The 144,179-nt window shown below is 39.2% G+C and overlaps 1 protein-coding gene across 2 annotated transcripts; it reads left to right on the top strand.

Annotated features, from left to right (window-relative positions):
- The first annotated feature begins 22,842 nt into the window (after nt 1-22,842).
- PARP8 (poly(ADP-ribose) polymerase family member 8) lies at nt 22,843-143,153 on the top strand. Of its 2 annotated transcripts, XM_058828073.1 has the most exons (27): nt 22,843-23,202; nt 23,933-23,987; nt 80,464-80,501; nt 85,499-85,588; nt 86,925-86,995; nt 89,380-89,457; nt 94,012-94,106; nt 96,605-96,665; nt 97,710-97,800; nt 100,656-100,722; nt 102,084-102,209; nt 102,742-102,846; nt 104,412-104,976; nt 107,298-107,351; nt 107,452-107,547; nt 123,201-123,293; nt 128,480-128,605; nt 130,214-130,279; nt 131,590-131,657; nt 131,966-132,014; nt 132,724-132,836; nt 133,003-133,075; nt 134,039-134,108; nt 136,084-136,160; nt 137,124-137,193; nt 141,056-141,140; nt 141,773-143,153. In XM_058828073.1, the coding sequence occupies exons 1-27, from the start codon at nt 23,112-23,114 to the stop codon at nt 141,873-141,875; spliced, it is 2,676 nt and encodes an 891-aa protein (XP_058684056.1). In that variant the 5' UTR covers nt 22,843-23,111; the 3' UTR covers nt 141,876-143,153. The 2 variants fall into 2 exon arrangements, with proteins under 2 accessions (XP_058684056.1, XP_058684058.1); XM_058828075.1 differs by lacking the exon at nt 102,742-102,846.
- The last annotated feature ends 1,026 nt before the right edge of the window (nt 143,154-144,179 follow it).

Here is a 144,179-nt window from a genome sequence, read left to right as displayed (position 1 = left end):
ATGACAAATCATTAGTTTTCTTTCACAGATACCACTAAGTGCCCTGGGGCATAGCTCTGCAGGAAAGAAAACCTCCTTTTTTCAGGCTCTCATTATCTCTAGATAACTTCACTGATATACTGACATGCAAGCATGCAGGATTCAGTGACAAGAGAGAGTAGATGGGCGGTGGCAGCTATTTTATTTTGGGAAGTAAGGTGATCTCAACTCACCTGGAACATAAATTGACCTTTATGACAGTCTTCCAATAAACGTATTTTTAAATCAGTCTCTGTTTTTCAATTCAGCAAGCTCTGTTAAGCTAACAAATTTACATATTTGCAGTGAATCACTGGTGGGTTAAATTTGTGTATAACAGAAATCACTGATGCATACTAAGAAAAAGCCTTCTCTTTCAAAGACATCCAAAAGTAACATATATCTTAAAATCATACCAAATCTGCCCTTCTCTGAGTTCTCACCAAATCCTGTTACAGATGTATTTTATTAGAAAATAATAAATTGGAAAATAAAATTAGAATTGTTTTGACTTTTTTCCACTTTGTGCTGTGCTTGATGTAGGGCGCAGTTATGCTTTCTGGCTAAGCAGATTAATTTCTGAACCTCAGTTTTGTCTAATGACCTAGCAGAATATCCTAGTCATAGAATAACAGAAGCCTGTCGGTTGGAAAAGATCTCTGAGATCATTGAGTCCAATCCTTGACTGATCACTGCATTGTCAACTGGGCTATGGCACTAGGTGACACTTCCAATCATTTGTTGAACACCTCCAGGGATGATCACTCCTCCACTTCCCTGAGCAGTCCATTCCAATGTTTAATATCCCTCTCTGTAAAGAAATTTCTTCTGCCTCAATTCCTTTTGATGTCCAAAACTGGCACACCATCTTGTTTCCTGTATTTATGACACAAATCCACATTGGAAAAAGGGTCATCCTGCTTGGAATAAATTCATCTCCCCCTGATACTCACAAATTGTGTCTCTTCTGAATTTACGCTCCAAACAATGTTACATGCCTGATTGTAAACATCCCTACAGCCAGGCTGAGTTTGGACACCACTTACTACCAACAGGTTAGGATCCAAGGCACTCGTAGCTAGTTGGTCCATGTGTAGTAGACACTGGGAACACATTTTAAAACTGTAGTTCCCTTGTTTGTATTTGTCTTTGAAACTGAAGAGAAATTCCTGGGACTACAGTGTATGGTACTATTTTAAACAAGTGAGAATTTAATGGCATTATAATAAGTAATGTGCTTTTTGTGTGTAGTTTCCAACTAGGTTTAGAATCCTAGTGTGTTTTGTTACTACACTGGACACTCACCTGTTTACTCACTGCATCCTTTCATTCTAAAAGCTATCTTCCTCCAGAAACAGATTTTAAAGACATCCTTCTTCAAAAACAGATCAGCAGCCCATGCTAGTTTTATTTTTCTGAGCTATTCCTTCTTTTAGGTGGGATATGACTGAAAGTATTCCCGTTGTTTTTAAAAGTGCTTACATTATTCCTATACATTACAATGTGCTTACACTCTATATACTGCAATAAAGTTTTGGCCAAAAAGCTCAGAATGCAACAAGAATTTATAGTGCACTGTATAAAGTATGGAATACTTTAATGAAAGAAACAGCATTCACTCATTGCTTAGATAAGCTCATTTTGACTGCTGACATGTAAGATGAAGGGAGAGGTCCTCATTCTCCGGTGACACTGAAAAACTGTGTAGTTTCAAATTTAAAAACGTGTTCTTGATCCTTGCTGGAAGCTACTATATGTTTGGGGTTTTTTTAAGATTTGTTGTTTTGGGCTTTTTTGTGTGGAAGTTTTACCACCGGTTGAGGTAAATCATACATTTAGTGAAAGGCCATAGTCATAACATCAGTATTCTTAGTAACTGAATTTTACTGACAATCATAGAATGGTTTGGGTTGGAAGGGACTTTACAGATCATGTAGTTCCAAACCTGCCATGGGCAGGGACAACTTGCTCTAGACCAAAGCCCTATCCAGTCTGGTCTTGAGCACTTCCAGAAATAGGGAGTCCATAGCTTTTCTGTCCAATCTGTTCCAGTGCCTTCTCACTCTGACAAAAATTTTTTCCTAATATCTGATCTGAACCTGCGCTGTTTCAGTTTGAAGTCATTCACCCTTGTTCTGTCACTGCACACCCTTGTCAAAAGTCCCTCACCAGCTCTCTTGGATGTCCTCATCAGGAACTGAAAGACCACAGTAAGGTTTCCCCAGAACTTTCCATTCTCCAGGCTGAACAGCCCCAGCTCTTGGCCTGTCTTCATAGCAGAGGGCTCCAGCACACAGATAGCTTTGGTGGCTCTGCTCTGCTCTCACTCCAGCAGGTCTACATCATTTGTGTGCTGTGGACCTCGGAGTGGATGCAGTGCTCTGGGTGAGCACTTGAAAGGGCAGAGTAGAGAGGCAGAATCACCTCTCAGCCTACTGGCCACCTTGCTTTTGATGCAGCCTAGGTTGGTTTTTTGGCCTTTGAATGCACATTTCCTCTTGACAGAAAGATGCAAGATGATGAACAACAGTCATACGACTGTAGATCAAGAAGTATGAATGTTTTAACGTGGTCTGTGCAATTTTTTGCTGTTATCTCTGATTATGGCAACTCAGCTGTTGAAACTTATTCATCTTTCATGGCTGTTATAGTAGGTTAGATGGTGACAGTGTTAGGTGAATTTAAAACACTTAGAAATACGAAAGAATGCTGAATACAGAATGTGGCAAGGAGTTCTTTTTGTTGCAGTCAATACAAAATGAGATGGCCTTAGAAACAATGCCTTGATTCTTCCTTGTAAAGATTAAAGTGCATTATCTCAAACAATTGAATGCTACAGTTAATCCTAGCATTCTTACTTAAATGCTTCTGAGGACATTCCTGTAATCTGGTAATTAGTAAAGCAAAGCCTTAGTTATCTAATTGTAGTTGATAATTCCAGAGTTTTAGTGATAAATACATTTTGAAGAATTGAGGTGCAGGAGCTTTTGAGAGCTGTCATTTATATTAAGGAGGAAAAAAAATACAGAAGTCTGGGTCAGATGTTCAAAGTTTGCTTGGCATAGCATATTGAAGTTCTGGATGCCTCATGTTGAATATGGCACCCATCAAAGAGGATATAGTGGGAAAGGTAGGGAAACTCTTTTTGGGAAAAAATTAGTTGTGTATCTCAATATTTCTTGGTGTGCCTATTTATTTATTTATTTCTCTTTTTTTTTTCTATTTTTTTTCTTCCCTTCTTGCTGTGTCTGCCCAAGCCACCCTGAATTAAATGTTTTCCTCTTAGTAAGAAAAGTTGAGACTTGAGAGAATTGTTCCTTAGGGTGAGACTCATGTCTTTTTCTCCTGTTTTTGCTTCAACTATGTTCACTCTTTGTTTACAATCCAGTTGTTGTTTGAGATTTTGCCTCAATTGTTTATTTTGTAGAAGCAAGGAATTTGTATCCTCTTGCACATAAACACCTGCTCATCTATCATTATGCAAAATTCAGTACTACGGTCAGCAGTTTGCATAAGTTTTTAGACTTGTAGCCTCTCATAATTTTTATCTTCTCAGGTCTTACATTCCCTCTCTCAGTAAGGGATTATCTCTATTCTTTCCTATTTCTCAGGTTTGTCATGAGACTCTTCAGAGCTTTGTTCTTTTAATAGAGTTCCTTCTGTCCTAGGTTCAATAATACTTTTATTTTTGTTCCTATCTGGTTTTGTGAATTTTTTTCATTGTTTTGATAGCTATGCTTGTACAGACACTTTAGTATATATATTTTTTTAAGGAAAAAAGCTAAAACAAATCTGCCTTTGTCTCTCCAGTATGCTACTTAAAATACATAACAGATATTGCGTGCTCAAGGTAAGAGTTACTGATTCCAACATCACAACTAAATTGCACTTTCTAAGTTTAAAATTAGAGCAGATACAGAGATGTGTCTTAGGGATTGACCCTGACCTGAGTTCGTTGATGAGTGAGAAACAGTGAAATGACATCTTTTCAATGTTCAAAGTGGGATGAAATCCCAAACTTGGATGGCACTTGCACCACCTCAGGCTCCATCCCATCCCAGAGCGGGTCTCTCCACCCCCTCTGAATTAGCTTTCACATTTGTTACAGAAGAATTAAAGATTAATTATATGACAAAGGCAGAATGAAAAGAGGCATGAATCTGTGGCGATGTGGTCACTGGGGAGTGACTGAAAATACTCTAAATCCCATTTATGTACTTGGTTCAATAACAGTTATTGAAACAGCGTCTGGTATAAATTTTTTTATTTAATTTCAAATTTAGAGTTAAAGTGTTATCAGTAGCTCTCAACTCATGTGTTTCCTGTGGTAGAAACATTTTTCAGCCATATGATGGGAAGCAGAAGAATCCCCTTTAGCAGGGGAAGATGCTGAGCCCATGCCCCAAGGTGTTCAAGGCACTCTGGGTAAGTCCAGCACCTCTGAGTACTCCAGCCATTACATAAGCATTTCATCTAGTGACAGTTTAATTAATTACAGACCTTGAAATGCAGACCAAAAGAAGAGCCTTGTGACATTAAATCCCTTTCATGCTCCTGCCAGCCCCTGAATCTCAGCTGTTGAACAGGGGCCTTGGCAGCTGGAGGACGAGAACCTGTAGCAGTATCTGTGCCACACCGGAGTGTCCTACCTGCTGATCCCTCACTGGCTCCTGGAACTCCCTGCAAGGCTGTCCCCCAGCTGTCTTGCTTGGAGCTAGTGTTAGCAGACTGGCTGCCCTTGGGAAGGGACCTGGTTCTTAGCAGTGCTGAAATCCGACCCTGGAACACAGAGGAACATCAGGAGGATTATGGTGCAGTCTGACTGGGGATGCTGAGCACCTCAGTGCCATCAAAATGAACGTGTCATGCCCTTTTGAGTGATGCCTATCAAATGCACAGCCCGTGGCACTTGGTGGCATTTCACTGCAAGGTAAGCTGCCTGCTAAATGGTGTTTTCAGGCTGAGTAGAAAATTCCTCTTTGAGCGCCTACACCAAGGACTTCTCTCTTCCCTGGATCTGGCCCAGGTTTGTACTAGCTGTTGTTTGATTGCTACGTACCTCCTAAGGGTTACACTTTCTCTAAAGGACTCACACACTAATTTAATCAGAAAATGTATCTTCCGTTGCCTCAATACAGGCAAACTCTTTTATTATTGTCACTGTGAACCTCAAAACTGAAGCGCTTTTAAGTAGTTCAGTCTTTAAATATCCTCTTTTATTCTCATTCAAGAAGGTCTGGTTTTGATAACAGTCAAGGATTTTAGTTTTTTATTTCAGCTAAAAAAAAAAAAAAAGGTCCAAGGAGAAATATGGTAGTTTTTATTCTTTTAATTATGGGGGTATTTTCTAACACAGAACAGTGAAATCTGGCTAACAACATATAATTAAAGTAAAATAATTTTATCTTTGATTTTACTATTTTAGTGATTCTTGAAGTAAAAATACACCTCTGTATATGATTTTGCTCACCCACTACTTTTAAGCCTCAGTAAGAACTGCTCCTGTTGTACAATAATCAGCATTTTGCCTATATTTTTATGCATGCAATTTGTCATCAGTTTACGCCTCTTTAAGGCTTGGCTGCGATTTCTTAAAAAGTCTGTTTTAGTTGTAGTGCTCAAAAATTACTTTTTCTTCCTAAGGCTCCTTGATAAAAGACAGAAAAAAGCATAGTGGCAGAAGTATTACAGACTGAAGCAAGATGGCATTTTGGTTTTGTAGAATATAATGAAGCTTGCACATAAAGTTAATTGTCCTATAACCAAGAACATTTCTTGAACTATGATGAAAATCAACCAGACATTTCCAGGAGGAAGAATTTTCACATAATTTAAAAAAGTGTCAGTAAGTAACATGCAAATAAATACAATAATTTCAGACTGGGAAGACTTGGAGAGGTCGACAAATAAGCTAATGCAAGGAGTTTGGCTGACTGATGCTTTTGAAAATTATGATGATGGCCATCTTTCAAATTCTTATTTAGTCAGAAACTGTAATTCCAAGTACTGAAACATCAAGATTAAGAGAAGCATTGAATAGACTCATCCCCAATCACTTCTTTTGGGAGCTGTCAGTAGCAGAATTAAATCAGAATTGACAAATATATCAAATGGTCATTTGAGAAGAGATTTGTTCATTGAAGTTGAAATAAGCTTTATCAATACAAAAATGTAAATGTCTTTTCAGATCAAAAGGTAGTTTGAGTAGGGTGTTTTTAATGATCTCTAGCATAGTGTCAAGACTATTCTATTTGAATGGAGAAAAATGCTTATGGTTCACTTTGGAGACGAAATAAAATATGTGCTACTGTGACAGACTAAACAGTGGTGGTAAACTTATTACTTACCGTAATTTGCTGTAATTTTGGGATGAAAAAAATGGTGTTAGATCTGAGCACTTCTGAACAGGCATCAGAGAATATTAATATAAACTACAGAGACAAAATTAGTGTCTTTGATGTAAAACAAAAAGCATGCAAGATCTCCCTTGCTCCCTTTTTTTGTGTTTTTACTAGTCTCTGGACTGTCTTATCTCTTTCAGTCTTTCACATTTTTTTTCTGTCAACATATTCTTGGATTATAACTCTTTGCCATGGTATATATTTAAAATGTATAAATTTTTTTATTCATTCATTGAGTGTGTGTTACTAAATTGTATGCAACATATACCATGAACTTTATGTAATATACAGAAAGAATTGCCAGCCATAAGTCTTGCATGTGCAAGGGGACAAAGTGTTCATATCTGATTATGCTGCCTTTCATTAGTATCAGTGGAACTCTTATTATAACCCAGTAGTCTGTAGTCTGCATATGCAGATGGCACTTGATTCACTACAAAATAATTGTTTACAACAAACCCTTCTACTTTGTTTTGCTTAAACTACAAGTGGCCATGTTTATGTGTTTTCAAATACTCAGGAGTGGTTTTTCATTTCCTCAATACAGAAAATAGCACTGAGTAGTAATGATCTAATTCAGAAAGAGGAAATCTCTAGTGCATATGAGATGTAAAGTAGTATTTGGAAGATATATACATGATCTGGAACCTATACAGGGGGAAGAGGGGAGTTATCACAGGTATGATTACAGATACATAATCATATCTGTTTTTTGAAAGATAATATACTTTTACCAAGGAAATGCTGTTGAACTAGGATATCAAAGTTAAACTATGACACCAACAGAAGGGAGTCAGACTCCATCTGGTCCTCCAGTGTCTGTGGGAGGCTTTGCTTCCTTAATGTCAAAGCACAGATTTTGGCTGTAGCCATATAGGATATTTGTTGGTTCTTTCTCCAACAATTCATCCAGTGTATTTTCTGCCAGCTTGGACATTGTGTAATCACATTGTCTAGGCCCTTGTTTTACTGTAACTTCAGCTGAATGAACTTCATGCCTTTCAAAGGAAATCTGTCATGGCTTTTTGTTTCACTTCGCCCATTCCTACTCCCACTGTTGAAGGAAATCTCTGCATGATGGAGATTGAATCTTCTGTATGATTGAAGCAGAGCTCACAGCTTGGCAGACAGCAGCAACAGAAGAATGCATGGAGCTGAAGGTGTGGTATGGAGAAACAAACAGGTAGTCAGGGGACATCTCCAGCCCACAGCAGTGAAGGAAGCTCATGACATTTGCAATGAGTCAGAAAGGGGGAACGGGTTTCAGAACAAAGGCATGCACTTTAGTAGGACAGGCAGCTTGCCTCCAGCTATAGAGAGAACAGCTAGGAGAGTCTACAGGAGCCTTATCTCTAGTTACTTACCCCCAACTCTGAGTGTTGCAACAATTTTTATCATGTGCAAATGACAAACGATTTTTGTCATTGCAAACAAATTTTGTCATTACTTATAGCAGTGTTCAGCATACTGTTGAGAGAGATGAGGGGATGCTTGTCAGAAATTATCTAGAACTCAAGCTTCTGCTAGAAAAGCACAGTTGCTTAGGGAAAAAAAAAAAGGGAGGCAATTTTTAAATTTAAACTAAATCATCAGTTTCTGCTGTCCACTTGGCTTATGTACCTGCCACATTTCTTTTCTTGTTCACCTGTTGCGTTGAACCCCACACACTTCCCAAACTCCTCAAGTACCCCCATATCTTAAAAGACTCCAAGAACAAAAAATTGTACCAATCAACCTGATGTACAGTCCTAGAACTGAAAGAATATGTACAGCCCAAAAGCAATTTTTAGCTTTCAAAAATAATGAATATAGAAGGCCTCAGATATCTAACTGAATATTTCTAATTATATACAATTAAAAGACTTTTACTCAGATATCTATTACTTGCTATGATCTCGAGACAGATATCACAGTGAGATTTAGCAAATCTTTTTACATTTAACTAATGAATGGATGAAGTTATGAAGCACAAACTTTTCTACCAGTTACAACTGGATGTAAATGAGAAAGTAACCACCGAGAATAATTAGAGAAAGCTGAAAACAGCCACATAAAAAAATTTATTCTTTGTGCTCACAATGTGAAACTTGATGCCAATACACTATCTTTACTGTTAAAAATAATTCAGGATAATGTGGATAACTTGACTAAATCTATAGCTGAATATCACAGAGGTAAAAGAATGAATACAAGTGTACAGGTCTCCACACACAGTTATTTCTGAAGAATTAGGAATGCTACATTACTTTCTTAAAATGTAATAAGGCCATAGGACAATACGTAATTTTAAAATGTGAAGAATTTAATGGGGCATAGGCTACTAAAGAAATTTAGTTTCTGAACTTGTGATCAAATGCTTGTACAACAAGTAACTACACCTCTTTTCTCCTGCAATATTTCTTCTGAAATTTTCTCTTCATAAATGGTGTTTAGAACAATTTATTGGATAGTGTCACCACTCCTCTGTAGGCAGCAAGACAAGTGAGGGATGGTCTTAACAATGTTTGCTTCTATTGATCATAGAAGTGGGAAGCTCACTGCTGGTGCCTGTTTAGGTCAGACAGTGACATTTGTTATTTCAGGCTGCAAGGAGGCTTGTCTTGAGGCTCTGTGCCCTCAAACTGGAGCACACAGATTTATTCCTAGACTATCTGAAAAATAGAGACTGATGTTTACCTTGTGAGGACCATCCCTTCCAGGGTAGTTTGTGTCTTTTCCCACTTGGCAGCCTACTTGTCTCCAGGTTCCAGCTGTTCTGATTAGCTGTGTGTTAAGGAAGTAACTGAGACAATTGCATCATGTTATGTGGACACCTGTTTTCTAAAACCTCACTTGGTGACGAGTTACTTTGTCATCACATCACATGTTTCAGCAGTACAGCTCAGCTAGTGTTTTTTAGGACTTCTGATGTGAAGTGACATATTCTGTACTTCAGTAGAAGGTTTATATTGTAGACCGTAGTGTTTATCTTCTTGTGCAAGGGGTACGTAGACTGCTTGGCTCTAATCAGTGTATGCACTATGACATTTGGACTTGGAAAATGTCATAATTTGACACTGGCCCAACACCAGGCACCCACGAGAGTTGCTCTCTCACCCTCCCCTGCCACAGCTGGGCAGAGGGGGGAGAAGGAAAAAAAAAAAATTAATGAAGGGTTCATGAGTGAGACAAAGACTGGGAAAAATATTTCAAAGGCAAAACAGGCTCAACTTTAGTTGCAAAGTGAAATTTATTACTAACAGAATCAGAGGAGGATAATGAGAAGTAAAAGAAGCTCTTAAAACACCAGCCAACCCCTCTGTTTTTCCCAACATTGCAGAGAAAACACATGGGAGTTTTGGTCAGTTCATCACAAAGATTTTCTTTGGCTGCTCTGGGAGAGGAGTCCTTCCCGTGAGGCTGTGGGGTCCCTCCCACAGGAGACAGTTCTCTGTGAACTTCCCTGGCGTGGGTCTACTCTCACGAGAACAGCCAAACCTCACCTGCTGCAAACGTGAGTCCCTCCCATGGGCAGACAGTCCTCCCAAAACTGCTGTGATGTGGCTCTCTTCCCATGGGGTGCAGTCTTCCACAGACAGGCTGGGTCTTCCCACTGGGTGTTCACTGGATCACAGCCTCCTCCAGGCATCCACCTGCTCCAGTGTGGGCACCTTCCCCAGGGCTGCAGGTGAATCTCTGCATCCCCTGTGGTTCCCCATGGGCTGTGGGTGGATCTCTGCATCCCCCATGGTTTGCCATGGGCTGCAGGTGGATCTCTGCATTCCCTCCCCTTGGATCCCCAGGGACTGCAGGGGCACAGCTGCTTCACCATGGTCTCACCACGGCTGCAGAGGAATCTCGGCTCCAGTGCCTGGAGCACCTCCTGCCCTTCCTTCTTCTTTGACCTTGGCATCTCCATGTTGTTTTCCTCACATGTTCTCATCTCCTCCTCCTCTCTGACTAGAAGCTGAAACCTTGTGACTTTGTTTTGATTTTCTTAAATGTCATCACAGAGGTGTTACCAGCCTCTCTCATTGGCCCAGCTTTGCCCAGAAGCATGTCCTTCTTCAGAACCATCAGGGTTTGACTCTGCTGGACATGGTGGAAGCTTCCAGCAGCTTCTCACCGGAAGCATCTTTGTGGTCTCCCTGCTACCAAAAACCAGGCCATACAAAAACAATACAGGAAACTTCTCAGGGTAGCTACAACTGACTGGTGCAGTTTGCTCTGGTCCTGTCCTCTCTCTTCAGTCAGCATGTTACTTGGTGTACAGTGTTGCAAAAAGCCATTTCAAGAGCTGATCTTGCTGAAAATAGCTTTTGATGTAAACCGGATTTTCAGTTTCATTCCCTGCATCAGCTAACTGTTTGCAAAAGCTCAAATGGTACACATCGGCAAAGGTAGAAGGTAAGCGGACTGTGGAAGCTTGTGCTGAACCTGTGAAATTTCATCATCGTATCAGAGGAGGAAATAGGGCGGAGTAGGAAGAAACTGCTTTCTATAGGTATGTTGTAGTGGCTGTTGTTGACATTCACATAAAAATTCACATTCAAAGTTTAGTGTGGATTGTTTTTTTTTTAATCTCTTTATTCTTTTTTTGCATTTGTTCTTCTGCTTGAGTGTATGCTTTTTGCATTTTACAGCAATTTTGATTGATCATATTTTGACCTGCTTGATGTTCCAGTTCAAGGAACATGGCCTTGAGAATACTAATGACTATGTCAATCAACAAATTTCTTCAAATTAAGGATTTTCAAACTCCAAAGGTGCTCTAATTATGCCTCATTTTCCTGGACATTGTTCTTATTTCTTCTTAGTAGAGTATCAGAGTATATGAACAATTGCTCTTTTTATCAAGTAACAGAAATGCCTTCTAAGGGAGATTTTGAATTTTTTATTCTGGTTAAATGCATGAATAGTTTATTTTTTCCCAGCAGAACATAATCTTCTCCTTCATTAAATAATGTGGCATGTGCATTCACTCCAGATATGGAAAAGTTGAACTGAGTTCCTTGCTCTTCAGGAGACACATTTTATGGTCCTGAACTGAGTGCCATAAATATACAGCTCTCAGATGGGTGCATTTTCTCTGTGCTTGTAAAGTTGACTCTCTTTGTCTAAACCAAAACATTGAGCAAGGGCCTGGGGTCCTCCTGAGGGATTTCAAACAGTGGAGCTGAAGGTTCATTGCTTCTCTGTTCCAATCAAGGCAGAAAGACAACCACACCTGGCTTCTACCAAGTATTCTTGCTAGGAGCTGATGGAGTTTTCTAGAGTGGGGATCCTTTTTTGAAGCTATTTCGCCTTCTGTAAAATATTTACATACATACCAAGAGGCATTCCATAAACATGAGGCATTGACGTGAGGTCTCCCCAGGCTTTGTAATCCTGAATAAAAAGATGTTTCTTCATAGTGCAGCTCTATGAGCTTTAGTTTTTCTCAAATGAGTGTCCCAAAACAAAACTTCCTGTTTTAGGCCAAAAGGATCATTTTTTTTTGTTAAATGGACCAGAACTTCTCTATATCCTATTTCATTCTCAAGAAGAGTTGACAAAAGTTAGTTTAGCTTGATAAAAACCAAGTATTATTTTCCTTTTTTATTGATTCAAGAGCAAAAGTCTCAGATCAAGTGACCTCAGAATCCCAAAAACCATTGACTTGATATTTTGATGAACATATGTATCATTTCTTCATTTAAACACCTTTCTGTGGACATCTGTTGAGTACTATATTGCTTGAAAATAGTTCACTCTAATATTTTTAATCATTTACTCATGGTATGTTTTGTGGTTATGTTACATAATACTATGTCTTTCTAGACCATATAAACAGAAAATAATAATTTTCTGGCTCAATGTAAATGCTAATACTGGTACTGGGATTATCATGTCTTCCTATTGATATCCAAAACAACAATCCTGCTGAATATTTTCTAAGATAAGCAAGTGTAAGGGGTAGGATTATAGTCAGGGGAGGAATTTTTAAATGTCTCCATGAAGATTTTTTCCTACTGTTTACTCAGCTCTGCTCTTGTGACCATGCTTAATGAAATGTATAAATCAGACCTGAGTATTTTAGAAGTCTATCCATCTCTGTTTCTCTTTTAGCATTCTCTTTTCAGTATGAAATACTGCACCAAGAGCTACATCTCTCTTGTTTACAGAATTCAGATAATTATGTAGGAAGATGAAAAACTAATTTAATAAGGAAAAAAAATAAAAGAGCTGATAATATAGAAATGTCCATAGTTGAATAAAAAAAAAAAAAATCATGAAGACAAGAAAACTAAGGTAAATCTCCTTATTCATTTTATCTCCTGATTCATTTTATCACTGTTCTGCACACCAGACCTCATGCAGCATATATAAAAAACTAAAAGAAAGACAGTGATGAACATATTAGTAATTAATTCAGGTGGATGCAAATGCATAAAGAAAATTTGTTGGCACATTGTCAACTGATTATTTTGACCCTTGTAATATTTTGCAAATGTATATGTTTTCAGGATTTGAAAGAAAAAGAAAACATCAAACATAAAATGTTATATAAAAATATAAAACAACTGAAGTTTACACTCAGAAATAATTAATAATGACCTAATATCAATTGTGGCTGTTTTTCTATACTACTCCTACATAACAAGAACAGTATAATTGAGTTAGTCTGTTTAGACAAGTATATACTTTATGTTGTGAATATTACAAGAAATTGGTCTTATTCTACACAAGCTATAGCAGAAACATATTGTAAGCTCTGTAAAAACCCCTCATCAGTCACAAGACAGCTCATCTATATTTTATAATATATTTAATTAGTGCTTATGGGTTTTAGATGGGACAAAGTAAAGACAAAGTTCAACTAAAACAGATGGAGCTACAAAAGGATTTGTAAACTGGGTTGCTTCACTGCTGGCAGCCTAGATCTCATTTCAGAGAAAGAATCAAAGCAGAACTGAGAAAGAAAAGGAAAGCTGAAAAGGTCACAGAAAATCTGAAAAACACACTTACTCCAGAAACCTTTTTTGCATGTTTTTCGTCGATACTTTTGTGGTTTTGAATTGATATGATACCCCTCTCTCTGAGCTAAGGTAGAGAAACTGCCTACAAGAGTGTATCTTTACTTTTAGGACATAACCTTGGTCTTACTGCATGTTTTGTGTATCAGGAAAGTAATGGAGCAGGTAGATACTGTGACTACTACACCCATACACTGCTGTAGGCATTGCTTCATTAGTGGTCATACCATTGAATCATAGAATGGTTTGGGTTGGAAGACACCTTAAAGTTCATCTAGTTCCAACCTGCCTGCCATGGGACACCTTCCACTAGACCAGGTAGCTCAGAGTCCCATCCAGCCTGGCCTTAAACACTTTCAAGGATGAGGCATCCACAGCTTCTCTTGGCAGCTTGTGCCAGTGCCTCAACCACCCTCACAGTGAACAGTTTCTTCCTAAAATCTAACATAAGCCTGCTCACTTTTTCCTGTCACTACATACTCTTATAAGTAGTCTCTCTCTATCTTTCTTATAAGCTCCCTTCAGGTACTGGAAGGACACAATTAAGTCACCTTCTCATCTTCAGGCTGAATATTCCCAATTCCCTCAGCTCTTCCTCATAGGAAAGAAGCTCCATCTCTTCAACCATCTTTGTGTTACTCTGGACTGGCTCTAGCAGCTCCATGTCCCTCCTGTGCTGGGACCCCAGCTCTGGATGCAGTGCTCCAGGTGGGTCTCAGCAGAGCAGAGCAGAGGGGCAGAATCCCCTCCCTCCCCTGCTGCCCACGGGGCTCTGGATGCAGCCCAGGACACGTTTGGCTCTCTGGGCTGTGAGTGCCATGGCCGGGGCATGTCCAGCCTCTCATCCACAGCACCTCCAAATCCTTCATATCCTGTTGCTCTATTAAGGAACGGCTGGAAAGAACGACACAGACTCTCAGGAAGTCAGAACAGGAGAATTTCTCTAGTTTATTACTTCAGGCTTGTTTTATAGACTGGTATGTGCAAAGTACAGAAAGGAAACTCTTATTGGTTAGCAAACCGCTACATCACCATCATTGGTCAGTGGTGCACACCACCCTCTGACTTTCTCTTGCAAAGAAAACAAGAGACAGACAACAACACCTGCAAGGGCTGTTTTCTGTCTTTGAGGATTGTCTTTAAATCCTCCCATGAATTTCTCAGGCTAGCTCTCAGGCAGGACTGAGAGCTATGCGGCCTGTAATAACTACAGACACCCTGGTTCAGATTTAGCATCCATAATATCCCAGCTTCCTTTCCAAAGATATTGATGAATCTTTACAATAAATACAGTGAATTGTTTTGGAACCCTTTTCAAGAATATGCTGTATTTATGAAGGCTTGCTTTTAATATTAATTTAAAATAGATAGATAGATAGATAGATAGATAGATAGATAGATAGATAGATAGATAGATAGATAGATAGATCTATCTATATAAAATATTACTGGAATAGGCAAAGCATCACTAGATTTATGGAAATGCCTCTTTTTTTTATACATTAAAAAAAAAACCCAAAGCAAAGTATGGATATGGGACAACTAAAACTTGTGTTAAAAACCTAATTAATAATTTAATTTTAGTTCATAACTTGTCTTGCTTACATCAGTAGGACTACTCATACTGAAAGCTTAGATATGCATTGCAAAAGCAAAGTCTTCATTAATAGTTAATACCTGTAGACATTATTTTATTTAATGAGAAGCAAAAATATTGACATTATGTCCTTTAAAAACCCAAAGTACCTAAATATTTCATCTCTTCCAAGTAAAAGCCATCTCACTCATTTTCTTCAAGATATTTCTTAAATTGTTATTAGTTTTTGTTTTTACCTCCCCTTCTTCTCTTTCCCCTGCCACCTTGTACATTTCCTTGAGACAAATCTTTTTGTTTTAAGTATTGCACACTTTCTTTTATATTTGATATACTTGTGGCAATCATGAGCATGGCTTGCAAACAAATTGCATAACTACCAAAAGACATGGTCAATGTGATGAATACTTTACGTGTTTGGCTGTGTTTCCTGACAGCTACAGAAATAACCAAAACCCCACACAACGCACTCTCTTCCATGATTTTAATGTTAAATACAATGTCTGACCTATTATTTATAAAGGAGAAAAAGCTACTCCAGTTCCTGCCACATGATACAACTGTTCTACCAGATGAGAAACAACCATAAAAGGTGACCTGTAAACAGTTAAAAAGATAAAACCCTTAGCTGTTGATGCACTGGATGGGAGACTGTGGGAAAGTGACCAAGGAAGACACCCTTAGGGAGTCTGAAAGTTTGGCTGTTGTATACAAGCTTGGGATGCTTTTGGTAAGAGTTAGATGAGACAGTTGCATACGCTCATTAATTATTGTAAATGTCACTTTCTTTTATGTTTAGTTCCTTAAGATTAAAGAGAGCCTTGGTTTTAGAAGACTGACTGAACATTGCATTAACTCCCGGTTCCAATCTTCTGAAGGGAACAAATGCAGGCACCCAAATCTAATTATGTCTGTGAAGTTAAGCACGCTTGTGCAGGAGTGGTTGAGCAAACACTATATGACTTTGCATGGGTACAGGAAAGAGTATAGCTGCAGCAGCACAGAGGCTAATCTTCTCTCTTCTTCAGCATCTCTTTTAGAGTTAGGTCAGAGATCAGTACCCCACAGCCTGTAGTGTACATGAGACATGGTCTACTGATGGAATTAGTCCTTAGTTTCTAAGGGTTAATCTTGCAAGGTTCCAAATGCTTCCCACTCCATCAATTCCACCTAAACCGGAAATACTTGGCAATCACTTTTAATTTGGGGTTACAGATTGTTAGTTCTAAGATCAGGCACATGTTGGTTGCAGTGGAGATCGTTACAGCAGGACTTGGTGAATGATATTTATTCTAGCAAAAAATGGACTAAACTGATTATTTTTAGCAAGGTAAGTATTTTATAGTTTGAGTACTTTCTGGCATGACTATTTGCTATTAAGAAATTGCAGTCTGGATAAGAGAACAGAGTAGTTTTGTTTTAAGGCTTTTTAACCATGTGTGCTCAGAAATTGAGAAATTTACCATTTAGTAAGTTCAGCTGTGCTTAATGATGCCAGAAATAGTAAAAATTTCAGGAATTCTGTACCCTTGAGCCATTTGCTAAAGTTCTGGGACCAAGTGTGAACTGGGAGTAACGTTTACATGTCTCAGGGTAATAAATTCAGCTATTCTGTGTGTTTAGCAAAGCCATCCAGGTTCCCTGTGAAGTGACTGGGAGCAGCAAAGCTCTTGGGAAGGTTATTTAGAAGAGTTGTAAAGAGGCACAGCCTATGGCCAAGTACAGAAGGGTGCTGAAATTCTGCTTGTCCCCTAGGCTTAGGTGCTTATCTGCATCCCTGGAGACAGGTGCCTCAGACTCATGGGAAGGCTTTGTTATGCTCAGGCTGTAGGGTGGACCTTCAGCACTGATCACTGTGCTTGGCTTTAGGCTGTAACTGATAAGAGGCACAATAAGCTCAACTTAATGTCAGTCTATTATACTCTCGAGACTCTCAAATTCTAGAGAAATATCCTACCCACCCTGCTGCAGAGTAATCGACAATTGAGGCCCCATTGCTTCCATTAGAGAGCATTGCCATTGTGCAGACAGGAATGTGCACGATCTGTGGAAATAGCAAGGTTACTGGAAAGAGGAACTCAGTTTAGGAACTGGCAGGTACTTTAGGGCTTCCCTCTGGACTTGTTTGTGACTGATATCACAAAGTTGTGTGTATAAGATTTAAAAGTATTCCTGCTTGCCTTTCTTTTGTAAGTCAGTTCCTGTAAAGAAAGTTCTATTTCAGCCCTCCTAACTTATGAAGTGAGACATCAAGACTGAGCTGCAAGCAGGGTACTGAATGGATTGGATACACAGATATTCACTATCTAAAAGAAGTAATAATGAGATGCAATAGGAAAAAAAATGTCAGAATTGTGTAAGAGTTAGTGAGGAAAGGAAAAATAAATGGGAAGTGAGGCAAACAAACAAAGACTGAAAGCTGAGCTGATACTAGTGAAGGAGGAAAAACAAGTTAAAACCATCATTATAAAGTATACTACTAAGAGTTACAATGAACTGTGGTGTCATTTGGGACTCTAATTGCATGCTTTACTGAACATTACTAGGAGCATTTATCATGGCTGCCAGCAGCCATAGGTTTAGCTACTGTGGGCCTCAGTGCCATCTGGATGGATGAGCACTCACTGTCTTTAATGGAAAGTTAGAGTTCATTGTCATAGCAATACATAGCAATCCATACTGCATCTGTGTGTAGCACCTATACATGTTTATGTTTTGTTTGAGGTGACTATTGCTGCTATTTAATATATGCACTTTTTTAATTGAAAAAAAACCACAGTTGCTTTGGATATTTTAACACTGAATTGAAAAAATAAGGCTTGGTCCTCTATCACTGTTTTTCCCCGCTCTATTACTATTTAAGTTTAAAAAACCCAAACCAATATGAGAGTTTTTATGCTCCCTAGGCTATCAGACAGCCTAAAGTGGTTCATAAAAACTTAATGAGGATTAGACAGCTGATATTTTAAGCTATTGTTTCATATTGTAATTGAAGACATTACTTTTTAAAATCAAAAATATTTGAAGTTTTTGTTAAGAATTAAAGAGTATTGTAGGTCATGTTATTAATTCCATTTTAACTTTTTTTTGAAAGCAAAGTACTTTTATTAATGGACCTGTGCTAGCTCACTCCAAAAATCAGTAAAGATTCTTTACTTAATGTGAAATTCAGTCTGAATCATGTTATGTTCACTGTTTTAGTGTGTTTTAAGCCAAGTAATCACAGCCGTAGAGTGATTACTCAAAGAAGTCAATATATTTATAGCTTCACCAGGAAAACATCACTAAGGATTGTATATACATAGAGTGCCATTGACTACTTGGATGGACAGTGGCAATGATGTGGAGCACAGCTGACTTTGTATCTCTATTAAAACTCATACAGGCTTAAAGGAAAAACATAAACTCTGAGTATTTTGACTTGACTATTACATCAGAATATTAGAATGTAGTTGCTGATAATGGATGCCTAATGGAAATTATACCAAAGATGTTTTTATGTGATGTGTCACTTCTCTGTTAGTATGAACAGTGCTATGTTTACCAGCTAATCACAGAATCAGAGAATGGGTCAGGTTGGAAGGGCCCACAGCAGGTCATCTGGTCCTTCTTGCCCAAGCAGGGCCATCTAGGCCACATGGTACTGGAGTGCATCCAGATGGTTTTTTAATATCTCCAGTGAGGGAGACTCCGCAACCTTCCTGGGCAATGAGAAAGAATTTCTTCCTCATATTCAGGTAGAATTGCCTGTGTATCAGTTTCTGCCCCTTGCCTCTTGTCCTATTGCTCAGCACCACCGAGCAGAGCCTGGTCCCTCCTCTGGCCCCTCCCTGCAGGCACTGACAGACACTGCTGAGGTCCCCTCTCAGCTGCCTCCTCCCTCAGCCTGTCCTTTAAAGTTGTCCCTTGGAAACTTTGTAGCCCTGAGGTGGATGTGCTTCGAGGGCTCCATGTGTCATCCTGAGGAGCCCAGAACGGGACACAGCTCTTCAGATGTACCTCACCAGAGCTGAGCAGAGGGGACAGGATCGCCTCCCTGGACCTGCTAGCATTGTTCTTTAACGCAGCCCAGGATACCACTGGCCTTCTTGGCCACGAGGGCACACTGCTGGTTCATGGACAGCTTTGCTTTAGAAGTTACTGTGTCATTTTAAAGAAGCTTCCTGGAACGGCAGCATTGTGTTTTATGCCTTACAAGTGGAATGGTATTGATCCTTTAAATGTTCTACCCCCGGAGGTCACTGTCTACAGACACCTCTGAATTTCATTCTACTGGTGACTTACAGATAGTCCTGGTCCTTGGAGAAAAAATAGAGGTTTGGTTTGGTTCATACTAGAGCTTTATTTGGGGCATATAAAAGTGGAGAAAGATTTTTTTGTTGCTCTCTTAGAGTGCTGATGGCTGTTTTGTGGTTTTGGATTATTTTTCTAACCTCTGCCCTTTTGAACACTCTCCTGCACTAGAGATATTAGACACATGCTAAATACCATTGCCCTAAGTTCTATATATTCCCTACAATGGCAAGATTTCAAGTTTGGTGGGGTTTTTTTGTTTTTTTGTTTTTTTTTTTGTTTTTTTTTTGTTTTGTTTTTTTTTTGTTTTTTTTGGTTTTTTTTTAAGACTTCTAGTGTGTGTTTATGCATCACGGGAATATGTTTAGAAAAACATATAAAGAAGAGAGTTTCAGTAAGCATCAGGGTATCCTGATGCTTACTGAAATATTTCTATTAACTTTACTGATAAGTGGAAAGGGGGATTATTTCTGGCATAAAATGAAAGAAATCCACTTAGTCTAAAAAATGCAGAACCCATTTATGAGCAGAAATTGTCTGACCTATGCATTTCCTCTCAGACACTGTTCACACATTACTGAAACACATTCACTGTGTTGTTTCTCTTTTATTTTCCCCTGTTACATTTTGGTCCAGTCTCCTCTCATACATTTTCTAATCATGTACCTCCATTAATTTATTTTCTTTTCACCTCATTTACAGCTCTGTAAATATTTTCAGGTTTCCAGGAGCACAAACATAAAAGTTATTTGTGTTTCTTTTTTACTTAATCAGTTCAGTACAATGTAACTGAGCTGAGCTGGACTTGGGAGAAAATTAGAAATTACATGAACCTCTTTTCAAAACTAAAAAGCAACTGGAAAGACATAACCTGAATTCACTTGAGTGGTCTCTGCCTCAGCCAAAACCAGAGAGGTACATCCCCTGTAAAGGGATTAGAGCATGCAAACAGATACCTTTGCAGTTAACACTTAGGGTATCTGGATGCTGAGATCTTGTCAATCTTTACAAATTTAGGGATCAATTCTATGGATTCACTTTGACTTTCCAACAACTTATTTTCAGTATTTTAATAAATACAATGACCTCAAGCTATGATCAAGCTTTTCCTCACTGAAACCTGCAATTCCTGCCATAAATGTACTGAAATCATCAGGTAAATCAACAGCCAAATTGACTTAAGAAAATAGGAATTTAAGAGCCACTTACAATAAATAAAAATTAATTTGCAGACTTGTTCAATTCAGTTGATGCTGTGAAGCCAAACATATTAACTTTCTTGAACATGGTGTTTTTTCTTTGTGGATGACTTCAATTTTCTGTTACCAAGCCTATGAAAACAGTCTGAGGCTTAAAAAGGCAGTCAAGAATTGTGCTAATTGACATGACACTGAGAAGAACCCTGTGGTTAGAATAAACTCTAAGCAAAATTGTCAGCATAAATGTCCTGCAACTGGCTAATAACCTCCCCCTTTCCTGATTCACCTGGAAGGGATAACAAAGACCTTTCACTACAAGATTCAGGACCAAAACCCCACCAGAATAAATCAAGTTCTGATTAAATCTTTAAACTGTGATGAAAGGTAAGGCAGCAAACATGGCTACTGATAATCTAGTTGGAAGAGCTAGAAAAACACCTCAAGACCAATGTTGAATCACTTGACATAATGACAGTGTCTTACCACATTATACTGTATTTTGGACTACAGTGACAATTTCTGTATGCCTTGGAAAAGTCTTGCTGAGTAAACTCACAGAACCAGAATGGTTTGGTTTAGAAGGGACCTTGAAGATCATCTAGTTCCCAACCTCTTGCCACAGTTTCCAGTACAACGTCCTCATATAAATCTGCTGAAAAGCATTAGCCTGGTACTCCCTGTTACCAATGCAGAAGGAAAAAAGTATAAGCTTTTATGGTAAAAAAATCTGTTCCTAACCGTATGTAGTTTTAACCAAGGACAGACTTGCATGAAAAGCAATCTTGGACAGTTTCCACTCTGAAAATTCATCTGGAATGATAATTATAACAGAGATAAATTATTTTCTTAAGAGGCAGAAAGTCATATCACGTGATGGATTTAAAGTTCCCTTCTATTCCCTCCTACAGATAGGAAAAATGATGGAGTTAATGTGTCATAAATTTTTAATAATAAATTATTTAATAAAAATATTGTGTTTTTCGTAACACATGATTAATACAAACTTCCTAAATGAAAAAGAAAACCCCACCTACTAGAATGACTGAGCTCAAGAAAGAATAATCCATAGGAGCTGTTTAGAGCAGGATGAATACATAAAACCTGAATTTTGTGAATATTCTTTCAGTTTTATAATTAAATCTGTTTCTAACTGCTTTCAGACCTAGTTTTATTAATTATAAGAATTGCACTTTGGTGAAAGAACACCTGTTTTTGCAGCCTTGATGATTCCTTCCAAGTTATATTATATTCATTACTTTTTCTGGACTAGACCCCCAAGCCTGTAACTTGGATGAGCGTCCACTGCTAGGCACTGGACCGCCCGGGCCCCCTCTCGAAGCCCTTAGGTCTGCGAGACACTTTTGCTGGAGAATGAGGGGAGAGGAGCGCAATTAATACCACGGCGGTCACAGTGAGGCTCTAAATCCTCCTTCTTCTGTTTCCATGGGCACGCACACCCCTCGACAGGTCGGAGGCGGAGGCTGGCAGGGGACGGCACTTGGCCAAGGGTGGGCTGCCGGGCTGTCCTGCCCGGGAGCGGCCGGGCACAGCGCTGCCCGCGGTGCCGGCCCGGAGCGCAGCCGCCGCGGAAGAGGCGCGGGGGCCGGCGGTGGGAGATCCGCAGCCCCGGCAGCGCAGCCCCGCAGCTCCCGGGAAGGGCGGCACGGGTCCCGCCGGGGGCACGGAGCGGAGCGGGCCCCGCGCCCGCCGCCGTCGGCCTTCGCAACACGGCGCTGCCCGCTTCCTCGCCGGTGCGGCCGGGGAGCCGCCCCGCCGCCCGCAGAACTCGCTCTTGGCATTTCTCCGTTGCTCGGGAGGCGGCGGCAGCCTGGGCCCGGAGCCCGGGCGGGCGGAGGCGAGCGCCGGCGGCGGGGCCGGGACCATCGCGCCCGCCGCCGCCTCCCGGGCGGCCCGCACGGCTCTGTGCATCCGCCTCTTCCTCCCCCCGCGCCGCCTCCGCCGGGGGAGCCGGCGGGGGCCGTACGTGCCGGGCCGGGAGCGAGGGGAGGGTCTGCGGCTCGGCGTCGCTGCAGCAAGCGCCGGCCCCGCCGCGCCGCCAGGGACCGGGTGCGGGTGCAGCCGCCGGCTCTCCGCGCTGTGCTGCTGCTGCGCGGCGATCGCCGCTGCTGGCGGGAGGGGCAGGGATGTGAGCGGCAGCGGCCGGGTCGGCTTGGCCCCCCCGCCCTTTTTTTTTTTTTTTTTCCCCCCTTTTTTTTTTTTTTTTTTAAATTTTTTTCTCGCCTCCAAAAAAAGACCAAACCAGCCAACCAACCCCAAAAAACCCAGAGGGCGTGGGGGGGGGGGGTGGGGGGTGGGGGGATCCCAAGTCGCCGCCGCCACCCTCCGCTGGATCCATTGTGAGGAAATTGCCATTCGCCGGCAGCGGCGGCACATCTGGGCGGGCGCATCTGGCAAACAACATCGGCTCCCGCCGCCTGCCTCCAACGTCCTCCAACCGGCCGAACGGATCTCACCGGGCCGCCGGGGAGGCTCCTGCTCGTCAGCCCCGGGCTCATTCTTTCGGGCTGAATCTTAAAAAAACCCTGGCAGCGCGGGGGGTGGGGTGGGGTGGAAATAAAGGCTGCTATTTTTTTCCCCTGGGCTTTATTTCATGGGGATGTGTTCAAGACAAGAGAGGATTCAGAAGGATATTGACGTTGTGATCCAAAAGTGCAAGGCGGAGAAGGACTGCCTGTTTGCAGGTGAGTTTGTCCCCGGGCGCCAGGTTGGCGGCGCGGAGGCTCCCGTCGCCGTCGCCGCCGCCGCGCCCGCCCCGGACCGCGCTCCCGCCGTGCCCGTGCCCTTCACCGCCGTTCCCGGCCGCGGGGCCGCTCTCAGACCCCGTCTTCCTCCTTTCCTTCCGAGGGCATATGAGGGCAGAGGAGACCAGGCGCCGGCCGGGAAAGGGGCGGAATCCCGAGGCGGGGAGCGTAGCGATGGCCACACGCAGCACCGGGAGCGCTGGGTGCGAGCCCGAGCCCGGCGCAGCCCGCGGCCGAGCGCAGCTCGGGGGTTTTTCTCTACGCGGCTCTTCCCTGGCGTCCGCGCCCTGCCGCCCTCGGCGCCTGCCCTGATCCCCGGCCCCAGGCCGGTGGCACATCCAGCCGCAAACGGGGCCCGGGCCGTGCCAAGAGCCCCTGCCGCCCTCCCCTGGCGATTCCCGGCGCCCCGGCGGTGCCGGTCGCGGTGAGCCGCCGCAGGAGCCCGGCTGTCGGCTGCCTGTTGCCGTGTGTGACAATGGAATTCCCTGCCGTTGCCATAGCACCGGGCACTTGTTGCGAGGGGCTGGGGGGAGATGCTGCATTTCCTCTGGCTCACCCCGACTCCCCCTCCACCGCCCCCGTGTCGGGAGCTGAACGCTGCTCCGTAAAACCTCGGCTACTTCAGCCAAAATTAAGACAAGTTGTAATAAAGCAGCTCTTTGTCTTTCAGATTTCAGGTACTCAGACTCCACCTTTACCTTCACCTATATTGGAGGCTCCAAAAGGTACTTTTTATACAGTAATGACTTCATTTCCTGGTGGCAGTGAAATGCAGTGGTTCAATAACGTGGCAGGTTTTTTGTTTACTAATCTTTTGCAAGAAGGGTGATTAAATCATCGGCCTTCGTGCAAATGTAAACTGAGGAAGAGGTGTGGAGACCGGTGATGAGAAAGGTGATCCTAGCTGTCAGAGGCTCGTTCTTCAAAGTGCCAAGGTTCCTCTGAAGCTTTTTTTCTCTGTTTCTTTTCTCAATTTATGTAGAAATGTAGGATTCCTGCCGTATGTAAACCTAACAGTAACGTTGCAAATGCATCAATGAATGGTGTGAAATTAATTCATGTTAAAAAACTGGGAAAAGTTAAGATTGTAATAACAAATAGGCCAAATTTCACATCAGCAGCTTACTTCGATGCATGAGAGCCATATTTGGTCTCATGGCAGATGCAAGGCTGTCTGCAGTTGACCAAATTAAATTCCTGGGACTTTAAATTAAATGTCAGTATAACTTAGAAGGCTCAGAAAATGTTGTATTGCATGTTTAAATATTATTTTTAAGTGGATCCAAGCTTGTGGTTATAAATTGGATTGTACCTATACACATTCCCAAAATATATTTCAGCATTTGTTGTGCTTGTCAGTTTTCAAAACAAAATATATGTAGAAACTTGAACACATTCTTCTGTTTTCTCTGATTGTTAGTTATCATTTACTTAATAAGGTGCTAAAAGTAAATGGTGAGTTGGTCTCTTTTAGCTAGATTTTTAAAATTTGATTTAGCAAGAAGTTTTGCATTTATTTTTTGGGTTTTTTTTAGTAATTCAGTTTCTCAGGTATCTTTGTCATTTTTCTTTCTGGGATACATCATGTTAAAGTACTGCATTCTTCTGTATTCTTTGGAAGTGAACCTTCAGTGGAGGCAGCACTCCCACAGCCATCAGTGCTCCCTCTGTGCATACTTTGGGATCTGGCTGTAGGACCAGACTCCCAGATGGTCCCCAGGCTCCAGGATTGTTCAGAAAAAATGTTTTCCCACCTCACTACCCTACCACTTCCTATTAAAGGAAAGGATAACTTCTGTCATATTCAGAGAAGTAGAATATTTCACCCAGATATGAAAAAATCAGTAATTTTTTCAGGTGTCTCATAGTGTACTTTTGCCTTCAGTATTTTAATATAACTTCTGTTTTGTTGTGGTTTTAAGACAGTTTTGAAAGGATTGGTACTGAAACACAGGCCTCACTGTCATAAGCACCTTAGCATAGGTATGAATTCACGAAACCTTAAAGGTGTGAGTGCTGCGTAATCACTGTAACTGTGTAACTGCAATCACTTTTGCAAGCAGGGCCTAGCCCTGGTGGGCTAAGGTGATAAGAAGGGAGAGGCATTTCACTGTTGTGAAAGGCTAGAAAAATGCAAAGTCATAACTTCTGTTTTAATAGACAGAAAGCGGAAGAATGTAATCAATAAAACACAGTTATAGCAAAGCATGGTACCAGTTAGATAAATGTGATGAATATGATAGAACTATCTACCATGTTTGCAACCCTAAGATAATGAAACCACAAGTTACGTAAGATCCCAGCCCTTAAAACTGTACCTTTTAGATAAGCAAACAAACAAGGGTGGATGCTAGAATTGTGAAGATATAAAAGCCTGTGTAAAATGAACCACAGTCAGACATGCATATGGAGGTGCTAACCCCTGCATGTTCTCTTGGTGTCAATAAAGGTGTACTTTTCTTTACAGTACCTGCAATGGAGTAGACTCCTTTGAATCAATACAGTAAAAACTATTTAACAGAGACACTATTTATCATTTTAACTAAAATGATTGAATATGAAAGTTACTTTGAGCTGTTCTCTAAACCAAATATCATAGCAAGAAAACAGGAAGTTAAACTTGTCTATTGTTTCCATTTTCTGAGCTGAATAAAATAAAAACCCTAATGGCAAACAAACTGGTTTATCTATGTTGAAACAAAGTGTTGGCACTTGCTCAGTGAGAAATGGAAGACGTTCCCCAGCTTTGAATTTTAAGAGGGGTCAGCATTTGTTCAAGAAATTGATGACTGAAAATCAGTCTCAGGGCCTTAATGATTCAAACAGAATTGAGAAACAGTCTTAATGTTTACAGGAATTGGTGGAAGTGGGTTGTTACTTAGAACACACTCAAATTCCACTTTCCTTTTCACATTTTAAGAACATTTAAAAAGTGTCCTTTTACAGAAGGGTTTTCTGTTCTCTGTGTTCCCTCCTTGTTTGTATTGTGATTTAGGAAGTTGTTCAGCACTCTTAGTGTACTAAGTACTCTTAGCGTGCAGTGTTGTACTGAGCGGCAGGCTTATGGCAGTAAGCTCTCATACATATAAAGTGTGTAAAATGAAAGCTATTCAACAAGACTTCAGCTTCTTACATCAGAGGTGTGTGAGTGGTTTCTTCTTAGAGGAGGTTCTCCTGGAGCAGCAGCTATATGCAGCACCTGCAGCAGTCAGGCAAGTCTCCAGTACTGGGTCAACAGCAGTGATTTATACATGGTAACAGTGTAGGAGAGCACAAGGTCATCCTAAGAGCTTCTTTTGGCCTTTGGGTATGAGTTTTTTCCTGCTGACTCTGCTACAGCTGTGCACTTCCACAGTGCTCAGAGTTCCAGAGTGGTAAGACCATTTTTTGATTGTTGCACTCAGGAGTTGTCCTGAAATGATACAGACTGTTTTATCTCATGGCCATGGACTCATCAGCCAGCAGGCCTTGTTCAGTTGCTTCAGATACTCAGCCCAATGACTTTTGTTTTTTCAGTCCACAGGAGCACAAACATTAGAGTAATGGGCAAAGGAGTGGATGTTCACTGAACGGGTGTTCAAACCAAACCAAGAAACGGTTTGAATGAGTAGGAGTAGAAGTGGTATTTAAGGAAGATTACAGGACTTTAGTACTCATTATTAGCCATGCTTGGAACTAAGAATTTTTCATGCTTTGTTTCCTTTAAATATTTTTTTTAGGTCAGTGTGTAATACGGCCTTGGTTTAGCCATAGTGATTACATGGAAAAGCAGAAGCCCTTGAAAAAAAACAGTCTGTTTTAGAAGCAACATTCTTTGGCAAATGACAGTACTAGCAAGTTTATGTCTGTTTATCAGTGATCTTAATTTATAAACCCAGAGCTCGATTCACAGTACATCGGGGTAAGCCCATGGAAGACAGTGTACTGTACTATTAGAGTGTACACTGCATTATTTCAGTTATTATGAGGACCTGAGGTTTGTGGTTTTTTCTTCAAACTGCTAAGTTTATCTGTGTGATATTTTTTACCTTGGGACCAGCTTCTCGGACTTTATCTGATTTTTCTCTTGTTGCTTGGATTGATTGCACAGCCTCTTTCTGCACTTTTGAAATATTAAGGTAGTGAGCACGCTGCAGATCCATCCAAATAGATAAGCCTGATACAGAGGACATTTATTATTGTTTATGTGGAGTTAACTTGCAATCCCATAGTAAATTAGTAGTAGTTCAGACAATCCTTTTAGATTGTACTTCTTAATGCATTGTGTTCACGCTTCCAGATTATTAGATCTATTTGTCACTGCAGAGATGTGACCTGTTTTGGGAAGGTTGTAATAAGCAATTTATCAGTAAAAGCACATCTTTGTGCATAATGTGTGCACTAAATAGAGGGCAGATTATATATCAATTTTATAGATTTTTATTTCATTGTGAGAAAGTAATAATTAGGTTGATTTCTTATAAAAAGAGGTGTTCAGTCAGGTGCTGTGACTGTGCAAGATTTACTCTCCTTTTACTATATATAGAAGAAAATTTAAAAATTGCCTTATTTTTTATTTTATATCTGCGGGATCTAAAACATATCAAATTGTGAACATGTGGAGTTCTCCATTTTAAAAGAATCTCTAGTTTCCTTTTTCTGTCCCTGTATGAAACACTGTTCCTCCAGAAACCATGCAGACTGAACAGATCTGCTGATCTGTCATCTTTCAGATAAAAATGCGTGCTGCCCTGAAGTTGTTTTCACTTTATATGTCATTTGACATGCTTTACATAGAAGCAGTGCTTGGTTGAAAAAATGTATTTTCTCTTTAGTATTTTTCTCACCCTGCTTTTTTTTTTTTCCCTGAGGCTAAACAAGGACATCATATCAGTCCTGGAATACTTCATTCAAATATGTTCTTGACTCTCACTGGCAGAGAAGGACAATAAGGCAAGCACAACAATGACAATTAATATCGTCATATTTATGACGATAAGGTTGTGCATGAGAACTAATAATGAGATCTAATACTGTAGCGTATTGCAAATAAACTAGATAACACCTGAACATACAGATTAATTTTGCCAGCAAAGTTCTTATCTCCTGTTCATGCAGTGGACTTATATTCTGCCTTCTGTACTTCACCACAATGATTGTAGCAGTGGCAGTTCTGAAAAAGCAAGGAAATTTTGGCCTGAAGTATTTGGTTTTTTTTGCTTATAATAATGACAGTTTGTTATCTTACATGGTTTTCATTTGAATATTTGTCTTTTTGTGTTTTATTCAGGAGGTTATTTTAGTATCAGGAGCTCTCATCTAAAATGATGAGTTAATTTCCACTTCCCTGTAGTAGTGAAGCATTTCACAGATAAGGAACTGTGCCACAGAAAGAGTGACTAAATTGCTTGTAACTTTATAGTTAGAGATGAAATTACTATCTGAAGTTCTAGCACATTATGTCCACCAGGTGTTTAAACCACTTGACAATAAATAGGTACAGATAACCTGTTTCTCCCTTTTTATGGTATGCTCTGTTGCTGCTTTGGTGGATTTATAAAACTGCTTACATGAGAGATTCCATTTGGTGGAGAATTTTGAAATTCTGGTGTAACTCTGATAACACTGAAGTCTTTGGTATACAGGTTATAAAGAAAAATGTATTTGGGATAAATGGTACGTGTTCTAATATTGATGTTCAATTTATGTAAAATATAGGAAGAAAGAGAAAACTGAAAAACAGTTTTTAAGCTAAAACATATAACTGTATTAATCAGAAAATATCAAACTGAAACACATGTTTGGTTGGTTTTCTTTATTTCCAAAATAAGGTCGTTTAAGACTAGCATCTTTTGGATTGGGCTCAGCTCCTCTGTCAGATTCATTTCATGGCAGTGTGTTCACTGGCTGTGCTAGGATTGGAAGGGGAAGGTTGGACTGTTCCTTTGGGAAACAATGGTAGCTTGCATAAGATGAAAGTGTTCATGAAAGTATGATTTACGAAAGCGAGAACTTGATTTTAATGGAATCCATTGCCCTGAATGGATTTAGTTTAGATGTAATCGGTTTTATGCAGAGCCTAGGAAGGACTGGTGCAAGCACAGTTCATCTCCTGCTGCTGATGGCTGCGTGTTACTTTGTGTTCAGGTTACTAAGTAGGTAATTAAGTTCCTAAAATCTACTCTTACAGTAGAGGAGGGGTAGAAACTAGGTACAACTGTCTATTGCTGTTTCAAAATACCTGGAAATTTCTTCATCTTTCAATTTCCTATCAAATATGGCTTAACGCTTTTGCTGTTACTATGCCATTTCCTACACTGTTTGCATTGCACTGTTTTGAGACAGAAGTCTGTGGTATGAAATGGGAATTTAGTTTAGCTATAACATGGCAAGAATTGTGATTTTCATTTTTTCATTAAAGAATCTGTAGATTAGGTGATGTTGAATACAGCCTTGGGTACTTAAAAAAAAAAGTTTTGGGTCAGATGTTACTAAAAATTCAGTTTTAAAATCTCTGTAAGACAAGCCGTTTCCATTGTCTGAGCTTCTGTTAATGTACCTTCATTCTAACTTTATACTATGTCTAGTATTGTCTGTGCATAGTATATACAGGAAACCTATCCATACCTTCCTATAGATAGTTTTTTGGTAAATACTGCAAGAAATTCAGTAAGTGTGACTTAACAAATTACTAATCCTAAAAAGAAATCTGGTCGAACACAATAGTGAAAGTGAGTCATTAAGTGCAATGTTAAAGGGTTATGAAAAGCAAAATCACCACCACCATTCTGCTCACGGTGTTAACTAAGCTTGCCTTATTTTGCTGGGTTTGTCCGACAGCTCCTTCTTGCCTTGCTGTTAAAAAGTCTGTCTGAAATTAACTCTGTCCCCATCATTGCATCACGTGAAACAACATATACTTCAGGGAGAGCATGGTTTTATGGAGGTCCTGTACAGGTCTGGTGAAGCAAGTTGCTGTCCTCTTTTAGCTGTCTGCAGTACCAATACTAAGAACAATTACTTTAAATTGTGAACTTCTTCCTTGCAGTGAGAAAGATGTGGTTTTAGGCATTTAAATTAATGATCTAGTTTTCAGAAGTGTCAAGCTGGCACACCACATAGCAGTCTTGGTATTAACATGGGTTGTTTAGCATTTTTAAAAGCATCACAATTTTTATTGCAGGTGTTTTTCCCATACAGGTGTATGTACTGTTTTTTGAATGGTTTCCCAGCACAGAGTTGGGGAGAGTGTTTGAATGTTTTTACAGAAAACAATTTCAGTAACTTCTTTTTCTACTTTTATCACGTATTTTAACATGTTAGTACCTAAAAATAAACCTGTAGTCTGTCACTGTTTAAAGTGTTAATGTAGTAAGACATTTGAAATTTGAAAGCAGAGTTCACTCTGCCAAATTTAATTTAGATAATTTTTCTCTATATTGGGACTAATGCTATTTCTGCCTTTTCATGTTAATCTCTACTAATTTCCCATATATTTCATAGCTCAGAAATAAAGAGCTGAAGATACCTATTGGCATGTTTTTTTCCATGGATTTCTTACTGTGTAGAATGTGAATTCTCATTTGAGTCAGAGTTTAACCATTCCTGAGTCAAAATAGTTTCAGCACCTAGAATGAAAGTAAATTTAAACTTGCTGGGAGAGTTCACTTAAAATTAAATATAAGAAAGGAATGAAATGTGAGTAAATCTAAAATAACGTCCAACATATAATTCTGCCTCAGCATTAACTAAATCCTGTGGAAGAGGACAATTTATGTCCTCCTTGCTGCAGAAGGGTGAAGATTATTCCATTTTACATGGAATATGCCTCGTCTGAGGAAAAGGAGCTCCTTTTTAACAACATAAAATTGACTCATAAGGATAAACCTACTGTCCCATGTAGCAGTAGACAGAAAATCTTACTGAAAGAAGACAGCCCAAACAAGGTAGAGAAGAAACATCTCCTTTCCCTGAGAGCCTTCTGCATGCTCACACAAGACAGCATCCATCCCACTTCTATGGGAGGAAGAGCAAGAAAGAGCCTTGAGTAATGAATGGGGGCAATTGCTTCTTTTACAAGTCAGAGTTCTCCTGGGAGTTCCACATCAGAAATGGTATTCCCCTACTGCTATGGTATCCAGGTAAGCCATGATACTGCACTTGCTCATGCAAGGCAGCAGGCAGAAAACAGCCTTGGTCCAGTGGTGGTGGGTGAGTACCTTTCTGTAGCCTGCTTAAAGGCAGCAGATCTGTGTGAAACTTCCTTGTCTTCTCCTGACTGTGACAGAAGATAGTGGCATATCCTGACAATTAGGATGGAACTGAGTTGTTCCAAGGGAGAGCTCTGTAATGCTCAGTGGGAGCCTGTCTGGAGCCAGAAATTAAGGACAAAGAGGAAGAAACTGGCTAACCCTTCAGATGTTTCCTTCCAGCCTCAAGGCATTGATCAGAAATAAAAAGGGCAACTGGATAATGACATGTACTGTTTGCCAAAACAGAGTGCAAAAAATGGTCACATACCATTTGTAGAAAGTAGGGTGTAATTAAAGGATAAATTCCTTTCAGATTGTGTAGCATTCTGCATTTCATCTTGTGCAGGTTGCTATCTTCAAATCTTGTTGCTTTATGTAAGTGTTCCATTTTAAGTTTATAGAGAAAATTTTTCGCATTAAGAGCCAAGCTAGAAGACAGGATTACTTTGCACCATTGAGCTGTCATGTTTCTACCCAAAAAGGTGTAAGGTGTTTGTGACAGACACTGGTTGTTTTCAGCTAGAAAAAATAGGCTATGGATTAGACACAGTATTTCAGGCCATTAGCTTTTCGGCAGATTACATGTTTTATGTGTGTGTGCGTGTGTGTGTCTGTGTGTGTGTGTCTGTAATCACTCATTCTTGCTTGCTCTTCTTCCTTAATGCTGAAAAAGTCATCTTGGATAGGGAGTTCTCACCCCAGAATACTCACACATACAGTAAAATAAAATAATTAGGATGTTCTGTCAGTCTGGAGTTGATAAATGTGTTGAAACCAGGAAGCATCTCATTGTAATAAAAGTACCTGTTGATAGTCAACTTCTTTATCTGATTTACAGCTCTGAGTCTAGGGTAGTTTTGCTGATGTGATGAGGCTCACTTGTGTGCACAGTGATACTGCTGATTATTAGATTTCGTGCTGACTACTCATAGTGAATGATAGTGAGTGATTTGAGTGATTTTTTCACCTGAGTGGGGGAAATTCTGAAGACCAGAGTTCTGTTTTCTGTCATCTTTGCAGATGTTTTCTCATTTTTGAGTACTTTTGTGGATGGTTGGAGAGCTGCAATCTGTCTATGGAAAAAACCTGTTTCGTGCATGCTTAGCAGGGTGCTGATGTTGCTGAGGGCACAGACAGATGGCCAGTTGTCAAACTCATGGTCCTCCTCTGTCTTTCTAGACTCAACATCTGAAAAACTGGTTGTCACAGAGTCATCTTTTAAGAATGTAATCTGCTGGGCCACATGAAAAGCCTCTTTACTTGTCATTCAGTCAGAATCAGTATCAATTCTTAAGCTGAGTCTGAAAATGTTTCAAGATGATTTTGTAGCTATAACCAATTACTTGAAAGAGAAATGATGATTTCTGCTCAAGGACTATTTAGTGAAAAAAGCTAAAAGGATCATACTGATTTTGTCTATATTTAAACTGTGTGAAATCTGACATTTCAACATATATTTTTGCAAAACAGTGGAAACATAGGAAAAAAAGTTTTACAGTATGTCAGACCAAAAAAATGTGACCTTCAGGTATTAAAAACTTATGGAAAATAAACTTGGTTTATACCTTAGTGCAGCAGTTACAGGCACTATCAATAGCCTTCCTTTACAGACAGGGACTTACATAGTTTGCTGTTTTAATGCAGTTCTATGAATATTAAATGAACTCTTTCATACATGGTTGTAGCTGTAGTAGAGTTACAACTGAAAACTGGACATAATCATTTTCTTATTTTCAGAAAGTATAATGTTAAAGAGTTATTTTGATGTGAAGATTTTTAAGCATGCTGTAGAACAAGGCTTGTTAGACTTGGCATAAAATTTCAATACTAGAATTTTGTAGGCTTGTGCTGAAGGACTACTGTTTATCAGTGGGTGTCAAGAACAGTGAAATCGGATATGTTTAAGTGGTATCAGGAGGAACATAACCTTTGCCTTTGGTATACAGTCCTGCTTTCTACGTGTTCTCTGTGCCAGATTTAGCTGTTGATGAAATTTTTACAGAAAACTTCAGTGTTGATTAAAGCATTAAGTAAAATTACAAGGGGTTAGCACGTATAGGTTCAGTTTTTGTTAAACTCTTTTGCTGTGTAATCTAAGGACATTTACAATTCTGTGTTTTAGCTGTTGCATTTTATTTGTTCATTTTGGTATTCTAGTTTTAAGTGATGAGTTGTGAGTGATTCTAATGCTTCTTTGGTTTTACCTAGATATGGTGAATTAGAAGAATTGCATTCTGCCTGTGAATCACAGATGGGGAGGAAACAAGTACAGGGAGACTCCAAGCTCCTTTTGTACCTGAATTTATATCTTAATCATAAGCACTTACTTGTTATGGATTGTCCCTCTTGTGATGAATAATTGCTTATTATGCTGTTCCTATGTTTAAATATCAATGATTAGATATTAAAAAATAGTACTTAATTTACTTATTAAAAAAATTGCTTTTATATTACATATTAAAAAACATGCCTTATTTAAGGCATGAAGAAACACATTCATCCGGCAGTTCAGCAGAAAACTGACCTTTGCCAAGGGCAGCAAAAACGAAGAGATGTGTCGGGTAAAAACCTTCTGTATCTAGCACTGTCTGGCTTCAAGGCAAACATGGATGTGTGGAAGATGCTGGCCTCCCAGTGGGCTCCTAAGGATTAGGCATTTGCTCTCCACGAAGAGAACAGCAGTTGTAGTTAAATGAGTTAGGATAAAAATTACAAAAGCTATTGGTTTTATGGAGGACATAAATCAATCACCATTTGGGGTCAAGAAAAGCTGGCTACAGTCTTTACTTATTTCACCTATTAAAAAGGCATAATCAGCCAGCATGACAGTGAGTCAAGTCTTTGACTGGAAGACCACTGTGAAGGGTGGCCTGTCTTGTGTGGCATGGCAATTTCCAAAGCACATTTCCAGCATATCTCAATGTATGTAAGTTGGAGAACTTTTGACATAAGTACTGAGCAGATCATCATAAATTGCTGGTATTAATGAGCATTTTTGTCCTTCTTGTGGCTGCTTACAGCATATTCCTATCTTTATTTTGTCCCAAGTTAACTTCTCTGTTGTACTTTTTGTGATGTAACATTATTACCATATTGTCAGCTAATTTAAATTGACAAATTGCCATGGAATTTGGTAAAGTCATGCCAGCTTACAGCATTGCGGACCTGTCTATAATTATATTCATCTTGTTAAGGAAGTTTAAATAGAGCAAAGCTAAATATAAATGTTATCTACTTTGACTTCTAATGGAAAAGTTTAGTATATGCACGATGAGCTACATACCAAAATGAAATTACACATTATTTTTGTTTGCATTTGAGGTGACAAATAAGGACATGTTTCATCGAGGCTAATAAAGTGAGATACAAAGTATGGTTTTTAGGAATAGTTTGTACTGAAGTGGGGAGGACCAAAATGGTGCAGAGGTGCCTGAAATAATAGGGATTTGAGATGTTCTCTTACAGAGAAACAGGTTTTCTCAGCAGTGTAGCATTTGAGTCTCAGGTTTGCATGGGGTCAACTCATAGGCAAAGGCCAAGACACTGCAGTGCTCTCTTTTTTTGTTTCCAGTGCTAAGCTGAACTTGGCAAAGCACTGACCAGTTTGTAATGGTGGTGGTCTCACAGGATACCACAGGGTAAGGAAGACCTTATCCTGCAGAAAATACACCTCTGTGCTCCTCCTTGGTCAATAGTGATGACTTCAGTCTGCAGAAGGTAGAGAAAATTTGACACCAAGTCTGGTTAATTTTATTTTGTCTGTGCCACTGGGGAACATAGTCTCCTTACAATTGTCTTCCTATTTCTTCCCAACTTGTCATTTTCCACCTCCTTTCTTACAGCCTTTTGTTTTCCAGAGGTGCTGTGCATACTGATTTATTCTGACAAAAACTGCTGGTTGTTGCGTTCATATTGTTGAAGCAGACAGACATGAAACAGTTGGCATTATGCAAGTGTGCCATGAAGGTTAACAGCATGAAGCAGCTGCAGACCAAGCATCTCCCAGTTTTTTCAGCTTAGATACAGATTCTGAAACACTTGTTTGAGTTATTTTGTAGTTTTACCGGAATAATGGATGCATGTGTTCATTGGTGTGTGGCTAGGGAAAAAAAACCCAAAAATCACTGCTGAAGAAATTGCAGCTGCTGCCTGAGTTGTTTGCTGGTTTAGGTTTAAAAGTCCTTTTAAGCTGGGGTGTTTTTGTGATTTCTGGTGTACCTAAGTAAGTCTAAACAGAGATGTTCAGAAGTGGTGTGTGATCTTTAACTGTAGATGCTGCACAGGTTTAAGAGTGAATTTTAGTTTGAACCAGTAGAACTTGTATGCTTTTAGCATTATAGAAAATGCAAAATAGAGTGGCAAAGCAAGTAAACACAATGTTGCCTACGCAGTTTCCCGTTCTTCATATTAGAGTCTTCTTACTCTTTTACAACCAAACTCCGTAGACCTTTGTGAGTCTCTCTCCAGTAACTATTTTTAAATTCCGTTCCCCTAAATAAAGGAAATCTCATATTTCTATCAGTAATAATGCATGGTTCATTAGGTACATGCTGCTCTTAATTGTCACTTTGAACACTGGGGGTGTTCAGTGCGCACTTTTGCAATCATGACAATGTTCATGTATTTGGTCAGTAATAGGACTGCTTGATAGTGACTTTGTAGTGTTTGAGCTTTTTCTTGGATAGATTCTGCTGTGATTTATAATAGTCACATATGAATATAATAGTATAAGTCACAGATAAATTACTTGTCCTGTTAGTGGAGTCCTGATGGTGGAGTTTCACTGGTGCAAACTGGACACCTGGACATCTTGGGTATATCTGTGATTTTTTTAAGGGTCAGGCTTGAAAACCGGGTTTGCCTGTTGTGCAGATCACGATCCTCAAAGACAGAGGATGGGTGAGGTGTGCACGCAGGACCTGTAGTGTCAGGAAATGTGCTGCGGGGGGTGTACCAGTAAGTACAGCTGGAGGGGTGAGCTGTGGACTGTGCCCTGCAGAGCCATTTGGATGGTGGGAGTGTGAAACTCTGGTGTGTACACCCTCCCCGAAGGCTGCTCTGTCACACCTGGGATAGTGCACTGGAATCCACCTGCAGTGATTGTCTTTTTCAGAGCTTTCAGAGCAGGACAGAGAGCCACCCCAGGTGAGCTCTGCCTTCTGTGGGACAGAGCCTGACAGTCTGCCACGGGAACCTGTGCTTCCAAAAGGCTGCTCTCCTCCACTCTCAGGGTGAGTGGGACTTATAGACTAGACAGCAAAACCCTGCAGGGCAGTTTGGCGGGAGTCAGATCAAGTAAAATCAACAATTAACTTCTAAGAAATAGTATTGAGACTGGGGGAAACCTTTTGTTGCCAGCAAAAAGCTTGCCAGGCAAATAGAAGGAATTCTGTAAATTCAGTATCAGTGAAATCTGGGAAGAGAGGAGTTGAAGAAGGATCACAGACATTTTTTGTTACCCCTGCTTCCCAGAGGTCTTGGAGTCCTTCAAGTTAAGCATAAAATACTTGCTACTGAAGAGGAACTACACAGAAAGTATCTCTTTGGCGTTGCTAATTTTATGCAATAATTTAGCATGAAGCAACCTGCAGCATATCCAGCCACTTCAGATCATACCCAGTGTGCGCACACACGTTGATTTTTGACACGTGGTGTCAGCCTTCTCGTTGGCATTGTGTCCTTTCTCAGACGATTATAGATCTGAATGCATCTGAGCTCTTCATAATAATTTGGTTTTCCCTGTTCTTTTTTTTCCTGGTTCATATCTGTGTGTGTTTTTAAAATACACATGCAAATAAGTTACAGTTACGCCCTTCATTTCCCTGTTAAGTTTGTCACTGTGGCTCTGAGGCTGGCAGAGGTTCTGCAGCACTCTTTGGGGTTTTGCTAATGTGTGACTGAGGGTGGGAGATCTCTGTCACAGCAAGAGGTTCACTGTTTCCTTTTTGTTGCTGTTGCACGAAGGACTACAGAACCTAAATCAAGAGGAAGTAGGGCAAAAAAAGACCACAAGGTCGATAATCAGCTCTGTTACATCAGTTTAAGGTGCAAATCTGCCTGTGTGGGGGAAGGCATCTTTATTAAAGAGATTGTGTTACACAGAAAAGACAGAGTAAGATGTACATTCCTCTAAAATTAATATCTGTTAAAAGGTAATAGGGACACTGAAAGTATCTGTTTTCTCATTATCTGTTTATGTTTTATTTTCTTTGAGTTGTTTGTAATTTATTTTTAATGGCAATAATGAATTCTGGCAAGAGTTTGAAGTGGGATGTGCTATGTGCTACAGTAGCATTACTTCCTTAAGAGATACAATTCCAGGTTTTGTCTTATTTTAATTTGAAGGGTTGAGTATGACTAATAGCACACTTTATTCAAAATTTCTAACTAAAATTCAAAAAGTAATAAATAATCCATCTGACTGATGTGTATTCAAGGCTCAGATACATAAAACAGTCGGGCTGTTCTACCCTTAATAGCCTCAAGTTCCTTGTTGGGTGCAGCCCATAGCTCTGCAGTGGCACATTGTGCCAGTGACTGGGACATTAACTGCTACTGACTGAGTGAGAATCCTTTACAGCTTCCAAACTTCAGTGATTTCAATGTCTAATGATTGCAATATGCTCATGATTAACTGCGTAATATGCTTTACTGGAAAAAATGCTTGGTTGGTGAGGTGAAGGCTGAGTGGGCTGGGGTGATGTTGGGACTTTCCTGCCTAGATTGTTTCAATTTTGAAGTCAGTTGGTCAGAACTGCTGAGGTTTTTATTATTGTATTTGATAAGTTTCAGGAGATTATCACAGAAACATTTTCATTTTGCTGCTGATCTGTCTGTTGACTGAAACAGAATATATAAAAGGTTTTTTCATTTAGCCTGATCCTCTCCACGTCTGGATTATGCAAACAGATGAGATGACATAAGCCTAACTAAAGAGAAAGGACAGTTTAGTTTCTTTTCTATGGTCATTTTTTACCTTTACTATTCCATTTTTTTCAGTTGAAGTTTATTGGAATAATTGAGGCAAATATTTAACTTTTGGTCAAATTCAATTTTTAAATAATCCCATTTATATTTCAAATTGCTTTGATTATTTCTGTAGCTGCAATCATCTGGATAAAGTTGAATAAATGATACTGGCTTTATTTACACTCTTAATCCAGTGTATCTGCTTGGCTGTCTAGCTAACTAGCACCCCACCCCAGCCCGCTCCTTATGTTTAAGTGTTATATATATATTTATTTACAGAGGCTCAAGGTATTCTCTGATTCCTTAATATAATTTTCATTAAGACTGACCAGGTCACAGGGTCAAGGTCATCAATAGCATTTTGAGAAATTCAGTTTGCATTATTTCATAAACAGCTGCTTCACAGTTACGTTTAGTAAAGTAGCAAATGAGCCTGCAGAGGTGTCTTACAAAACAGCATGGTAGAAACATTCATATTTTAAAATTAAATTTAGAGCTTTATTTTCCACTAACAGTGAAGATGGATGAACATGCCAAGCAAGTGCCAGTGTACTAGTAGTTAGGCAGTGGGACATTTCAGCCAGAGAAGCAAACATTTGTTGGTCTTTTGAATGATTTGAAAAATAACTCTGGAACTTACTCAGTTCTTACAACACCTATCTCATAAGATGTTTTGGCCTTCCTCTGGTTTCCTGTACACTGGAGCTGACATGGGGACCCACCTGTGGGTGGGGCTGTCAGGGTGCTGAGGAGAGGCTTTACAAAGTGTCTTGAGGTGTCCAGTAGGAAAAGCTGCCAGGCTTATGTCAGGACTTGCATTCCCAGGGAACTGAGGTACTTGGCTCCTGTCTGGAGTCGTACAGCATTAGGTATCTATACCCTTTTTGTCTGAAAGTATGTCTAAATGTTTTGTTCCAGTGCGTCCCCTCCATCCAGTGGTGTATGATCCTGTTCTGTTCCCAGGGTGGAGGTGTCAGGGTGCCCAACTCTGAGACAGCACAATCCAGCCCCACAATTATGCTACACCAACATGAAAATAGAACTTAAAAATTTCTTAAAACCTCTGCATGATCAGGTCCTTTCTCATTTTTTACTTTTTACCTTTTCTACACTTTGGTTTCAGGATCCCTAAATCCATTGTAAAGAAATTTTGGGTGTGACTAATAGTGTAGGATTGTTTGAATGAATGCTTTGGAGCACCAATATACGTGCTTGGTGGAGACAGCTCATTAGGAATGGAGATGTCAAAGACTTTTTAATGAGCATTCAGTCTTTTGTCTCTTGGATCAGCTAAAAAGTTCTTTTGGCGAAGTGAAACTCAACTGAGTCAGTCGACATAAGTTCCTGTATTTTTCAATGTTATTTTGCTCTAAATCCATCTTTTAATACAGAGCAGTTGTGAGATTTGTGCTTTACTGTGGTGTTTTGAGTGAAATGACAGTGCATGTCCACCATACTCTCTGTGTGAGAGTCAGGTGCCACTGAATTGTGGCATCAGGCCTTTACATCTAAGATACATTTCACACATCACAGAATTTCCTGTGTTGAAAGGGACTATCCACAAGGATCATCAAGTCCAGCTCATAAGTGAATGGCCCATATGGAGACTGAACCCACAACCTTGGTGTATTTAATTTAAAGAAAAATAATAGTTGATTTTTTCCCCTCATGCTAGTGAAGTCTATGCATTGTGATCTCCAAATCTATATATCTCATTCTACACCTTCACCTCAGACTGCCTTGGTACAGTGTGGTTTATAACCTGTTTCTGCTCTTGTGTGTTCTCCTCCACTGATGGTATGTTTTAAAAAGATTAGAGATAATGGAGGAGAAGGTCTGGATGAGATTTCACAGCTGGGTATTGCACTGATGACATAATGTAGCTTATGAACTCAATCATCTATACTGTATGAATGCATATAATTGCAGTCATGTTTAAAGTGGTGTCTGATGGAATGGGGAAAAGTGATGTACCGATGCATCAGCATGAACATCTGTGGATCTCATCTGTGGAAGTGCAGTTCTAACAATTTTAAAACAATATGATTATGCAAGTCTTGTCCTAATGTAGCTTTGGTGAATGTGTCATGACTCAGTGAATGCTGTTGTCTCATTCCATTATGAAATCTACAGATGAGAAGGTCTGGTGACATCAGAGGGTGTCCCTGGCTTTACTGTAGTGCTTTGGGATGTTTCATTTGGGATCTTTCATTGCCTCATGTCCAGACTCAGACTAGACACCTGACTTGGGAATATAGCTCAGACTAGACACACAGAACCAGTGCTCAGGTGGGCGCGCTGGAGCTACCTTACCGGCTGGGAGCCAGGGATGGGTGCATAGAAGGGGATAGTCAGAAGACAGCACTGGAGAAACTGAGGGAAATGAAGATGGCTGGGTATTAGTAGAAAGGGCAGAGGCAGCGACAAGGAGACAAATGTGATTTGGAAGGGGAAGTGGAAAGCTACGTGTCAGAGCTTGAGTCAGAGAGAAGATGAGCATGTGAGGAAAGATGGTGTCTCAGGGAAAAAGAAAAGTAACACTTGAGAAAAAAGGAAAGGAATGTGTTATATAATAAGGAAATGTAGCATTCCATATTGAAATAATTAAAATAGGCTAGGAATACAGGGAAGAATAAACTTTGATGCTTTAGGGAGAAAATGGATTACACAACAATAAAATAAGAATAAAAATCAGAATCTGTAAGTGCATATGTATTCAGTGCTGCTGTGTAGGATAAGAGAGGTTTTATCAGTATGTATTATGGGCAGAACTCTGTATGGACAGATAACTGGAACATCATCTTTTCTTGCCACTGAATTCTTGATGGTCTTGAGGTCTCCAGTTCTGGCATGTAAGTATATATATTTTTTTTTTCATGTGGATAAAAGGATAGTCTTCATTAGTCTCATTCTTAGAAATAATTGGTCCATTTTTAGATTTTAGTTTTTCAAAAAAGAAAACTAAAGATAATCTGTTGGAGGAAGTGCCCCCCAAACATTACAGTCTGATAAAATCGTAGGATATTTTTAATGGTGGCCATGATCAGATTCAAAATTGCATGTAAATTAATTTGTGTCTATCTAGCTTGTAAGTGTGATTGCAAACTGTAATATAATCGCTAGATATAACTCCTGGCTGAACTAACATTTTCATTTCAGGCAAACAAATTAAAATTGCGTTAATTATGCTAAACCATTTGGGTGTATATAGTGTACGTTTCTTATTAAAATACTTTCTTGTTTGCAGTCTGAAAACAAAATACTTGCATATTTGCACGCATAAAGTTGAAGCATTTTTAATGTTTGTAACATCTGTCAGTGGGATTTTAAATAAGGTTTGTAATCCAGATTCACATAAATTTACTCATATAACCAGTTACTGCAGGTAACGATCAGTTAAGGGCTCACAATGAGGCCTGCAGGGATGACAGAATTTTATATTTGTAATCCTCCAATTCTTTAGTATATAACTCTAAAACCTATACAGTGTTAGCTACAGCTTTCCCATTTTGGTCAGACAAAACAATTCCTCTCTAGGCCTGGGAATCAAGGACACCTTACTGTCTTAGACCCCAAGAAATGTAAACAAAAGTGAGTTAGGGGGGAGCAAACTTGGAGTAAATTACTTCACTATCTGAAGCTGTAATTGGAAAATTAACCCCCAACATGCAAATGGCCCAAACTTATAAAAGTGTGAAAATTTGTGACCCATCATCCATTTTTGGGTTGTAGCCCTGGGGTGGGTTTTGAATGCCTGAAATGTACCTGAAGGCCCTTCAATAAATATAACTGCTTTTTATTATCTTAATTTTGTCTGGCCTTTGTTTTTAGGTAGTCCCAAAAAGGCATCAGCAGTAGTACATGGGGACTGTGGTGAGCCACAGTGGGGTGTGGGTCTGTTGCTGCTCCTATTACATGTATTTTAAAAGCAACTGTTCACAGTATTCCAAAAGTAACACCTGAAACAAGAGTGGTTATCATTGCAAAATATGTTATTCTTAATGGTTTTCGAAGTTCCTTCAAAGCTGGAGATGCATGGTTCTTTTGGGACCTGCATGAGTTAAAATAGAGAAGGGAGATAAGAAAAGCACATCTGGATGTATTTGAAGTTTTACATAAACACTTGAAGTGCCGCTATATGAAGTGCCACTACGTGAAATCCAACTTCACAGCATGTACTGCTAGGAGCATCCTCCTTTTGCTGTCCCTGTGAATCCCACGGGGCAGCTCAGCCCCATGTGGCACTGCCAGTCACTTGCTGACCCCAGACAGAGTCACTTGGGGTTGACTGCTGGCTGTCCCCTCTCCTAGACTCCTGCCCATCCCCACTTTCTTCATGCTGTATAAGCTCTGGGCAGCAATACCTGGAAGAGCCCTGTGTTGCCAACACTGGTTGTCATAGAATCATGGAATGGTTTGGGTTGGAATGGACCTTGAACAGCATCTTGTTCCAAGATGGGCTGGGACACTTCCCTCTGCACCAGATTGCTCAAAACCACACCCAATCTGGTGCTGAACACTAGCAGGGATGGGGCATCCACCACCGGTCTAGGCAACCTGTGTCAGTGCCTCACCACCCTCACAGTGAAGAACTTCTTCCCAATACCTAATCTAAACCTACTATCTTTTAGTTTGAAGCCATTCTCCCATGTCATGTTCCTATCTGCCCATATAAAAAATCCCTGTCTTTTTTATAGGCCCCCTTCAGGTACTGGAAGGCTACAGTGGGGTCTCCCCAGAGCCTTCTCTTCTCCAGGCAGGCCTTTCAGCTCCCTCAGCCTGTACTCAGGAGAGAGGCTCCCAGCCCTGTGATGATTTTTGTGGCCTTCTCTGGACCCACTCCAACAGGTCCACGTCTTTCTTACGCAAACGGTTCTTCAACATCTTTCCCAGGAATATGAATTCCTTTTTGATACTTTTCTGTCTCCTTGTTGCAGTCTCTTTCAACCCTGCGTGAAAGAGTTGGACCGGTCTCTTGTGGTCACATAGCCAAAACACAGCATTGTAAAAACTATTGTGAAGAAAATGAACCCAGCCAAAATCTGTACAGTACTCTCTCATGTACAATTCAAGAAATAGGTGGCACATAAACTAATAGGATATGTATCAGTCTGCTCTGACATTGGCATTTCTGGGAGTTTTTCTCCCTCCAGGAAGAAGGAAGTAAGTTGGTAATTATTCACAGCTCAGCAAGTCCCTTTCTGCTCTCACTAACAACATGTGAATTGTGAACAATTTCCTTTGAAATCAATAAAGTTTGAAGGAATTATAAGAAAGCAAAAAGAAGAAACTTCTTTCATCTTCCATGCTTTCTTTCCCACATCTTAGGCTGCAAATCAGTGATCCACAACTGGAACTGTTGGCACCTATATATTTTTTACATAAAATCCTAAAAAAGTTTTAATGTGCTGTTGAAGCATGTTAAACAACTACTTGTACCTGTTCTTAAGATTGCTTTAATTTCTATCCCTCATGTTTCATACTGGCATAGTCACTAAATCTGCATGAAGTTGAAGTGGTGAAATGAGACACTAGGTGCATTTCTGGGTTCAGTGAACTTGAGTCAGGTCAGGACAGCATTGTGCATTTTATTCTTCAGAGGATTTATTCATGTGACCAAGAGCTATTTTCCTTTACTGATTCACTTTAAATTAAATGTTAGATCACTTCTGTTCAATAGACATAGGAAAGAATATGTCTGAGGGAGAATATAATTTAATTCAGATTTTCTTTCTTACTTCAAAAGACTTCTGGTAGCAATGGCAACCCAGAGATACATAGTACACCCACAAGAAGAATGATTGACATTTTTATGTCATGTATTTAATCCATCAGTGTTGAGACACTTCAGAATAAAAATATATGGTCCCGTTATCTGTTTATGTTTCCTAAAGAAAAGAAGAATGCCTGATATGCATCTGTAGAGCATCGACAGGCTGTAGGTTAGAGACAGCATCTGTGTGCTCTCTGAAGGTAGTGTTGGGAGTATCAACCCCCTGGCTCCCGTTCTTTGAGGAGTTTCCTGTTTTTTACATGGGGAGTAAGATGTATGTAAAAGGCTACTGCCAGTGCTTTTTTTTTAACAACATCCCTTCCAAATTGTTAAAAATCTACTGCTGAAACTGTGTGGTCATTGAGGTCTGTAGGTAGTCACATTTGTGGGCAAGAGCAGCAGCTCTGCGTTCCAGCTGTGCAAGATGCTGTATCTGAAGGGGAGGGAGGGTGTAATGGTCATGCTCTTTGTCTGCTCTTTGCTTACATAGGAGTCCCAGATTAATATTTTCTGTGCCAAATCACAGACACCTAACCTTGCTCCCATTTAACCGTAAGTGCTCAAATTCTGCTGGGAATGTGGCCTCTGTCTGTAGAGAGATACATGTTGCCAAGTCTTTGGGTTTATAAAATATCTGTAGATATTTGGCAACTCTTCCTGCAGAAGCTGAGGCTCTTCTTTACAAAGGAGTTCTCAGTATTGAATACTTCTCCTTTCATGAAAACTGTTTCTACTGCCACGTTTTCTGCATAGAAGGCATTTTGTGTTGTAAATGTTGTTTTGGATGGTAATAGAAAATCGTGTTAGAAAGACTTTGACAGGAACAGATTACTGTATATCCTAGAGATGCTCAAAATATGAATTCAGATGATCTTCCTTAAAGAAGTGAAATGTTGCCAAGTTATTACTTTGTCCTTGTCTTTCATAAAGAAGTCTACCTGGTCACCCATGGTGGTTTTGACATGCACCATTGCCTCACCTTTGACCCAGCAGTGTCTGACAGGTCTCCCTAGCTAGATCAGGATCTTTTAGAGAAACAATTGCTTGGCCATGTGTTGCCGTGCTTAAGTTTTTAGGTAGCCCAGGCTAGCCCCCAGCATGGCAGCAGATGAATGGGCCGTGTCCCGAAAGCCACACAGTCAGGGATATGGCTGATTGTGTTGCGTGGGTCAGGCTGGCACACTCTATGGCTTTTGATAGTAGGAAAAGCACCGAGGACAGGGGTAAAGGACAGAGAGGAGCCTTCGGTGTGAATCCCAGAGAGCTTTATTCCCCAAGGGGATCAGGGACCAAAAAGAGCCCCCTACACCAGTTGCGGGGGGGGGAGGGGAGGTGTCAGGGTTTTGTACAACTCAAAATTGATGGGAGGGTACAAACAATCAACCAATGAGGAGCCTAAAAGGGAGGAACAAGGGGAGGAGAGTACAATATAGGGACCAACAGGGATGAGAGGGCGGAGAGGACCAGTCACCTAGGCCAATGGGGCCTCGAAGGTTGGGAGATGGACAGGGAAGGGTCTGGAATAGAGGGCAGGGTTTACATTGATGGGCAAGGAAAGGTCTGGAATAAAGGGCAGGGGTTACATTGATGGGCAACCGGGAACCTGGGGTGATTGGACAAGAGGGGGATTGACAGGGACCATTCTGGAAGATAGGGAAGGCTCTCAGGGTGAGTGACACAGGGGTAAAGGTGGGGAAACTCAGGAAGGCACCATTTCCTTTTTAGGGGGAAAGGGATTTGGGAGCAACCAACTGGTATAAACACTTAAAGCAACCACCTGGTACAAACACCTGGTAAATAAAAACACACCACCACAGCCATGCACTTTAATTCAGAGGAAGCATTTTAGAAACAGGTCAGATATAGTACTAGCTTCAGCTCTGACTGCTGTGAGTCCTCTTCCAAAAGCAAAGTGGTGGAGGGTGGCAGTGAGAAAATGGTAAGCCAGGACAGTGAGTTGGATTCCAGGACACAAGGAAAGCCACAGGGCTGTTGTTACCTCTGCTCGGTACTGCACAGGCAGTCGGAGATGGTGTTTGGGTCATGTAATAGTAGCTTCTGCTTTTCTTTGAGTTTTGTAGAGGCTGCCACTCTTTTCTTTATTTCCTGTGTTTCCTGGGAATGGCCACTCTGTTGTTACCCTTCCACATTTAGAACCAGCTAGTTTGCAGGTCATGGAGCACTTGCGGATGCCTCAGACTCTGCACTGCTGATTAACATTTGTTTCCAGACCTTCATTACTAGGGAATTTTTATGCTTTAAAAAGTAGCTGTCAAGTGAGAAGTAAAGAAAGCAAGTAGAACGTAAGTTCAACATGGGTTTCTTGTCTCAGTTTTGCTTAATTTACCCCATATTATACACAGGGGCTGACTGGCTTGTTCTCTGCTGGTTTGAACATCCTGTGGCCTTGAATCAGGGTCAGGCTCTTTGCTGATGTATAAACCACCTTCCAAGAGTCCAGGCTAATCTCAAAACTTGGGGCTTGCTGACCTGCTGGAAAAGCCTTATTTCAGCCTGTCTTTGGCTTGGCAATTCTGTGCATGTATCCTTCCCCTCAGTCTCCCAGAGATCACAGAATACAACATTGAAGCTTGGACTCTTTGTGGTGTTTGCAAATTATTTATTTCCAGAGTTAAAACCTTTTCCAGAGAAATCAAAAAAGCCATTTTGTGTTCAAGTAACCAGGCTCATTACTTACTAGCTCTTAATTACTGTATTGGCTACTTTTTTCTTCCTGCCAAATTAGTAGTTGTTATTTATCTACTTTTAGTGGAAGGAGCACGGTTCAGTATGTTATGAGAGTGAAAAGCAGCTATTAGACATAAAAATAGAGGCAGTTCATAAAAGCAGAACAGAATTCTTATGTTTTATGCACATGGATTAATTCACAACACTGCAGACAGCATTTTCAGCTGTCACTTGTGCCATCTCCCTCTTTCTTTACAATTTTTCCCATGCTTTCAGTTTTTCGTCCATATTTTTTTATTTATAAAACTACAGGTTTAAGATGCCCAATGCAGATACTCTTTTTTCCCCACGCCATCTCTCTTGCATGTTGCTTCTTCTGTCTTGTCCTTCTTTGGATTTCATGTGCCTGCGTGGAGACTGTAAATTTGGAGAGGGGGTACTCCTAATAGTGTGCAGTGCTCATTTCCTCTAGCTGCAATAACTGCCTTCCCACACAGCAAACCCCACACAGAATCACAAAGGTCCCGTGTCTGTGGGCTGAAAGGAAGGCTGAAACACTTGTTGGGGAAGATGATACCTCTGCTTAGCAGTTTTGAGGAAGGAAACTATCAGTTTCAAAGGCAAGACCTCATAGTATGTTGCCAGAATATTAGTGTGATGAGCACAGAATGTGTGTAGTTGTTTAGATGGTGACTTCACAACTGAGATTTGGCAGAAAGATTAGTATGTTCTAAGCAGTAGAGTTCCTGTTTTGTAGTATATGGTACTCAACTATATTGGTAAAATATTATTTCTCATTTTTTGGTGCCTCTCAGTTGTCATATTCTTAATTTTTGTGTGACCACAGAACAAATGGTCAGTCTGGTGAGTTCAGTTTGTTGCAGAAAACATTTGTTCTCACAAAAGCAAGACTAGAGTATTTCTGAGTAGTTCTGATGGCCAGAAAATAGTGTTTTAACTATCAATTAGTACCTCAATTTCACCAGTATTGCCCAGGAATAATTTGATTTTACTTCATATTAGTATTCTAAGATTAATTAATTTATTTGGTTTGTTAATACAAAACCATGACTGTAAAACCTTGTCACTGTTATGGTATCCGAGATTGAGGAAGCAAGAGCAGTTGCAATTTCAGCACCAGATGATCTCTGCTTCTCCAGCTGAACTCTACTCTCCTGCTGTGGCTATTCTGAGAATTTTAAGGATGTCCATTTATCTGTCTAGCAAACACTATTGTATTTTTTTTTTTTATTTTTTTTTCCCTTTTTTTTTCCTTTTGTTTTTGTCTTTCCTTGAGCAACATTTACATTTCTTTTTTTCTTTGGGAATATCTACGAACTGCATATGCAGTTGGTACTTTAAATCTCTGTGGATATATATCTTATGGCCTGACATTTCAGGGCTTAGCTTTTTGACGACTTAAAAGAAGAAAATTTCGCAGTTCATGCTTGTGGCCATGCAGGTTGTTCTCTTAGGAGTTCTGACATTCCTTGGTACATCTGAAAGCTTTTTGTTGCAGTTTTGATACCAGATTGGGCAAAAATCTTTATAACCAAGGTGGCCTCTCATGTATACATCTCTCCAGACTGGAAAATTTAAGGCAAATAATGCAAATGCAAGGTTGAAATGAATTGGGTATTTACAGAAATGAGGGTGCAGAGGCTGTGCAGTTCCAGGGTGTGGTTTCTCATTGTGTGTAATCAAGCCTGGCCCCAGACTGCTGCCCAAAGGCAGCTTTTTCATTACCTCCTGCTAAAGAGTGGTATATGGCTATATTAATGCAGTTTCATTTCCACCAGTGCCTTGATTTGCTAGAGAACTGGTGAATGTGGCTACCCAGTTGTTAGATGCAGTACAAGCAAGAGATTGAATAGGTTGCTGGTTCTTGGGAACAGTGAAAGTGATGAGGGGAGAGAAGGGGGAGTGTCTTGCTGGTAGCAGTCCAGTGTTTAGGTCAAATTAACCACAGTTTAGAACTTTTCTCTTGGGTGTCTAATATTTAGTCATCTGTGAGATCTTTTAGTAGCACTGTAACTCACTGCCCTTGCTTGCCCATCTCACCTGTCAATCTGAACATTTCATTCTCCCTTGGTTTTAGCTTGCTTTGCCTCACCTGTTATATTTATATATTTGCCATTGCAGACATAGCTGTATGCCATACACGTTCTGATAGAGAAAGCCATGAGTATCTTGGCTTGCTCCCTTGTGGTCTGGTTTGGATTTCATTAGGCACACACCTTCTGGTTCCTCTGGTGCCCGAGATGTGATGCCTGCTGTAACATCTGCTCCTTCAGACCCGTGTCTTTGTGCAGAGAGCATGTTCAGCCAGTCTCTCACTGTCATGCTGCAGCGGCAGGACCAGGCACGTCCTTGCTGCACACACACCAGTTAAGGATTCAGGAGCAATTCTCCCACCAGGCTCTGGTTGTAGCTGTTAGGGTGAGAATTAGCTATCTGAAAATTTTCATAGCCTTAATATTAATCACTGCAGGGCAGCAGTGCTGGCATTATGATTTCTAGCTATTTGTGTTTGTAAAGCAGGTAATTGTGATAACTAGGCGAGCCTGTGAAGAGAGAACTGGGAAAGGAGAAGTTAAAGCTCGAGTTATTGACGAGCTTTGGATTTGCCTACCTGTAATACTGCTGAGAATGTGATGGACCTCCTGAAGATAATTTGTACTGTGAGAGATCTGGCTGGAGGTTTGAATGTAAGATTGAATAGATTCTGTAACACTGAATCCTGTCTATTTCTGAGCAACTCTTTTGTGGTAATCCACTTGCTAAATGTATGAATCTCCTGAGAGAAACTGATGACATTAGGAGATAGTTTAGACACCTTCCTTTTAATTATTAGGTACTTTTCCAATTTCTGACCACACTATAAGTAGTGAACCAGCATCTCTCCACTTGTTCTTACAGAAACGCATTCCTTTACATTAAATAGCTGCTCTTCCTTTTGCAATTTGGCCAGACACAAGCTACACTTATGACTGCTTTGTTTTTGCTTGGCCTCCCTGGTTAGATCCCTCTGTCTCATTGTTCAATTTGGAAATGACTGTGAGGAGCCTGGTACTTGACATCTTATTTCAGGCTGAAAAATAAACTCTGATCTTTGTAATTTGTATTAGTGTGTTTTTTGCTTTGGATTATTGTGTTAGGGCCTGTTAAATTGGTAGTAAATGTTTGTTAACTGCACCTTTGACGAGTGTATATGATTAAAAGAAAGAGACTTTTATAGGAGAGGATTGTAACTGAAAGACAGCTTTTTGTTCATGGCTGCATTTAATTTATTCTGCTCAGTTTGAAAGAATTCAAAGGTCTAAAAAGTGGCAGCCATTAATGTGGCGTCTTAGTGTTTGCATTTTCTGTTGAGCCATTCATTCTTAGTATAAGCAAATAGTGTAAATGCAGGAACTCTGTGTTCCCTAACATTGTGTAACAGTCTTGTTTGTTGGACCTGGTTGTTCCATTGTAAGGGCTAATTTATAATACAGTTATATATTGTCAAATCACATATGGTAGAGGTGGAAGCAAGAGCCTGTGGAGAGAAATTCCTTAGTACTTTACAGAAAAAATGTCTTGCACAGGGTTCTGCTAATAATAATTAGATGAAAAATGTATTGTAGTGATTAAGGGCATGGCTGTCCTTTTGTATAAAAAATAGAAATGTTAGGATAAAATTAAAACAAGTGTAAGTATGTAAGAATACTTGATAATCTACATAGTTCGTTTTCTGACATTGGTAGAGAGTCTCAATACATGGAGTGTAGACATAGCTCCAAAATGGCTATAGAAGTGCTTCCTTTTCTCACAAGGCTTAAAAAAAAATATTTAAAAATGCTGCACTGACATCTTTTTTCATTCCTTGGTGTGTATTTTGTACTTGCCTTTGATGCACTATGCCTGATAGACCTATACTTGAATTTATATTTACAGATTACCACCTTCTACACTGCATATTAAAGAGTGCAGTGTACCCAGCTGCAGACTGGGCCCTCAGCCAGGACTCATTTCACGTGTGTTTGTGTCTTTCTGCAAGGGTGCGCCTTCATTTCTCAATGCATGTCTTCATATTAGGTTTTCTATGTGACACAGATGTATTCTTTCTAACTTCAGCTACTTGACTATAGCAGATACTCCAAGGAGTGGAATTGATTGAAAGGTGTATTATTTAATATAACTCTCTAGATTGCTTGAATTAATATAGCATTTTATTATTTCCTGTATTTTCTGTCTCATATTTGCTGCTGTGATGTTTATGTGAACAGTGAATGTTCAAAATAAGCTGTTTTTCTCCATGCCTTCTCTTCTCAACTGTTATGTTTTCCTCATGGAAAAATAACCTGGTTTCCCATCTCTCTGGATTTTAGAGAAAGCAAAGAGTTATAAGTCTCCTTTTGTGTCTTTAAGATTCCTGTATTAAATCAATAGGTGTTTTTGCCTTTGAAATCCATGATTTCTAGACTATTTATTGAAGTGGGACCATTTAGACTGTCATGCTGTATCATATGATGCAATGCTGTAGGTTTTCATTGCTGTAATGAAAGCATTGTTGACACAGTATATACTTCTGTTTGAGTTTTATCAATAATATATTTCCATATATAGAAAGATTCTTTAAGGAAAGGAATTTTAATAATGCAGGGAGAGGGTAGGGATTCTGTGAATGAATGGACTCCAAAGTAACAAAACTAACTATTTAGCTAGGATCCACTTTAATGTATCTCTAGGTAGGCAAAATGTTGAAGTTGTTTGGAACTCTGAGATGATCATATTAAATAACTTTAATAGCTTAGCACTAATATAATTCAGTTATTATGGAGGTAGTGGGACTTGAGTTTTGTGCTTAATTTCCTTACTTGATCAATATAGCCTATGTGGAAAGTCTTAGGAGATATACCTATGGATGCTAACTATGAGCAGAAAGCAGGGAGCACAGTGTCTGTGGAACAGCAGGCCACATAACTTTCTCAGTCTCACCTGAGAAACTGGCCTGGGAAATCACAAGGAGGAATTAAAACAATCCTCAGAGATAGAAGACAGCCCTGCAGGTGCTGTTTGTCAGTTTCTTGTTTTCTTGCAAGAGAAGGTCGAGGGGTGGTGTGCCCCACTGACCAGTGATGGTGATGTGTTAGTTTACTAACCAATAAGAGTTTTACCTTTCTGTACTTTGTGTATCGGTCTATAAAAGAAGATTTTAGGTAATAAATCTTGTTCTCCTGTTCAATGTACAAGTGAGTCTATGTCGTGCTTCTCACCGTTCCCAATAGAGTGACAATATACCTTCTCTATCCTCAGGTTGTGGTAAGTTTCCTCTGCTTGCATTAGGAATTTTTTATTATTATTATTGTTATTATTGTTATTATTATTATTATTATTAATAATAATAATAACAATAATAATAATAATAATAATCAATGACAGTTAAATGGGAATCTGTGTCCTAATATGAATTAAGAAAAGAGGGAGAATATTAATTTGATATAGAAGTCTGTGTGTTCTCTGATGAGTCTCATGCATCTCATCCCTGTTAGTGCTTGCATTTAAACACTCTGGAGTACTTGGAAGTATAGCCCAGGGTGGATTTTAACCGTCAAATGCAGTTTTCAGCCAAGTTTTGTTTTTCTCTCCCATGAAGAGGCAAAAAAGTTCCCTCTTATAGTGGTGCTGAGGTAATCTTAGAAGGACTCACTAAACTGAGGGGATGGAGCACTACTAAGCCTGCCTTACAACTTAGGTCAATCCTGCTTTGCCAAGTACCTTGTTTTATTTTTCAGTTATTGGCAAGTCACAAGACAAAACTTGTGGAGGACTGGTCTTACTTACCTGGCAGTTTTTATTGTACAGAAATAGTCATGCAAAGCCATTACACTTCTTTTCACTGTTTAGTCTCCAATGGTATTAGCTACTGTAGTGAGGTTTTATCAGCAATTATCTGCAGGAATTTGAAAAGATCATCTTAGTGCCTTCTACCAGGGCATAGAATATGACTGCTGAATTTTTTGGCTGTCACCTCTAGGTCATTCAGGATGGAAAATAATTGAAAGGTTGAGATCAGTTACCTGATCTAACTATTTACCAGTTATCAGTTATTTGTCCAGTGTATGTAGGTGAACCTACATCAAAGTCAAAAAAGTCACATCATTATATACCTTGTGTATTTGCCAAGTCCTGGTATGGCCATTCCCTTCCTGTTACCTTCAGTAACTCACATCTAAATCCAAAAATTTTAATTCAATTTTGCTGTGTATTTGTGTGTTCATGTAGTAAGAGATCTTGATTGAAAGAGATTATAGCTTTGCTTGGATAGATAGTCTTGAAATATATATCCATGCAAGACACTGGGAGCCCCATTTTTGTCTGAGTTAATGTTACTGCAGAAGTGTTCAATTTAGATTCATCATAATAAAATTCACTTAAAGTGACTTTTAATGATAAATTATCTAATTATAAAAATTTGTAGACATTTCAGTTCAGATACTGGCCTATGTCTGGATTATGTCTTGTCTTTCTTACTTTGTTGTTTGCAAGGAAATGAAAAAGCAAACAAATGCCATTGTTCTGGTGCCCCCTGGATTTTTACTGCTGCACCCTTTGCACTTGGTCTACCTGGCAGCTGAAGGCAGCAAAGTTTGAATTTCTTATTTCAGCCCAAGTCATTTTGCACTGTGTCTCCCATGAGGCTTCTGTGCCTTTTGTCCCTCTAGAGTTCCTTTTATAATCTCTTTGCAATTAAATGTGGGGTTAGTTGGTTGGTTGGTTGAACAAAGGACATGAGGTTTCTTAGCTCCAATTTCCAGGATTCATTAAGGCCATATAAATGTATTTCAGCTGTAAGATGTTTACCATTTTGATTAAAAACTAATCTGTTTTAAAAGGGTATGTTTCTCATGGAATTTTTTGCTCTTCTGGAGACCTGATTTTCCGTGGTTAAATAAATGATGTGGAGTTTTAAAATTCATTCAATTTTGCATAATAAACTACAGTCTTTTTGCAGCTCTGTGCAGATCATGAGAAAAGAAATGGATGTAAAGAGAAGGTGAGAAAATAAAATGCAGAAGAAAATTGGAAAGAAGGAAAGAGTCTGATACGCAAATCAGGAAGAAAGACCTCATAGGGGAATGAGGGAAAGGAGAATTTGACAGTCTCACTATAGTAGAATAAAATTTAGTTTGTCTGTATATTAGTAAGTGATTAAAATAACAAAGAGAAAAAAAATTACTGAAGTAATATTAAAGCAATGCAATTTTAAGTGCAGGAATCCTTAGGAAAAGTAATTTTAATAATTTAATAAGTAAATGTGTACTTTAGAATCACAAATATGTGCTATTAAAATAAAGCTTTGGAAATCTTATCTTTCTACAAAACTTGTAGTCTTCTATTTGCATGGCCAGCAGTGTTTTCGTAATGTTGTTTTGTATTTGAAATTCAGACTTTAGAAGCTGTCAAATTAATGCCACCAGATTTAAGTTTTATGCTGAAAATATTGTAACTTACGCATTTTTAAGTTAAAAGTAGTTCTGAATTTATTGACACTTTATGAGGTTTTTTTACAAGATAGAGAAGCAAATTGGCATGGAATATTAATAGTATTTTTTCAGGCTGCTCAGTCCTGAGAATTAAATTGGTAATTTTTTGTGAAAAATTGGTAATTTTTTTGTGAAAAATTTTGTGAAAAATTGTGAAAAACAAGCATTCTTCTGTTTTCTGGCTGAGGGTAACAGGGGCTCCAGGTCACCTAGGCAGAGATCAACTGGAATTCTTCTCATCAAACCAAGTGTTGCACTTCATCTAAACATCTTGTTTTAACTGGGGCAGAAGGAAAAGGATTTTTTCTTTTAACCTTAAAAATATTCTCCAACACCTTGGCAGGATTGTGTGCTGTGTTTGCCATTGGGCTCTTCTGGTTTTCTTTCCAATGACTTCCCCCCCTACCCTTCACACTTTTTCCTCCTGTTAATCGTTGTGAAATACACATCATCAAAGATGTTTCTGCCAGACTTCTGACCTCACCATATCTGAATGGGGTGTCAAGGGTGAAAAGTTTATCTCTCGGTAAAGGAGGTAGCAAGCTATCACTGAAAGTACAGGATTGTCATCCTGATCATTTTGAAACTGAGGAGATGAGAAATAAGCATTTCTCCATTCTTGTTTGAGTTAGGGCATAGGGCATGAATGGATTAAAAAAACCCTCTGAGAAACGGACGTGAAGATCTTTCATATTCAGCAAGAGGGTTCTGTTCTGACCTGCTCTTAAAAGAAATAAAGTATTATACGATACCTTGAAAGAATGATAAATCTTTAAACCCTGTGCAGACAAATAGTGTTCTTCAGTGATATATTGTTTTGGAAGTTCTCAGCTAAGGAGAGATTTGTTATGCCTGCAAGTATTTCAGATGAGTTATGACTACTCATGACTAATACGAAATCTGAATCCTGAATGAAGACATAGTTGGACAGTGGTCCAGCGGCACCAGGTTCTACTGATCTTCAGAAAATAGTTGTCTCTTGTTCAGCAGAGGATATTATTTTTGTACTACAAACTCAAACGGATATGGACAGTGTATGATCTGTGTTTTATAACTACAGGTTTACATGGTGGATGTGTTCCATTTATTCTGGCTTTATTCCTAATCCTGGGAGATACACAAAGGATAATTTCTTCTCTAAGGTCAATATAGAATAGTAACTCATACTAGATTTTCACGGCTTAGCACCTGTGTTTGTCATTGTCCTGGGGTGACTTTATGATACTGGTATCCCCAATCGTCTGGTTTATGTTATATATTAAGTTCTGTACCTTTAAGACTGGCTCTGAGAGCAAGAGAGGGGGAAAAAGAAGCCGCAGTTTGTGTTAAAGAAAATATAACTCCCACACATCTCGCTCCTGGACTGTGTTGTCTGCAGCACGGACAGACAGCGGGACAGAGCTTCTCCCTGGCTTTTAGTTAGTTTTAGCTAGCTGAGGCAGAGGAATTCCCCGGACCTTTGTTTTTTTTCCTTTTTCTTGGATCTGTGCAAGCCTGCTCTGGACTGAACACCCAGCCAAACCCCGGGAGCTCACGCCTGTGGCCCACCGGGGCCTGGGCCTCGGCACTTTCCAGCGCCGGAGGGACTGATAAGAACCTGAGCGAGCCGAGCTACACCACATAAAAAGGACTTTTCTTCCTAGATTTGCCATCCCATCGAACAGCAAGAGGTTTTATTATTTAATATTATTCAATTTTCTGTTAAATAAACAGCTTTTTCCACTTCTCTCCAAAGAAATTTTTTTCCCTTTCCCGGACTGGTTGGTGGGGAGGGGCATTTCCCTGGGGAAATCCCCATTCAGAGTTTTCCTCCCTGATTTGCCCTAAACTAAGACAGTCATGATTTCAGAAATGAAAGGGTTCATCAGGAGCAATAGGCCTCCATATATAATAGCTGTCAGTGCTTTGACAGTGTGAGGAGTTTCAAAAACATCATGTATGTGTTGAAAATGCAGTGAACAGAAAACCTTAGTACTTCTGGTGCACTGTTTTGCAGTTTGGAAACTCTCATGTGCCTCTGGTTTTGTTGTTTGTTGGTTTAGGTGGTTTTAGGGAGGGGGTTGGGGTTTTTTTGGTTTGTTTTTTAAAAATTTATTTATTTAGTTTTGCTTAGGTCCTTCATCGTATCACGCACAGACATTAGTCAGTCTATTTGGTGCTATTTGCTTTTAGAACTGCATGTAGTAAAAAGTCTGGTAAGTAATTTATGGATGCGTATTTGGTAGTGACCTGAGAGATGAAGAGTATGAAAGGGCATCTTCAGATCTGTGCTCAGATCAGCAGTCACTGGGCTGAGGAGTTTATGCACACAGGAGACTGATTATTCTGTCTACATCTTTAGGGCTGGTGTACCTGTGGTTGCTTCTGAACATTTCTGTCTCTGCTTGAAAGCACCTGTCTTCTCTCTTTGTATGATCAGACTTTGATCTTTACCCCTTTAAGTGTAAAATCACAGGCTGAAAGACTACTATCTCAGATAGAGATCTATGAACCATGTCAAATATTTGTTATTGAACAGGTTTAGCTGGATGCTTGTGTTTTCATTGGTTCTAACAGAGAATGGACTTGGTGCTGTGTAATGTTTAAACTTGAATAAATAAATAAATTTATCTAGTAAGTAAAGAGAGAACATGGGAAGGAATTCCTGAGTTGTCACAGACAGCCTTATAAAGTAGTGACTTTGCAACACAGCAAAGCACTAGAGAAAATTGTCTCCAAGTAACAGGAGACACTTCAGTTAAATTAATGTATATTCATGTTTCATTGAAAATGAGCATATATGGCTTCCCTCTTAAACTAAGAAAAAGGCAGATCTTATTTATGTTTACTTAGAAAGTGTAGGACCTCTTGGGGGATTCTGAATTTGGATACCTGGTTGTATAGAGAGAGTAACTTTGCCTCTTACCACTCCCAGAAGTATTTCTTTTTGATGCTTTCTTCTTCCATGGTGGCAAAGAACAAAGTGCAGTGGCCTGCCCCTCACCTAGCCTCGTCCTCTCCTGTGTGTGGCAGCAGGGAGGCGCCCAGGGGTGATGGCAGAATGGATGCTCAGAGCGCGGGATGCAGCGTGGCTCTCCGGGTTGTGCTGCAGGGATACTGCGTACCAGAGGTGTATAACAACAGGGGTACTGGAGAGCAAGCAGTGCCCAGTCCCTCACCACTTGAGAGTTTTCTGATCCTCCTTGAAACAAGCTTCTTCTAGACCCCAACCTTTCAATAAAGTCTGTTTTTATGTCACCCCTTACAACTCACTAGAATTTCATTACAGTCACTGCAGGGTGAATGCTTTGCCATTGCTGGGAAAGACTCTTTGCCTGTGCTGCTGAGAAACCATGAGTCAGCTTGCTCAAGGGAAGGAGGAGGAGGCGAGGAAATCTCCTTTTATGATGAATCTTCCCACACTTCCTGCTGTTTCTGTTTTGGGCACACTGGTTCAGAAGCTGTGGGCTGTTTTCTGCCTGGCTCTCAGTGTGTGAAAATTGTTCCTTCCCTAAGAGGGATCACCTACTTGTCCTGATGTGAGGTGACAGTATCCCACGCCTTTCCCCATCTAGAACAAAAGGGATAATCTTCTCCACTCAAAGCAAAGCACAGTGTCATGGGAGGGACTAGGACAGGAGAAAGCCCTTGCTGAGCTCTGTAAAGTTTCAGAGTCCAGCAACGTTAGAGAGGTTTTCTGAGTTACTCTTTACTCTGAGAGGCTGCTGTTTAGTCTAATCCTGTGGGATAAATATATTCTCATTAAATTCCCAGGGACTCACATCCTAACTTAACTAAGGCATGACTGGACTCACAACACCAACAGCAAAGGTTTTTTTGCAAGTAACATTTGTGTAGATTATGCAGTGAAAACCCCCACTTCTGCCTCTTTGCTTGGAAGGTCATATTCTGAGGCTGAGTACAACACTGCTGAAATGGTTTTAATATAATATGATTCTGGATAAAAATGATGACAAAGAGGTAACGAAACAGTGCAGTTCACTTGCTGGAAACATCTTGCAAGTGCTTCAATTATATTTCACGCTTGAATTGAGAGCTGCTACAATAGTGACAGGAGGAGGAAAATAGAATTGCTTCATTTCTTTTCTCCCACCCACGGACGTTTCTCAGTGTGGAAAATGAGTCATCAAGAAGAGGTATTTTTACTTTGCAACAGACATGAGAGAAATGTTGATCTTCAAGCAGACGGTATGTCAATTGATCTACTAGGCAAGAGGTCTGATCCTGCTTGCAGAGATTTCCTTTGGAGCCACTGCGAAGTCACAGCAGGAAGCAACCAACACATCACCTCAGAATTCACAATCAGCTCAGGTGTGGCTCCCACTGTGGCAGCTGTATGACATGGCTGACCTGAGGACTGTGCCAGGGTGCTGGGGTATGAGTCTGCATTGACAAAACTGGGGTAGATCCTCAGCAGAGACTGATGGTCCCAGTTCCCTCTCTGCAAGCACTGCCCCAGCTTATTGGCAGTGGCATGATGGGTCTGCCAGGACTGGGCCTGCTTGCCAGCTCAGCCTCAGCTCTGTCAGATATGGCCAGGGACATCTCTTATTTTTGGAGATGTAGACTGATATATTGCAACTTTAAAGAAGTTTTTTAGAAATCTCTTGTCACAAGTGAAAAGTTAGCATCAACTAAATCATGAGGTGGTGTCGCCCTGAGAATCAGGCCTTTGATACTGTTTTTCTACAAGTTCTAGGCACTTTCCCAGGAAAGTAACTACAAACAGAGGTGTTTATACATTCCATTAAAGATATGCCTTTTGATGGACATCTCTCATGGCCAGTGTGGATGGGAAGGTGTTAGCCTGACCATCCAATCCCTGGTCGTGGTCGGAAACCTGTAACTACTGAAAGAACAAATAAACAACTCTCTTTCTTTCACCACACCTCGAGCTGCATCTGTGTGACTCACTTCATGTCCAACAGTGACAAGGTGGCCTCTTGGTTTGAGAATATAATCAACTGGGATGTCTGGGAACGCTGCTGTTTGCCATCAGAGAATGTGAACACTAAGCTAATTTTAATTTGTATCTTATTTTGTAGTGTAAGGCTTCAATATAATGTGTAACAAACAGGGATTTTATACATCATTGTCAAAGCATTTTGCAGAAGGGGAAGATGAAACATGAGGCTCAAAACCATGTAAAGGAGTTAATCAAATCGATCTGCAAAGCACAGACCCTCACCCTCATTGTTTCTCACTAGACTACACTTTCATTCCTCTAAGCTCTTCAAAGGTCCTGGTGGCTCAAAGGAATGGAAAGCAACAAACCTGCAACTACAGACTACTATTTCTCACCCCCAAACTAGTATTTATCACCCAAAACTTGTTTTACTAGCAAACCAGTGTGACTGTTTTTTCCCTTTTACTACCTTGTACTTTTGTTAGTATTTAGTCTCAGATAACAAGCTTGCACACATCTGGAGAGCTTTGTGTTTTGTTCTGTATAGGGTTTGCACAGCCAGGTTTTGGTAGCAGGCGGATTGATGGGGGTGACTTCTGTGAGAAGCTGGCAGCAGCTTCATCCATGTCCAGCAGAGCAACTGTCAAGTGGCTCCAAGATGAATGTACGGCTGGTCAAAGATGGGCCTAACAGAAAAAGTGTTAACACATTTGTGATTTTTAAGAAGGGGAAAAAAAGTTATTGCACAGATGTAATTGCAGCCAGAGAAGAGAGGAATAAGAAGATGTGAGACGAGCAACTCTGTAGACACCAAGGTCAGTGGAGAAGGAGGGGCAGGAGGTGATCCAGATGACAGAGCTGAGATTCCCCTGCAACCCCTGCTGCAGACCATGGTGAGGCAGCTGTGCCCCTGCAGCCCGTGGAGGTCCACAGGGATTCAGAGATAAACCTGCAGCCTGTGAAAAAGACCTGCAGTGAAGTGAGTGGGTGCCTGGGAGGAGGCTGTGACCCCATAGGAAAGCTCTACAGGAGCAGGATCCTTGCAGGGACCTGCAGACCCATGGAGAGAGGAGCCCATGCTGGAGCTGGTAGAACTTGTGCCCCTGTGGGGAGCCCACACTGGTGCAGCTTTTCATGGAAAGCACACTGGTGCAGCAGTCCATGGAAAGGAACTGCTGCCCATGGGACGGATTCATGTTAAAGAAGGTCATGGACAATTATCTCCCATGGGAGGGAACCATGCTGGACCAGGGGAAGGACTCCTCTCCCTGAGCAGCAGCAGGAGCAATGTGTGATGAACTGACTGTAACCCCCATTCCCTGTGTCCCTGCACTGCTGTGGGGGAGGAGGTAGAGCTGGAAAGGAGGGAGAGATGGAAGGAAGGTGTTACTCATTTTATTTTAATTATCCTGCTCTGATTTTGTTTAGTAATAGAATTCGCTTAATTTCCTCAATGTGAGTCTGTTTTGCCTGTGACGGTATTTGGTGCGTGATCTCTCTCCCTGTACTTTTCTCATTAACCTTTTGCTACATTTTCTCTCCCCTCTGCACTTGTGGAAGAGAGGGATGGAGAGGTGTTGGTGGGCACCTGGCATCCAGCCGGGGCGAACTCACCATGATAATTGATCTTTGGAAGTTTGTGAGAATTATAATTAGGATATCCTTAACTATGCCTTGACAGCTATATAGTTCTTTGTTTTTGGATAACACAGAAGGCGTGACACTTGTTTATGTAAATCCAGCACAAAGACTGTGTTTGCCGGTAGTTGTCAGTTGTGGTAGCCTGCCAAAGGTGAGGCTGACACAGCTCGATGTCACTAAGTCCAGCTGGTAGTGAGGTTGGGCATATGTTGCCAATAGGCATGATATGCATCTACATCTCTGTATGACTCTCCCTGCATCCTGCTCACCAGACAGACCAGCTTGCTGCTTATGAGGGACTTGCTGCTCATGCTTACCCAGTGCAGGGCAAGAAAACAACAGCTCTGGTGACACAAGAGCAGCCTCTTTTATTCCCTTGTCCCTCTCTTTTCCCATGTTCATTGCTATTGCCCTGTCCCTCTGTTTTGTTACCTTTCAGACCACCTTTGCCCACCTTTGGTCCTTACCATTGCAAGAAATCAGGAGTTCCCAAGTGCCTTTCCCAGGAGCTTTGTAAAGTGTCCCCTGCCCTGGCAGTAACCTTGCAGTTTGGAAGTTAGTGCAGGAAGCATCTCCCATTGAACTCCGTGTTGGGTGTCATCCCCCAGCCATGGAGCCAGTAACTCCCTGGCTCAGCTGTGGCTCCCCTGGGGCTCCCCTGGGGCTCCCCTGGGGCTCCCTTGGTCAGACCAGGCTGTTGGCCTGCCTTCACTGACTGGTGTTACTGTGAAGGGAGATGCTCACCCGACTTGCCAGCAGCCTGAGTGTAGTGCCAAGAGTCCCCATTTCCAATACATGGATTCACAGCTTCCCCACCCCCAGGGAGCTGCGTGTCACCACCAGTGGCTTCAGCTCTAGATCTTGTCATAGATGTCCATGGTGTGTGAAAGCTGTGGAGATCTCCCTCAGCTGCCGAGTTGTACGGACTCATCAGGCTGTTTCCATATGTTTTTATCTGTCTGTTAATAACTTTTACTTTCATATTTTCTAGGCGGAACTGAACTGCTTGAATCCTTGTTTCAGTTTATTTAAATTAAATGTGATTTGAGTGCAAAGTGGTTTCAGAAAATTATATTTTTTTCCTCTTTTTTTTCTTCTTCTTTGGCTCTCTTCTTGCCTTCTTCTTTAGATCTCTTAATGGATCATAGAGCAGATAGCTCACTTGCGTTTCTCATGCTGGATTTTCACTTACTGAAACTTCCCCTTGCCTGATCCTCTGTGGAGCTTTGTAACCACATGGAAGTAGTTTTTTCCTGTGGAAATGGATGTCAGGGCTCCCATTTGGTTTAGGAAGAGCTCTGTGTAGAAATGTAATTGCTAGGCATTTCCAGTTCATCTTTTCAGTCCCACATGTTCTTTGGGTTAAAGCATACCCTCTTCCTTGCCCCACTGTTACAGAAGAGGGGCTGGCATGTTCTCAGTTCTTTTTTTGAGAGAGGAGGTCTATTTGTGTCTGTGGATTTGAAAGAAGAGGTGCAAATAGAGAGTCAAAACAACTTTTTCCTTAGAATTCAGCTTTTCTGAGGGACTAAGATCCACTGAGGTCACTGAAGGGATTGCATGATCCTGAAGAGAAGAATAGAGTCCTGTTAAATACTTTATATGCCTAGACCTCCTGAATCAGCTGTACCCTTTTTTTCATACTCAGATTTAGGTTTAGACTGTAGTTTCTGCTTGCACAAATACTTTGATAAGAACAAATGAAACTCAGTGGAAATACATTATAAGAGTAGTTGTTGCCTATGTTTGGCTACTTTATTAAGCACATTTACAATATGCTGCGTTTTTGTTTCTCTTCTGATCTAATATAGTAAAAATAGTACATCAAATTAAGTTAGCTTCGTTTTATACTTATTCCTCAGTAGTGGATGTAGTGTCTTGCAAGATCTGCTTTTTATTTTTAAAACAAATCAAACAAATGAAACGTAGTTATTTCCCAGTAATTTAATTTCTTTCTAATTATAATTTTCAGAGGCAAGTGGTTTTGATATTAGAAAGATGTAGTATGCATTATGCTAATGTTCATTAGGTTAGAATGACATGGTGAATTCACAGAAAGGGACGGACAACAAATTGTTTGAGAGACTGAATTTGAATTACTGTAATTTCTCATTAAAGCCTGGATTCATTAGTGAAGTATATCAAACGAGGAATTTTCTTTCTCACATTTCAGTGTGATATGTGTTGCAAAAAATGTTTTCAAAAGATATGGAAGAAATTCTATAAAGCAAAGGATTTTTTTAGCCTGTAGATTAAAGTCTCATAGCTAGCTCCGTATGATCTTTTTCTTTCAATTTTGCTTACTGGTTTTCTACAGCATTGCTACATCTGTGAGCTCTGGATTGGCTTTGCTGCTGCTGTAGAGCTTTTGGGAATGCTGGGATGGTGGCTGCAGAAGTGTGCTCATGTTCAGTGAAGTCTTGTATGATTGTGTTGTCCCAATTTAAGAGGTATAGCTATAACTCTTCTCCCAGTGGAATTGCCTCTTGTTCCCATTGTCCCTTATGCTATTTACAGACATAACATTAGTAAAATTTCAAGCTTTTAGAAAGTCAAACTGGTTACTACACATCTGGTTCTCTTTGCAGACAGTTCAGCAAACGTGAGGACAGTAAAATCCCCTTGCTCTGAGAAGCAGCAGCAGTTGCATGATCAGCTGCTGTGACCTGATGTTTATTGGAAATTTGGTAAAAATGTAGAGTGTTCCAAAGGTAAATCTCAAAGTCTTTGTTTTATTGAAAATGCAGTCGCTTTCATGTGAGCTTTTTTACTCTTTTGAAAAATGGAAGTAGCAGGGTTTTGCAGTGTGTGGAGAAGCAGAGCTCTGTTGTCTGTATTATGTGGATTTTCATCACATAACATACTCACGGTTGGATATACCTAGCTAAAGTAGGCAGATAGTAGATGTAACATTCTGGTTGTGTATCTGATGACTTGAAAAACTGTAGCAAAAAGTGTTTGTCAACCTACCTATTGGGGCATAGGTAGTAAATCACCTACTGGGGTTGAAAGTATCTGTGTTTGGCGGGAGATGGTCAATGTGAAAGACTGATACCCTGTGGATAACAATAGTTTTGCTGCCATTGAAGAATGTCCTGTGGGGAAGGATGGTTTCTGTCTTGTGTCTGTGATAGAAGAGATCTTTTGTTATCTGTCACAGACTATTTGTGGAGCGTACACAATTTGGTGTCATTGCTGAGTATTTGTTTCCCACTTACGAAACAGAACCATCCAGGAAAATACCTCCAATATCAATCCCAACCAACAGCACAGCATTGTGACGCTTACAGCCTTACAGACTGCATTCCCATGTGCCACATCTGTGTGTACCCTACACTGGCCCAGAGATGGCAGCCCCACCATCCCACAGGGCAGCCAGCCGTGGGCATGGTCAGGTGCAGAGCCCAGAGAGAATGCAGCTGAGAACAAGAGCAGGAGATGTGTCCTGTGGTGGTCCACCAGCTACAAAGGCTGGGAGGAGGGAAGGAAAGGTTTATTTCCATTCCCTTTAACAGAGTTTTGAATCTGAGTAACTCGGGGTGAAAGAATTATTTGTGTGGTGGTGATTGTAGTTTGGGTTTCGGGGTTTTTTTGTAAAGCTTGACTTTTTTCTGCTTTTACTACTAACTCAACTCCATTGTTATTAAACGTTGTTAATGAAAGCTTTTTGATCTGACTGAGTGATTTAGACTAAATTTTGTTTGAGTTTTCCTTTGAGCACTGAGGATCTTACCCTGCAAAGTGCTAAATAACCTTATGCTCCCACAGCCTTCTCAGTAGGAGCTGAGAACACTGCACTGCCCTAGGGGGTGGCTGGGTCTTCATGAGGCCAGGTCACACACAGTCTAGCGTATTTTAAAAATATGATGAAGGTTTGCAGATGTGTTTTAGTTAATACATCATGGCCTCTCCTACAGTAATAGTTCCCGTGGCTTAATATATCACTGTAAGTATTTTGTTACACAGTAAAATCTCTATTTTTTCAGGCTGCTAGTTTTCCTTTTAATTTTGCTGATGCAAATAAGTGCTTCTGCTTTACTGTTCCATTTCACCACAGGCAGTAATTTCAAATGGTTATACCACTTACTTTGGGCTTAATGGCACTATCAGATGATGGAAAGTGAGTGACCTTTCTAAACAGAGCAAACTGTTATCACTGCAACCGAGTTCCGAGTTTTCTGTTGTGGAGGGAACAGCCTCCACAGTAACCTTCTAGCACCTGAGAGGCTGTGAGAGAGATGGAGGAATTTATTGGTCAGGTGCTCGCATGACTCACATCACCAGTGCCTCTAATAAATAGTCCTGTGAGCAGTTTGACCCATGCATGTCTACTTGTAGGTTTTTCAGGGAAATTCTTTTGAGATGAGAATATGGTGTACCCACCCACTTGTGCCAGTATTACCTGAAGGTTTTTCTTTGTGCATTCTCTTCCCTCAAGACCCCATGCCTCAAATTTGAAAAGCAATCTTCACATGTGCTAACAGTTATATTATTTGGGCTCTTCCTACTTGTAATATTTGCAGTTTGGCATTTGTATGTTTTGTGTGTTCTGACATGCCCGAGATGACAGTCCGTATCTTAGTAAAATTGACCCAGATTTTAAGATGTAGATGTCTGAATCAGGTTTTTTAAATCTCTATATTTAGGTTCCTGCGTACAATGGCCTCAGTAAACAGGATGACAAGCACTTGCAGGTTCATTACAGTTTCCACTGATGCTTTCTTTGGAGTCTGGGCCACTGCTTGCTGAGCAGTCCTTCAAGTCAGTGCAAGTGTACGTGGTGTCAATGAGACATCCAGAAGGAGTTGTTCTTCAGTGCTTGATCCTTTCTTCTTTCATTCAGTAGGTTAATTGGTTTTGTTCTCTTCAAGCCATCTAATTTTTCTCTACATTAAGTCTTCATAGTCTGTCTTTATTAAAGGCTCTGAGGAGATCTTCAGATTAAGAGGTCTGTGTTAGTGAAAGGCTTACTGGTCTTAATCTTGCATTAGTGGAAGACTGAAGTTTTCTGGCTGTGTTTGCTTTCATTCTCTAAACTTACTAGAAATGCTTAATAATAGACTGCCTGATTGCAAAACTTATGCTTTACAAGTTGTTTCTCATTTTCTGGATACTTTTCAAATTTTGGTGATAATTGTGGTGGGTGAATGTGCTAAATAGTGCAAAGAGTAAGGAAGAGATGAAGTGAGTACATCATGTTTGATGATTTTTAATTGCAGATTTTGCTCATGAGGAAGCTGACAGAAGGATAAAACTTCACTTTTTTCCCTGGTGTTTTTGCCTATGAAGTTTCATGGGATCAGGATTTCGTTGTATGTTTTGAAAAGCATTTTCCAATTTTGAGTACTTGAGCATGTGTCCTGTTTTGCCATTCTCTCAACGGTATTTAAATGCTGGCCTCATAAAAGGTGCTTAAGTAGTCAGATCTCTTTTTAGATACCTAAATTTCTACCAAAATCTGCAACAGAATGGAAGTTTTTATACCTTAGTGAGTACATTGCATTAACTAAAATGGTGGATATGTACTGATAGTATTTTCAAGGGAATATAATTAGTTTAGTTTTCTAACTGCCATTTCTGCACAGTTTTTGTTGACTAATTATTTTTAAAATCTGGACTCTAAGCCCTTTTTTTTCAAAACTGCTGATTGTTCCTGCTGATTTATCTTGGAGATGTAGAGGTTCAGCACATATGTAAGGTAAATCAGTGACTATAAAGCTTTGTAGTTACGGATCACTTTTTGAGAAAGTGTGCATTTTTTCTTGCTGGGAGGCATATAGCAAGACACAGCTGGGAATAGAACTGTCTCTGCCTTTGCCAGAATACAGGGGCTTCCTAAACCAGTGCTTCATCTGACATGTAATTAGTTTTTTGAGAAGACAGGGATCTAATTAAGACTAGTAGAGCTTTTTTTTTTTAATTTTATCATTACAAATTAAAATGGTATTTAAAATCTTAACTACATATTGGGGTAGGGTACTAATATTATCTGCTGTTTTTTGTTCTGTAGTTTGCTTAGCATTTTCTGTAGGAATGTCTGCCAGGCAATATTCAAATACAGTATATTTCGTAAATACATGGTAATATGTAAATCATGGTAAGTATGGTAAATTTGGGGATAGTATAAAGTTAATATTCTGTGAACAGTCCTGCATCTTGAAGCAATCTTTGGCTCAAGAACCGCCCATATATTTAAAATTGTTCTTTATTAGATGAGCTGCTACTAAATAAACCTAAATGCAAAAAAAAAAACAAAAACCAACAAACCAGTATGCTTCCTATTGCTTTCTGTCATGAAGAAAAAACAGATTGTGTTATATTCAGGATTAGCTAGAATTCGTGAGAAGGTGGAAGAACTGTTTCAGATCCTCGCCAATGCTGCCACTTCAAATGTATAAAAAGCTCTTGAACTCAAATTCCCTGCTGCTGTTATTCTGCACCCTATTGAAATATAGTACTGGGTTATGCTTTGAGTTTTTTCCCTGAGTCACATTGAGAGTTGTCAATGTTGTATCCAACCTACAACTTTGCTCTCTGAGCTACTAGTGAGAAAGGGAGGTTACATTTTGCTCATTAACATTTTACTCATGGACTTAACAATAGGAAACAGTTATTAGTAACCTTGCCATTGAAAATTTTTTCCATTAATTTTACTTAAACTCCTCCATCCTGGCTTTAAATGATTATGTGATTAGCCCTCTACCCATTCTCCGGAAGACCAACTCAGGGTTTAATGGGGTTCTCCATTTCTGATAGTCAGTCAAGTTTTACCTTCTCCTCTAATTTCACATGGATATGGCTTGCCATTCTCCCCTGGGCCATTGTGTAAAATTTACACCCATCTTCATGCTGATATTCTGCAAAACATGTTGGCAGCAGTCATCACATTTCCTACCTTGCTTGCTCATTGATTTGCCATACTCTGAATACCTGGTTGCCTGGACCCACATAAATATTTTTGACCACTGGCCGTTCTTCCAGATTTGTAATTGTTTCTTGATGATTGCTGTATTCCCCTCAATTTACTGACATCTTTCTAATATTAAGGACAGCAGGACTGAATATTGTGTTAGAAGGGTACCTGTGCCCTCTGACTGAAACTCATACCTGGAAAGAAAGGAATAAAAAAATATTTTGTCCTCTCATACTGAGTTTTCCATTTTATTTGCTGTTTGTGAGTGTGTGCTCTTCCATGATGATTGTGTAGTGGCAGAGATAGGTATCCCTGTAATTCTTGGGTCTTTTGGGCAGAGGAGACGAACCCCACTGGCATTGCCCCAGCCATGTGGCATGTCCTTTTGTGTCTCTAACCAAAGAAATCATAACGTTTTTGACCATGTTAGTGCAATGGGACAGGAGGATGAGCCAACCCTGTAGGTTTGCAAGCAGTCCTTGCATCTGTGTGCAGAAATAGCAGCTGGATTTAAATGTGTGCAGGCTATGGGTCAGTGCTGTACCACAGTAAAGTAATTTTCAGAGGTGCTGGACTTCACCTTAATGGTTTGAAGATGGGACTCTGTGTACCTGTAATCAATGGATAAATAATAGGCTGTAGGTATGCCAGTGGTCCTGAATTATGTGAATGGATTATATTGGCATAAATAAACTGCTATGGGCAATTTCACAGGTAACACGTATTAAATTTTTTTGCTCTGTGTGATTTTTGTCATGTTGAATGTGTGTACTTTTTGTTTAGAACAATTTTAAAAGCAATAGTTTGACATTCAGATAATATATTTGGAAGTTCTATATTAAATTTGTACTAATGCTAATGGAAGCTGTGAGTATGGAAAACAGGGAAAAGAATAATTTTAGTTCATAAATACGGTGTTTCAGCTGTACCAAGAAGTATTCAGGGCTGACTTTAGGGGGAAGGGAAAAATTTGACTTCTGTGAGATATATCAAAGAATGGGTGAGAAAGAGTATTTGAATTTTTTACTTCTTCCCTGCACAGCAGTGTCTATTGCACACCTAATTAGATAAACAAGAAAAATGCCAACTAGTTAATGAATGTGTAGAGTGGTCAAAGAATAATGCCTAAGACTTTCCTCTTTTTCTGAGCACTGCCTGCAAAGGAAAAGAGGCCTTTTGCTTGGCAGGGATATAATGAACTTAAACAGTGACTTATACGGGCTTAATTTTTGGTTTTCATAACTGCTAAAATGCTGAAATTATAAAATTATCAGATGAAATTTCTTACGTCAAGCTTCTCTCTTCTTGGATAGCTGTAACTGTTCAGTTTGCAGTTTACCTTGTGTAAACTCTGCTTTGGGCTTGTGATTTTTTTTCTTTTTGTGTCCTTTTATTTTAGTTTTGAAAAACAGAAACACAGAGGCTTTGTACAGGGCCTGGACAAGATGTTGCTCTTCAATTGATCTGAATTAAAAATCCTATTACTTGAATTAGAACCACAGGAGGCTCAAAACAGCCTTCTAGTAGGAACAACATGGATAAACCCTCATGGCTTTAAGATAACTCTTAACTGGCTTCAAAAAGAGCATATCACAGCATCTTCTAACAGCAGTGCTCCAAAATGAAAAGATGGAAGCTGAAGAGAGAAAAAACTTTATTTTCTAAACCCACCCACAAAAAACCACCCACAAAATTACGAACAGCACCAAAAAAAAACCCCAAAACCCCAGATTAAAACAAAATCAACCTCTAGAAAGCATATGATGGAAGAAAATTGAGCCCATCATGTAAATAAGGTGGCTGAAGGCACATTATACTACATGCTGCTCTGGCTGCTGCTGAGCTGGGCGAAGAGGTTACTGTTCTGAGTTTTTTAGTACTCTGTTTCCTAGGGAATACTGAAATTGGATGAAGAGCTAATGGGGAATATGCAGGGAGAATTCAAACCCACGGGATCAGTGGAGAGAAAGAAGAATAGTATATTTATGACATAAATATACTATTTATATAAATATATTATATAAATGTACTTCTCATATATTTATATGAGAAGTATAAAATGTGTCCATGTCGAGAGGTGGGAGCTGCACCTGGTCAAACAGGGCAACTTGAAAACAGGAGGGCTTTAGTAGTTCTCAGTGAAATGGTCAGATTCTGGAACAGTCTGACTGTAGGGAGCCTGGTTCTGCACATGAAGACATACTTGCATGTCACTCTTTCCAGAGTGACACACAGCACGTACATTTCCACCCCCACAAGTGTTCCTGATTTGCTAATTTTACTTTTAGAAGTGCCCTCATGTTTGCTTGAATAACGGTCAACTTGACGTAGATGATGTTGTAGAATTTGATGTATTTACTAGAAGTTTTTGTGCCTTTTTCACTGGAAGCTTTCCTAAGGGAAATGTTTGAGCTGCAGTTTCCCGTGTCCCCTTTATTTGAATGACATGCTAAATCAAGCAGGGTTTTATGAGTAACATTCCCCATTTGATTCAGGTGCACTTCGGTTTCATGAGAGGACCAGTAGCTCAATTATTCTTAGTGACAAATGCAAGCTATAATAATTTTGACTCAGCGCCTCTGTACCCCCAGGTAATGTCAAGAAATGAAAGCAGTGCCATTTTTGACGCACTGACACTGCTCATCTCTCTTTGGAGTAGTTCTGATCTGTCATCAATAGATGTGCCTGGGACTTTTCGTATATCATCACACACGCACATTCTCCATCATCCAGAGGAAAAGATTACTCAGAATCACTTGTTATTCTTTTCTGTATAATTGCTGATGCATCATGGGAAGTTATGAGGTATGGTGAAAAGGGCTTGTGCACAAATTTCAATTCTTTATAGGCATCCATATAGCAGCAAAATTAGCTGTGACTAATGCCAGGTCATCAGCTGTCGGATCACAAAGAATACAGAAACTCACTGAACTAAGGTGTTTCAGGAGATCTAAAGTGGCCTGAATATCTAAAAAAATTGCTGAGATGCAGACATGTGCAGTCAAAACATTTTAAAGGGTACTTCAAAAGTTGTTTAGAAATCCATTAAGATTGTTTTAATAAAGAATCTAGTAAATGGTATGGATGTGAAATGGTTGTCAGTCCAGTTGTGTAGCAAGATGCAAATATTAAAAAAAAAATCAAGGGAAAAAAGTGCTTAAAGAGATTTGCACCCTTTGGAATACATACTGAATTTTTTGGCTTGTTTCTAGAAAATAACAGAAGTGTGGTAGAGGGCCAGAAGTCTTTTCTTTTCTGTGGAATTTGCCTGTAATCTTCTTTGACAAGCACTCAAGTCTCCCTTGGACTTCAGTGGGTTTTAAGTTCAAATTCTAAATTCCGTAAAAGAAAATAAATCAGTCTTTAATATTGTGAGATTATTCTTGCTGTACTTGACTGACGGTCACTTATTTCATAGCTGTGCAAATATATGCATGAAAACCCAAGTCTGCCTCCTTTTTATTTTTGTCTCATTAGTGGTTTCTGATGCTTTCTCCCAGAATATAAAGTTGTTTTTCACTAATCGTTATTCTATTTAATGATATGAGTTTTAAAATCACTGCTTTAAAAAAGGTGGAAATCCTGCACTTCAACAGTTATTTTCCCATGTGAAAGAGCAAAAGCCTGTGTAATTATTTGTATTTAAAAAAACTTTATGCAAATTTTTATTTCCAGAAGCATATTATGAGATAGGCTCTCTTCTATATTTCTGTTATGGTTCTAACATTGTTCATCTGTCAGTGTGTTTGAAGATACACGTCACTTTGTGGTTAGTATTTTATGCAACTGAAACATTTACTTAATTATGTTTATGGTTTTGTCATCACTGAGACTGTATTGTAGCAGTATCATGAGTGAATGGAGTGCAGTGCCTACTGGTTTGTATTGGCTAATAATATTCATGGATTCACTAAGTTTTGTGAACTTTTATTGTTGTTTCCCTCAGCTTTAGCAAGGCTTTGGTCACTGTCTCTCACAGTTGCCTCGTGGCAAGCTCAGGAAGTGTAGAGTGGGTGAGATAGCAGCGAGGTTGATTGAGAACTGGCTGAAGAGCTGATCCCAGAGTGCTGTAATCAGTGGCACGGGGTCTTGTCACCAGTGGTGTACTCCAGGGGGTCAGTACAGGGCCCTGCACTGTTTAACTTCACCAGTGGCTTGGAGGAGGGGTAGATGCTTCCTGTGGCAGTTTGACATTAATTGACATTTAGGGACAGAAGTAAGAACCACCCACAGAAGTGGTTTCTTTGGGAGAGGCTGCTGGGAGCTTCCTCTGTGCCTGAGACAGGCCGAAGGCTGGGCTCTTCTGAGAACTGAGAGCATTTTGCACCATTGAAAATTAGATTCACCTCTGTGAATACCACCTTTTAAAAACCAAACCCTTCCCAAGGGGGGCTGAATCCTCCCCGGGGAGCCACCAAACCCTTTCCAGCGACACCACCAGGACAAACCAACCCCCAACTCAACTGAAATTCTGCTGCTGCTGCATTTACCAAAATCTACCAAAAAAGGGGGGGAGCCATCAGCTCACAACATACTAGCTCTATGTGCTAATCTAACTACTAAAATCCCAATATAACCACCAAAAAATCATCCAACATAAAGAGCTCCAACCACTACCCCAACAAAAATCACATAACCATCCACAAAATTAAACAAAAAATTTATCCCTTTCAATACACAGATAAAACCTACAAACCTGATTCCTCTCTTCAAAGAAAAAAAAAAGTAATGGCATGTATAAAAGCAACATAAAAGTATCAAAATCAGTAAAAAAAGGTCAAACCTCAAATAAAAAAAAAATGGAATAAAACTGAAATTTTCTTTTAGTAAAACCATAAAAATAAACAATGATATACTTTAATTCATAAGAGTATAAGAAAATTAAGCATTCAGGCTGTAAATCTAAACAAAAACACCCATTAATAAAGCTAAATAAATGTTAAAATAACATTTTAATCCCATAATACACTTTAAAAAAGTTAATAAAAATGCTTTGCCCCCAGAGAGAGAAAAAAACTCCCTCTATTCCCAAAAAAATCACAAAGACAAATAAAAAAATCTAAACAATTCATTCTTAAAATAATACCCCATAAATTCATAACCCTTAAACACACCTCTAAAAAAGCTGTAAAAATAAAAGAAAGTCACAATAACAATTTTTTTCCCCAAGCAACTGCTATTTGTAAAAATAAAAAAAACACAAAAAACCTGTTTCTTGTAAAAAAATCTCCATAACATAACAAAAAAAAAAACAAAACCAAAACTCCTCTCCCTACAAAAACTGATAAAAACTATTATATAATTAATACTACTTTACCATCCCACCGGTTAAAAAAAAGACAAGTTAGGTAGGGAGAGGAAAAGTTTCTAAAAGTTTTATTTTGATGTTTCATATTCTTATAATCCTGTTAATAAATTTCTTTATTCCTTTTAAGTTTTGAACCTCTTTTACCCTTCTCTTAATCCATATCTCACAACAAAAAATAAATACCCTAGTAACTTTAACCAACACAAAACCCCACCACATTATTTAATACATTAACCAAAAAACTCAACAAATCTAAACATCTGCACCTCCCCTCTGCACGTTCACGGATGACACAAAGCTGGGAGGAGCGGCCGATACCCCAGAGAGCTGTGCAGCCCTTCAGAGGGACCTTGACAGCTTGGAGAGATGGGCAGGGAAGAACAATGGGAAATTCAGCAAGGGAAAATCCAGGGTCCTGGACCTGAGGAGGAATGATCCCAAGCACCTTTACAGGCCAGGGCCTGACCTGCTGGGAAGCAGCTCGCTGGAGAAAGCCGACCACGAGGCAGCAGTGTGTCCTTGTGGCCAAGAAGGACAATGGTGCCCTGGGGTGCATCAGGAGAGCATTGCCAGCGGGGAGAGGGAGCTGATCCTGCCCCTCTGCTCAGCCCTGCTGAGGCACATCTGGAGAGCTGTGTCACAGATGAGGGAGCCTGAGGGCTCCTCAGCACAGCAGAGACACGGAACTCCTGGAGCAGGTCCAGTGGAGGGGTACAAAGATGATCAAGGGACTGGAGTGTCTCTGTTTTGAGAAAAGGCTGTGGAAGCTGGGCCTGTTCAGCCTGGAGGCAGCTGAGAGGGGACCTCAGCAGTGTCTGTCAGTGCCTGCAGGGAGGGGCCAGAGGAGGGACCAGGCTCTGCTCGGTGGTGCTGAGCAATAGGACAAGAGGCAAGGGGCAGAAACTGATCCACAGGAAATTCCACTGAACATGATCTTTTTTGTGCAGGTGACCTGGCACTGGAACAGGTTTACCAGAGAGGCTGTGTAATCTCCTATAAAGAAGATACTCAAGAACTGTCTGGATACAATCCTGTGCCATGTACTTTGGGGTGTTCCTTCTTGGCCAGGGAGGTTGGACCAGATGACCCACTGCGGTCCCCTCTAGTTTGACCTATTCTGTGATTCTGTGATATGTAATAGAATAATAGCATAGCTGAGGTTTGAAAAGGCCTCTAAGATCATCAAGCTCAACTCTTAACACATCACTACCACATGCACCACTAAACCATATTCCCAAGTGCCACATCCATGTGCCTTTTGAATACTTCCAAGGATGGTGGTTCCACCACTTGTCTGGGAAGTTCCAATGCCAAATCACCCTTTTAGTGAAGACACAGAATAGATTTTGTGTTACGCAATTGTAAATGTACATTTATAAATGCATTCTAAAATTCTCAGTATTTTTTTTACTGAAGACAAAAGTGAATGCCAACAGTAGTTGTTCACAAAATCTGCCAAGTAATAAAATGCAGAATGCTGCCGCAGTTCTGTGCATGTTTCTGAGTAAGAGTTTCAGTGGACCACTTCCTCAGCTGATGTGTGCTAAGTGGGATACAATCTTTCAAAAGCTCCAGAGTGGAAATCAAGAGTATTTTTCCCATACTTCCGTCGTTTAAGAGCTCCAATGAAATGTAATGAAGTGTTTCTCAGCACAACACTCATACATACCAAGTGATGGAGTAGCTTGCTAATTTACTTGTTCATGATCTGTTGAAAAACCTAACATCACTCATGCTTGTGGCAGTTGAACACCAAATGGAGAGGTTTTTATTCAGTTTCTTTGTCATAGCTGTACATAACACTGTAGTATTTTTTGCTTATTTTTCAGTTGTTGTTATTTTATTTGCTCTGTTTTCAACATAAAATGAAATGGTTATCTCCAGGCTGTGACTTTATAAGACTTGTCTTTTGGCAATACCATTTTGCCATAGAAAATTGCTGCTTCTGGCTTCTAAGTCTCTTCTGCTGTTATTTGCATGAATGTAATCTATGTACAAATTGGAAGAAAGACTTGACATTGAAGTCTTCTGCAGTGTGTTTAAATATTAGTTTTGAATTGTACTTCTCTTCACATAGTCTAATTCACATGAGTTAAAAAAAAAATTATTCTTTTTTTTTTCTGTTAACTAATCCAATTTTTTTGTGTAAATAGTGTATCTAGTTTTTCGTCTGATCAATGCCTAAATGCCTTCAACTTCTGCCAGTTCTCAGGCACTTTTTCAAAGGTCATCTATTTCAGAAATGCAATCTGAAAGTTTTGTTTGAGTGCAATCCCATAAAATATCTTCTGAAAATCCTAATTTCTATCCCGTATGCGTGATGTGATTTATTGTCAGGTTATAAGGTTTCAAGGTGGATCTCAGAACAGAGAGTGCTGAGAGTGACTTGTGATCATGGTGAAAGCCTTTTGAAACCAATTTTGTTTTTTGTTTGAGGAAAAAGGCTGGTTAGAAGTAAAGCAATACGAATGGTGTGGTTAGAGGATCAAATGGTGGTCATATTGAAGTAGAAAAGGAGACTAAAGGCTGTGACAGTAATAAGAATCCACTGAAGAATTTGTAAGAATTTTCAAAGATAAGTAAACAAAAACTTGAAGTATTTACTGTATAGTTGTTGAACATTCATGAAATGTTGATCTGCTGTGGCATGTTGTGTGCCAATACTGAAAATTTATGAATGTTTTGAGTTTATAGCCAGTTAGTGGTGAAAGAATACAAAGCCAGTTGCATCTTTTCATCTGGATCTTATTCCTTTCTACTGTTTCACCTAGAAAAGAGTAAAACCATCATGTCCCTATCATGTTGTACTTTCAGATATAACATGTAGATCATTATTTGGCCCAAAGTTGTTACCAGCATACTTTTTTTTTTTTTTTTGTATCAAAGTTTCAGTAATATTTTTTTCATCTCACCAACTTCTTCAAAAGCTGACCCAGGCATACAATCAGTACTACAGTAGCATTTCATATTTCAAGTTTATTCATAGCTTGCTTTGCTGAGTTTTAATATTCTTCTTAAGGTGTAAAATTTTGTGCTTATTGCATTACATCATTGATGAGCTAGATCTGAGATTTTGTCATATCGTAAGCAAAATCTGCTGTGAATTCTGTAGCTTCAGATGTATTATGATTAAATCCTATTTACTCTCTTTTTGTATTTTGTTATAGATTGGCATTGCCATCAGATTCCACATGACAAAATGTGATGACGTTTTCTTTCTTCATCAAGTTTGCAAGCAATAACATTATGACATAGAGCTCAGGCTCTAATAGAGATGACTAAAACTGGAATGGAACTAGATCACAGTTTCCACACTTAATAAGGCAGTAATCAGTTGTTGCCATGGGACAGAGCTGGTTGAATGTCCTAACTATTTTATAGGCATAAATCTTAGACTTGCACCAGATGCTTCACACTGTTCCTGCTGTGCAAAACAGCTGGAAATTCAGCTTATAGAATTTCTTTCTTAGAGAGAGACAGTGGGTGGCATAGAGCTGAGATAACCTGAAATTGATGGGAAGCTACATCCCAGATACTGCATCACTGTTGTGGCTTTAGGATGTGTATTTGATCCTTGGGTTAGTATCATGATAGGTAAAATTGCAGTTCAAGGCTTGGGAAGCAGTCTTACAAATGGATGTAAGGAGGTGAAGCTAGTTGGTTTCCTTTTTATGAATGTGCTTTGCCACAGTAGTTTTTGCTTTGCTCTCTTCTTCAGTTTTCATGAGTATTTTTCTTTGCCCTGGAGATGCAGTTTTGGGGTAACATTTTGCCTGGTAGTATAATAAGTTAAGACTTTCCACACCTTTTTAACGAGCTTTGAGAAATTGTACTAACGTCAAATGCAGATGAATCTGCTTATTTTACATTCAGTTGGGAAAGATTAATTTTAAAAATAGCAATTACATGGTGCAAACCCATCTAGATGATGAATTAGTTCTCCAATGGAGATGAACTCTTGCAGAGTAATTTTTCTGTAGAAGGAATAGATATGGTTAAAACACATTGGAAAATTCTTGCAATGAGACCCCTGTGAGTAAAATTGTTACTAAGCCAAGGCTGTCAATGATAATATTTCAAGCAATAAGAAGTTTGTATTAAAAATGCAAAACATGGCAGTTCCCACTAATTTCTCATGTAGTACTTTATTATTTGTTAAATAACAAAAATTTTACTAGGCCATTTTGAGTATGAAGCTTGTTCTAAGCTTAACGGTCGAGAAACACATGTGCTGCAAGATGTCTTCTGCAGAGGGTCTGAGCTGAGTAAAACAGAAATAGCACCATCATGGAGGCTTTGTTTACACCCAAGAGTTTAAATGTTCCTGTAGCTAAAGCAATATAACTGAACGAGCAATGGTGAATGTGTTTATGGGAATGGGAATAAATTATACTGCTGGAAGCTGTATTTAGTAACTGCAATAAGGTTGTACAGAGGAGCTGCATTGCCAGAAGGAAGAATCACTTCCCTCACTGGAATAATCATGTTGTACTTCTATGTGAGGGCCATGCCTAAATTAATTCCAGTTGCATTTCTGGGTTCTTACATGAGAAAGCTGCTTCAATAAAAGCTTTCTTTGGCTTTGGGAGGATTTGACACTGAGAGGTGTTGAACATCTGCATAGTCACTGAAGTCTGTGCTGTTTAAAGTGCTGTAAGTCATCACCGTTTTGTGTTTGTGGCTTGGCTCTAAATCTTGTTAAAGTCAGTGGGAAAATGCTTGGGTGGCTGGAGGGCAGGAACCCTTGGAGACCTTTGTTTGCCTGGTATATCTTGTTCTCTGACAAATCAGGTGTGCAGGCAGTAGGAAGCAGTTTATCCTGAGAGCAGAAAAATGTGCTGAGGGGTGACCATGTGTGACAATCACAGAGGCGAGCTGAGATAAAAATCCAAGTTTTGTTTTTTTCAGAAGTTTTATTTCCACTTTTTGCTTCCATGGTCCACACATAACTAACACAAGATGACAAGCTGAAGGAAAGAACTACAACCTCTTTCTTGGGGGGGTGCAGGGGATTTATTCTCCCTACTGCTGGTTTCACTGGGCCCTGGATCAGATTCTGAGTTCTAACACTCAGGTTTGAGACTGTTTCTAACTTGCATTTTCATTAACCTTTTAATTTATTCCGCCTCACAAGACAAACAGTATGTTGTTTGGTTACTAGTTTCCGTTCAGCAGCACCACAGCTGCTGCTGGCAGAGATAACCACAATGAAGAAAAAGGAAGAGAACTCAGTTCTGTCGGGTTTTCTGCACATTGACTAAGCAGAAGTTAACTTTGAAATCAAACCCAGCTTCAAAGTTATGTTAGGTTGCTGAGATCCTTGCTCCAGCTGAGTTTTGGGTATCTGCACTCACAGAAGTTGTGAGACCATTCAGCCCCTGTTCCTGTTCTCAAAATTAGAACAAAGCCATGCACAGAAATTTTGGAGGCAGCAAAGAGGTGTGCCAGCAACCAGTCTAAAAGAGTAAGGCAAAAGTTCCTCTTTCAGTAGTAGAAGGAAGAAGTCATAGTTACAAATGTTTCTAGAACATGGGGTTTGGTGAGAACAGGCACACAGTTAAGTTCTCGGGAATTTTTTTGGGTATTCTTATTTATTTTCTGCATCACAGAGCAAAATTCTCTATACATGACTGCACTGAGATATTTCCTTATTTTGGAATACTTCCTTATTTAAAATAGTGATATTTTACATTATGACAATTTAATTAGATTTAAATAACCCAGTCCTTAGAGAAAATACTTCAAGATGAGGGGATACAGATGCTGTCTATTCAAAATGCCTAAAACGTAATTAAAACAGAAAAGTCATAAAATATTGAATTTATACAGTGATGGGATTTTAATCAGCAGTTGTGTAGTAAAATCCATGGTCAGTTGTAATAAATGCTCCTTCTACTTCAATTTATGAGAACACTTGCAGCTGTTAAAGAAACAGCCATCTTTGTATCTTAAACAATACATAAAATATTCTAGAATAGCTGGTGTGCAAAACCAGGTGACAGAGCTGCGTGTTAATAGATCGATCGCCAGAAGCAAGTGTGAGGGACCTACTTTTTCATATTGATTGCCTCTTATAGTCACTGGATTGTGAAAGTGGAACTCATTTAATGAAAACCCTTGAGATGGAAACAGGAAAAATCATACCTGGCTTCAGTTTTTTGTCTACATGGAATCTGTATTCATATTATTTAGAAAGATCATCTGAAACAGTTTTCACGAATTTTTTTAGCAAGTGCAATACATACCAAAATTTCTTAAGAGGACTGTACTATCCTGCTTTGGCTTAACTCACTACAGATGTGGACCCACACCATATATTATTTAAATCTGTAAGTTGACACAATATATAGGATATAGAACTGGAAAGAATATGAATTATGCAGCAGAAATAGTTGCGCTTCAGTGTTGAATCAGTGTGCTTCATAGTTGGATGCTTTTAATGCAAAATTAAGACGTATACTAAACTTAAAACCAGAAGGACTTGGTGGGTAGCTAGATAACTGAGCAAACCATCATGCCCATTCGTCCTGCTCTCAGCAGCGAGTTTAGTGAAGATCTCACTGGAAGTTAGGGAAAGCAGCTTTGAACTGAGCTGCAGAAGGTGCAGCTTTTGAGTGCTTTTGATGGTGTTTTTGAGTGACGGTTTTCTGATGAAGCAGATTCAGGGAATCCACATAGTGAAGCTGCTCTTCAGTGTGACTGTGGCTCTCTCAAATTTTAATTTGAACACTGCCTGACAAAAAGGTACAGATACTATGTAAAATACAGAGTTTTGGTGAAAGGAGCCCAAGACATCCAGAGCCTTTGCTGAAACTAAGAGAAATGTACAACAATGAGAAAGGCCTCCTGCTGAGCCTTGAGTCAAACACAAAAAACAGATAGATGAAAAAGTGGGCTTTACTAGTTCTCTAGTTCTGGTGTTCAAAGAGTGACCTTTTTTTTAATCAGAAGTACACATATTGTGAAATGTTACTCTAAAGGGAATATAATGCAGCCTTGATACTCCTTTTAAGAACACTGAAATCAGGATGTGCCAATTTAGCAAAGTAAGCCTTCAAAATGGGCATGACGCTTTTTATTTTCAGCTGAGCACTTCAAAAGCCATCAAAATTGATGTTACCTTCTGTTCTGGAAACTGTCAGGAAGCTATAAATAAGCATAAAATAACACAGGAGCAGGAAAAAGTGTTGTGCCAGCAGTTAATGTTGTTTCTAATTTTGTTGGTTTTTTTTCTTTTTTGCAGTGTGTCCTATTCAGTGCATGTCTCTGAGGATTACCCAGGTACAGTGCAACATTCTTGCCCATGGCACATGTACACATGTTACCACAATTTGCTGTATTTAAATGAGAACGGGTGTTGATGTCTTCCAGGTGCATCTTGTACTAATCATCTTCCATCAGTTAAGATTATTTTCACAGTCACATCTCCTTTTCAGGCATCATTTATCAGCTGGGTCAGGGTGAGAACACAGGTTCACGAGTTTAGACAGACTGTCGCTTGGGGTGCTGCAGCCAATAGAGACAGGGGTGAGAAAGTGCCCAGCTTCTCTTTGGCATGGTTGATAAAGCTGGATCTTTCAGGACCCTGAACAGGCTGGCACAGGGCCAGCAGAGCACTTGTGTTTGAGACCCTAATGAGGCTGCTCGTGTTGTCCACATTAAGCCTGCAGACTGTGCGCTGGTGCCTCTCGGGGTCAGTCGGAGCCAAGCGCTCATGTGCGGCTCTTCGCTAGGGCTGGCTCGCACAGGTGTTCCCAGCTCTGCCTCCCTTGAGTACTCTGAGCTGGGCTGGCAAAGGTATTTGTGTAACCACGTGGCCAGTCTTGACAAGGAGCGTTATTCATAGGAAACAGAAGCAGGTAAGAACAAAAGCTAGTTTTCAGGGAGCCTATTTCCCCAATTTCCTTTACAAAGGCACTGCACAGATACTTCAGGCAGCACAGGCTATCAGAAGCAGAAGGAGGGAAGCAGGGATGACAGGTGCTGTGCAAATAAAGGTTTATGGAAGTACTGTTGTACTGTGCCACATTGTGCACCAGTGATTATTTAACAGTGTAAGTACCATGAATGATATGAAATCCTCTGTCCTTTTTTGATCTTTATCTGTAGCTTTTATGAAATGTTTCTCAAAGAAATACAGTTTCTTTTAGAAGCTCTTAAGAAGTATGACTTTGATCTTCTTCACTGATAAGCAGCAGATTCTGATCAAAACACCAGTGTTTGAAGCAGATACAGAAAAAATCAACAGTGGTGCTAAAAACAATGGATTCTGTGAAAGAATACTAACAACCTTTATTAGATTTATTTTTCTAACCAGTGAAAACTGTGGAGGAGAATAATATTAGTCTATTCAACATTTAGAAATAGGAGAAACTGAGATTCATAAAATGCACAGTCACACCAGTGATAAATGGATTTACTGAATACTGCATTGAGCTGACAATGAACGGAGGGACAAATAGTTGAAAAAAATCTTCACCATGTGTTATTAACAGTTTCTTCCATTAAATATCGCAAAATTTGACCTCTGGGAACCCCTAAGTAAATGTTAAGCTGAAGCACTGAACCAGCAGCAGTTACTTGCACAGCACATGAGAGCTCATTTCCTGGCAAACTCTTCTGTCTGGTAGACCTCAAAATTTCCTTGTGGGTGTTATTTGCAGCATGTCTTGATAGCCTACAAGCCTGAGTGAGTTTAGTGTCCCTAAAACCTGATGAATATTCTGCGCCATCACACCCTATATTTTACAGGCAAATAGCATTTCACACTGTAGTTTGCAGTGGAGAGTAAAGCAGTACATGTGTACTGATTAAAATCCAGCCCTTCAGGGCTTTAGATGAGAATGATTTCATTCACATCTTAAGCTTTTGCAGGATATAAGTGTGTTTTATGATGAAGAGATGTCCAGTGTGTTGGGAACTATAAGGACTTTCTGCCATTTTACAGCTTTGATCATAAAATACTCATTTTGACTCGATGAGCCCGATTCTTTGTTGCCTGTTTTTGTCCCAGATTTCTAACGTAACGTTATTACTGACTGTGTCTGCCTTCTCTGACATTATCTTAAGAAAGGTTCTAGGGACATGTCAGGCTGTGATGGTATCAAGTCTGGGAAGCTCTGTGCTGATGTCCTCAGCTGGAAGGTGTTTTTCAAGTAGTGCTGTAAGTTGATAGAGTTCAGAGCAACACGTGCACTCAAATTAAATTTCTCACAGGATAAACCTTTACAGATTAAGGTTTAAGTCCATTAGTGCATAGCTACAGAAAGGTTATACCCTCTGTAGATTAAGACTGTATAATACAGAGTGGATCAGATTTGTAAATCCAAGACAAGGCTGTCAGAGTTGATCATCAGATAAATTGCTAATGCATGCAATAAATATATGAAAATAGAATAGATTAGGCCACTGTACAAGTGGTGTAACTCAGCTAAAAGGATACCACCAAAAGTAAATTTTGGATACTGAAAGAAGAGCCTTGGGTAGTATACATACTGTCACAGCCTGCTTTGCTGTAATGTAATGCAGCATCACCACTTTGGTACTGACAACAGTGTGTAGCTGTTGCTGAACCTTTACTTCCTGAAGCATCAAATACAAGCAGCTGGGTTTTAAATCGTACCTATGGAAATGGTAACGTGACATGACAACTTTCAATATTGGAAGGTGTTTGAAAGTTTCACGTTTAAAAGTGAAAGCTAAAAATGTGCTTACAAAGGCCCATTGAGGACTTAACAGGAATAGTGTTGAGACAGCAATGTCCAAAAGTTATATATCCATTGCTGCAGTTGTGAAAATGTAACTGAAAAGTTTAGAAGCAGGTATAACAGTTTCAGAAAAGTATTGCTGCAACAATTTTTTCCTAACATTGACACAAGTGGGGAAAATAATCCTTCTTAGGAGCAGTTACAGTCTATAACATCAATGAGAAGACTGAAGTCCCACTAATGTGAGCATATCATGACTCCGGTGGGAGCCAGCAGAGTAGCAAGCATAAATTCATAAAATGAATTTATGTTCAGAATGATTTGTGCTGGCTGACAGAAACTTGTAGAACTGCTGTAGTCTTTTATCCCAGTGATTTGTAGGTAACACATCTGTCTAAGATTTCAACAGATTGCAGCAGAGATGGAGAGAACCAGTTTGGCAACAAGTAATTTGCTGCATCCCTCTGCTAGGTCCAGGCACTATGTCCTCCAGTGAAGAGGACAGGTATTCCTAGGTGTCAAGTGTTAGAAAAGTGTTGTTGAAGAAAACAAATCAAAGCCATTATCTTAATTTCAAGTTTCATCATATCAATGGAAGTAAAAAAAAAAAAAAAAAGAACCCTAATAGCTGTCAAAAAGCCATGGGAAAAAAAAACAACTTGGCAGTGAAAGTCATATTATCCAGCTGCCAAGAAAGAATGACAATAGACATAAAAATATAATTAAAAACCATGAAACCTGTAGCTGAGCAGTCCTTTTTCCATATATGTATGTCTATTCTGTACAGAACATACATTCTGTTCCTAGTTTTCTGTACAGCAATAAGCTGTAGCACAAAGATTTCCTCTCTCCCTTCCATGCACGTGGTGTTAGATATATTTAGAGCCAAATGATGGCCTCAATTATCTCAGCTCATTAGACTCTGTAGCAGTAACTTACACTCCCAAAACTGGGAAACAGATGTGCTTGTGTTGTATGTGCAAGGTGGACATGGAAATGATGGTGGCAACAAGGTGGAGAGTGTAAACAGAGGCAAGGCAGGGCTTCTTGCAGAGGCCAAGGTGCAGCTGTCCTGTGGCTATAGCTCACACCCCTCCTGCCAGCAGACAAAAGTGGGAGGAGGAATGAGTGCTCACAGAAGGGGCCCCGCTTAGTTCACACAATGCCGTGGCTGTAAAACACGTCCCTGTGCCCAGTGTGTGGCTGAGCAGCCACAGACTGATGTTTGGCTGTGCCCACAGGAGTGCAGGGCTTGTGCTCAGTGGTGCTGGGCTCCTGCAGCATTGCCTGCACACAGCATGTGTGTGTGGAGCCAGCCACAGATCCCTCAGATTGCCTTAAAGGACAGCACAGGAGTGGGAGCAGGCGAAGGTGTGGCACAGAGTCAGGCCTGGCAGGTGGGTGTGAATGTGGCAGAAAGGCTGTTTCACAGGTGGCAGCCAAGATAACCCATCAGTGTGAGCAGTGCAGCTGCTGCCCTGCCCGGCCTGGCACACTGTGCCAGCCACAGCCCATGCTCCCTCTTGGGCAAGGGGACTAATAACTGAGATGATGTTGCTGAACTTGCCTCCCAATAATGGTTAACACCTGTAACATTTCACTGGGAGCACTCAAAAGCTTTGATGCTGCAGCAGTATGCTTGAAATTGCATGTGGTTTCATGCATGTTGTTGATATTAAAGACTGTAATACATAAGTCCTTTTTTCAGTTCTCTTATATGTCACTTTATCTGTGATTATCTTAATTATCAGCCTTTCTGCACTACAGCATAGGTTTCAATTCAGCCCAGATCATTAGAAAACAAAGTGTCATTACTTGCATAAGCAGTTCAGCAATACATGCAGAATTAGCTCCTGCAGATAGTACAAAAAACCCTGCTGTTTCTTGGTTTTTGTTAGTAAACATTTAATCAGAAAGCAAAAGAAGAAATCAAACCAAAAAACTCCCAACAGACACACTCCTCAGTCTAATCCCTACCATTTTTTAAGAAAGTTTTTTAAATAGAGTTATAACATTCATACATACCAATGTTTTTGTGAAGTGGGAACAATTTCTTTTCGGGTAGAAGAAAGGTTATCCACTGATTAGAAGACACTTCAAATAACCTTTATGTGACTAGGCAAAATGAGGCACAGGTATTTTGCATAATTGGCTGTTAACACCCAGCTCTCAGTGCAGCTTTCACTCTGCATATTAGATCTAGCTTGAGTTTTAGTGTCAGACATAGCAAAAAACATGTAACAAGTATTAATTTTGGAAAAGGTTGGCCACTCTAAGCCTTGTGGGCTGGTTCAGAGCAGTGCTTGGTGTGATTCACAAAAGCCATCACATCAAACTCTGTGGTTTTGCTTTATAAGGTTTAGGTCTGAATCTCCCATACTTATAGTATTTTTTTTTTTTATTAAAAATTTCAAGGGCAAAAAGTAACACATCAGGAAAGTGGTGATAGTGTTCAGCTTCCCTAAGCATCTGGGGAGTGGTTCCTTGTGGTACACGTCTGGGACAGGAAAATTGGAAGGGGTTGACAAAGCACAATGGAACTTCACCATGCAAAGTGTTTTTCTTTCGTAGATAACACTTACGTTTCCAGTTCTGATAACGATGAAGATGTATTAGTCACAACAGAGCCAATTCCAGTAATTTTCCACCAAATTGCTACAGGTAATCCTACATCTGGAGAGTTTTACCAAGTTCATAATTTTGGAGGAAAGATAAAATGTTGTCTGCACTTAGACGGAGATGTGATGTTGAAGTGTTCAGCTATATAGTTTGCTGTTTTCTCTGGTCTTGTTGGTCTCTGATCTAGCAAATTGTCCTACACTTCAGAATAGAAGAAATTAGAATATTTCTTTTGGGGGTCACCACAGTTGTGTGCAGAATGTTATCTTTTGCTTTTAATGTCTTGTAGCCTGTGCTAGAGCAATTCCCCTTGAATACACCTAGAGGTGCATAATACTTTCCAATTATGAGTTTTCATGATCACTTACTTAAAACTTCGCTAAATCTTCACCGTTGCAGATGAAACAGTCTATAACTACCACCACTGCCTCTGGTGAAATATTTCAGGAAATTTGAAACAAAATGGTTCAGCTGTTTCACTATATTAGACTATAGAAAAACGATTTATTTTTTCCCAATGATTTTGAAGCTCTCTCATTATAAATTATTTCCTTATTTTCAACAAGTACTTGATACATGAAAGGGTATGCTTGTCAGACATACAGGCACATTTATACTGTATTTAATAAGAATTTGTGCTCACTCCATTGAGACATTTTAGATTCCAGCAGACAAAGTCTGTGATTTTTTCAGGCTGCAGAAGAAACTGTGCAGGGCACTCTTAATTCTGGCAGCTCTTCAGATAGGAACACTTGACTTTGTAATTTTTTATTATTATTATAATTCTTTAGGGCTTTTTTTGCATAACACAGAATGATTTTGAATTCCACTGGGGAACCAGTATGATCTTCAGTCTCTGTCTCATTTATACAGATGTAAATCAAGAGTAATGTTACTGAAGTTGTTGCAAGGCACACAAACAAAATCTTGCTATTATCGTCAGAAGTTTGTGATAAATTTCACTTGCAAATATTTCTTTACTTTGAAAAAAAATTTAAGCCTGTAATTTACAATAGAGCAAAAACCTACCTTTTATATAGAAGATTTCATTTTTCTGAGGGGTTTGATTTTTTATTCTTTTATAAATTATATGAAATAAATGAATGACACTAAATTGTAAATCACAAATTGGGAAAAGCAAATGTCCCAGATGGATCAGCTGAGTTTCAATTTACACTTAAACAAAGTCTTCTGGGAACTAGGGGCTTCCATATTTTAGACTGTTGCATTGTAAACTCTTTGATGATTTTCATATCTGTAACTTTTTGTTCCTTATTTGCTCTACTGCTACAGCTAAGAATTCCAAGTCTGCACATGCAAAACTATTTCATTTTTTTCCCACACATATATTCCCTGTTTTCCTTTTTTTTTCTTCAAGAATTAAGAAAAACCAGTGATGTCAACTATTGCTTATCCATAAAGTCAAAATTACAGAGGGAGAATGGAGAGGTATGTACTTCTTGTATGCATATTTTAACAGAAATTATTTTTAAAAGAAAAGAAAACAGTAGAATATGAATGTTTACCATAGACTTCCTATCAAAGTGTGCTTATTCAATCTGTGCATGTTTACAAAATGTGCATGTTTTAAAAGGTGACCATATTTCTTTGCGTTTCATAAATGGCTTAACCAGTGATTCACTTGGTTGGGATAGGGATTCTCCTGCTGTCCTAGGAAATATAGTTTTGATGTTTCAATTTTTTTTTTCATCAGCAGTGGTATAGACCCTGTTGGCCATAAATACACAGCTCTCCTGGAAAAGAAGATAGTGATTCCATTACCTTTTAACCTACTTTGGCACATAAGACCTCATCTTAATTACTTCCAACTCAGTGCTTCTTCATATAGCCTGCAGCAATCCCACTGCAGACTCTAGGAATCTGCAGGACCCTTCTCACCATATGCAGGGTCTTGAAAACTAGGGTCTTCCAGGCACGGTGCTATTTGTTTGCCCTGTGCCTCTGGCACAGGTCTCTGACCAGTCTCACTGAGACGTTAAAGAAAGAAGTGGCACTAAGGTGAAATCTGCTTGGGGCTTAACAGTGCCATGGCCTCAAAGAAGGTACCATGTAGGCTCCTGCCTCAAGCTAGAGATTGAGTGTTGTCAGGACTTCAGGTGCTTGACCTAAAGTCTTCCTTTGGTGAGGGTAGGTGCTGAGTTTCTTATCCTGGAAAGGGCAGGTAAGCATGCCTAGATGCTATGTGTATAGATTTTTTTAGCAAATGAAATGTCATTTGGTGTGAAAACCTCCACTGAAAACAGTTTGGTTCTACAGCCTCATCATTATGTTCAGTGCTCTGTAAACATAAGAAAAACAAGTGTGGGAAGAATTTACCCATTTCCTTAAAAGCCTGAAATATAGTTAGCTTCTGTGGGACTGAGTTTGAGGTTGTGTTTTGTTTCTAGTTGAGTCAGCTACTTAAATGTGAAAGTACTGAAAAAACACCCTTTATAAAAAGTCTCTTAACACTGATGATTTCTCTTGGCTAGACAGTTCAAGGCTTGGTTAGGATATGATGGGTTTGCCATTATTCTAACCTGAGAGTTCTGTGTGCAATTTTTATTGAGTTGATTTCTCTTTTGAAACACTCTCCTCTGAAGTAATTTTATTATAAAACAAATAAGACTAAAGTTATTATTTTCAATGAAGTAGAAGCAGAAATTATTTTTATGCTTTGCCAGAAATTGCCATGAGATTGGATAAATACACTGCTGCACTGTATGTATACATACAGTGAATAGAGCAGGAATTTAGAGGCATAGGTAGAAAAATGGGATTACAATGTCTGACCGTAGAAACTGGGGATAAATGTATATGCATACTGACATTTATGGCTGTGGAATTTAGGGGAAACTGCTACTTTTTTGATTCTTATATCTGACTTCTATTCCATTATTACATGTCTATGTAGGACGCAAATAAGAAAAAAGGGGTTAATGCATTATATTGAGGTTGAAGTGAAGAATGATTTTACCAGGTGTTCTTTAGGGGCTACTAGTCAGCATAGAGCACAGAAATAACACAAGCATTGTGGGAAACAGGAATTACTCTCTCAAGGAATTATATAAGTAAAGGTTCCAGTAGAGGGAAATTGTATATAATATTCCATTTCATGCTGAGTTTCAGTCAGTGCCAGGATTAGTTCAGTTTACTTGATGATATTATTCACAAGGCAGCCTATTTGAAACAAGTTTTACTTAGGTAAGCATAGGAATTACTAATTCTTACGTTTTACTGTCTCAGTGCAGAGCTACTCAGAAAATTAAATTTGAAACTTTTCAGGCACCAGGATGGAACCTTCTGTTTAAAAATAATCATTAAGCCATAGAATGTCAGGTTTTCACAGAAGTAAACATTAGATATTCCATGTTGGACTTAGATTATTTCCTGAAACTATTGGGGTTAATTATGAGAATAAAGTAAAACAAAACTAGTAGGTTGCTGACACACCAAAAGATCTATGTCCATAACCAGTCTTGATGTGAAAGTTATGCTTTGTTTAGCAAAAGCACAGAGTGAAGTATCCCCACAAAGTCTGCTGAATTATCCAGTTCTTTAAAATACCATGCTGTGTTTGCAACCACACAAGTATTATTTCTCCAACATATATTCAAGGTGTTTTTATGTACCCTGTATTAGGTGCTTTATTCGTGTGATATTTCATCACTCTTAAAATGGGTCCTCTGGAAAAATTATACTAAATTATACTAAAAGATCTTTTCAGGAAGGATGCTATTTGTAAAAGCATAATTCCTGTAGTTACATTTAGAGCTGTACATGCAAGGTCAACATATTACTTTTATCATTGTTAACTTTCCTTTTCCATTAAGGAGTCACGGCACAGCAGCACAGTTGAAGAAGACTCTGAAGGAGATAATGACTCTGAGGAATTTTATTATGGAGGACAGGTAATGCAGGAAATTTTTTGCACAAGTTCCAAGAAATTAATATTTGAAAGTTCTTATGTTCAATCCATTACAAATTGATAATATTCTTTAATTTCTTACGGTTTCTTCAGGGTTGAGTAGAGTGACGTGTATATATATGCATAGCATTTTATGGCATAAATATTGAATGTGTTCGAAGTTATAATTATAAAATATTCAAAATAAGATTACTTTGCTTCCTTTTGCAATGCTATAAGAATGGAACAAGCAAATACCCTTCAGAAAGCTTGAAAATAGAAGGTAGTTGCTTACTTCCAGGAAACAGATAACTGACTCTGTAAAGCTTACCCCATTATTAATACAAAGGGGAAGACAGGAACCAAATCTCTTTCCTTACAGAGAATTGTCATTTTTAAAAGTAAAGAGCACTGCATTTTTATGCAACTTTTGTATTACAAAACAAGTCTGGTCTAGGCAATAGTCCATTATTTTTCTGAGCTCCGGAGTAAAATTCACCTTGAAAAATGCTGCATATTTCAGATGACTGTAGTGCTCTGTGCCTTTCCTTCGTGTTCTCCCAACAGCATTAATTCTTAAATTCTCTTGTATATTGGGAAATAAAATCTTTTCACGCCTTTTTCTTTTGCAGTGCACTTCACGCTGCTAGTCTCTATATTCAGATTTCTCTTATATTTCAGCCTCAGTGTTTCCCCAAGGAATCATTCCTTGCTTATGTTATTAGAACTGTTTATTTCGATGAACGTTTTGGCAAGCTATGGTCGCTGTTTGTGAAGGTTGTCCCTTGCCTCAGCCTTGAGGCTGAAGCTGTCGGTGCCCTGGGTGCAGTGCCAAGGCTGCAGGAGCACGCCAGCAGTGCCAGCAGGGTGGGTCAGTGCAGAGAGCGTGGGATGCTGATGAGCAGGACATGGCTGAGCCTCTTCTCCTGCAGAGCCAACAGTGCGCTGGGGTTAGCACACAAAATTCATGTTGGGATGCTTTACAGTAAAAAAAACCCAAAACCAGCAAAACCCCACAAACAAACAACCCCGTGGGCCTGAAAAGCTATAAAAAGTTATTTTGAAACTGGAACTGATATAATGTATTGTCATTGTCTGAAATAGCTCACGTGGGGAATTGACTCATGTTCACTGTAGAAATGACTGCAGGAATTACCTCCCTTCAGCTGCTGACTCCTACAGCCCCATGCTGGGGACCGTACACATAATTCACTGCAAAGAGCAATGTTTTATTTTAATCTGCCTGAGAGGAAAAAGCTTCTGATCTTGTCCTGTAGTGATGAGTCGCATGTACTCGCTTCATTTTTCAACTCTGAAGAAAGGGCAGTAACCTCAAGGTGAAGGAAAAGGCAGAAAACAGCTGGGAGTGCTTATTTCTTGAACTAGGGCTGATACATTTGGTAAAGGATGCCTGGCTGTGCCCAAATGAATTAATAAATATTAACACTGCCTGTGAGGTACAAACACTGATAGCAGTACATTGTTTTGCAAGGCGTAAAAGAGCTGTGTAATAAGACAAGACTGGTTAGAATTTAAGTGCCTTATATTAAAATGGAAACTAGATTATATTGCATTGTCTTCTCTATGAGATAATACATTTAACTGAAAGAATAGTAACTGGCAAAAAAAAAAAAAAAAAATCAGGTCTGCAATAAAAATAAAATACCAGTTGATTATTAGCGTCTTGAATGTAGAATATCCATAAAGAAAATACGGTGAACATGAAAGGGAAAAGAAGACATCACAGGAAGTCTATTTAAAAAGAGGAAAAAAGAACGTCGTATTTAAAATTTCATGGTCAAAAAGACTAAAGTCTAAGTCATTTAGAGTTAAAAGATAATACTGAGGACTCAGATAATAAATAGAAAATCAGGTAATGAGAAAAGTCCCTTGAAAGACAAAAAGAACAATCCTTTTTCAAAGCAGAGTGTTTGTAGGAGTTGTCAAATGAGCACCAGGTGTACTGGGGAGACAAAAGATTTGACCATATATGTGGAAAACAAGCAAGGCAGGCTCCTTCATTTGAGAGAAGTGTCTGCCGTACCCACAGAGAGAGGGGGCAGAAATACTGACCATAACAAATAGAGGGAAGAGAGGCCAGTGTAATTGTGTGCAATACAGCTGGCAAGGATGGAGGTCAGGGATAATTCTTAGCATTTCTAAGTGGCTACAGCTGGAAAAGCAAGAGAGCTGCTGCCGATGAAGCAAGGGCCATGGAAGATGAGAAATGGCATTTGATTGGCACTGTAAAGAAGATGCAACCTTTTGCTCATAAATGAAATGTTTGTATCCACTTCCAAGGCACCTGCTTGTAATCCTCCCGAAGGATTTAATGGATAAGTACTTAAAAGTAGCTAAGTGGTTCAATAGTGTAAAACCTATTGATTTTCAATGGGATTTAGGTTTGTAAATCACTTAATCTCCTTTTAAAAAGCAACCTTTTGTCAAATAATCTGAATAAGGTCTCAGATTCAAAACGGAGACTTTCTAAACATAGACCTTTCAGTCGCAGCAAAGTTATCAGATTTTTTTTCTTTTATATTCACTTTTTTCTGCAACTCCGTTAATTTTTGCTTTGAATCTCTATCTTCTGCATTTGCAAATAAGAGCAGGAGATGAAAACAGAAATGTTCTGCCTTTGGCTCTCTGCATGTCTCTTGTGCTTCAGCTGCAAGCCATACTTGAAAATGCAGAAATACAAACCTCTGACGGCCTCCTCTGCGTACATCAGTATGTCTGTGGCACTAATTTGGGAGTGGGAAGTACCATACTGTGGTCGTAAAATTTGCCAGAGCACTGCTTTATTTCCTATTTGAGTTCATAGCCTCTTACCATGAGAAAATAGATTAGAAAAAACATTCTGCTGAGCCAGGGTAGTGTTCTGCATAATGTTCCTTTTGTATTTTACTATTATTAAAAGATAAGACTGATTTAAAAATCTGGTTTAAGACCAACAAAGGTGGCAAGTGCACCACAGCTATGATTTGTGAAATGATTGCTGTGCTTTCTTTGGAAGCAGGACAGCAATTATTTACGCATCTTTAAAGAATTCTTCTTTGAGTAATGAGCATGTAAAAAGGATTGTTTTTCCCCTACCTAAAGTGAAAAAAATGACAATAACTATTTCTTTCCAGTGCTCTTCTACTTGGAATATTGTTCTGACATGCCGCCCAAACAAAGGAAGGATACTTTATTTATAACCTTCTGGCCATGAATATCACTTGTATCTCTGAAAAATACATGTCCATGCCACGCTGATGAATTCTGTGCCTTAAACTTAAAGCATTCTAGGTCTAAGTCTAATCAAATTACTTTCTTCCGATTTTCAAATATAAAAAGGTGATCATCTGATTATTATTTGAATACTACTGAAGTGTAATTAAATTAGAAAGCACATCTCTAAGCATCAGAGCTGAAAATGTCATAGCACTGGTTTCCTACAGATTTGGCTGTACAAATGGAAGTTTTGCAAATGTACAAATGCAGTTGGATGTGGCTCTGCAGTAACAAGAATCCTCTGCAGAACTCCTGTCTAAGGTTATATAGATGTGTGGGTCTAAAGGCCTAAATTACATTCTGCTGCTTTGTTCTCTGAATTTGTCAAATCCTATGCTCATTTCTGAATCTGTTCAAGTCTAGGGAGTTCATTGACATCTGTGGAATTACTGTCATTCTAATTGTTGTAACGACATAGATCTAGGTTCACACAATCAGGATAATTTTGCTTGAGAGAAAGGTAATATTAGACAGATGATGAATATATTTTTACATGCCCAAAGAGGTACTTTGGACCTCACAGAAGATAGGAGGGTATTAATTGTTTTGACTTCATAGAGTCCAATGAGACCAGCTCACAAATTTTGCTTTTCAGTGTAAGCACAAACATAACTTTTTCCATTCTTCTTACGGAGTTTGAAAAAAAACCAGGAGGGTTGGTGTCTAGATGTATACTTCTTTATTACCTTCTCTGGCATAATACTTAACATGAGAAAGTGTTCTTTTAATTTTTTATGTTTTTGTCTCATATTATTGCACTGGTGGGCAGAATGCAGGCAGTGAGTAAGCTAAAAATGTAATTTTGATGCTGAGGTGCTGGGTATAGAGAATAGTTTAATGCTTCTCTTGTGCCCAAGCCATTCTGTGTCTAGTATATGAGAGTGTGACAACAAATGAGAGCAAGTAAACCTTTGTGCTGTAGTGGTTGGACCTGGATGAGAGGACTGGGGACATGTGGTTCTTATCCTACTTAACATTTTTAAAATACACTAGTGTCCCAGAACAAACCTTGGGGCAAAATAGGACAGATGGGTGAGTCCTTTGCAGCTTCTCTTCTCACAAACAAAGAGAACCCTCAAAACACTTCAAGGCAGTGGTGCCTGCTTTGAAAATCTTACTACTTTAGCAGATGAGTTGGCCTCAGGGCTTCAACTTGTCCCTTCTGAGTGTGGCATTGAGGAACCTTAATGCAATGTATTTTACAGAGAGAACTTTCAGGAGTCTAAATCAGGTGCCAGAAATGAAATACAGAACTCTCAAGATACTTTTCTATCCCCAACAGGTTAGCTATGATGGAGAACTTCACAAGCACCCACAGCTGGAGGCTGATTTAACAGCAGTGAGAGAGATCTATGGACCTAATGCAGTATCTCTCAGGTATGGCACTGGCCTTTCTGTACTGTGGAACCTTTAATCTTTTGGACTTTGAATTCTGTATGGACCTTCCCTGACTGCCAAGGTACAAGTCTTTTCTGGTGATTCCTGCATGTTGTGTGACAAAAGGAGGGAGCACTGCAAACCAGTATCAGTGCTGGGTTTCGGGGAGTTCTTTTGTAGAACACCATGGTTACAAGTAACTGTGCTGGGAACAGCCCTCAATACCCATCATTGTCTTTTGCAGTTCTAGTGAGGCAGTTGTGTTTTGTTGTAAATCACTCTTCAACATTTCTTTAAACCCTTGTTAAAGTCTTTTCCTGCCATATTCTATATTTTGCCTTGGAGGTGAACAAGAGGAATGATAAGAGGTTTAATAAATACTTTCCCTAGGGAACAGCTGAAGGATTTGGATTTGTCTAGTCTAGGAGAAAAAGAGAGGAAGAAGACACAATAACAGTTTCTTTTCTTCAAAAAAGCTGTTTGTAGGTAGAATGAGTGGTAAAATATTCTGTACAGTCATTATAAGGGAGACAGTAAGGAGCTAGGGTTTGCTCAGAGATTAGGAGAGTTTTCTAATTGTGAGAATCCAAAGTTTCCTACACAGGGAAGTAGTGGAACCTTGGTTAGATGTGAATTGTTAAGAGTAATTATACACAAATTCTGCTGGGCATATATGAATGTGCATGATTCTGCCATAGTGCATATATATATATGTATATATATATGTATATATATATATATATATATATAATATCTATTTTAATATGCCTCAGGTATTTTATAATGTCATTTTCCATCAATGTAATCTTAATAATTCCATAAAAATAACAGGTAGGTAAGATTTAACAGACCTGTCAGATGCATTGCAAGGAAAATACCAAAGTAGTCATACAAACCAAGGAAGAGAGAGAGCATACCTACACCTATGGTGTACTACACCTTTTCAAATCAAATGGAAATTTATTACACTTTAAAGAACCTGGGGAATTGGAATCTGAATAGCTGTATATAGGTTTAGGAAATGAAAAAATATTTATTTGCTAAACTGATAGCTATGAAATTCCTTCAAGCTCCTAAAATGGAAACATTATATGTAACCTTTCAAAATTTATTGAATCAGCAGTTTCACTAGAAACACTGTGATCCCCTTGAACTCACTATAGTAGAAACTGGCACCTGTGGCTGCTTTTGGCATGTGTAAAACTTCAATGCTTTATCCACTTTATTTCAGCTGAAAATATTTACAAATTCTTGGAAATACACCCCACAAGCATTAAGCATTCATTTTCGTCCTTCTTGTGCAGCTCCACTTCTCTGAGAAGTTTGTCTGACAAGGGTATCCACTGGGAGGCATATTTTGTAGACAATTTTCCCTTCTTTCAGTAATCTCTTGCCGTCACAGAATCAGTTTTACAGTAAAAGTACATGTTTCTGTACGAGAACCACTGGGTTGCTGAGTTTTGGTGGAAGGGGCTCCCTTCACCAAACTTCACAAGAGCTCAAGCAATTTCCAGTGCAAACTCAGGCCTGCCACAGGTGAGAGGTTGCTTTGGTAGGAAACAGTGACATTTCAGTATTTCAGAACTGCTTTATTGAATGATTTATGCACAACTGCTGCTCTGCACTTAGTAAAGCTTAATAGAAAAGCATGGAAGTCACTGTGAGAACAAAAACAAACGCAGTTTTAAAGTTAAAAACACCCTAGTGACTGGAAGCTAATCTGTGAAAATTTGAGAGATAGTACTTCTATAGCATTGTCCACTTAAGTAGTGTAAATGAAAAGGAAAACAGTTTTTTGTTTAGGTGTGTGAATAAGTGTTTTCTAGCCCTGTTCTTTAGAAGTCTTCAAGTATGTTGCGGGAAGGCAATCAGTACATCAGAAAAAAAGAGGTAGAAAAGTCACAGTTTAAATGTAAGATTTCAGATTCCTAATCTTGAAATACCACACGTAACAGATAAAATAGATAACTATTGCCTTGTGCACATTACAGGGCAGTCTTTATTTTTGACAAACAAATGCTTGAGTGTATGAAGCAATCCCCCAGGTATAACTTGCCATCCTCTAGGCTGTGCTGTATTTGTCTTCTGTGGTTTATCTGAAGGCTGTTCTTAGGTTACTGGCTGTTATCCAGAAATACTCTAGAAAATTAACAAGGGTTTTCTTGTGTCATAAATGGGAGCAGCATGTGATTATTAATTTTTCTTTGTTCATCTGTGCAATACGTGAAACAGAAATACACAGCAGCAATGGAGAGATTTTTTTGGGAATTAATGGAAAAGATTTAGCCCGTTTAAGCAAGATCCTCTGAAAAAACCTTTTAAGTGCAGCAGACGGTCACCCACTGGGAATATTGATTCAATCTATGTAAATGTGTATTTTATAACTATTCTGATTTTACAGATAAGATAATCCTTTATAAAATCTTCTAAGTTGTAAGTACTCCTGGACTGAGGAGTATCTTAAAGAGCTCTAATGTAATGTAATTATTTCCTTTCAGGGAATATGGAGCCATTGATGATGTAGATATTGATCTACATATTGATGTTAGCTTTCTTGATGTAAGTAATCTAATCACAGAATTACATAATGAACATTAATACCCATTTAATTTTGCTGTACATCAGACTCTCTAGACAACCACTGATACTTTCCTTTTTTGGAGAGTTGGTCTTCACAAGTGAGTGTCACATTACTGATTGATACACAATGGAAAGGTTTTCTTTCCTTTTGTGACCACATTGTTAAAATGCTATATTAGGCTTTTTTTTGCTGCATATATATTTCCTTCCAAACATTTTTTGTGAGTGGTAAATGTTTTAATAAATATAAATGAAACACGGGGTTCTTTTTATGTTGTTAGACATGAGTCTGGTGAAATTACTTCTTACAGTCCTGAAGGGAACAGGACTTTGCCAGGAGTGCTCCTGTACACTGATTAGAGAGAGGCTTGACTGGCAAAAGGACAGTGCTGCTGCTTGTTGACTGGCAGCCTGCCTTCTCTTGCTGTTGTGCTGTCATTCATCTTCACACTTCCTCACCTCATCTGTGCAGAAACTTCCTGGCCTGCATATAATAAAGAATAAAAATGAGAACCTTTAAGTGCATCATTAGCTTCTGCACAGATAGGTCTTATTTTCAGGTCCACACAGCACATAAGGTATTTATTGAGCCTTACTAAAATTTTAAGGAAGTCTGATCATAGCTTGGATTATTTAGATCAATTTTAAGGAGCAAAAGTTTCCTTAGCCCTTATTTATGGGGCTGATTTCTCTTCTGTCTTTTTTGCTTCTTTGCTTCTCAGCTTTGAAGCAGCACCTGTTGGTGGATGGGGATGTGTCTGCCTGCAGTGTACGTGCAGTGTTGTGTATAAACCTCTTGGTTTAAATAAGCTCACTCAAGAACTGGAAACAGTCTGACATTGCTCTTCGGGGGTCGTTGATGTGCCATAATTTGTCCTGATTCTAAAGTGTAATGTTGGAGTAGGTACTAAACAGCTGGGTAAATGGATGGATAGTGTTTTAACAACCCAAAGGCAGACTGACGAAAAGCAGTTCCTCACGATGGCTAAAGATGTCTGTTGTTTTCTTTTTGTCTTAAACTAGGAGGAGATTGCTGTGGCTTGGGATGTAATTCGCACAGAGCCTATAATAGTGCGCCTGCACTGTTCACTTACACAGTACCTAAATGGTCCAGGTTGGTCAATTGTGTATTCTTCTTGTGCCTTGTGTGGTGTGCAGTCTGAGCCATGGGATAGACACTTACTCACTACCAAATCTTTGACCCTGCACATGCATAGTTCTACTGCTGAGACGAGTCCTATTGATTTGAAATTAGGCTTACATGTATTTGCGTGGCTAGGCCCTTCCTAGTGACACAGGCATCTAATTTAAGCTTTCGTGGGTTCATTTTGGGAATTTGTTTTCCTGATATCCTTTGAGATGCAACTGCTTCCCCTAGGAACCAGGGTTAAGGAGTAACGACCTGGAGTTTCTAATATGTGATTTTGTCATTTTTAAGATCAAACCTCATCTGCACAGATGAGATATGACTGATGATGAAGACATATACAGATCTGTGCAGCATATTAACATGCCCTCCTTCATGCAGCTTTAAAGAGTCAGGCCATGATAACTGCCCTTTCAGCTTCTGGTTTCTATATAAGTATGTGTATGAATAAGTATTATTCTGGAAATCTTTAGATCTGAAAGAATTTTTAAGTGATTAATGTTTCCTCATGAGAGAAAAATGTTCAAGCTTATGAAGAATCAACTTATTTTGAAGATTTGGAAGCATTCATATGCAAGAGTCAACTTCAGATATATTTTTACAGTGTAAGTCAGACTCAGTTTGGATAATAACTTGCCCAGCCTTGGAGACTTGCAGTGCAGGCTGTCAGTTCAGGCTTTTATCTGTGGGAGAATTCTGCCTCTGGAAAATAATAGATATTTCCAGTCCTGTTTATCAAAATGTGTCCCAATGAGCTATTTCTATAGGATGTTGCCTAACGATTCTAACTGTGAGCTATATTCTGTTCATTCAAATAAGCATTTCATTATACCAATTTTTTTTCCCCTTGACTTTGGTCTTTTTGTCTGTGGTTTATTACTTCAATCATTTTTGTCTTAAAGTCTTAAAATACGCATTTAGAATAGCAGGAAGCAGAGTTAGTATTCAGAACATTTCTATCAAAATGTAATTTAAAAAATAAAGAAGTGCAGCAAATAAGAGAAGTGTGTAGAGCAGCATGCAGAGAGAAATGAGAAGTAACAAGAATATAAATTCTGCATTGCTGACAAGGTTAAGGTGGGAAACATAGTTCCCAGTGCTGGAGCTGACTGCTTGTAGGAGTGCCCAAGTTCTGAGAAAAGCAGGAGTAGGGCCACAGGCAAGAGCTTTGCTGACGCTGGTTTTCCTGAGCTCAGCTGCTGTTGCAGCCATGTCCCTTTACTTACTAGAAAAGCACAGCGAGATCCACCATCTTTTGTGTTAATTCTGTGATTTCCTCTTCTGTTTTCTTGACAATACTGGGCCAGAATTTTATGCTGTAGCTTTTTCTCCTATACTACATTCTATTGGTTGAGAAACAGGAACACATTATATTCCAAAGCACAGTGGGGGATATGAGTACCATCCTGTAGCTGTTTAATATACTGATTTTAGATAGTTCTTGTAGTTAATAGCTTGTCTCAGTAGTGTCTGTGTGGGCAGTTTGTCCCTCATGCCTTAGAAGCCTGTCTTACAGAGGATGAATCAGCCAGTGGAGGTATTGGCATGTCTCCTCTGAATGTAGAGTCTAGAAAAAAATTTGGTCTAGATGTCAGATTTTGAAATTTCTGGTTGTAGGTAAAATGATATTTAAAGTATTGCCCATCCCATCAGCCCCCTGCAGAGTGTCCGAAATTTGACAATCCAAAGATATTGCTATACTTAATGAAATCTTCCATCCCTTTTGAAAAAAAATCATTAGTTTGTATTTAAAAGATGAGTTTATGTTTGATATTACTTGAATAACAACATTAGGGAAGAGGTAACTACTGACCTTTCAACTAAGTTAAATCGCATGGCCAAGGTAGATATATTGTATTTTATTATCAAATTTAATATCTATTAAAGTAAAATTAAAGTGCTAACTTTGATATTCTGAATACAGTCTGGCTTTCTGAGTGGTCAGAATAACATCAAAATACTGATTTACCATTTCTAATAAAATGTGAACAAACCCCAGATTTTTTGTTTTCATTTATTTTTGATTTTACTTTAGTCATTATCACCTTATAGAATGCAAAGTATGCAGCCTGTTCATGCTTGTGATATGCTTTGGCTGTTGTCCTGCCTTGAGGACCTGCAGCTCTCTCAACAAGTACTGGGTTCCATCTGCCACTTCTATCTAGCAAATGATACTGAATTATTTTCGTAATGCCACTAGCTAATTTCCGTCCTTTACCCTGTACATTTGCAATTTCCGACATGAATATGGACATAGCAGTGTTCGGACAGGTCTTGAGGAGATTTCAGGGTAGCCCTTGGCAACTGGAATTCACGTATCTGGCACTTAGATGATGATTTTGGATCTTGTATTAAATCACCCTCAGAAACAAAATCCAGCTACTAATGAATTCAGTTTCAGTCTCGGCTTTCTTCACAGCCACAGGAACTCTACTGTGTACAGACTACTTACTTGGGAAAATAGTTTAAAATACTGGGTGAGGTGAACTGACACTCCAGATGCATTTCATCTGATGCTGCTTGCTACTTGCATAGCGTGTGTGTAAAAAAAGATACATTTTTTTAAATAAAATGGATGGGAAGAGATACATTTAAGAGATACATTTATTGTAAAACTGTAAATTCTGTTGGCTGATATTCCAGAAAGGACCATTCCTTTCTTAATATGCTTAGATGGCATGTCAGCTCTTGCCATTGCTTCAATTTAATTGTCTGTAGTCCAGCTCCTCATAGAAGAGGGTCTCTAAATAAGACTTACATGGTCACAAGTTTGTCATTAGTGCTGTAAGATCAAATATCAACAAAATTTCCTTTTTCCCTAGTGCCAACTGTGGATGTATTTCAGATCTCTACTAAGGAAAGATTTGGGCTGGGACATCAGCTGAAAAAGTAAGTCTGGAAAAGTACAAACCCCTATTTTTAGGCAAATATTACACTCTTTAGTTTGCAGACCATGTTAAGTAGAATAAAGTTCATGTTGTCAGGTTGGATGTTGGATCAAAATATCCTGAAGTTGTTTTTCTTTAAATAAAAGTCAGTATTTGCCGTTATAAGTTTGGGTTTGACAGCTATTGATGAGAACCTGATTTGTGTTACTTGCCAGGGTTTCCTTTTCTTTTCACTTTGGTGCCTTTAAGGAGGCCATAAACGTTATAAAGACCATATTTAGGAATGTTCAATTTCATGTTTCTGCTTAGATGGTGAAACCTCTGAAATGGGAGTCTTTCTGAGCTCAAAAATCTCATGCATACCCTGAGGGGGTTGTGCTTTCATGGTTGCCTCTAGAATATACCATAGTAATTAGGCCATCCACTTTTTGAGGACAAGATGGAAGAATAGTCAAAAAAATTGGCAGCATGTGGTCATAGTACAACTCATATTAATACAATTTTGTTGAGTCATCTATTTGCATATGCTTCTGTACATGTAATAAATTTTTAAATATATAGGCTTTAGTATCTCACTGTTACAACATTAATAAACCCCTGACGAAAAAAATCCTGTTTCATGTTTTAAGAAATTCAGTGCAACATTTTTTCTTACAAATGAAGCAAGTTATTAAAATCTCTGTGGTACATGACTTTGAAGAAAAAAAAAAAAAAAAAAAAGCTCTCTCAGAATGAATAGTCTGTTAAAATGTTTTACTATTTGTATATACCTGTCAGTGATTTTTGCATCAGGTAATTACTGAAAGTTCCCATATGAGAACATAGCTGCACAGCTCACAAATGAGAAGGAGTAAAAATAGCTGTGAGCCCAGTGGTCCCTCATGGCTGAGGCAATGGGGTATTTCCTTTTTGCACCAAATTCAGCTTTGACTTCTATCACTATTAAGTCCCCCACTGCCAGGTTAGAATCAGAGAACAAGGTTCTGCTTAGCCATGCAGATGCTGTAGCCTGTGGTCATGTGAGAGGCAAAAACCCCTGTAGCTGGATTTGATGCCCTTGACTCAATTTGTCTGTAGATCTCCATGAGAGGTGTAGCCTCCATAAGTTTTGCAGTTGCAATGGGTCTTTACACAAACTTTATTCTCATTAAGAGTCCCATGTTAAATTATTTCTATGTGGAAAAAAAAAAGGGGGGTTTTGAGGAGCTGGCGCACCCAATCATTAATCCATATGCATGACAGAAGGCTGCAGAGTGAGAACATTGCATTGTCACCTGCATGGTGACCACTGAGACCATAGTATGAAAATGAGTATGTCCTGGCTGGGATAAGAAAATCTTTCTTTTCTATCTTAATTTGCAGAATTATGCAGACATTTGTTACACAACAGTGGAAGAACAGTAAAGAAAAATCTAACTGTACGCACAATAAAAAGGTGTCTGACAAAAAGGTGAAATCCCCTCTGCACATCTTTTCTACATTGCGCAGGTAATAGCAAGGAAAATGAGCTGTTACCACCCTAAACTGTTCAAAATCCACAGCAGACTTGACAAGGTGAAATCTTGACTTTTCTCCACAGAGAAAATTTATATCTATTTATATCTTACCTCATGGGTTTTCAGTCCTTGCATTACATGGTATCAGGAGTGAGCTAGGTACTGCTGCAGCTTCTAGGATTATTAGAAGCAAGAGCATTTCAGTGCCCTGCTTTCTGAAACAACCTCGTTCCATCTAGAACTGGAAATAATTAATTTATTTTAACTGGTGTTTGTATTTTTATTTTATCTTTGCTTGAATATTTTTATTCATCAAGAATAAAAATACAAGTAATACTTATGTATAGCATATGTTATGTATATTTAAAATACCGGTTTGTCCAGCTCGTCTTTATACAGCAGTTTATATATTTAGTTTTCTAAAAGTGGAATGGTCTTTAATGAAAGACTGAATTTAAAGATGCTGAGCACCCTCCCCTCTCCAGTATTTGACTACATTAATGTTTTCCACTTCTGAAATGCAGGCACAGAATTTCAAAGAGAAAAGACATTAGAAAGCGTAAGAAAGAGTTTATGAATAGTTTGAATGAATTTGAATGTAATACGATTTCTGCCAGTTGCTCATACTCGTAAGTATATGTAGAATCAGGCTCTGATTTTGCCTCTTTTAGGGTTGTAACTATTTACTCAAGTGTGTTTTCCTGATTATGGAGAGTTGACAGATCACCCCTTCAATTCAGTTACTGAATTTGAATCGAATGCTTCTTTGAATATTCCTTATTTTTCACAAATTTTGCCATTCTAAATTCAGGGTATGAAAAGGAGATAGAATACAGCAATCACTCAGACTGAAAAAGGAAGGAATGTCAAAGATGACAGAAGATTGTCTATTCAAAGGCAGAGAAGGAAAGACCGTGTTTTAAATAGAAGTCTTACCCATTCCCTACCGCTCAACATGCCACTGCCAAGCACAGGCTGTAGCCTGGGGTTTGTTTTTATTCAGAAAGGGCATACAAAACCAGCCCATTCTTTTTGCTCTTGGTTTGGGGGTTTAAGTCCAGAGATGGCTCAGCCCAAATGCAGGGAATCTCCCCCAGGGCACCATTCCTGCCTCCCATCTGTAGGAGGATAATGGTGAGCCAGCTGCATACAGTGAATCAGCAGCCTCCACGTGCATCCTCCACTGTCAACACTTGCTAACAGGATGGGGAAACCTGCCAGCCTCTCCCCTTAGGCTTTTACTTCTTTATTTGATGCAAAAAAACAAAACAAAACAAAACAAACAAACAAACAAAAAAACCAAAAAAAAAGAAAAACAAAAAAATGAAACAAGACCAAAACCAAACAAACTAAAAGCCAACAAACAAACAAACAAACAAAAACCCCAAACAAACAAACTCTAAAGGTTGGTGTTGCATATAAAACATAGGAAAATGATTCAGCATACCTGTTGCATGTTCTTTGCAAGGACAGGCAAATGTGAACCTTACAGAAATGTGACAGTTTGTGTGAACATTGTTTCGTAAAAACCTTTTGTTCTTTACTTTCTGCATTCGTAATTTAGGTCTCTCACATTCTCATTTCTGGTGTTACAGAGCTAGGATTTGTCTATAACGCGAAAGAAGGGTATAAATTTGTCTTTCGCAAAGTGCCCAGTTTATGATGATGTTCTTAATGTCCTTTTCATCCGAATTAAATTTGATTTAATGTCTCCCAAGTTTCACTGCTCATTCAATCTTCCACTGGATCTGAACATAGAATTTGTTATGCTGTGTCCAGAATACAATAACTTCCATGGGATTGTGTCATGATCATTACATAGAAAAGATAGATTTCGTTAAGGAAAATGTGTTATAAGTGGTAGATTTCATTTCAGAGATAATTTCCTGAATAATTGGCTTGTTTTGAGACATAGAGACCTTTGCAAAAAGCTGTAAGGTCACAGCTCTAACTTCTGCTTAAGTACTTAATTGTCTTTTTGATTAATGATCTGTAAATAGGAGTAAGTGGTTTGTTTTAGTATTGGAAGATGTTTTTACGCAATTGTTCATGTTTTAAAGGTTTGGGTTGCATTTATCACTAGGGAAAAACGTAAAGACAGATGACAATTAAAAGTATTTACATCTGTGTGATCTTGCTTGATTTGCCCAAGATTTTGATTATTCTTCAACTTTGCCATCTTCTTTATTCTAAGGTCGCCAAGTTATCCTCCACCTGGCTGTGGTAAAAATAAATCGAAACTGAAGTCAGAACAGGATGGCATCTCCAAGACTCACAAATTACTGAGAAGGACTTGCTCTAGCACAGTGAAGGCGGAGGATGTGTGTGCCACAAAATCTCACAGAACCTTTGGCCGCTCGTTATCGAGTGACCCTAGGGCTGAACAGACAATGGCTCTTAGATCGCACAAACTGCTGAGTCGCGCTTGCTCTGCAGCTGTCAAGCAGGAGGAGTGCATCACTTTAAAGCCCCATAAGGTGTTAAATAGGTCGTGCTCTGGGGATCCTCGATGTGAGCACAACAGCACCTTGAAGCCCCACAAACTTTTAAGCAGATCCTACTCCAGTAACCTTAGAATGGAAGAATTGGATGGATTGAAGAATCACAAGTTGCTCAGCAAGACTTACTCCAATGCCCCTAAATCATCCAAAATGGAGCCTTTCAAGGAGTCCACCATGGCAGAGAGCAGGAGGCTCTCTCTTACCTCAGGGCTTATTGGTATCTTAACACCATCCTCATCATCACCTTCACAAGCTGCTGTGCGTAGTATTTTTTTTGTATTTTGCTCATTTTCCTCCTATTGTTTTCCAAATGTGCTGTTATGCTTTTTGTGCAAAGACATTAATGCTTAGGATATATATAAGTGACTATATTGGATATACTGGAAGGCAAGAGCAATGAAGTCAGCTTTTTCAGGAGGATTCAAACAGCTGTGCATATACATATACTTAAGTTATAAAATCAGAATCTGCTGGGGTCAGGACAGAAGTTTTATGTGTTGTGTTGAAATGCAGCTCAATGCACAGCTGCTGATCATGGGAAAAATTCAGTCACCCACTTCTTCCCTGCATACTTCCTGCAGGAAAAAGGGAGAGTGTGCACTTCTGTGCTGCAAAATTAGGTTGGTTGCAGAGAACTTTTCTCATTTCCCTGCTTGCTTTGTGGGGGAAGCCACTGTCCATTAGATGGTTTGATTGCCACATCACCTCTCCTTCTGGTCTTTGCATCTGCCATTATCATCATCATCATCATCATCATCATCATCATCATCATCATCTTCACCATCATACTGGAATGAACTCAGTCATGGTTCCACTCACCTGTTGCACATTTGTAATTTGTGAAGGGTTAAACCTTCAAATATGCTACATAACATCAGAGACCAGACAAGGAGCTTGGGTCCATGCTGGCCCTCTCGCTTTCCTCAAAGACATGATCAGTTGGGAAAACAAAGGGTAGCATATACTCTTGCATTTAAGAAAGAGTTCTCAAAATCAATTATTCTGCCTATGCCTCTTAAAAGATGGCTTTTTTACTTTAGAAAGAAGAGTGGGTTTGTTTGCAGTCTTTCAAGACAACAGCCTGTTTTTTGTGTTTGATCTGGGGAGAAATGTTTAGAAAATAGTTCTCTCCACTCCCTTTGCCTGGTGGTACCTTGGAAACCTACATACATACATTTTAAACATATGTATGGTATCTGATTCTTCCTTCAGATACCATACATATGTTTAAAATAGTGCATTCTAAATAATGAAGTTACATTGCGTGCACTATGTTTCATGGCGATTTACTTTAGTAAGCTTTAAGCTATACTCTTCAGATCTAAAGGCAGGGATACACTATCGTAACATCATTTATATGTATGCTGTGTTGTTGATTTGTGTGATATGCACAGCAAAATTAATTTGAGCCATCAGACTTTCTACTTGTTGCAGTTTAGAGATGCACTTTTTTCTTATTCAGCAGAGGATGTATTAACATAGCAAGACTTTTCTCTCCTGACATTAATAGGAAAAGTCCCCCTGTTTTATATAAGATAATGAAGAGCTGTATAGGTTTCATTATTGATGTTATCAGCTGATGGGGGACAAAGGCAAGCCCTGTTTGGCAGCCTGTAAAAACTACCCATAATTTATTGCTTCAATGCACTTACTTTGAGGGAAGATCATCACATACATGGTCAGATGTAGTTTGACTGATGTTAGTGGAAGGGGATCAAGAGCCTATTTCACATTTTAAATACTGGCACCAGATATATGGGTAGCCTGGGTGCCTAACTGCAGTTTGAAGTCAGTGGGATGTAGAAGAGATGAAACAAGATACTGAGTTCTCTTCAAAACACTAGAGTCTCATATATGCATACAAGTAGGATTGTTGCCCAGAAGAAAACTGAAAAGCAGTTAAGCAATTAAAAAGTAGAGAAATGAAAGGAAATAACACTGTTTAAAAAAACTACCAAAGCATTATAAATGGAGTTGATCTAACTCTACTTAAAACAAGGTTTGATTGAAATAGATGTCAATCTGGAGGGAAGTCTGAACCTTACTGACTCTACTAACAGAAGTTATTTCTAATTAATGTTGTTGTGTGCTGAAAGAAAATTAATTTCAATAGTATCTGAGCGTAAAGATCTGTTAGCATGGTGTTTGCAGAAGTGACACCTTAGTTCATATAAAATAAGAAGGTTTTCAGCCTTACTGAGAGTTACAGTAGTCTTTAAAGCCTTAATATACAGCCCATATTTGGATAGGCAATGCACAGTGAAAATGTAATGGAAGTTACCAAACATCAGTTTATTTGGATGGAGTGAAGGCACTGGTGTTTTCATTGCAGATTAAAGTTTCTCAGATGGTGAGACACAAACCTTCATCAGATTTAAGAACTAGAAAGAAATACTAGAAACCTACCCCATACTCAGTAAACAGTAAAAGGATTGATTATTCATAGTTTGGGCCACAAAAATGAGATCTCTTTGGATGCAAACTGTTTACATATTTACACACAAAAACTTACAAATGCTTTACCATTTCCTTATAATTAGTCTGTCAACACTGAAGTTGCCTCAACTTTTTCCTTGCAGCAAAATTATGGTGCAAAATGCATTCCAGTGCGAGACCGTGGCTTTCTTGTACAGGTAGGATGTCATGTCCTGTCCATTTATGATACACTGTGGAGCATGAGCTGACTGTTAATAATTTTTAAGCAGATACTATTCTCATTTTCATTGTTCTCAGACTATTGAATTTGCTGAGCAGCGGATACCAGTATTGAATGAATACTGTGTAGTTTGTGATGAACCTCATGTGTTCCAGAATGGCCCTATGCTAAGGGTAAGTGGTATGCTGGTAAACAATGCATTTTATAGTGCTTTGAATAGCTGTAGACCATAAAAACCTGTTGGAAGACTGTTGAATTATTTCAGAAGGGGTTTCATTCTAATACTCTTTTGAGATGCAAAAATATGAAGCATATTAACTAGATTTTGCTGTAAATTTGGAAAAAAAAAGTCATACGAAAAAGGGACAGAGAAATTAGGGTTGTATCATATCACAGACCATGTAAAGGGGCATGTATTTCACTGAATACTGTTGTGCTGCAGTCACAGTCAGATAACACAGAGAAGTGCATTACAGTGCTTTCCCAGTCCTCTGGCATCCTTCTGAAAGCTTAGGGCACCTCATCCCATAGCTTTTATCAAGGCATGAGCACAATATTTACATACACTGGTCCTCATACCAGCACTCTGCGAAATTCTTCTGGCCTTGTTTTGCTCACAGGCTGCTTGAACAAGCCGTCCTCAAATGTGATAAAAGGCAGTAGAAGGAGATGCTCTGTAAAGTGCCTGATCTAGCAGTGAACCAGTTTAGGGGCACTGTTGTGGCTCAGTGTGCGCGAAGTCTGGCCAGTGAGCTCTTCTTTCATTCCTGTATGACCAGGAACAGAATTTTGCCTGTTGATCATTGTCGCCTCTCTCATGCTGTTGGTGAATGCATACAGTGGAAAAGAGTAAGACTGGACTTGAGATGCACACTGGTTGGAATTGCTGCCTCAGTGGAGCTTGGGAAAAAGTATATTTTGATATACTTTTTATACAGAGCCGGCTAGCTCTCCCACAGCTCCATGCTGAGCATGGGACACACCTTGGGAGCGGGCTGACCCAAGGTGCGGCTTAGACCAAATGCTCTATGGCACTGTTCTAGTGTCAGGTACAGGGTGGAGGCAAGGACAAGGAGAAGACCTTTTGTATGAGTTCCAAGGAAGGTTTATTTCCAGGCAGGCTCCAGGAACAAAAGGCAACGGATACAAGGGTACAGCAACTTATATACAGGGGAGGATCAAGGGGAGGACACAATACTTCAACCAATAAGGGACATCTTGGGGAGGAGTACAGGGCGGAGTTACATAATACATAAACCAATGGGGATGACAAGGGGAGGAGAATGGGTCACATGGACCAATGGGACATGGAGGATTAGGGGAATTCCAAAGGGATGGTTTGGGTAGGGGGTTGGCCTAAGGGAAGATTAACAACTGAGGTGAGGAGAGACATGGAACATTCGGGAGCAAGGTGCAGGTATTAAGGTAGATTGACAACGAGGATAGGAGGATACAACTTGGACTGAACCATTAACACAGGGGACAACAAAATAAACCATTAAAAGGAAATACATGGAAATACACCACAACATCTCCCCCTTTTTTGTTTGTAAAGCAGAGTTGTGGTTTTGACAGATCCATTCCCATTTTGGGTACACGCCTCCCCACCAGGGCTGCTCAGTGGGCACTTCCACTCACTTAACTTATGCAGTGGGAGAGATGGTACCAAGGACAGTTTTCATTATTATCCTCTTCAGGAAGGAAAAGGCAAATAAGGGATATAACAAACAAGACCAACAAAACAGATGAACACGTTACTCGTAATTTATCGGAATCAGGAACATAAGCAGATCAACTGGGTGATGAGGTTCTCCCATTCCTAGGCGCCGGTGGAAGGATGCCACAGCCACATTTTTGATTCAGCTGATTATAACTATGGCTTAAGGATGTAAGGCTTGATCCACTTCTGGAGGACTCACTTCAAACCAGAGGGCATGGATACGCAAGTGTACCCACGTCCCCATGTTACCAACTCATGTGGGCCCTCGACTTACCTCTGTTTTTGGAGTCTTTATCAACACTGGTGGGCGTTCCCTCTGCTCTAGCTATTATTCTTGAAATGCCTGACAACAGGCAGATTTAAGTTTTCAAACAAGCAATTTAGGAAATTTATGGTGAACAATGCTTTGCAGAGCTTTATTTGGGGTGTATATGTGGTGGTATTGCCCTGCTGCTGCCCCAGGACTTGCTTGAGCGATTGATGGGTTTGCTCAATGATGGCTTGGCCTGTGGGGGGAGTAAAGGATGCCCATTTTATAATTTACTCCCTATTTCTGTAGGAACTCCCTGAAGGCCTTGGAGGCATATGTAGGACCGTTGTCCATTTTGATTTCTTTAGGGATCCACAGCACAGAGAAGGCCTACACCAGATGTATTTGTGCATTAGTGGCCTTCTCCCCCATGTGGGCAGAGGTATGGACTCCTCCAGAGAAAGTACCACTGACTCATGGATGTACTTCAGCCTGCCAAACTATGGAACATGTGTCATGTCCATCTGCCACACCTCACAGCTGTTTTGGCCTCTGGGGTTCACCCCTGAACTTAAGGATGGAACAGTGTGCCTTTGGCAGCTGGGACATGTAGTCTTGGCCTGGTCCTCCCTCAGATGGAATTGGTGTACCAGGCCAGGCACATTTTGGTGGAATTGCTGATGGCTCAACTTTGCCTGCTGACAGATGTTTGGCAATTTGGTCATCTCAACCAGGGTGGCCAGGGCATCTGCTCTTCTCTTTCCTTCTGCAATGAATCCTGGAAGGTCAGTGTGTGACCTTACATGTGTGACACAGAAAGGCTGCTCTCAGTGGGAGATGAGATAAACTAAGTTCAAGAGCAACCTGAAGAAGTCGGGATTTGAGACCTCCATTAAAACAGCATTCTCTGCTCTAGACACTACCCCTGCCACATAGGCCAGGTCAGTGACTAAGCTGAATGGTTTGGGAAACCTCTCATAGGTCCTGATGACTGCAGCCAACTCAGCAATTTGAGGGGACCTCTGAATTTCCTTGACACCTATCTCCCACTGCTGAATTTGAGGATCACTCCAAGTCATTACTGACTTTGAGGCATCATGTTCCAGACGCGTCAGTAAACACTGTCAGAGCAGTCTTAAGTGGTTTCTGGCTCTGTTTTCCTTATGAAATCAATTTGAATGCTGAATTAAGTAATTTGTGGGCTGGACTATGGATTGAAATTTGTCCAAGTTAACTATCTAGAGCGAATTGGAGTGTCTCGTTCTCCCTGAGCAACTGCTCTAGAACCTCTTTTGTTAACTTACCTGGTGACAAAGTAAGCGGTAGATGAAGTCACACCCTGCTAATTCAGGCATTCTTGTCCTGGCCTTCCTTAGAATTGAGCTATCAGCTCTTGTGGCTCTGTGATGCTTTTGGGCCATTGGTGCCTGAGGAACACCCACTCTCTGACTAGGAGTGGATCTCTGTGGCCTTTGTCCCTTTGGAAGATTAGGCCATGGAAGTATGGCAATTTCCCTAGAATGATAAAATTGAAGGGGAGGTTCAGCAGGCAGCAGTGGGCTTGCTTTGATGACATTGCCTCCTGTGCTTTCTCCAGAGCCAGTTTAGCCTCTTGGGTCAGAACCCTAGGAGAACTCAGCTCCTCTCCCACTTTCAAATAAATTGAAAAGGCGGGGGTAGGTCTTTGGTGCTTATACCTAGTCAGGGTCTGACCCAGTTAAGAGACCGACACAGCTGGTGTAGATCTGCTAAAGTCTTTGGGTTGTCATTAATAGCTGATTTTGCAGAATATTGGTCTGCTTGTTATTTCCAGCCTCAGATACCTCCAAGGGGGTACCCACTGAACCTTTTCCATCTGGTGTTTAAACCTTAGTGAAGTCAAAACATTGACAGCTAGGTCAAGCATGTGGGTAAGTAGATCATTATTGAGGATGCGCACTGGGACATCATCCATATATTGGAGGACGATGGCCTCCCCCACTTTGGCATGCACTGGGGACAGCAATGAGACTATCTATATCCATTGGTAAATATTAGGGCTGTTATGTTTTTAGACAGTACTTGTCAATGATAGCTCCTCACTGGGGCTTCTCAGTTGATGAAGGCAACTGAGAAGGCAAGCCGTGGTGCATTGGCAGGGTCAAGGGGAATCTGGAAAAAGCAATCCTTTATGTCTGTAACTGCCAAATCCCAGTTTTGAGAGAGTATCAAAGGGGAAGGCAGCCCTGGCTGGAGTAATCCCATGTCTACAAAGACTTTATTGATCTGCGATCATGGAGGATCCACGACTTGTCCTTCACCAGCTTCCAGATGATAGACACCAGAGAATTCCAAGGGCTAGCTGTAGGCACAATGTTACCTTTGGCTAATTGCTCCTCCATGAGCTCATTATGCACCGTTAATTTTTCTTTGTTTAGTGGCCACTGAGCTACCCATACTGGATGATCCGTTGTCCAGTTTAGTTTCTGGGGCAGGTACTCCTCAGTGACCCCTACAAAAAATCCCGAGGGGTTTTCATGATCTGAATTTTAACCCCCCCATTCAGACATGGTATCTCTCCCCCACAGGGGAACCTTATAATCTGAACCAAATGGCCATATATTTGCCGATTGTCCATCTGGCCCCTCAATTTTTATGATGCTCTTTGATTGTTTTGCCAGTTGGATGCCCCCAATGGATGGTCTGATACCAGACAATTTCTCCACAGTGTGCCCAGCAGCTATGCATATGCTGAAGCAGATCTTGTCCATGATAGTTTCATGGAACTAAATTCAGGAGCATTATTGTTCTACTTGCTAGCAGCAGTCACCTCAGTGTCATTCCCCATGACACTGACTGGCACCAGGGTCAGGCATTCACCTGCTTGAGGGGTGTGTAGATGGGCTTCTGATAGGATTTGAAAAAGCATATATATTTATTCCCAGTTAACACTCTTTTAAGTCATGGTTAAACACCTGTCGTTTTGGATGTGTAATCAGTGTTATTTTTGCCTCTTCAAGCTCATATCTGTCTTTTAAAAGCAAGGTTTTCTGACACATTAATCAGTAGCCAGAACTGATTAGAAGCCTGTAAAAGAGGTATCAGCTCCTTACTGTTTGTTTTTGAATGTACTGCTATGTATATTGCATGTGCCAGAAAGAGACAACAAAATCAGTAACACTTGAGAAGTGATTAAAGTTTGAAAAACATAATTATTTAAGTTATTGGAGTTTATCTATTTTCTATAGGTCAAAGCAAACAGTAGGATTTATTCCATTAAAAAAATGGAAAGTTATCTGCTCCAAATGAAAAAAATCTTTATTCCTTCTTTCCCACCATAATGATTAAAATCTCTCAGAATTAGTATTTTGTATTTTCAATTTAAAGAAGGGTCATTTTATAGCTATCTGTTTAAGAGTTTGTCAGCATTTCACAGCACAAGACGCTGCAACCATATTTGCCCCTGAACATATATATATTCATCAGTGACTTTGAAGTAGCATAACCTGACAAGCTTGGCAAAAAATGAAGGAGTGTCATTATATAACCTAGGAAAAATTAGATACCAGGAAGAAATCCAGCATGCTCTGTGTATGCTTGAATGACTCAATGAGGAATATAGTGCCATTAATGAGTTTGCAGTTCTGTAGAAGGTGCGAAAGGATCTCAGTTTGAATTGAACTTTAGCTTGCTCTAGAATGTGTTAAGGAAATTTATGATTCATTCTACTGAGAGTTCTGGCCAGGGGCAGCTTATAGTAGTCAATTTGTTGGGTTTATTTGCATGCTTCAGCTGCACATATGCATACACATACATGCATATGTATATATGTGTGTGTATATATATAATGTGTGTGAAGAGAAAGAGCATTTTCCCTTTAGTACCGCTGCCGGACTAGACTTCAGAAATTGAGCGTTTTTGTTAGAAAGATGCAGCAAGCTTTCATTAAGGCAAAGCTACCTGCATTGTAGCCTTATAGATGATCCCTGGCCTTTGTAAAGAGTTTTCTCTGTAGATACCACAGTAAGCTCACCAGTTTCGTAATGCTGAGTACCTTGCCATGGTGTGCTTAGCAAGAATGTCCAGATCTTGTTTTCTACAGATGCTTGCATCCCACAGGCATTACATGCATAGGCTCTCTCTGTAGCAGGTAGTGTCACAAGAGGTGCCACAGACTAAATAGCTCGAGGTCATTCACCAGTTTCTCCCTTTAAAGTTTAGTTCCTCCACACAGATGCACACAAGTTCACGTCTGGGTGTGGGTACTCTTAATGGTGAGTTTCCATTCTACGTTTTGGACGTTTTTTTCAACAGCAAAGAAGACCTATGAATTTATAAAAGCATAATAAAAGTTATTGCTTGAAAAATCACTTTAATATGTTCATTGGTTTGATTTTCTGATCTTTTATGGAGTTTTATGCAGTTATAAAGAAGCCGCAGATAAATCTGATTCTCTGATCCTCCCGTATGTCAGCCTGGTGCCTTTCCTGAGCTATAGTGTAGCTTATTAATTGTCTTAAATGCAGTTAAAAAATTCAACAATTGCCATCACACAACAATTACAGTCTTTTAATACTGTGAAGCTACACCTACTTACAAACTATTATGCTGTACATAGTTTTTCATGCTGGTTATTACTGATTTGAAAAATTCAGATGTCTCATTCCTCACAACAGCTGAAGAAACCATGTGAAACTGAGAGGTAAAGTTTTTCTTTCTGAAGGCTATCATTTTATCTGAGTTATAAAGTATCTTTAAATCAATCTCAGCAAGCTTTCTTCTCAGTATTATGTTTCATTATCGTAAATATTTTTTTCTGGGGGAGTAGTCTGGCTTTAATATCTATTTCAATTTAAGTTATTTTTTAAAAATCCTGACATCTTTTTTCCCATAAGATAACAACCACTTGATGACAACAAGATGTCTCATTTTGTATGGCTTAATTTAGGCAGTAGATCCACATGGCAGACATACCACTGTCTTGAAGATTCTGTTGCAGAACAGCTGCATGACTTGATTACATGTTTGGATTGATGATTTTACAGTGGACATCTGTCTTGCTCCAGAGCCCTCAGTCTGATCTGATCATGCAAGTGTTCCTTCCTGGTTCAGGGATCCCATTGTACATTGAAATCTTTGGGTGTTGTTAGACCTTCTTGGTCCTTTAGTGGGGGTAACAGGCTGCTTTATTGGCTTACTGAAGATGGATAAGTAAAAATTCTTATATTTCTCTTAGGAATTTCTTTACAGAGCAAAGTGAGTATCCTTGAGAATAAGTTTTCTTTTGAGCTCCAAAATTCCCTGAAATACAAAAGGTAAATACTCAGTTACTCTGTGTACTCCACAAATTTGCGTGTGTAGAAAACAAAACAGATTAGGTAGATGGGATGACCTTAGAACATGTCCAAACCTAATGCCCTCACAAGGAGCTGCACCTGTGAAAGGGAAGAGCAAAGGTTCTCTTGAATAGAAGAAGGAGTCTTGGAAAAGTACTGTAACACCTCAAGAAGTTGTAACATTTTTCTTTATAAAGACCCATGGTCCATGGCTTCATTCCATCTGCTTTAAAAAAACCCACAGTAGTAAAGTAGGCAATGTTTTCCTGTAAGTATTCACACCTTTCCCAGATAAGATGGAGATGAATGAAATTTCTCATCATAGCATGTTTCTTTTGCATTTCTTTTAAAAGCACAGTGAGATCTAAGGATTGCTTTCAGTGCACCAGAAGTTATAAAAGCCAAATTGAATGCTTAGAGATATACACTCTTATAAAGAGTACCACCAAAATCAGAAAATTACTTGAAATCACTGTGTGGAATGATTTGCAGTTGTTCTGCAAAGCAGACAAAAAATGCAGTGAATAAATGGATCCTAAGAGTAAAAAACATTATTTAAGCTCTTACATAACATGGATCAGTACTGTTTCATGCAGTCATTTCTAATGATGATTGGAATCCTGCACATTTGACTTATCACAGAAAGATTAAGAAACAGCTTCAAAATCACTAGCAAGTGTTGGGACTGCAACCTGTACATCCAAACAGCTCCCTTAACTCATATAAATAATCATAGTGCATCCTCCTGCAAGGCAATTTGTGCTATACAGCTCTCAGGAACTCTGCCATCTTTTGAAGTAGCTCCTTACTCTACTTTGACAAAGGAGGAAGTGAAGAGGTCAAACACAGGTTTTATGGAGGAGACATAGGAGGCAGACATGGTAAATCTACTGAAAAAAGTAAGGGTCTGGTCATTTGAATTATTAGCCTTATGTTGCTGTCTTTGAATTTGTTTTCAACAGAGAAGTTGTTTAAATGAGTAAGAAAGGACTATTATTTGTTTGTAATTAATGGTTAGATTTGGATTGTTTCAATAACATATTGTGAAATGTTTTTTCTTCCCCCTAACATTTCCAGCCAGTTGGTATTTCATTCACATCTGTGTTACTGAAATAGTTGCATAGATTATCCTGATTCCTGTCAAACATTGTCTGTCAAAAATATTGGATTAAATATTAGAAATTAAGTTAGGAAAGTTGAATGACTTCCATGAAACCCATTCTGAAGTACTGATGTATTCCTGCACGGGCCATGTGTCTCTAGTGAAAAGCTCTTGGAACTGGAATTTATTTCATCCACTGCCTTTCACTGGCTTTTGAAGATCTCCAAGGATGGAGGCTGCACAGCCTCTCTGAGCAACCTGTGACAATGCTTGATAAAGCTTAGGAAAAACTTATTTTAGCTTTGTCTAAAATTTTGGATAAAGTTTAGACAAAGTTAGTCCTGTGTGAAAGAATAAAAGTACTGAATGACCTTTAAAGGTCCTTTTCAACCATCTGCTTTGGTTCATCTAGCTAAAAAATGTATTTTTCAAAGCAGATCTAAGAATGTAATAAAGAAACCTAAGTGTTATTTGGTTCAATGTTAGAAGGCTATTAACTTTTTTTAATGCTGTATGAAAGTCTTCCTTTTATTATTACTAGAATATTCTAGGGAAGGACTAAGTTGCATTTTAATAATGCAACAGTTTTGCTGCTGTAACAATAGAGAAATAAGTTGTTTTAGGAATTCAGCATGTACTTTTATTACAAACATTTATAGTAATGAGATCACAAATCATTAACAAAAGTGGTTATTATATTTAAGGGTCTGGTTAAAAGAAGTGTAACAAAAATGTGATATCATATATGAAGACTGGAGTAAAGAAAATGTCGTTCCTCCCTTAAAGAAGGGCATGAAGGAGAGGATCCAGAGAACTCCATCCTGGTCACCCCTACCTTGATCTGTAGGAAGATGATGAAGCAGCTAAAGCTCAAACCATCTCCAGACACATTAAGGACAAGAAAATCCTCATGAAGAGTCAGCATGGTTTTGCCAGTGGGGATTCATAGTTAAGTGACTTCCTTGAGGGAGCGGCTGGTCTGGTAGATGAGGGGAGAGCAGTGGATATCATCTGCCTGGACGTGCCTAAGGCTTTTGGCAGTGTCAGACATAAGATCCTTTTAGACAAGCTGTTGATGCATGGGCTGATTGAGGACATGGGGAGGTAGTCTGAAAACTGGCTGGATGTCTGGGCCTAGAGTGTGATGTTCAGTTGAGTAAAGTCTACTAGTGGTGTATCCCAGGGGTCAGTAGTGGGTCCAGTCCTGTTTAGTACCTTCATTAATCACCTAGATGAAGGTGCAGATACTCTCTGTATCCTCAGAGAGTTGGCAGATGATGAAAAAATGGGAGAAGTGTGCGGTTCTCTAGAGTGATGGGTGCCACTCAGGGGGACCTTGACAGGCTGGAGCAGTGGGCTGCCAGGAGCAGCATGCAGTTCAGCAAGGAGAGGTGCAGAGTCCTGCAGCTGGGGAGGAACAAACCCAGGCACCAGTGTATGCTGGGGGCCACCCAGCTGGAGAGCAGCTTGGCCTGGGCAGAAAGGGACAGCAGCTTGGACACAAGAAAGCAATGTCCACTTGGGGTATGGAAGGCTAATGGCATTGGGGCCTCCATTAAACAGTAGAATTGTCTGTGTGTGTGGAGAGATGTGATCCTGCCCCTGCACAAATCCCTGGTGTGGCCACACTGTGCCTGTTCTCTGCTTCTCAGCACAAGAAATGGATGGTGCTACTGGAGAAAGTCTAGTGAAGGGTCACTAAGATGATTAAAGGGGCACATCACACAGGAGGAAAGGCTGAGAGCCTGGAAAAATGAAGACATGGGTGGGATTTATAAATATTTGAAGGAAGGGTGCAAAAAGAATGGAGCCAGGCCCTTTATGGTGGTGTGCAGTGGCATGAAAAGAGGCAGAGGATACAACCTGAAACACAGGAGGTTTCAGTGGAACAACAGGAAATACTTTTTACTTTTTTCACCTTTTCTGAAGGTGACTGAGCATGGGAATAAGTTGCTCAGAGAAGTTGTGTTCATATTCGTGGAGGAAGTCAAAAGGAGTCTGCTCATGTGACTGTGCTTGAGCAGGGATGTTGGACTAGATGACCTGTGGAGATCTTTGCCAACCTCAATCTTTCTGTAATTCTTTGATCTTATTCAGCTTTTTACATAGTATAATTTGTAGAGCTAATGTCTATCTTGCTGTTCTGTGCCTTCCCAAATTCCTCATTTGCAAATGCTAAAGCCATTGACAGAACAGCTTGACTGAATGGGTTTTAAAGACCTGTGAGACAATTCTATGGGACAAAATAATCTCAGAATATATTCAATAAGGTAATTAAAAGACCATCTGTGTATCAGTATTTTTTTTTTAGTAAAGAAGTCTCTATAGAGTGCCATCTTGTGTTGAAACCTCAGACTGAGTCCCCCTTAGAACAAAGAAGGAATAATTAAAAAAATCAACAATATTAAATATTACAGCTAGTTTCTTTGAAATTTGTACTCTGGTGCACACATTTCTACTGTTTATTGTTTTTCCCATAAAATATAAACAGTAAAATACCATAAAGTAATATTTGAAATACCTGCTGTTATTATTTAGCTGTAAAAATAAGCACAGTCTTGTAATTATGATACATTTCTTCCATTAGTAAGCTTGCATTTTTTAAAATGTTTTTTATCCCAAAGAGGTCTCAGTTATGTTTTATTTACTGTGGGTGAAATCTTGCCCTCAGTGGATTCTTGTTGACTTGAGGAGGTCTTGGATTTATTTCTTTGTGCTTTGAATACAAGAGTCTTAGACACCCATGAAAACACAGAAGCATTGAGTATACTGCTTAGTCCTGGGAAATTTATTGAGCAGAATAAACATCATTGAACTGTGGAGAAAAGTGTACAAATATGTTAAGTCAGATTGTAATTAAGCCAAGATGCTTATGGAATTCCAAGATTTTTGTGGAATAACACTATGGTCTATCTAATCCTTATGCCACAATATAGGCTGGTTTTATCTCTTCTTAGGAGAAAAAGCTTTCCAGCTACAACCTGTGTTTTAATAGGATAGATTTCAAATAATTTATATTTTACTGACAGAGCAAAATGACGGCAGTATAGCTTTTCCTGTTGCAAACAAGTTACCAAGAGCATCTTGCTGATCTATAGTATTCTATAAAACTTGTTTGTTCACCATTTTTTTCTGTATCTGTGAAGTTAAAAATATATTTTTTGAAAGTGTTTAAGATGCAGAAAAAATCCCCAAAAAACCTAGAAAATAAAAATTGAATTGGGCAAAACAAAGCCAAAAAGAACAAGTGACATTTCTTATATAACCACAGTCTACTCTCATCTTTCTTCAGGTTGTAACTGATCACCACTGTGGTATCTCCCATGTCGTTGTGCAGCATGTTCCATGTAACACATGAATATTGAGAGACTATTCAGAGAGTTTACCTTACAGTAAAACTAAGAGTTGGTGTGGTGGAAAGTAGGAAACAGAACAGAGATTTGAAGTTCCATTTTGTCTCCTTGTCTGTTGTGCTTTCATTAAGAAAAGTGCGATGGTCACTAATGGTTTCCCCTTCACCATTTATTACATTTGTTGTACGTCAGGGAAGGAGCCTTCCCTGAAGCATCTCCTGTTAGATCAATAGTGTGTCAGTCACCTTACAGCCTCATTAGTGTCTGTGTGATATCTCTCAGAATACGGGAAAGCATGGCTCGTTGCTCTGAGCACAGCTGCAGCCCACATTAGAAGGTTGCTAGATGGATATAGACTATGAAAGTTTCAACTTTTTCAAATTGAAAGAATGTCTAGAAAGTATTTTAGGTGGTGTATTAGTCCAGGAACCAGGATATGTCATAGTGCGTAGGTTGTTTGTGTGTCTGCCAGTCTCAGTCACTGCAGAAAGAAATGACATTTGCATTGTAACACACGGGAACTCTGTGCTTTTTTTCACTGCAGCAGCAGTTGGGTGGGAGCTACTGATCATTCAAAGAATGGGGGTGGCTAAAGGAAAAGTCTGAAAATTTCAAACATTCAGAAGATGCTCTCTGGTTCTGTCATTGCCTTCTGCCTCCAAGCATTTGGAGTCTCAGGTTAACTGCCCATGTCTTATGTTTTTCTGGTTTTTCCCTACTGGAATAATGATCCTCCTAATAGTGTTTCAGCACCAGTGATCTTCACTTAACTAATAGTTCTGTGAAGACCAACAGTTTTATGTTAATTTTCTATTTTCAAGAGGAACAGTAAAGTCTGTGTGAGACCCTGGTAGCTGCTGTTGTTGAGGGGAATTTCATTTGCCTTCTTCAGGAAGTGAGCGACAAAGTTCCCCAGCCAGTCAGCTCATATCCTCAAGGTGGTGGTTGTCATCTGTGGAGCTGCGTGCACCTAGGATGAAGTTAATATTGCAAAATAAATGTTCAAGTATCTAAGCCCTATTTTGTTGTGTATTTTCCCCTTGAAAACAGTGGAAGATAGTAATCCAAGAAATAGTGATTAATCTGTACATTTGTGGCTGTAAATTCCACATCAGTAAGAGCATATCTATATTTCATGTACAGACACAAAAATTCTTAGAAAGTTTAGCTTGTTGAATTTTATATATAAATGAACCAAAGTAAGAGTATCCAAAGATGACATTGGAACAAGACAGCTTTTATAAATGTGTCAGTGATGCTCTTGTTTGTTTAGTGTGGCTAGGGACATTCTTCATATTTATAATCTGAAGTCAGAACAATGCTGTTCCTGTCCCAAGGGCTCACATCCTATGACAAAAGAAGAGCTGACGCCATAAAGGGAAACACACTATCAATATGCAAACATTAGCAGCAGAGTAGGAACAGCCTTGAATTCCAGTTTTCGCATAAAGCTTGCAGTTTTCTTTAAACTTTGCCTTCTATAAATGATTTTTTAACTTAGTTTTCATGCTTCCATTGGTTCTAGCATACACAATTGCAGGAAAAACATAAGTAAGGAAATGTAACACTGAATAGGTAAGTCACAGTGTGACAAACAAGAGCCCCTCAAACATTTGCTTCCTAATTGCAAGCTAGTATTTTCATTTTGTAGGGATTTAAATAATATAAAAGGTTGAGCTTAACTAGTGACTATAGCAGAGGACACTGAAATGGCCATAGCAACATCTCTTGGAATACAATTGGTAACACCTGTTGGAAATTTAAGTTAAAAACGTCTTATTTTGTTAAGCTGAGATAAGTTCCAGAAACAGAATTCAAAAGTACTTTTAAACTGACTGTCGTGTGGGCTAAAAGGCATCCATGCTAGATATATGAAGACAGACAGAAATGTCCCTTTAGCTGAAGGGTTGGGATTTTTTTCCCCATTGTGTTGTATTGACAAAATATGTGGTGGACAGAAAGGTTCATCAAATGCACAAAATGAGAAGAATTTTATAGACCCTAACAGAAGTATCTGTTCCACTTTAGTGATGAAGTTCTGATGACTTGCTTGTCCTTATATCTCGAGCTCTCCAGTGTCAGCCTGAGGCAAAAAAAGAACAAAAATCAAAAACCCCAAAAAACAAAACAAAAAATGAAACTAAAAAAAAATCCAACAAACCAAAACAAAACAACTTTGAAAGTCAAGGATAAGTGCAATGGCTGTTCCTAGCTTCCCTCTCCAGATGCTCAGACACTTTGGGGATCATAACAGAGAGGCAGGAAAAAGAGAAATGGTGGCAAATTGTATGTTCCTTTTGCCGTTGTTAAGTCTCAGGGTAACTTACTTTGCTGAGACTGTAAATAAAATATCAAAAACAAGTATTTTCTCACAATTTTCTTCATGACAAGCATGGCCAAACTTAGATTGCTCTGCTATTCCAGAGTTATTCCTTGCTCTGAAATAAAGGAAGTCTGTAAATACTGTTGATTGTGATAGTTACCCCAACTAAACAAATGATTCAATGACCTTCTAAATGTGGAAAACCCAAGAATAATGATAATAATAGATACTTCTTGTCCAGCTTGCCATGGCACAATGAATCTGATCATGTTTGGCTTCATCTGCTGCCTAATGCAATGTAACATGGCAGATAAACTAAATCAAATGGGTGACACTATTGGGCTTGAAAGATGATAGCTCTTGTAAAGCAAATGAAGTGAGAATGTATCAATCCAGAAGATTTCAGATGTTTATTGAGGTCTTGAATCTTTGAAACCCAGCAAATTAATGTTTCAAGTGCTGCAAGGCAAGTGGCTACAAGTACAGCAGTATGTGTATTACTGGCAAAGCTGTTGCCTGAAACAGAATTCATCTAAATTTTTAGGTTTTATTTGTGTGTTTAATTATTGTTTTCATTTCTGCAAGTGCTTTGTAGATGCCGTGGCTTGAACTTCAAAGGATACTGCTACAAATGCTTTTGTACTCACTAGAGTTGTGATCACACAACTTTTAGTTACGAAGATAAGTTTAAATTTCAATAAGCTAGGGTTTAATACTATGCATTCAAATAAATAGTATCCAAGAAGTATTTTTGATTGTTTTCAACATTGTCATAAAAGGTTGTGTTTATTGGGTAGTTTTAAGGAATGTTTTAATTTGTATTTCTTTCAACTATTTGTTCATTTTGAATATTTGTAACAATTCATTGTGTGATATTACTTGAACCTTTAAAAAGTTGGTCTGCTAATTATCTTTCAGTAAATAAGACGGAGTTGCTGTAAGGGTTGTAAACACTTCGGAAGACACCATGAAGACATACTTATTTTCGTTACCTAAAGCTGTGTTTCTTTTTACTTCTGCGTTGTTTGCTTTATGGAGGCAAAATGTTCAGTTCACACTCAATATGAAGATTCAATAATGTTTTTTTATTTATGATGACATTGTGAATTATTTTTTAATAGGCAAAAGCTAGTTCAAAAACAAGGGATTTTTATTTTTTTTGTTTAGTACTTGAAAAAAGATTTGAAGTAACTTTATTTCTTAAAATAAGTAAGCTTCAAAATGTAGTGTTTATGCTGTCAAAATGTAATGGATTTTCTTATAGTCTACCAATAATTCGTTAGATTGTCAAAAATTAAAAATAGCCTCTTCAAGAAACTTGTCTTCCAGATCAGATTTTTATGTGTGTTCTGAACAGCAGTGTAAGAAACTATGAAGAATGAACCTCCTTCCATTAGCTTCAGGATTTGTTCTCCATTAAGTTTAATTATGTAGGAAGTTTTCGGGTAGACAGTCTTAAAAACATTTGAGTAGTATGCCTGAAATTTTGGTTTTGTAACTGTGCTGGGATTTCTTTTAAATTTAGCCTCTCTGAGTAGTTAGGAGTTTTAGAGTTCTTTGCTCATGCTCTTCAGGTTATTAAAATGTTTCTCTAATGTATCTTCCTCAATAATTGATATGTATTCATTATTTAAAACTAATGTTGCAGTTAAAATATGAAGAATTAGAATTAATTGTGTTTGGGTTTTGTTATAGATATGACATGCTAAAAGCTAGAACTCAAATTAGAACAAAAATAAAATTAACTTTCTTTCTTTTTATAGCCCACTGTTTGTGAACGGGAACTCTGTGTATTTGCTTTCCAAACATTAGGAGTGATGAATGAAGCTGCTGATGAAATTGCAACTGGGGCACAGGTAAGATTATCTACCTTTTCTGTAGTTTACTCAGTCCTCTCAGTCTCTTCCAGTATGGATTTTGACTTGTCTGCACTATAGGAGTACTGCTTGGTAAATATTTATTTGTCCACTGTTATAGTTGTAAATGTAGTGGTTTATGTGTGGTGTATTCAAACAGTACTAATGAGGGGTTTCCATTGTTTTGCTTCCATGTAATTAGAGTAACTGTGTTTTCGTGCCCAGTTGTATTCAATTAGGTCACCTGGGTTGTTAATAAAGGCAGCCATTGTAATTTGGAGATAATTCACATTTATTTTCATCTAATGAGCCATTGCTAGTCTCATGCAATTAATAAGTTACTTCCTCTTCATGGTCTTGGGATGCAGGGATCCACTAAGCATCTGTTGTTTTGATCATTACATAGCAGTGGGAAAGTCATTATTGATATTGCTACATAGGGTTCTTTCTTCTTCTCAAGGAGCAGGAATTTAATAGAAGTCTGCTTCCTGACTCTAAATTCAGTTACTGATGTAGTTATAACCCTATCATTGTTTTTTTAAAGTATTTTGAATTTGAATTTTCAAGTCACTAACCTAATGTTTCATTAAAAACGCAAGTTAGAAGATCTTATGTTTAATGTCCCTTCAAGATCTTATGGTAAAAATCTGCACATCTTAAGAAAAGTGCCCTTGTGTCCAATTTTCTGGTTACCGTGCTGCTACGTAGTAAGCAACATGGGTTTTTTGGAAGACCAAATCTTCAGTTTATTTAACTTTAACTAGCACTAGTGAGTATAGCCACTGGTACCTGAATACAACCATGAGCATATCCTCAAAGGAAGAAAGGTAGAGCAGTGTTGACCAGCTTCCTCACTTGAGAATATGACTGTGGAATCAGAACACCAGCTCTTCATCTGATGTCTGAAGACCATTGGATAGCTATATTTGTAGTATCTAGATACCAAATATTGGGATAACAGTTTAGGCTTGTAAGAAATGGAAGGAGCTGTGCAGATGAAGCCCCACTTTTTCCTCAGTCTGAAGTCCTGTGAGAATTTTTATTTTTATTTTTTTTTAATTCAGGCACATGTTATAGTACATGTACATTTAGAATTGTAGCATCACAGAATATCTGGAGTTGGAAGTGACCTGTGAAGGTCATGTAGTCCTATGCCCTGCCATGAGCCAGGAAAACATATACTTGATAAGGTTGCTCAGAGCCCTGTCTGACTTGACCTTGAATATTTCCAAGGATGGGGGAATCTACCATGTGTCAGTGTTTCATCACCTTCACTATAAAAATCTTCTTTATAAGTAGTCTGTATCTCCCTCCTTGAGTATAAAACCTTTACCCCTGGTTCTATCACAAGAGGTTCTCCTAAAAAGATTTTCCGCATCTTATCATCCCTCTTTAAGTACTGAAGGGCTGCAATAAGGTCTCCCAAAAACCTTCGATTTCTACAGGCTGAACAACCCTAGCTGTCACAGCCTGTCTTCATCAGGAGGGCATTCTAGCCTTCTGATCATTTTATTGGCCCTCCTCTGGACTTGCTTCAATAGGTGTAGGTCTTTCTTGTGTTGGAGACCCCAGAGCTGGACACAGTGCTCAGGTGGACTCTCATGAGGGCAGAGGGGCAGAATCCCCTCCCTCCCCTGCTGCCCACGGGGCTCTGGATGCAGCCCAGGACACGTTTGGCTCTCTGGGCTGTGAGTGCCATGGCCGGGGCATGTCCAGCCTCTCACCCACAGCACTCCCAGATCCTTCTTCCTTGAGTTAGCGTGGAGAGATAGCTTGGCAGCTCTATCAGCCAGTTCCCTCAGGATTCTGGGATGTATCTTATCAGGTGTCTCTATGTTCACATTCCTCAGGGGCACTCAAATCTAATCTTCACTGACAATGAGAAGCACTTCGCTTCCCTGCTTTCTGTGTTGAGCTTCATCCACTTGAGAGGTGTGTGAAGAGGAGACTGCGAGTGAAGACAGCAAAGAGCTGTCAAGTTCCTTGGCCTTCTCATTGTCTGCCATTACCATTTTGCCAGTCGTGTTCAGAGAGGGGTGCACTTTCTTTCACCTTCCTTTACTGGCTCATGTGCCTTCACAAACCTCTTCATTATTCTTTGCATCTCTTGTCAAGTTCATCTCCAGTTGCACCTTGGCCTCCCTCACTCCATCCTATAAAATATATAATATAATTATTATACAACAAGCAGGCTATGTCCTTATATTCTTCCCAGAATATCTATCCCTGCAGCCACTGCCTGTGCATTGCCTTATTTTCTTTTAGTCTTAGCAGCTGGTCTGGAGTCATCCATGCTGACACCTTGTCTTCCTTTCCTGATCTCCTACACACAGGGATTGAGAGCTCTTGCAGTCTATGGAAGGCATTCTTCAAGATCTGCCATCTCTGATCTGCTCCCTTGCCCTGGCAAAGTTTTCCAGGGGGTCCTGTTGAATAACTTTTTGAACAGCTGGAAGGTTGCTTTCCTAAAATTAGTAAAGAATTAGGTATAACCCTTTTTAAATAGAGCTAAGTAAGTAGAGGAGGGGTGGCCCTGGTTAGCTCTCACTCAGTGTTTTATGTAAGTATCAGTGTTGCAGGTATATGCAGAGCTTGCTCTAGATCTCTGGAGTACCTCTGCATTTACAGAGCTTTACTGTAGAGTTCTGAAGTGATTTCAACCTTAAGAGTGCTTAAAAGCGTTAGATAAGAGGTTTTGTCTGTTGTCCCATTGGACCTAGGTGGCTAACTTCTGCTAAGTTTCACTTTAGTGATGGTATTGCAGCCAGCTCATTTTTTTGGGTCTGGCTGAACCCCCATTCCTGTTTGCAGAAAGAATTTATCAGTTCTAGAGTTTGATCCATCTGAGCTCTTTTTGTCATTAGTTTAGGACAGTGTGAATCACAGCATAAACTGTCAGCACAGTGGTTATTTCTCCACATTTTGTCTGATCAATCTTCCTCCAAATCATTTTGTCTACTGAAGAAGCCTAAATACAGGTTCCCATCATTAGAAATCATATCCTGTTTTGTCTTCTGTGCTTTCAGCTAGTTTCCTAGGGTGCACAACCCTACTTTGTCACTCCAAATAGTCCAGTGGCTTCTCCTTAATAAGTGTTTGTCCTTTCTAAAACTTTCCAGCCTGAACTCAGTTTGCCTTGTATTAGTCATGTAGGCAAAATGCTTGAAAATTAGATGACTGATTTCTTGATAGTTCTTACTCCATGTAAAGAGTCTCTTGAGAGTAAGAGGCGCTGTCTGAGGGACTGATGTCACAAGAGGAATTGTCATCAGCAGGTGTTGTCCTTCATGCAACTATTTTAATCCTTACTTCTTCACTTCAGCACCTCCAACTGAGGAGGAGTTCACCCTCGGTTTTAAGGACATCTGCTAGATCCACAGCACTTCCTATTCCCAAGGAATGCATATGCAAGGCTGTATTATAAGGTTTCTATTAGATGCACCTCCCAGTTTAAGTTGTTTTGCACTGCATCAACTCAAAACGATGACCTCAGGGGAAATAAAGTGTAAAAAAAAGAGCAGAGTTGGAAACAATCTAGGAGTCAGCAGTTTGTTTAAAGGAGGGGTTAGGGATAGTGTCTTGAGTAGAACTGTGCCGGTTTTAGATAGTATTCCATCATGCAAATGATAAAGCAGGACAGCTTTGAGTCTCTGCATTAAAAGATCTGTGGACTCAAACAGCTCTTCCCTAGCAGTGGTTTGTGACAGCAGACTGAGAAGTACTTCTCAGAAGCAGGGTGAACTCATGCTCAATTTCACGGTAATACATTTACACAGGGGCAGGACTGCTGCCTGATCTGGTTGCTGATCTCCTTTATAAATGCTGGTGCATATGCCCTATTTTGAAACATTCATCACACATACAGCTAGTATAAACTGGAAAGTAATCAGAGAGCCATTGGGGAAGGGATCATTATTTAAGTAATTTCATTTTTCAATATATGTGAGCTATTTAGTAACTGGAACTAACAGACTATATTAAAACTGACGGAGAAAATTGTCCATTCATGCTGAAGGAGCAGAGGAGGAGAATGGCAGCTATATGACTCACCACAGCAGAGTTCTTTTTCCCTTTCATCGTTATTCTTATTTTCATTCTGGCTCTCTAAAGGACCATAATTTTTTCTATCCAAATGATCAGATACAATGACAGATGTAGAAAATCTTCTAGATGAGTGTGAGCTGTGAGATAATATCTGATCTGTGTGGAGTTGTGGAGGGAACAAGGGATATCTTCTAACTCCAGCTTGTCTCAGCTTTTCCTTTCTTTTGCGGAAAAGTCTGTTTTCACACAGAACTGTTTTCAGAAGGTACAGAAAAAACACGGGCAAATAAGTTAATCTGCAGTTACTTTTTAATGTAGTAATTTTGGATTTCATTATGAGCTGGATTTATATTTCATAGCTGCCAGAAAGCTGCTTTCTCTCATGTTTGTTATTGCTGTATTCTATTTTTAACTTCTGAATTACATATTTTGAAACAATTACGTGGCTATCTGTGTCTAAGTGGTATATGTGCTTTTGTGCACACATGTCTATGTGCACATTGCGTGCACAATCCTGTGGAGAAATTGTGCAAATCATAGATATTCAAAGTGTTATAATTTTGTACAACAGGATGGAAAGAAGAGTATGCCCCAGTGTGAGCTGTGCAGATGACTGTTAAATCATTGCAGTATTCTGGCTTTAGCAGAAGCAATGTTTTCAAGTGTTTTTGTGATTACAGTCTTCAGGAGAAGAGCAGAAAGTGGTACAAATTTGACAGATGATTCCTTATTCTTGAGCAATAATTTTGCTGGCATGTCTGTACAAATTTCTGCTGGCAATTTCATTTCCTTAGTGAATAAATTTGGTACAGGAATTCACATGTGTGCACAAGACAAAGCAATACATCCAGCAATATATTTGATATTATAATACTTTTAGGACCAGATACTGGTTCTATTTACATGCACGTGGAATAATGTGACATGGCTGAAACCAAACTCAGTTGAGGTCAGTGAAAAAATTTAGTCTTAAACTATCTCTTGTGGATAACACAGTTTGGGCAATATAGGTAACAATGAAATACAATATATCTGTAATGTGTAAAAAAAAAAAAAAAAAAAAAAGGCAGACTGTAAGATACAATATAAAAGTACATATTTTGAATATAATATATAACAAATATGTCTTTCTTTATCCCCAGGTGGTTGATCTGTTAGTATCTATGTGTCGGTCTGCATTAGAATCACCTAGGAAAGTTGTCATTTTTGAGCCATATCCTTCTGTAGTTGATCCTAATGATCCTCAGATGCTGGCCTTTAACCCCAGGGTAAGTAGCTACCTTTAATTATATCATCGTTGGGTTTTAGTAATACATGAGATTTTAAAGCAAAGACTTCTCATGGAGGAGTCTCCTTTATTATGTGATATAGCTCCAGAATATAGCACAAGCGTGTTTTCAAAACTTTGCAGCTCCTATTTATTGACTCTGAAAAAGTACTTGAATATAGACTTGTCCTGGTTCTGGCCAGGACAAGGTTAATTTTCGCAGTAGCAAGAATGGGGCATAGCTAAGACCAAGAGGTTATTCTATACCAGCTCATATCATTGCTGGGAGCAGGGGGAAGGGAGTCTCTTCCAGGGAAAAGAGGGAAAAGAGTTGCCATTTTACTTGGTAGATGGAGCAGTTGGATGTTGTTCGTTGCTGGTTTTCTTATCTCATTGCTGTTTCAAGCTGATTGTTCTTACCTCAACCTGTGCCTCTGAGTTCTCTATCCCACAGCAGGGGGAAAGTGGAAGGAGGAGGGGGAAGGGGACAGTGAGCAGTGCTTGGTTTCAGTGGGAACACTAAATTGGAGAATACCATCCCTAAACCATGACAAAACTGTAGCTTATGTTAAAACCAAGAAGTTCTTCTAAGGGAAAGTTCTAGATGCAAAATTTTATATTCTTAGTGTCTTTCACTTAATGTGCACATTGGACATGTTGCACATGTCAAAAAGAAAGTTTGCCTTAGAGAGATATAGGTCCATCTTTTAATTCTTAGAAGTGTCATTGCTGTCATCTCATTTTCTCACTGCAAGCAGTTATTTCCTTGTATGTAATTTTATCAGATGTTGATAGTTGAGTTTTGTACAAGCATCAGTTTTGAAGTAAAGAATCGTCCTAGTATTACCTGCTTCTTGGATTCCAAATACTGCCTTTCAGGACAGCCCTCGAGCCACGAATATTCCATCTCCCTAAAGGCATAGAAGAGAACTTGGCATGTCCTGTGCTGGGATGCATTTCACTCTTTCTAAACAAAGGCCACCTAGCAGGAGTTCTTTCTCAGGAGAGACTGAGGTGTTCTGTAGTGTGTTGGCAAAACCTGAAGACAGGAACAGTGTGGAGATGCTGAGGGTGACGTCATGTGGAGTGGTGAAGCATGGACTGTTAAGCCTGTTCACTCATTATAGGTGAAGCTGTCTGGGAGTTATTCCCAAGCAGTAGGTCAGCAAAGATCAGGGTGAGGCAGAGGGACCACAGAAGGATCTATGAAGTTTTATAGACCTGCTAGCAAAGCAAACACATCTGTTTATACACATTTAGTTTAAAATCTGTTTGAGCCACTGAATTATTTACCTCAAGAGCACAATGTCCAAATAACTGTGTTTAGTTACAAATATTTGTTTAAAAACCAGCTGATTTTTTTGAGTGTTTTGGAGATCCCAATGTAATTCAAAGAAAGATCATAACAATATTTTTTCAAGGAATTTCTCTGCTTGATGAATGAGAGTCTGTGTACAACCTAGAAGAAAGGTAATGGTTAGAAATGTTTGAAAGAATTTATTTGCCCAGCATTTCTCTTAGCTTTGGTTTTATACACACAAAGAATTCAGGGTTTTTTTAGAGCCAAAGACTGATACTCATTGAACTTGTGTATTTTATACCACATCAGAAGAAGAACTATGACCGAGTCATGAAAGCATTGGACAGTATCACTTCCATCAGAGAAATGACACAGGTAAATTTAAAAATATTTACCTAACTTAATCAGTTTCTAGAACTTGAAAGATGTTTGTATTGCCTGCTTATGATGGGTTTGGAAGTCAATAGTATCAACTGTCTCCTATATAAGTGTAATAATATTGAAATGTTTATTCAAAATAAGAAACCTATCCCTCATGCCAGTTAAATAAAAGTAATGAAGTAGAACTCAGATATTTTGAAGTTTAAATAAAAGATAATAGAAGAATGAGACATTGTAATGAGGTGATCACCAGCTGCTGAATTTCTGGACATATCAAAGCCAGAGACCTTCCAAAGCAAAAGAAATTGATCTTGTGTCAGTGTTCTGAATGTTATTCCAAATTACATGATATATATTTCCATTTTAGCAAAATTCTCAATCAGTTAAGTATAGTTGGGGACTTGGAAGGTTGGGTTTCTAGGGTTTCCTGTCATATTATTTCTTATGGCATATTTGATGGTCATATTTCTGTTTGTTTTTATTCTCCTTTCCCAAGCAACCCAGCTGATTATAATTTGTTGTTTAAATCTCTTCCATATATCTTGCTTTTCCAACTGCTATGTAAATGTATCCTCACAACGGTTTTCAATCTCGCTCTGTGTGCTCATTCACAAAATACTTTGGGATTCTTGAGTGAAGAATGTGGAGAGGAATAAAATAAATTGAAAATTGAAATTCACATTTTTTTTGTTATTTTTTTTAACATCTTGTAAAAATTTAAAAAATTGGGTGTTTCTGTCATTGCTTATTATGCCTTTTAAAGATAAAAAATAGTTACCATTCTGGGTTTTTTAAATGTTAAAACAATTCCTGGACTAATGAGTTTATCCTTGGACTAATGAGTTTTAAAGGGATGCTTTGCATTGTGATTGAAATCAAGAGTGGTTTTCAAAGAAATTGCGATTTGATATATTGTATTTATACCTTGAAATAGTTAAAAATACTGAAGTGGATTATTTTGGGTTTCTTTGAGAGACTTAATTTTGTGAAGTTCCAGTCCAATTTTTTAATCAAGAGCCACACAAAAATAGATGTCTTCTGCTGTTCTCCCTGAGATCACCAATGTTTTCTATAATATAGTCATTTTGATGCTAATTATATGCTTATTATCTTACTCCAGGGAAAATAGTTGCTATATTAATTCTTGTTGTCAAAACACATTTATAACTCTACTATGCTGTATATCAGTAAAACTGCAATTGAAAGCAAATAATGAGTCCCATGCATTCATTTTAATAGATGAAATCATGGGCAATGTAACATACAAAATTCAACCTAGAAATAACATAATTACTCTTTTCTAGGCACCTTACTTGGAAATAAAGAAGCAGATGGATAAACAAGACCCGCTTGCACATCCTCTTCTGCAATGGTATAAAGTTGATTCACATGAGATAATAATTATTAAAGTATCGTTTGTAATGAATAATCACTTAACCAATGTAATGTCGTATAAGGTCAGCCTAATAATTAACATCGGTACTTTCAACTGCAGCTATTCTGGACTGTTTCTGGACTTCATCTGGGTCCTCTGATCTCATTTTCTAGTTAAGGTTTGGCCTACTTCCATCTGATAGATTTAGAGGCTTGCAGCTGGGTGCTTTGTGCTTGCCATTCATAACACATTTTTAAGAAGTTAGGTTTGGTTACCACGTCTAATACATCTGTTTCTTATTTTAGGGTTATTTCTAGTAATAGATCACATATTGTGAAGCTACCAGTGAATAGGGTAAGTGTCTGTGGGTTTTCTTACTATTTTCTGATTTTTATGGCTTGTATTAGCATCTTAGGTGGGAGTATACTAGTGAAACACAGGTGCCTGCATTCAAACTGATTGCATGGACTTTAATAGAGAACGCAGTTTCAGGTCATGATTTGTAGAAATATGTGAATATCTGAAATAGGTCAAGGGAAAAATGTTCATAAAAAACCTATTTGAGGTGAGTAGCTCAAATTCAGATGTCTACCTTGTAATCTGAGATTGAGAGAAATATCAATTTTTTTTGTTACCATATGGAATATTATATGCAGAATTGTACAAAAAGCTGTGCACACTAAAATGATGCAGTAAGAGAGCCACATATAATCCCTGATTAAGGGTGTAGTAATATGCAACCTTCCAAATAACATTAATTCAAAGATAGCTCTGACCAGAATACTAAGATGAAATTGTTCAGTTTCATTACTAGAGCCATTTTAAATTGAAATCTAGTTTCAAAAATTTCTGTTATGTTTCATAAACTGAAAGTAATTTTTACTGTTTGATTTCAGCTTTAAACTGTGGAAGTGAGACCAGTTTCAACTTAGTTCATGTAGTTATTGTGATACAGTTGTGTATTGTGTGGAAAAGCACGATACCTTAAGGATTGCCATCAGAGAACTGCAGTACTTTCATGTTAATCAACTTCTCTTCACATGTGCACTCTTATATTTTACAGCAACTGAAGTTTATGCACACTCCCCACCAGTTCCTTCTTCTCAGCAGTCCACCAGCCAAAGAATCCAATTTCCGAGCTGCTAAAAATCTCTACGGAAGTACCTTTGCATTTCAGTGAGTACATATATTCATAATAACCAAAGGTTACTGAAATGCCATGCTATTTTTTGCGTCTGGCATTTGAGGTTTGCAGCTGTGAATCCACTGTTTTAAAGGATTTCTGATGTAATTTTGCATTTTACACTGTGAATTATACCGCTTTCTTTTTCATTTTATTCAGTGGTTCACACATTGAAAATTGGCATTCCATCCTGAGGAACGGTTTAGTTGTTGCTTCCAATACGAGGCTGCAGGTAAATAGACAAAATGGATTTTAGCTAACCTAGATTTTAGCAGGCTGGTAACATACTAGCTTTGGCAAGTTCTTAGGGGGTTTAATTCTGGTAGCCAAATAGCTGGAAAAATGGATGATTTCAAATACCATCTTGTTTCCTGGAAAAAGTACTTTTCTGATGCAATTAAGATGAAGTAATGTGTCTGCTAAAACGTCGAGAAAATCCCTTTGTGGGAATCGGTGTTTCAGTTTTATGTTGCAGAGCAGCACCTCCAGGAGGCTTCACTCGGTACTGCTTAAGAGCAGTTGCAAGTGAAAGTCAGAGCTGCCTAAACTGTCTCCGTGTAACAGGATCCAGAAACATGCTAGAGTTCTAGGAACTGGGCTTGCAGCACTCTCTCTGAGTCTTTGATTTCTTTGGGAATAGAAGCATGAAATGCGCTGGCCAGGAGGGATCTAGTGCAGACTTCTCAGACTGAATCATCAGGAGACCACTATTGCAGAGCAAAGTAGGCACTACAGAAGGACTGGAAGCTATAATGCAGAGTATTTTAGCATTGTGGTTTTGGCAGCTCTCCCCAGAGCTGAGTCCATGTACCTTGGCGTATCTGGTCATGTGAAGAAACACTCTTTGTAGGCGTCCTTCGTAGTAATGCTAGATTTAAAAACAAAACCCACAATTTTATATATAAATCTTAAGTAAAATTTTGTTTGGGCATCTGTTTTTTTTTTGTTTGGACATGGTTTCCAAGATCTATCTATCTATATCTATCTATCTATCTATCTATCTATCTATCTATCTATCTATCTATCTATTTTAGTTTTATACTGAGGACATGATTTTTTAAAAGACTTCTTTGAACACTGTTATTTACCTGTCAATAAACCTGTGAGCAAATGCATTATGACCTATTCCTGTAATTATTACTATTTTGTTCAGGTAACCAAATTAATGCTAAGTAATCCCTCTGCTCTTTTTCAGCTCCATGGTGCAATGTTTGGAAGTGGAATCTACCTTAGTCCATTGTCAAGCATATCATTTGGTTACTCAGGTGATATTTATAAATCACTCTAAAGTTGGAGAAATATAGGGGTGTATCTTATTCTACTAGCTGTTTCTAAACAGCTTCACTGTTTAAAACATTGTATTCAATTTAATCTTTGTCAACCATGATTTGATTTATTCAAAAAAGAGAAAATCTTTTTTTTTTAATATATAAATAACAAGAAATTTGAAAATTCCCTTGTTAAATACTGTCCTTATTTTTGCTTAGAATTCTCAAACTGTGCTGGAAGTAAATATTAGCTAATACTGAACGCTGTATGTAGTAGAGCAGGTCTTGATAATTCAGCTAAAATCCAACTTGTGATTTTTAATAATACCTGCCTAAGTCCATCTAGCTTTACGTATGAATTCATAGTCTTTCACAACTTGATCTGACAAAACAAGTATTGATCAATAGACATGTTCAATACTGTATATTTAGGAGTATTCCCAAGTATCACCATATTAGGATTACATAGAAAGTACAGTTCAGCATGTTTGTTTTAGCCTGAGGAGAAGGAATATCATTTGTCCCGCTAGTGAATCCTAAAGTGAGTTGTGCAGAGTTTCCATGTAAGAGTTAAATAATAAAAAAAACCCACTAAAAACAAGACACACAGATGTGATGTGTACATTGAGAAATTGAAGGTATTTTAAAACATGGTGACTTTCTTCGTTAGGTATGGGGTATTTGCATTTCTTGAAAGTGCAGGTTTATAGTGTCTTGTGTGTTCTTATGCCTGTAGATGATTCTGAGAGTTTTAGCTATTCTTTCTGATACTCAGTGTTTCTAGGTCATGTTTTAGGAGCTCAACTTTTGGAGCTACTATTTGAGGAACTTCAACATCAGTTAACTCTAGATGCACTTTTAGCTTTTCAGAGATTACAGGAGTATGAAGGCTTCTTAGGTCTCACTAAATGTACTGGTTGAAGTATCATTATCTAACAAAATGTTTTTCCTTTTGGACAATACTGCTTTGTCAACTTCAATGTGTTATTGCTCCCCTCTCTTCCTGTCTTGGCCCCTTCCATCCTGTATCCTCCAGAAAGGAGGCTTGTGTTCCACTGACGTATGTAATCCTTGATGCCAATACAGAACATAAAGGAGTCCTACACATTCTGTTCCTTCAAAGAGTTAGACTTCCACATAATTCAGTCATATTTGCAAAATGCCAAATAATTGAAGTATTCAAGGTCAGGTTAGATGGGGCTCAGAGCAGCCAGGTCTAGTGGAAGGTGTCCTTACCCATGGCAGTGGGTTGGAACAAGATGATCTTTAATGTCCCTTCCAGCTAAAACCATTCCACTATTCAGTGAAATACAGGACGCTGAAAACTCAAGGAAGCCCATAGGATCATGCAAAACAGGAATTTCTTATAAACCAACATGAGGAATATGAATGAGGTCTAAGGGACAAATGTAGATGTTTCAATTTCTGAGATGGAATTGGATCAAATGTGACTGACAATTTAATATTTTATGTGTAGATAAAAGGATCAAACTAAGGTAGATTTCAAAACTTAAATTGCTTATTCATACAAATTAATTAAATTTTTAATAAAATTCCATAAAGTGCTAAAGATGGATATCTAAAGTTCTTTCTCTTGTGATTTTTGCCTTCCCACCCACAGTAAATCAGACTTTTATTTCAGCCTGATTAGGGTCAAGTAGACTGGGGACATGCTGACCTACAACCCTGTTAAGCTGCCACATATGAATATTCCTGATCTGAATTCAGTGGCATTTAAGCTCAGGTTTATCATCTACTTAATGCTAACTTGACTTTGATAAGGTCTTTTCAATACAACCAGAGGTACCTGTAATTTACAGGAATTATATTGTGATATTATGTGGCAGAGCTTTTCGAGTGCCATGCAGAAGAGTGGGATTCGCACTGTGCTACCTCTTCCATTCTCAGACTTAACTCTGCTTTTTATGGTATTTATATGCCAGAGTATCTTACATGATTTTAATATTCCTAGGGATGAACAAGAAGCAGCAGAAGGTGTCAGCTAAAGATGAACCAGCTTCAGGCAGTAAGGGTGGTAATACATCACAGGTATGGTACAGCAACCATCTCTGGAAGATTTGTGGGATTTATTATTGGGAGCTAAGTAACTGAAAGGGAGGTAATATTTCCTTTGTGCAAGTTACCAGTGTTATTGCATTGAATGAAATCAACAACTTCAGAGACTGCAAATATCAAATACAGCCCAACTGCTCTAGTAAAAATTTAGGGAACATAGTGCAGATCTTGTGCTGCTCTTTTCCAAGCAGAATAATTTAGGAAGAGAGTAAAGATGAAATACAGGTTTCATTATGACCTCTAGCAACCCCTTGCCTTCTGATTTTTAGACTTCCACAACAATAATGCAAAAGAACTTGAGAATGGTTATTGCTGAGAAATGAGCAGCATTTAATTTATAGCAAGTAATTTATTTTTTTTCCCCAAATTTTACGTACTGAACCATTAAAATTCTGCTGTATCTAAAGCAGACTCAGAGCATCTGTGCATAGGGCTAAATTTCAAGAAAGAAATATTACATCTGTCTCTATGATTAGCATATAGAGATTACAGAATAATCTGTCTTTGCAGATAGATTGGTATGTCCCAGTAGAAACTCTCAGAAGTAGGAAGGCAAATAAAATAAAAGGGTGGTGACCAAAGAATTAGTTACTGAATTCACCTTTCTTTTCCTTTTCTTTTCTGATATCAATTTGTTTATCAGTAACACTGATATTTCTGATAATATCTTTAATTTTGTAACAATTAGGGATTTTTGGATATTATTTTTCTGGATAAAGGAGTTCAAATTTCTCCTGCAATAATGCTAATAAGTAATAGGGTTTTTTAAAATAAATTCTATTACATTTAGAAATAAGATAGAGACATTATAGAAAGATTGCCTCTACTTTTGTTCATTAATAAACCACTAAAAATAGCAGCTGTCTCCTTTGTTGCTTTTTTGACTTTGTTTGTTTTACTGCACTAATTCTATTTTCTCGCTTTTTTACATCTCAGTCACAGAAGAAAGGACAGCAGTCACAATTTTTGCAAAGCCGTAACTTAAAATGCATAGCCTTATGTGAAGGTAAGCTGAAAGCCCTTGTGAAGCTGTTTCAGTCATGGCCACAGGATGCACAGGTTACAGGGTGCAGATCAGTGGGAGCTTTAGTTGCTTGTTTAGGTGAGAAACTACTGGTAGGTGTAGGAGTACGTGCTCAGCAGCTGACCTTAATGCTTAAGTAAGAACATCACCCCTCTTTGAACAGAACCTGTAGCAAATATGGAATTGTCATGGAATATCATATACATACAGTGACTGATCATCTGTTCTGTGTTTCAAATATGATCCTCTTCCTGAGCCATCAAGAAGACCAATGTCCTTTATTTGAAGCACTGACTTCTTGCAAACCCTTGACAAATGCCATAAACATATAAAAGTCAGAAAAAAGCCACCTTTCATATAGGAAATATATGCCAAATAATTTTTCTCTGTCAAGCATACTGATCATCTGGCAACCATTATGTTCTCTTTGTTTTCTTCGTAAATTTATGGAAGTTAAAATCTAATGCTTGCAAACAGTCATTCTTGAATTGGCTATTCTTTTAATAAGTAGTGAAACCTCAGCAGGTTTTGAGAACAGATTGTGACATTTCAATAAGAAATGCACCTGTAGTTAAGAACTAGTCTTAAAAATTATATTAAACCGATTTGGTCATCATTTGGACTATTTCTTTGTTTTAAAAACTGAAAACTAAGACAGAAGGTATAAAATGTGTTACTTCAAAATAGAAGCTTTCAGTTGTATATGACTAAGGATCTGTCAGTCAACATGAAAATGCAATTTGAACTTTACAGAAAAATACAGAAATTTCATTCTAAAACTTCAATAAGGAAAAAAATTAATTACTTGGCCTTAAATGCCTGAATTTTTAAATTTAAATTACATCTTTCACAAGGACATTTTTATCCATGTTCTTTCCTTGCACTTATTAATGAATTACCAATATTACAAGAGTGAATTTTAAATATTTGGTGAAATACATTTTGCAGCTTTCATATTCACTTCATTTCTCTGTGTAGAGAACGTAGTTTAGGGGAGATGATTAATATAATTAATCTTTACATAAAGATTTTATGTAAAATTATTTACAAGAAACACTTGTTAAAAATTGTAATTCATGAAATAAATAGTATCAAAACTGAATATGCATGTAGTTACCTTAGTGTTAGAATAAAATAGACCAGACTATTTCAGTTGTGAGCAACCTACAACTGTCACCCAGGTCCAATCCTGACAAGTTCAGGGTTGCCCAAACATTAAGGCATGTCATTAAGAGCATTATTTAAATGCCTCTTAAACACTGACAGGTTAGGCACACCAATCACTCGGTAGGAAGACTGTTCCAGGGTTTGACTAGCTGACCCCTGCCAGCAGCCAAGCCGTACACAGGCCACTCACTCACTTTTCCCCAGCAAGGCTGAGAGAAAGGGTAGAAGCCAGAAAGGCAGTGGGTTGAGATAAAGACAACTTAATAGGGAAAGCAAGAGACCTGCGCGCAAGCAAAGCAAGACAAATTTACTGCTTCCAATGGGCAGGCAGCTGTTCAGCCATCTCCAAGAGAGCCCAGCCCATGTAGTTACTTGGGAAAACCAACACCATCACTCCCAACGTACCCTCCTCTCCTCCTTCCTTCCCCTACTTCATATACTGCACATGATGCCACATGGTCTGCAATATCCCTTTGGTCAGCTGGGGTCACCTGTCCTGGCTGTGTCTCCTCCCAACCTCCCATGAATCACCAGCTTTCTTGGAGCATGGCAGTATGAGAATCAGAAAAGGCTTTGGCTGGCTCTGTGTGAGCCCTGCTCAGCAATAACAAAAACATCTCTATATTATCAACACTGTGTTCAGTACAAATCAAAAAATGCCCCATGCCATTCAGCGAGAAGAAAATTCTCTACCCCAGTCTAACTCAGCATACCACCCTCTCAGTTAAGAAATGCTTCGAAATGTCCAGTCTAAACCTCCTGCAGCACAGCTTTGAATCATTCCCACACATCCTGTGGCTGCTTAGCAGGGAGAGGTGCTCAGCACCTCCCTGTGCCCTTCTCCTCCTCAGGAAGCTGCAGAGTGGTGAGGTCACCCTCAACCTCCTTTTCTCCAAACTAGACAAGCCAAATTCCTCCATTAGTCTCTAGGACATGTTTCTCAGCCCTCCCACCAGCTCAGGACACACTGAAGGACCTTCCCATCCTCCTCCATCTGCAGGGCCCAGCAGGGACCAGGCTGAAGCCACCCCAAGGCTGAGCCCAGCGGGACCATCCCCTCTCTGGGCCGGGTGTGCCGTGCTCGGTGCTCTGGGATGGGGTTTGTGCTCGGTGCTCTGGGATGGGGTTTGTGCTCGGTGCTTTGGGATGGGGTTTGTGCTCAGTGCTCTGGGATGGGGTTTGTGCTCGGTGCTCTGGGATGGGGTTTGTGCTCCGTGCTCTGGGATGGGGTTTGTGCTCCGTGCTCTGGGATGGGGTTTGTGATTGTGCTCGGTGCTCTGGGATGGGGTTTGTGCTCCATGCTCTGGGATGGGGTTTGTGCTCGGTGCTCTGGGATGGGGTTTGTGCTCGGTGCTCTGGGATGGGGTTTGTGCTCGGTGCTCTGGGATGGGGTTTGTGCTCGGTGCTCTGGGATGGGGTTTGTGCTCGGTGCTCTGGGATGGGGTTTGTGATTGTGCTCAGTGCTCTGGAATGGGGTTTGTGCTCGGTGCTCTGGGATGGGGTTTGTGCTCGGTGCTCTGGGATGGGGTTTGTGATTGTGCTCGGTGCTCTGGGATGGGGTTTGTCCTCGGGGCTGCCCAGGCACTGCTGAGCCACACTGAGCCCAGCACCAGCCAGTCCCACCTCCCTCTGCAGCTGTCCAGCCACTCCTCTCCCACTTTACCCCTGTGCCTGGTGTTGCTCCATCCCAGGTGCAGAATACAGCACCTGGACTTGTTGAATTTCACCCCATTTAAGATTGCCCCATGCTCCAACCTATCTAAATCCCTCTGCAAAGGCCTCTTGTCCCTCAAAAGAATCCACAGCACCTCCCAGTCTGGATCATCACCAAATTTGCTACTGGTGCATTTACCTGCTGCATCCCGATGGTGGAAAAACACACAGAACAGAGCTGCCCTGGAATGGAGCCCTGAGGAACACCACTGGTGTGACCAGTCACCAGCCAGATGCTGCCCCATTCACTACAACCCTTTGGGTTCAGTCCCTCAGCCAGTGCTTCACCCACCATACCATGAACCTGCTCATCCCACAGCTGGACAACTTGTCCAGAAGGATGCTCTTCAAATGCATATAGTTAGATATCTTCAAATGCAGATTGATGGTATAGCTTCTATGTAGCAATAAAAAGCTTTCTTTCCTGTGTTGTCCTCATTGTGCTGGTAAACAACCTATCATCAAATACATAGAGTAAGTTTTGGCAAGGTTTTTGAATGTCTTGAGTCATAATTGCTACTTGTTTTAAGTATTTGGTAATATTGCACATCCGAAATTCACCACATAGTAGTTTCAGGCTTTGTCTTAAGCATCTTGGTTTTGGATCAGCCATCACCAAACACAAATATCTGTTCTAAATGCTGACTGGATGTCTCAGACCCTCCTTAACAGTCCTATGGCTTTTTAACTTCAGTTTTTAATAAATGCATTTTTTAATTCCATTTAACAATTTGCATACATCAAGCATCTGTGTTTTCAGAAAAGTGTGTTTTGGAAACAAGAATTAAGTTCATCTTCCTTTTCATACTAGCATCCAACTCAAAATCTGCGCTGCAGTACAGACATGTAGAGGAAATCTGCACATTCCTGAAAGACTATTTAAAATGTATAAAACCCAGAATCTTATAAAGCAGTGTTTTCCAGGCATGTTTCATCACTATGAAATTTATTCTTTCTCCAATAGTGATAACCTCACCTGATCTGCACAAACATGGGGAGATATGGGTAGTTCCCAACACGGATCACGTGTGTACAAGATTTTTCTTTGTGTGAGTACAAAGCTTCTCTTAAACATTCAGCTTCATACTAGATCTTTCTCTTATGTTTCTTATGTTCCAGTAGTTGTAATTAAAGTAGATAAAAGAAATTTCTTCCTAATTCTGTTTATTATTCCTGCATTTTTTATCTTTCACTGTACTTACTTGTGCTAGAAATGTATGGATAAGCTAGTGTCAAAGGTTTAGTAGATGTCTTGTTTTAGTACAAATGAACAGAGAATTCATAATTTTTCCTATTCAATGGCATTACTTCATGTTACAGTAAGTCTGTCCATGTATTGTGAGACATAATTTCTATTTGGCTGTATGTATTTAAGCTGAGGAATTCATTGAAGGCTTCCTGTCTGTGCTTGTGAGCATTTCTCTTTCACATAACACTTCTCCCCTTTGGGTCCTAGTGGCTTACTCAGCCTCAGGGCTTCAGTGAGAATGGCAGCCTTACTACCTGCCACTCTCCAGAATTTAGGATCTGCATAGAAAGATGAAGCACAGCAGAGCACTTCAGTAGAAAAATGTTAACATATGGAATAAGCACTTGGAGAACGAGAGTTTTTGATGTTTCTACATAGATTAATAAAACACTAATATGATATTATTTTCTGTACCTTTTTTTTTTTTTTTAGTTATGAAGATGGTCAAGTGGGTGATACAAGTATAAATACACAGGAACCAAACATTCACAAAGAGATTCTTCGAGTCATTGGCAATCAAACTGCTACTGGTTAAAAGGACCACTCTTATTTAATTGATGTGAAGCCTTCCTCAGTCTCAAAGCTGGATTTTGAACTGAAGAAGATGCAAAAAACTAATTTATTATTACTACACTAAGCAAATTAACCATTTGAATACTTACTGTTTTCTTACTTAGTATTTCGTATCTCATCAAAATACCTGAGATGGTATCAATTAGCAACTGCAGGGGTGCAAAGTCTATTATTATACTAAAACAATTAATAATTAAACAGGCATTTGGGTTGCTCACAATAAACAGACATTAAAAAGGACTTTTGTGCTCATATTTTTATACTAAGCTTCAATTGGAAGTTTTAGTACTGTATACTGATATTTTAAATTTAGAATGAATTACAAGTAAGAGAGAAGATTTTATAGCGGAGCACCTGTATTATACAGGATACTTTGCAATAAGTAAAATATTCTCGTATTAAAACACAATAAAAGGTTGTCTGGAACATGTAAAATTGAAGAGAATGGTTACCTGCAGCTATCTTTGATTCTTTTTATTTTACACAAATGCAGTTAGCATTTAAACTCAAAGGTGAAACAACAATGCATTTTTTATTTACTGGGTGAAACAAAGCAAAATGAATGTGATGGTATATATTTAGCTTTCTTTATCTTCTCTGAAACACTGTCTTACCCATTAAGCAGCTCAGTTGCATTTTTTAATTATACAAGCCTAGGAAACACCTGGAAAACCTAAAGCTGTTAATTTCCTTTTTAGAATTTTTGTTTTTATATACTAGATTTTACAATTTCATTAGATCAACAAGGTTTTTTAATGTTTGCATCTTAACTTCAGTGAAACTGCTCTGTGATGAAATTTATCCACATATTTTAAAGTATGTGCTGAGTTAAGGCTTTTACATGGTTGAGTTGATTGTTGGTGCACCAGAAAATATATACAAATGCAAAATTCTCCTGATTTTGTCTTGGTAAAATAGTTTTATTAATTAATTTCTAAGCTATAAGAAATCGATTTAAATATCTCTGTCTTTTAAATTAACAACTGTTTTTTCCAAGTGAGTAGGATGGCAACACAGATAGAGAAGGGTCCAGTCTCCAAGACAAAAAGCATACCCTGTGCCCTGCTGAATGCCCTTGGCAGCCCTCATGGTGGCTATCCTGAAGCATCAACCACACCATTGAATATGGAGAGCAATTCAGCTTACCCATCTGTGCAACTACTACAAGCCACCTCAGAAAGCAAAAATAGACTGAAACCTCTCTTATGTTACTTTCATAATAAAGATACTAAAGCACCAAATAACAGCACAACAGAGCACAGGTGTGTTTGTTTCTTTTAAACTGAACTGAATTAGGTATGCTGTAATGGGTGGTTCCTTCTTTCTAGTTCATGCTACACTCCTGTGTTACTTGCTGCAGTTGACGTGCCCTACAAGTAAAACAGTGGTATTTGGCCTAGGAGCATATACCTGGAGCTGTATTTTAGCATTCTACACTTAGTTACTTTAGTTTTAGTTTTTCTAGGCTCATATCCAAACTTGTAAAGCAAATTCTGTTTGCATATACCCGTTTTGCTTTTAGTTCCATTGACTTGCACCCTTATTTGGTGGACCTCTAAATTAGAAAAGCGCTACTCCCTTGTCTTTCATGTTGGGACACAGGTTAACTTCCTGAAACAAAGAGGTTTCCTGAAATTTGTCTGGCTACATAAGGACTGCCATAGGTTGTGTGACTGCTAAAAGTCAAAATAATTCAGAAGTGGAGCTGAAACCTTGGCATGACCATCTCTGTGTAATGGTCCTGCCATATGTTTCTGAATCACTCTGTTTTGCCTGACAAAAAGAAATTGGAAGCAATCCACAAAGATGTTCTATGATTATTTGCTGGGCTGATAGTCCACCACTCTGGGATGCCTCTTACAAAAAAACTAGGAGGAAAGAGACATGACCATGAGTGAACTGGAGAAGCCAAGTAAACAATCATCTTCCCCATCCCCTCAAGCTTATAGCAGGGTCAGAAATTAAACCCTTGAAGGAAGGAATCTGAAATGTAGCTAATGAGTCGACCTCTGTTTGCATTGTGGGGTTTTAATACTGGTCATGCATGGTGCCATTGTAAGTACAACCCCAGGACAGCAAAGGGAAAAACACATCACTGCCAGATTTTAAGGCTGCTCAGAGGTTTGTTTTAAATGGATGAACCACAGTAAGGGACAGTGTGGGGGAAAGCAGGATTCCAGGCTGTATGGAGGCCTTGCTGTTGTAAGGTGCCTATCTCAGGGAGTGCTGAGGTGACTGACTTAAGGAATAGTGAACAAGAGTAAGA

The sequence above is a fragment of the Poecile atricapillus genome, chromosome Z, assembly GCF_030490865.1.
Source record: "Poecile atricapillus isolate bPoeAtr1 chromosome Z, bPoeAtr1.hap1, whole genome shotgun sequence".
NCBI lineage: Eukaryota > Metazoa > Chordata > Aves > Passeriformes > Paridae > Poecile > Poecile atricapillus.
The sequence above is the reverse complement of the archived record's forward strand: the minus strand, read 5'-3'. Positions and strand labels throughout refer to the sequence as shown.

Coding starts and splice junctions, on each gene's coding strand:
- PARP8 (XM_058828073.1), top strand. CDS start 23,112: ATGGGGATGTGTTCAAGACAAGAGAGGATTCAGAAGGATATTGACGTT. Junction 137,194..141,055: donor ATGCATAGCCTTATGTGAAG/GTAAGCTGAAAG, acceptor TTTCTCCAATAG/TGATAACCTCACCTGATCTG. Junction 141,141..141,772: donor TGTACAAGATTTTTCTTTGT/GTGAGTACAAAG, acceptor TTTTTTTTTTAG/TTATGAAGATGGTCAAGTGG.